Source organism: Podarcis vaucheri (assembly GCF_965113315.1).
Source record: "Podarcis vaucheri genome assembly, chromosome: 3".
NCBI lineage: Eukaryota > Metazoa > Chordata > Lepidosauria > Squamata > Lacertidae > Podarcis > Podarcis vaucheri.
Window position 1 is genome coordinate 73,278,858 of NC_138761.1, and position 144,179 is coordinate 73,423,036.

Genomic DNA, 144,179 nt, shown 5'->3' on the forward strand with positions numbered 1-144,179 from the left:
GATGGTCACTGCGGGCGGATGAGATGACACGCTGGTTTTTCCAACTCTCTGACTCACTCAATTCTTGCAATGCAAAGCCCAGGCATTTTAAAAAAAGGAAGAATCTCTCCCTCTGTTCCAGTTTCCTTTCCGTTTCATTGGGCGGCTGGAAGAACCCTTCCCCAACAAAGCGCTCTGTCAGCTGGGCGCACCCACCCCATCCATCCCACAGAGCAACCCGAGATGGGATGTGCAGAAGCGAATCCCACTGCGCCCGCCTTCCCGAGTGGCGCGCGTGCCAATAAGAACTGGAGTCCCCTCTCCCCGCCTAACCCACCCCAAAAGCGCTTCGCCATAGGCCGGCTAGGGATGTCAGTCTTCCCTCCTCCTCCGCGCGCGCGTGCGTGCGCCCCCCCCATCCTCTCCCCGCTTAGTGAACTGACGCAGGGGTGAGGAGGCGAGGGACGGCGAGGCAAGGCAGTGGAGGAGTCCAGGCTCCATCCGCGCGAGCTGGCCAGGAGGAGCGCCAAAGCAGCGATGCTGCGGTTGCGCCATCTGTCAGGAGCCTGGGTGGCGGTGGTGGGAGGAGGAGGGGAGGAGACAGACTGAAGCGGCTTTGGCTTGAGTCTTGGGCACAAAAAGAGAGAGAGAGAGAGGCAACGGAGCCGCGCAGCGCGAGCCCATCTTCCTCAGGACAAGCAGCCCGCGCGCCAGACAAAGCTGCCGCCCCCTCCTCGGCCATTTGGCGCCCCCCCCCGGCAGCTGAGGCAGGGACGTCCACCCCACCCCGCACCCTCCTCCCGTCGGTCCTCACGTTAAGAATAGCAAGGGGGAGCGAGCGACAGATATCGCCCGGAGCTTTTTTCCTCTGGAAAGGGGACGCCTCCCGCCGCCGCCGCCGCCCTCCGGACCCTGCAGAGAGCGCGAGGGGGAGGGGGCGTTGGGGTGAAGGCGGCGCTGCAGACCCAAGTCCGGCTGCGCTTCAGGTAAGCACGGGAACGCGCCGCCCGGACTTCCCGCAGCCCCTGCCTTATAGAAGGGAGGGAGGGAGGGAGGGCAACGAGGCATGCGCCGGCTTTTGTACCACCGGGCTGGGTTCCCCGCTTTGTGCTGGCGTGTGTGTGTGTGTGTGTGCGTGCGCGCGCGCGCTCTTCTCCTGAAGTGGCTCTGGGAGCAATTGTCTTGCTGCATGTCGTTTCTCGCGCGGAGCTCCCACCTCTAGAGCCGTGTGTGTGAACGCCAGATCAAAGGGGATGGGACCTAGAAAGGGAGTGATGATGGGACCAGAGGCGTGGGTCCGTTTATAATTCGAGAGGCGTGGTGGTGGCTGGGCCTAAAGAAGATTTGGAGACCAGAGCAGAACGCTTTCATTCCCCATGCAATAACGGCATCGTAGAACATGGCAGAGAGGTGTGGATGGGGAGCCAGAATACTGTAATGTCATTTCTAAAGCATGGCATTCAACATAGTTACTAGCTCTCTAAAAGCCCTGCTATTTCCATATGCCATTTGTGTCCAGCTCTTGTTGGATAAGGGTGCCCTGTGCTGGCCTCTGGGAGGAACAGTCTGCAGTTAAGAAGTTTTTCATTTGAGATTTATAGGATGTTGTGCGTGTGTGTGTGGCTGCCCGTCCCACGCCTTTGCAGAAATGCTTCATAGCTTTCAAAAGCAGAGATTTATGTGAGCTGCTGTCTGCTCTGTAGGATTGGCCCTTCTTGTGACCCTGCTGCTGACGGGGTTGGTGACTGGCGTGGCCATATGACAGGATTTTCAAAACAGGGGCACTTTGGAGATGATGCCTCTGATCTACAGAGTAGAGCTTGGGCTTTCTCAAATGAGGACTGCTGCCTGCTAGGTTCTACGTGCTGAGATGTTGTGGAATACAAAAACCTTCTTTTTAAAAAGAAGGGGATTCCGCTTCTGTGTAAGGGACATTTGTCAACCCCTGATGGGGATGCACTGTGATTGCAAGAGGATCAATTAGATAATGTTTTGTGGCACGTTGAATGAGGGAGAGGGTGAGAATAACTACAATGATGTAATCATTTAATAATTGATAGTTGTCCTATACAGTACAGTAGAGTTTTCCACATGCACAAGCTGCTTTCCCCTTCCTTCTTGGCAAAAATGCTGAAATTTGTCCAGGTCCCCACCTTCTTAACTCACACAGACTGATGATTTTACTAGAGAGGGGAGGGGAGGAAACAGCTGAGATTCATCCCAAGGCTTTATGTGCTGCAACTTAACTGCAAAAAGGGGGAGTGGGAAAAATAATAAATAAAGTGACTCCTCCCCCTCTTGCAAATAGATCTTGAAGTGTGTGTGTGTGTGTGTGTGTGTGTGACAAAGAAGGCTTTCAGCGAAGAAAAGAGATTCACACAATGCTCAAGGGTAGTGAGGTTTGAAAGAGACCCCCTTTCCCCCTCCCTTCTTCCTTTGATTGTTGTTGTTATTATTTGCTTATTCCCTGGGGCTTCTTCTTTCTCTTTCTCCAGAAGATACCACTGAACTGTTCTCAGTATCTTTCCAGGCACATTTAGTCTAGTGAAGGATTCCTAACACCACACATGGATTGCCAGCATTTTGCTGTGCCTGCAGAATCACAATTTATATGTTAAAGCCAGCTCTCTCACTCCCCCTTTTTTTAACCTGTGAAATATTAAAAAACATAGAGTGATCTTTGCTGCTTCCATCAGGAAAGATGATGAATGAAGGGAAATTAGTAGAACATCAGGGGCACAATTCTGTGCATGTCTGGTAAGTCACATCAATATCAATGAGACTTACTCCCAGGTATGGGAGTGTATGGGATTGTAGCCTAAAAGACATAGTGTTTGTAAAATGCTTTCTCTCTCTCTCTCTCCCCCCCCCCCCCCCGCTCCATCACTGTGGTACATTCATTTCTTATGCTCAGAAGTGGGGGCAGGGTGTGTTAGAAAGGCATGCATAGAAATTGAAAATTCTCCCAGGATACTTACCTGCTCACATGTGTTCTCAGCCCCACATTCTTCTTTGTATTACCTGAAAAAATGTGTAACAATTTGTAGTTCTTTTAAACAAACTCTTCTCATGAGAACTCTGTCAACATTTAAACAATTGGTGAGCACTTTTGGTTATGTTTGCAGACGATACAATTTGTTGTGGTTTAGTCTGAAAGGTAAATTTGAAGGGTCCTGTTTTTGCAGTTAATTTAGTGCATCTTTCAGTGACAGAAAAAGGAGAATAGTTATTCAGATGCCCACCATTTTATTATAATTTACAGTTCTTGGACAAAATGTAAATTGAGTGCTCTAAAATAACCACTGATTGTAGGGAGCAAAGTGAAGCACATGTTGATTCTTAAATTATGTCTGTGCTTTCTTACAGTGAAATCAAAGACAGTAAGATCCAAATTAGACATGGTGGCAGCAACCCCCTGCCCATTTTAGATGTCTGGATCTGCAAACATCTCATGTAATGGGCTTCAGAATACCTATCTTGGCTGAATTGTGCTTATTCTTTTTATAATTAAATTGGTATAATAAACTCTTTGTTCTAAAATTTGAGGTTGTAAAATATAATTTAATAATTTACAAGCTTTAGGGGCACAGAGCAAGTGAAATGGTAACTTTATTTGAATTACATCATGTTTAAAATGTGGGGTGCAGTATTTTGGGTTGTATATACTGTATAGGATGTTTCTCAGGCTTCATGTTCAGGAAGCAAGAAGGAAAGAACAGAAAGCTGTAGCTGTTCCAGGCACTTTGTCAAATATACTATCTTCAGACTTTTCAGTACCATGCCAGAGGAAATGCTAGCATTATCTGCCTTTGCAACAGTGCCACAGTATTTTATGTGAGACAATTGGGGCAGAGAGCTGTATATCTCTGCTGTCCTTGCTATTTCAAAGGAATGTCTGGCACTTGCAAGGTGGTGGTGCTCATGTTGGTGCTACTTCATAAGGGTTGCAAGGAGCTGCATATACCATAACGCTCATATCCGAAAAACACATACCGAAAATTTGCCTTAGCATTGCTGCTGTGCCATGCAATACTTTCTTTTTCTAGAATAGCAGTGCTAATTATTGCGATCGTTTTGAGCTCCTATCCACTCTGAACTTGACAGCACAGTTCATGCAGGTCCTACTATCTGGTAAAAGTTAGTGGGATCACTTTCAGTTGTTGTATCCTGACACTGTGGACTGGGTGTTGCAGGGGTAGGCCATCATGACTTTTAAGATCTAACAGTGAGGGACTGACTGGCTTGATACAGAGTGGTTAATGCCTCATTGTGGGAAGGTACATGGCTGCTGCCTTGAAAGGGACTGTGGTGTGGTCCCTCCTGAAGAGGTTGTCCCTGGATCCCAAGGTATTAGATAACTACCTTTCAATTGCAAATATTTCTTTCCTGGGCAAGGGGATTGAGAGAGTGGTGGCTGGCCTGCTGCAGACATGCATGGATAATGTGTAGGCCCATTTCAGTTTCTATTCACCATTGAAACAGCTTTGGTCATCTTGATTATTTATCAGGGGACAAACAGTGTTTGGTATCGCTGACCATGATATCCTTGAGCAGTTGTGCAGGTTGGGACTCAGTTACAGTGATTCTGCTTCTGCCTGTGGGGTCATTACCAGAGAGTAGCGTTGAGGAGCTTCCGCTCAGCCCCATGACACAAGGAACTTACTTGTCCCCCCTTCTATTGAAATTTGGGGATCTGGAGCATGGTCTCACTGATTTACTGATGACACTACATTACATATGAATTAGGAGAGGTGGACCAATGTCTGGAACAGTGATGGCCTGGATGAGTGCCAGTAAACTGAGAATGAATCCTGACAAGATGCAGGAGCTATGGACAGGTGTTTCTTGGGTCCAAGAATTGGGGGAATTGCCTGTTTTGGAGTGGGTTGTACTTCCCCTGAAAAAACAGGTACATAGTTTGTGGGTACTCATTCATTCCAAGCTGTTGCTAGAAGCCTGAGTGATATCCAGCTATGACTGGTTCACTAGTTATAGCCATTCCAGGACTAGGATAGCCCAGCTTCAGCAGTATTAACCTCACATTTTGACCTTGTGGCCTTATGTGTCGGTATCCTTGAAGACAGTCCTGTAGCTGCAGCTGGTATAGAATCATGGAATCACAGAGTTTAGAATTGTAGAATCATAGAATTGTAGAGTTTAGTCAAGTAGCACGATGGGCTCAGATGTCACTAATCCTTATAGAATTGCATTCTGTGTCTGTGAGCTACCAGATGTATTTCAGTGTGCTAGCACTAATATGTAAATGGCTTGGGGCCTGAGCACTTAAAGGAGTGCTTCTTCTAATGCCTACCAGCTCATGCTTTGAGATCAATGGGGGAAGCACAGCTCATGGTCCAGCCGATGAATATGGGTTGTGGTGTTGTAACATGAAAATGAGTCTTCTCAGTGGTAGTGTGCCAACTGTGGAGTTCTCTTCTTGAAAAAGTGGGTCTGTCTCCTATGTTGACAAGCTTTATGTATCAACTGATCATGCATTTGTTTGCCTGGGCTTTGAGGACATAAATGTGTTATGGAGTCCATGGGATGGATTCAACTAACTAGTCATGCCAGCAGAAGCCCACACAAGGGCTTCCATTAGTGCAACAGGACTTCCCCTGCTCCTCCTTCCTCTCATGTCACACCAAGTTGGCTGTGAAGGGAATTGAGAGACCCCTAGAACAACACTGAGGTCAGGGGAGAAAGTAGAATGTTCGGTCAGGGAAGCAGAAATACTTGCACCGGTGGAGTGGCCTGCTTAGCAGTACATTAAATTCCTCCCCAACAGTTTTACTATTGATGTTTGCTGCACTGTGTCTTTGATTTTAGCTACGCAGTTTTAGATGTTTTAATTATTGCTTTGTGTTGGTTATATTTTATTATGCTGCAAACCGCCCTGAACTCCTATGGGAGTAAGGGTGGTATAAAAATACATTGAATAATAATAATAGGAACGGCAGGCTTCCAGCATAGCAATCTACTGTTACGGGTCTGAAAACCCTGAACACAATTCTGTGCTCTGTTGTCTTTGCACAGCGGGACATAGGATTTGAGTTTTTAATCATGTCAGAATAAATGTTCTTGACTGTAGTTCATATGTATGCTTTTGGAAAGAGTTGAGCTGCTGAAAACAGGCATTAACTATGCGTGGAACTGTGTCGTTATAATAATGAGCATCCTTTTCCCATAAGCGACATGGCCTATAGTGGATAATTGTTGATTTACTGAGCAAATTCCATTTTTGCCTCTGTGAAGCATATATACTTCATCAAACAATATACATGTTAGAACATTCAGATATGCTATTTAAAGTTAATGTTTGAGCTCACATTGGCATTAGAAAAAACCTAAGTAGTAACAATTTTCTGCTACCCATCTGCAGCAAAATATTTATTTCTTACCTTCAGTACTGGGCACACAACTCATAACACTTGTAGTAATCTTTGTTACCACTTGATAGAGATGGCATGTTTGCATTCTTTGGAAGCAGTTGTCAGATGGACAAACAGTGGGCTTTTGAAGTAGGGATTATCTGGTGATTTTTTTTCAGAGGGTACAAATGCAAGGCATAGCATGTGACAACTTTTGCTTGTGGAGTTTTCCAACAAAGAAGATCACTTCTAAAACAGATGCTTTCTATGTATAAAACAGTGAATTTGCAGTTGTGGAATGTGTTAATACGCAACAGTTATCCTGCTTAAGGAGCCTGAGTAATGTTATCTAGATATATATATATATGGAACAGTATGTGAAGATACCATTGAGGCCAACAGCCCTATGGGCTTCATTAGGCATGATATGATTTGCAGTAAATTTATGGTCTAATAAAATATGATTGGACAAGTTAAAACTGTCTAGCCTCTGCAGAAGTATGATTCACTTTACAGTATTTTTTAGTCATTGCAGTTAGACTAAAACTGCAGGTTTTGGGGATCCTATTTCCCCACAATTTATTATTCATTTTATTTACACATTCTGTTATTTATTTATTTAGTCACTTTGTTTTTTCCAGGCCAGCCCAAATCAACTTAAAACCAAACAGATAGACAGATACCCCCCCCTCCCCGTGATAAATTAAAACCAAGAGGAAAAAGAAATACATTTAAAAAATCCTGCCCACTTCCATAAGGCCACAGATAGTTAAAGGACAGAGGCCCAGTTACAAAGGGAAAAAATTGCATGGCACGTAAAGATACACAATGATGGCACCATCATTGTATGGGGAAAGCATTCCACAAACAGGGAGCCACCACAGAAAATGCCCGTTCTCATGTTGCCACCCTCAGAGGTCTCATGCAGGGGGCACAAGACGAAGGGCCTCAGATGATGAGTACGGGATCCAGATCCCTTCATATTTTTGCAATCTAGGAAACTGTAGGAAGTCTCAGTGACAGATGTTCAACAAAATTTTGTAGCCTTAATTTGCACTGTTGGTCTTTTTCAGACTAAGGTAGTAAGGTTTGCTTCCCTGTTTAGGGACATTGTTAATATTTGATGTTTTATCGCATTTTTAATACTCTGTTGGGAGCCACTCAGAGTGGCTGGGGAAACGCAGCCAGATGGACGGGGTATAAATAATATATTATTATTATTATTATTATTATTATTATTATTATTATACATAATGGATGCTGAGTGACTGTTAAATCTCCCTTTAAAATATTGCTTTATAGTTATATTTTAGTAGTTCTGCTGGTAGGGCAAGCACAACAAGAAAGAAGAGCTGAAAATAATGCAAGCAAAATTAATAAGGCATAATTCTCTGTGTGTGTGTGTGTGTGTGTGTATTCCTATGCAGATAACTGAATGCTGATGAATGTTGCAGCGAAACTCACATTGGGAAAATTCATGCATTATTTCATGATTTGGGAAGAACTGCTCCAGCATTATTAACTTTCAATTTGATAGGAATTCAAATTGTGTGCTTCTGTGTGCTTAGGGTGCCATTTGTGTTTGCTTCTTTTATCAGTGAAACTGAACCCTTCTGCTGAGATAGTTTGTCCAGCCAACTCAATATTGTCCACTCTGACTGGCAGCAGCTCTCTTAACACAGACTTCCACACTCTAGTACCTTCTAAATATTTTGAACTAGTAAGTAGTTCCAGCAGCCCCAGCTGGCATAGCTAGTTGTCTAATGGGAGTTGTAGTCCAAAACATCTGGAGGGCATCAAGTTGGTCAATGCTGCTCTAATATATGACAAGGTGTTTTCAGCACTGCTACTTGGAGGTCACCTATTTAGTGTAGACATTCTGTTTTTTAAAAGCACATAAAATGTATTGAATCCTAGAGAAAGAATAGCATTAAGCATACTCAGCATGCCTGCTTGTAATCAGTTTTTTCCTATACGGTGACATGACTCGTTGACTTCACGTGTCAGCAATGCAGAATGATGCTGTATTACAATATGAGCATTTGCTCTTTGGAAATTCTGTTTCATTCCACATAAAGCAAAATATTGACATCATATATGATAGTCTGTCTGTGACTGAGCAGCTGAAACTCTTGATTCCCCACCCCGTTAGAGTAGTTTAAGTAATTTTTTTCTAAATCCCTTCATAGTGGTGTGGTGTGTAAAGAGAGAATGGAACACTAGCATTACTATGGAGCCTCTGTGTTTAATGAATGCATCTCACATCTCAGGAGTCAGCTGTTCTTCTTTTAGGGCTTGCACACGTATCACATTTTGGAAGTTCTTGCTCAGTGGAAAGGACTTGCATTCTTATAGACCAGGCTACAAACTCTAGTTAAGAGACACAGGGAAAATAAGAGGAAAACCAGGCATGACCACAGGAAAAGAAGTTTGTGGTTGTGTTTTCAGAAAATGCAGAGAATTTTATCCTTTAGGTTTAGAGGAGGGTTTTTGGTTGTTTTTGTCTTTAGCTGGCATCTGAAATTGGAAAGCTAAATAAACTTTCCTGCCTTACACTTAAAAAACAAACAAACTGCTGATGATCAGAGTTGCAGACTAAGGCTGCAATCCTGTGCCACACTTATCTGGGAGCACGTTCTATGGAACAAATACAGCTTTATTCTGAGTACAAGTGCATATGATTACACTCTACAATTGCCTTGTTTAGGCCTGACAATTTCACTCAGATTCAAGACTACTTCTTGTTTACGTTTCCTACCTGGGTATGGAATCCTTGGTTTAATAAACAGGCATCTTGTTGATTTAGTTGAGAATGATGCATGTGTGTCTTAAATCCCCGCTTTTGCTCATTAAATATGTACAGACAGCATCAAGAAAGAATTGAGCCACTTTTAGATATAGTTCATTGGAAAAAGTGGCAATTTCAATGTGTATGAGCTGTTCCCAACTAATAGGAAGTTTATGCATTTTGTACTTGAGAAACATATACATTTATAAAATGTAAAGTGAGAAATTACCTTCAGCTGGCATCTTATTTCAGAGATGCTAAAGGATACCAGCAGATTGCAGAGCCTTTCCTAGAACTTTAGCGACTTCAACTTTGCTCCTGAACCTAAGATACAGCACATTTCTCCAGTCTTCAGCTTTTTTTCTTGTAGTCACTTCCTGAACAAATAATCTAGAGTTCAGAGAAAGGAAATGAGGGCAGTGAAGGCTGATGGGGCAACATGCCTCAAAGACTGAGCAAAAAAATAAAATAAAAATTACCTATTTTCTTTCTGGAGCATCTAGAATTTTCCTTCTCATGGGCTGGGATATAAAGCACTCCATGAGGCATGAGACACCATTGCAAGAAGAGTTGTTTGATGACAACTACCCATCATGCATGGAAATGTTTTGTTCATGTGCTTCAATGGATCACAAATATGGTGGACTGGATAATGTGAAATTGTACACAGTAAAGCTTGTAGTTTATAGTGAATGGGATTTATTAGTGTTCATGAATTTATCTTAAAAAATGTCCTCTCACGTTTTCTCTCTGGTTTTAGTATCCTGTGGTTTGAATTCTGAAAGTTAATCAATAGGTAGGTGCCTGAATCCAGCTCTGTGATTCTGTGGTAATCATTGTGAGCCCATGAGTGGGTGGTTAGTTTGTAAGAAATGGATGGAATGGGCTTCAGAATTCTGGTAAATGTCAGGCTCAAAGGATTTCTTTTATGTTTTGTGAACAGTCACTGGAATGTGTTGTCTTTTTCTAGGTTAACTGTTCTAAAATGCTTGGAAGCACTACCAATACCACTTTGTCCTTTCAGCTCAGGGTGACTTAATAGCAATTTCCTTGCCAATATTCTGGGCAATGAAGGGTGCCAGAAGCAAACCAAGGGACACCTGATACCTTTTCACTCTTCCCAGCAAGCACTTTCATCTCTCCCCCAAATGATTTTTCCCCCTTTCCTTTTTGTGTCCAGGTAATTACTTTAAAGAGAGCCTTCAGTCTATTAATATGGCTTCAAAATGGAAACCATCGTTCTGTTTAGCAGCCATTATTCTGATAGATGATTTCACAAACATACCCTTCAGAACAAGCAACACAAAACACTACTTTCAGGGGAAATCTTAACTTTGCCTTGAGGCATTTAGTCTATCTTACACCCCAAATGTATACAATCACTCATTTCTTCGTGAGCTTGTATATCTTCTACACATGAAATATGTTTAGTTGTGGCTTCAGCGCATTTGATAGTAATGCTTCTGCTGTTGCAAATTCAGCTTATGTATTTTCCCTCCAGCCTTAATTTTGCACAGGTAACTGTTCTTATTTATTTATTTAAGATATTTTTATGTTCTTTTCGATCTGTAAACCAACTCCAAAACAGGTAAAGGTTGAAGGGTTTGAAAAAACAAAAAAGCACCCCCAGCAAATAACTGAAAACAAGAAAATCAGCATTTTTTTAAAAAAAAATAGCCCTAGAAGTTTAAAATCAGGGAATAAAATCAATTCATATACAAACTTTTGGGTTCTGTCCATAAAGCCAGTTAAAATGCCTGGTGAATAAAATAATTTGACCTGCTGTCTGAAACTTGTTAGTGAAGGTGGCATGTGAGTCTCTAGGGTCTCTAGAGTCTCTCATAAGGGGGCCATCACCACCTGCCTCATTTCCGAATGTAAGGGAGCACAAAGAAGGGTCTCTTATGACAGCAAAACACAGAGCACATAGTTAAATGGTACAATTTGGTCCCACAACATGTAGCAATGGCTATCAACTTCAATAGCTTTAAAGGGGGATTCTGCTAATTTATTGGGGTAGGGAGGGATAAAGCTGCCAATGACAATCATATTTAGTGATTATGTACTACCTCCAGTGGCAGAAGTAATATGTTTCTGAATATCGGTTGCTGAGGAACATGAGTGGGGAGAGTGCTGTAGCACTCAGGTCTAGTTTGGGGGCTTCCTACAGGCATCTAATTGGCCACTGTGAGATTAGATGGACATGTGTTCTAATCCAGTAGGGTTCTTCTTCTTATGCTCTTATGTCTCATTTCTTGTAATGTTCATGCAGGTATCTGCTCCGTATATGGTTGCTAGGGCTTTTGAAACTCATGCTGCCCAGAATTATGGCTGCAAACAAATAAGTCAATAGAGCTGCTTCTGGTGGCTGTTTCTGTCATCTAGTCATTACATTCTGCACCAGCTGAAGTTTCCAAAGCAGCATCACAAAATTAAACAATGTGATTTGCTCTCATAAGATGTGGAAATGGCTGACAATTTAGGTGGCTTTAAATGGGCATTAGACAAATTGATAGAGGATATAGCTATCAGTGGCTACTAGTCATGGTGGCTAAATGCATTCTGCAGGATCAACAGCAGGAAGTCTCTTGTGCTGGGGAACAAGAACAGGAGAGGACTATTGCCTTGATGTCCTGCTTGTGTGCTTCCCAGAAGCATCTGGCTGGCCACAGTGGGAAGCAGAATGCTGGAATAGATAAGGTTCTGCTTTTCTAATGCTCATCTAAAGTTAAATGTAACCTTGTTTCTAGTATAAACAGCCTGCTGTTTTACAAATGTGTATTTTCAGAAGGCAAACGCTTGTTATATGTGCTGAGAATAACTTTGTACACTGGACCATTAAAAAAAACAAATCCAGAAGATGGCAACAATATTACTGAACATTTTGTTTAATATACTGCAATCCACCAAAAGTGTTGATCATTAACATATATTCTCCTATTCTATGTACCCTACTCTGAATTTTGTACCTGAGTATATATTTTTTACAGATTATGATCAGACCTTCTCCCTTGCTTTTGCTTTCAGTGGAGGAGTCTCACTTGCCCATGTGAGGCTACATCTCAGGTTCACAGCTATTGTTCTTTAAAAAATATTTGCAAACAAAGAAGAAAAATATTTTTGTTTAAATAATAGCTTTCAATTTGGAGATGAGGGGTTTATTAAATGAAAAGAGGACTCTGGGGTGGAGATGAATGGAACTGTTTTGCTGTATAGTGAAGTGACAGCCCCTAAGGTGCACTAAATTTTACCTATACAGCTCACTGCATTTTGATAGTTGCAATTATAAGCAGAAGCGGAAGATAAAGAGGGTTACCTTTTTTACAGTGACAGATGAAGATTATAAATCAAAACATATTAGTCTGAATGAAGTCAGTAGACTTTAGTTCAGAGGTAAGGAACTTGTAACCTCCAGAACTTGTAGTTCTGGATCGTCTAGGAGCTTCTCTCCTCTTGTTTTGCCTGGTGCTTTCCTTCATCTCCTTTGTTGTATACTGGAGAAGGGTAGCAGGAATATCCACTATTTTTATCTACTATATACAGTACTGTATTTTGGAAGGTTGTTTGTATGTTTGTTCTCTATGGGTTCAGCCACATCTCAGGATATAATCACCAAACTTGGCATGATGGTTTCTGATGTAGGGCAACGGACTTTGTCGCTATTTGGATGCCAGGTGCCATTTTAAATCAAGATGGAGGACCAAAGCACCAGTTTCGTGTGACTTCATCCATTTTTGACATAGGTTCAGCTGCCTCTTCACTGAACTGGGCATGAGGGTTCCTGAGATGAGGGTGGCGGTCTTTGCAGACATTTGGATGCTGGTCACCATTTTGAATCAAGATAGTGGACCAAAACATAACTTTACCTGGTTTTTGGTATGATGGATTCAAATTCACAAATTACACTATCCATTTAAAAATCACAATATTTATTGCTTTCTAAAAATTCCCAGGCATCACCAAGCACTCCTCATTAGTTGTCTATATATGGCTGGGGCAGCGTGTGTATTTGTGTGCAGAAAAGTAAAATCTGTTTCTTATATGGACTGTTGACAGATTTTAATGAGATTAAGATTTGACTTACTGTTTGAGAACAGCAGTGAATAAATACTACTAACAAAGTCTCAGTTATTAAAAGCTCTTGCATGTCTGCGTGTTAGCCATGTGGCTGTTACAAATTAGTGAACATACATTTTTAAAAAGTTTTTCATTCCTAATTGCATTTTTTAAAAAATCTCAGAGTTTTGTTTATTCACACTGCTGTTGAACCTGTAAATCCAGCTGTGTCACTGTGTCCACTCTGTGCTGGGCCTCAACTAATATTATTGAGGATGCAAATTATATGGAGTTGTTCTATGGACAGCAGCCAAAATAGAAACTGTTTTGAAATTCCTATAGTTGCTTCCCATAGGAGAGACCAAGGAGCCAACATATGGCAGCAACTTGTACATGCCACTGTTGTGACCTGTATAATTTTAAACTAGTGACCCTGAAGGATCTTGATGTTATGTATCTTAGATTCGTCTGATCTCCTGTTCATTTGCATGTTACACACTACTGTCTGCATTGCAGACCTTAAGAAAATGTCAGATTGTAAAATCCCATGAGTAACTTTAAGGGTTTGACCTAAATCCTTGCAGCAAGTAGAAACTCAATTAAGCTAGGCAGCTGCACTCTTGGCCCCAGTGATTTTGCCAAATATTGCAAATTCTGCAAATATTGTCTCATCTTGCCTTTAGATGTGCCATTTATGTAGCTGCTACATAAGAACATTTAAAATGTTCTTGTAACATACTTGCTTCCAGTGATTTCTGAAAGTCTTTTTGGGTCTAATGCATTGTAATACAATTCATTTTATGACTACATGCCCATTTTTTGGTGTGAAAATGTAATGATTTATATATATGTATAATTGGCTGGCATCCTGTGGCGCCAGAGAAAAAGACTTGCCAATCTCAAGAGTGTCATCTGATTCCTAGTTTTGCAAGCTGCTGTGATCTCTTCACAATATTAAAAATTAAAGCAAGGCAACGTTACGATGTTTACAAAAGGCTTGGTACTTTGGTTGTGGATTCCAAGGGTTCTGCTTATAAGGAAAGAGACCTAGATGTAAAAAAGAAACCTTTTAGAAAGAAGTCAGAGGAGGAGGAAGAAGTTTCTTGTCTGATTTGCAATTCAGTGAATAGATTGAGTATTCATTAGTTTCTGGCATTGTTCACCTACGCTGAAGTTACTGGCAAGCTAAAATCTGGAGTGGAATCTCTTTTACTAACATAAGAGCATGAATGTCAAGTGAGCAAAATAAATTGTATAGGTTAAGAGAATATAGGAGGAAACATGCTTTGCCGTCATACTTTAAAACATCACATGCTGAGTAGTAAAAACAGCAGATAATAAGAGGATTTGTTGCTGAGTTTGTTTTTTTTCAGTGGCTGCTGTGACATTTAAATATGGAGCAGAATATGTAGCAATGGATTTCTAGCTCATCCTGTATGATGGCATATAAACACTTTGATATATTTAAAAACTGGTTCATATGAGAATGAAAACAAAATCTTCTTGTCCTCAAAGAAAACAGCAGAATCTTCTTGACTTGGCTTTGACACAAAGCGACGTTTGCATGAGAGCCCCAGCTGCTGCCTGAGATGAGCTACTGCTGTATTATTTCATTCAATATGCAGGTATGTATTTCATGTTCTTAATGAAATTGTGAAACCTTGTAAAAAGACACTGTTAGGCCTTGACCCCTTAAAAGCACTATCTAAGTTGTTTACTAGAACCAACTGAGAAAGTATCCAGATGGACCTGGTTGGGGTATTTGGGAACCTGGGTATCTGAGAATACAAGTTAACCAACCTCTGAATGTTGAAAAGTTTTGCATTTTTTATTTTTAGGTTATTTTATTTCTCTTCCTTGATAGCCTTCCCCAGATTTAACAAGAAACATGGCAAGAAAGTGCCGAAACATGCCTTCTTCTTTAACAATTTTTTTCTTTTACATAGGTTATTATGTGCCACCAAAAAACTTCTTTTCTCCTCTATTCTGTTGTTGGTAGGGTCAGGAAGTAGTATTTCGTTAGCATTGACATTTGTAACACTGTATGATTTTTGAGTTTCATAAATGTTAAGGGCATTGGGTTCCTTTGCAGGTTCAGAACTTGAGTGGCACTGATATGTGTGAAGATCATTTCAGAGTCAGACACTTGTGAACACTAATTCTGAAATCTTGATTTGTAGTGTTCCTGCTTTCAGAGATGAAAGGTTGGGGAAAGATCTCTCCGCTTTCTCATGAATTTATTCCGTACAGATAAAAGGAACCTGGGGAGGTCAGTGCTGTGTCCAAATTGCTCTCCAGACATGGTAAGAGCATAAGAAGAGCCCATCTGGCTCAGCATCCTGTTCTCACAGTATCCACTGTGAGTTTTCTCTCCATATTGATGTTTAGTCCAATTTAGCACTAAAGAACAGGTTTTCCCTGGGAAAGGAGCAGGGCAAGGGGGAAAACCACGCAGACTCTTGCTCTGGGAAACCCCAAGAGCAGATTTAGGGGCACTTGTGGGGAGAAGGATGTTCCCTCATGCAAGGCGAAATCCTTGTACTGACAGAATGTTCGCCATAGTGCTATACTGAATGCAATGTAGGGTATCCAAACATAAATTCAGGTATGCAGAATTGTGGGGTGGGATCATCAGGATATGGCTAAGCACCTTAATGCTGCCCCCTTTCTGTGTGTACCTTAATGCAGATTAAATAAATAAATATCACATGCAGGCGTGTGCTTTTTTATTAAATGGGCAAGTCTTTTTCAACTGTTTCATTGGGACTGCATGATCCCCAACTGCAACAGTTAATACTGAAGACAAAGTTCCCACTGGCTTGCACTGATTTAAAAAAATAAAAAGGATATGGGAACACTGTTATTTTGTTACTAGTTTGAACAAAAATTCCCATGGAAAAAGATAAAAATATATGGGGTGCTTCCCATGGGGTTCATAGTTGTCTTGTGCTATTAAACAAGTAAGATCTCATGCTATATATTTTGCATGTGGTGAAGTCATTAGGTTTCTTATTTGAAGTGCTTAAAAATAATAAAAAGGGACTTTTGTTATACAAGAATTATTATGTATGATGTGCCCGTTTCAATGCACATAAAATAAAAAGATCTATTTAACTTGCAGCATTGTAAATCCATTGGGGTGGTTAGAAATGTTTTTAAAATACAACTAAAATTAAGAGCAAAACCAGCAGCCCTATATCTTGCTGAGCCATCTGTTTGCTGTTTTCTCCAACCACATTTTCCAATGTTCAGCTGCTTTTTATATTATGCTTATCAGTTTTAGTGTGGAAGGGAGCAAAATGGTGAAAAGCTTTAATGTATTTTCTGAGTGGGAAAGTGTGCCGTTTTGTGTGTGTGACGCTGCTGGAAGTCTTCTGTGGAATTTTGCTCTGCTGAATGTTTTATTGGCGTACCAGTATTAATTGACTTAATATTGTCAGGTGTGTTCTCAGAATGCCTGTTCTGCCTTCTGCTCCTAAACTTAAAGATCATTGGATTATTTTTTTTTAAAACCCTATTGAGGTTCATATGATATACAGTGAAAAGAAGGAAAATGTGTCCATGAATATTTAACATTTTTATCATGTGCAAGAGAACTTCAAGAACCCCGCGTCATAGGGATAAATAGCTTGCATTTTGCCACAGAAGTTTTCATTCTTGGGGAGCTACAACTTTGCTTATTCATAGTGGATCCGTCTCATCAATTCCTTATCTTAAAGACTATCAGACAGGATCCAAGTTCCAAAAGTAGAGGAGCAGCAATATGACAGGACTGATATCTTCTTGGCATAGGAGCCAACTCCTAGGGGCCGTCTGGGTTTTGGCCCCCAGAATAAAATATTTGAGGGGGCTTGGCCCCCTGCAAAGTTGATTGATTATGCGAGGTGGGGCTTAACTAGGCAATGTACTGGAATTCTTTGATTTGGTACATAACATTGGTTTGGTTCTCGCAGCATGGTAAGCCAGAGTGTGGCTTAGCAAGGCTCCACAAATGTGTGCGGTCCTGGCAAAAACCTTGCAGTCACTTTGCCAAGGTAACAGATCGCAGTTAGCGAGGAGAAAGCTTAACCACAAGTCCCAGTTTGGATGACACGCGAAGCCAAACCTTGGCTTAGTTCAAAGTGGTACAACAGTAAAAAGGACTGGCGGGAAGCAAAGAGGTTGTGAGCTTAGCTCCAGGAACCCACACATTCATGCCATCTCTCTGCACTATATTTTCGCCTACTCTGTCATGGGAACCAGCCCATAATATTTTGGTGATGGTTGCGTAATTTCAGCTATGACCCGAAATGAGAGCCAGTGTGGTGTGGTGGTTAAGAGCGGTAGTCTCGTAATCTGAGGAACCGGGTTCGCGTCTCCGCTCCTCCACATGCAGCTGCTGGGTGACCTTGGGCTAGTCACACTTCTTTAAGTATCTCAGCCCCACTCACCTCACAGAGTGTTTGTTGTGGGGGAGGAAGGGAAAGGAGAATGTTAGCCGCTTTGAGACTCCTTAAAGGAAGTGAAAGGCGGGATATCAAATCCAAACTCTTCTTCTTCTTCTATTACTTTTTAAAGCAGCCAACTGATGTTAGGGAAGATGCTATTTTCAGCCTGATCTGTAGTGATGGGGTAAGCTCAAAAACCAAGATATGTTACTCTACTCAGAAAATTGCTCAATTTATTCTCACCCAATTGTCAATCAAATCAGATTATATGATATTCCTAAATATGTCCTTGGGAGCACGATAATGTTTTGTTTCTTTCTTCAGCTACTTTCCATCACCTTAAACTTTTTGCAGATCTTAGGACCAGCAGGTCTCTCCCTCCCTTCCACACCCCTCTGATACATGGCATGTTGTTATAGCCATGCTGAAAATGCATTTTTTCCTCATGCAGCTGGCATCTGTCAGGGTGGAAGGGAGGACTTCAAATCTTGACGGGCTTGGATTTTAATCCAAACCAGAGATATTGCAGGGCTATGATGCTTGCCCCATATTTGAGATGATGGTTGCAAGCCACCAAAATTAATGTATCTGAGCAAGGAAATGTATAATTTGGCAACTTGACTACTCATTTGAATCTGTCTCTATGTTCAGTTTTGCTCCTAATCTCAAACCCACTGATTAAATGGGGAGTAATACTAATTTTAATCTGTCATTGAAGCTTTAGTAAAGCTATCAATTAAATCGATTGAAAATTGTAGCCCTGGAGAAAATTAATTCAAAAGTTTATTATTACTAGTGGGCAAAAGGCCAAAGCAGCATATTAGCACATACTTATAATCTTCACAATACAGTTGCCTAGTACATATTAATGTTGTAGTTATACAAAGAACACTTAATTATAAGAACAATCGTTTCTTTTTATAAAAACACATTTTAAAAGACTGTTCCATAGGTCAGAAAACAGCTTACTTAAGCCCATACATATTTATGGATAAAATTATCAGTAGTGAACACCCTTGAAATTCATAGGTCCCATGTATGAGAAGGTTAATGCATAAGTTTATATGAGATATTATATTCAACATCAGGCCTCGTCTTTCTTTTTCAGAGGAACCATAGGCTAAATCCTGCAAATTATAATGTTAGTCTGAGTAGTTGACATGTGTTCATTTCTGGTTTTGGCACAAGTGGATGTCCCATGTGCTAACATCATCAGTGATAAAATGGGTCAGAAAGAGAAGAAGAAGAAGAAGAAGAAGAAGAAGAAGAAGAAGAAGAGTTTGGATTTGATATCCCGCCTTTCACTCCCTTTAAGGAGTCTCAAAGCGGCTAACAATCTCCTTTCCCTTCCTCCCCCACAACAAACACTCTGTGAGGTGAGTGGGGCTGAGAGACTTCACAGAAGTGTGACTGGCCCAAGGTCACCCAGCAGCTGCAGGTGGAGGAGCGGAGACGCGAACCCGGTTCCCCAGATTACGTGACTACCGCTCTTAACCACTGCACCACACTGGCATCTCAGAAGATGAGTACGTATATTTATCTGTGCCAGGGCACACTTCCTGCTCCTGAGTTGTGCAGGAAAATCTACACTTCTTTAAAACAACAACAACAGACACAGACCAAAATGGCAGAAGAAGAAGGCACATGCACACTGCCCTTGGGCTGAAAAGATACTTGCATTCCTGAGATCCCAGTTCCCCCTCCTAATCTTTCCAACCACGAGGCAACATGCTCCCATTTAAGTTACAAGAACGCCAGCAATTCACTACTGTGAATTGTGCATAGGCACATGCACATCTTCCAGTACTGATTTCTTTGCACACAAGACTTCCAACCTCAAAAGTGTCAAGCCTTTTTAAAAAATCATGGCCTCTTTCAGCCTTGGCCAACCTTCCTGAGGCAACACCTCACTCTTGCACTCGCACATAGGCACATGGCCTGGATCAGGCCACTGAACTGGAGGTTTGCCACCTCTGCTTTTAAACTGTAAAGGAGTCATTATCCCAACGTAGCACAGCCCTTTGTGACTGGTGGCTTCAGTGGGTGAAAGGGAGAGAAAACAAGCTACTTCTCTCCCTCCTTGCCCCTACCATGAGCCGGTGCCACTGCAGCGACTTCAAGAGATGAACCTGGTTTTTCTGCCTTCAGTCATAAAGCCAAAGACAAGCCAGGTGTAGTTTCTTGGAGGGTCTTGAGCCTGTTACTTCCCAGATGGGGCACATGGAGACCAGAAATAGCTACCTGCAGAGATGGGTGTTTGGAGCCAAGCTCAGGGAGACCCACCCCAGTCCTTATACCTTGGCTAGGTGCTCCCCTGTTGAGCAGAGGCAATTCAATGGGTATCCTAGCTAGGTTGTATTAATCCTTCTGAGAAGTTCCACATATGGAAACATGTTTCTTTGCATGGATTTCCCTTTGTTTAATTAGGCATGCATCATTGATCAGAGTGCTGCTCAGTTATTTGCACTACATTGTTTTCACTGGAGCGAGCATTTGGGCCTTATCCAAATGTGCATCCACATGCTCATTCCACTGAAAACAATCCACTGCAAATCGTCATCAGCCATTGCCAGTCCAAGTTAGTGTCTCTTAATTGTCTAAAACTGGAATTGGAAATAAGCTTCCAGCAGTGAAACACGTTTGTGAGTTTTTTTGTGTATCACAGAGAACAACAATCCTGTCACATACTGGGATTGCATAAACATTCTTTTTTTACATAATCTGGATAGCCTTGGGACAACGTAATCAAAATGTTGAGAATTCTAGTCCTTTAATTTGTACTTTTGGCAGGACCTTCACATATTCAGCGTCACCAACTTCAACTGCAGCTAAAATGCAGTTTAAGGCGGCATGACAAACTCATTCTGTACTATCTTTAAAGTGGTTGCAGAGATGTGAATGCAGAATAAATCAAATCAGATCTCTTACCTGGGTCTGCATAAAGCATACTTAAAGCAGGGCTAACTGCTTTAAGCTCAGTGGTCTTCAAACATTTTTTCCAAGTTGTTGTTGAATTAAATCTGTGATGTAGCTACTGGAGGATTCTAATGAGAGCCAGTGTGGTGTAGTGGTTAAGAGCGGTAGACTCCTAATCTGGGGGACCGGGTTCCAGTCTCCGCTCCTCCACATGCATCTTCTGGGTGACCTTGGGCCAGTCACACTTCTCTGAAGTCTCTCAGCCCCACTCACCTCACAGAGTGTTTGTTGTGGGGGAGGAAGGGAAAGAAGATTGTTAGCCGCTTTGAGACTCCTGAAGGGGAGTGAAAGGCAGGATATCAAATCCAAACTCTTCTTCTTCTTCTTATATATTGGTAAAGGACAGTCAAGTTTGAGTGAATTTAAAGATATAGTTGAGGATAGTTGAGATATTTTCAGTGGATTTGCAACGCAATCCTGTACTTAGAAGTAAGCCAGAGCTATTTCTAGGGATTGATTCCCAGGTAAGTGTGAGTAGGATTGCAGCCTAGATGTCTGTAGGAGCAGCATTTGAAGAAGAGATTATTTAATTCTATGATTCTAATGGAAAATGTATGGAAAGAAGTAAGATTGTTGGTATCAGGGTCTCTGAAAGATCTTGCTCAAAAAGGCGGCCCAGGCATTCATGTTGCATCCATCTCTTTGTATGAGTTAAAAATTGTGTTTGCATTACAGTTGCTACAATTTTATTTAGTTGGTTTTCTTCCTTCCTGCCAAATGGTCAAGATTTATATCAGCATAGGTGAAATAAATTTATGGAAATCCATATATTGAAACTTTCAACAAGAACCCTAATAGTGAAAGTCACAAAGGAACTGGCTTTCCTCCTCCCCATGTAAACTGATGGGTGTTCTTTTGATCCTCTACATCTGGTTGTTTGTTTGTTTGTTTGTTGTGCAAGCATACCAAATCCATTTTAATTTAACAACCTGAATTTCAAGTATGTTTTTGAATACCACCTGCTAGTCTGGAAGAGCCTTTGGACTACAGACTATGCTGGTAGACTCTGCATGGGAGATACTCAACCTTGTTAGCCAGAAAGGAATCTCCACCACTAGGCAAAGAATGTCTTTGTTTGGGACCCATCTCCTGACCTGAATACTATTTCATATCTGCTTCGTGCCAGCATCGTAGAAATGCTGCAGAGTAGACAGGACTGATGTAATTTCTAATGAAAGGACGCAGCTAGATGAGACGAAAATAGAGGAAAGAGGATAAGATTTGTTAAAGGCTACATGGGAATGCAATAGAATCTAGCTGACCCAGCAGTGTGTAGAAAATGTGAGGTCCAGGAAAATCTTGGCAAAAGTATATTTTGCTTTAAGGAGAAATCTGTAGGCAGAATAATGTGCTAATTTGGTTGATGTAGAGGATAAGGCTGATGCAAGCATGACAAGAGGCATTTAAGACAGGAGTATACAAGACAAAGACAGATTTCACATGCTTAAAAGGGCTTTTGAGGTTCTTTCCCACTGTTGTGCATGTGTGAAAGACAAAAATGAAGCATTAATTGATGTACAGTGGTACCTCTGGTTACGTACTTAATTTGTTCCGGAGGTCCGTTCTTAACCTGGAACTGTTCTTAACCTGAAGCACCACTTTAGCTAATGGGGCCTCTGGCTGCTGCCACGCCGCCGCCGGAGCACGATTTCTGTTCTCATCCTGAAGCAAAGTTCTTAACCCGAGGTATTATTTCTGGGTTAGCGGAGTCTGTAACCTGAAGCGTATGTAACCTGAAGTGTATGTAAACCGAGGTACCACTGTACTGTATAATGCTATTAAATTGATTGCTGGCCATATAAGATAGATTTACAACCACATTTCATTCTGCATTTTTCATGTGTCTTGCTGTTGAGCAGATTTTTTTGAAATCTGCAATAGCTTTAGCAATCCACCAACTATTTTCCATAGAGCTTGGCTTACTTGGGAATATGTTTTTTAGCATTTTAATCTCTCCTCATTATGTCACTTTGGTTACTGTTAAGGGGTTCAGCTCCTTTACCCAATTCTACTTCCTTTTCTATGATTGCGTCAGCATCTTCCAAACCTTTCTTTCTTCTTTGATCAAACCAATAAGGTCAGGAAAAAGCCTTGTCTATTTCGTCGTTGTTTTCCAAAAGGGCATGTATAATTTTATGTTCTTGTTTAAAAACCAACAGCTGATAAGATAACTTTCGATTTCACCAGGACTTTCCATGGTGTTGTCAGCTTCACAGGAAACTAGAGGGAAAGAGAGAATGAATAAATAAATATTCGAATGAAGTGTGGGTAGGAAGGAGTAGTGCAGAAATGTGAGTTAAACACTTTCTTGACAGTCACCAACAATGACATGATGGGATTCTATTTGCATCAAGTTGAGGGGGGTATGGACCAGTAAGTACACCGGATAGGCAAACAAGGAAAGTGTTACCTTCCACACACTATCAAGAGGGGAGGGTAGCAGTAACAATATCAAAGCAGGTTATTGGATAATCCTCAGGAATAGTGGATGGGGTGAAGCAGGGAGAATTTCCTGAATAGCAATTTAACTGCTTGAAAATGCAGATGTGATTTGGGCTAGAGGCACATAGAGCTATGCACTAAGGACAAAAGGAGAAGGACAAATCAGTGACTGTTAGTGTAGGGGGGGAAATAATCAGAGGTGGAGTGGTAAATACTAGTCAATTCATTTCAGTTTGTAAACTGATAGTGAGACTTAAAGGTTTTAAGGATTGGAACAATGGTAATGAGTGTAGTGGCAGAGAGAGAGAGCTTTAGGACATCCATTCTCAAGGTATTTGGCATGAGTGGAGGCTAGCAAAAGAGGTTATATAGTAACTAGACTAAGCGGCAGAATGTGGCAGTGGCTTGGATGTGCACAGAAGGAACAGAGAAGGAAAGTGCAGTTGAGTCATTGTTTAGCTCAGTATTCTTCTGCAGAGTGCATCAAGAGGTTGATGAAAGTATATTCAAACATTTTATCCTTGTTGCAAAAGACAACAATTGCTGCCCTTTTTTTTCTTCCTGGAAAAAAAAGCCTGCATTCATAGTGGAGTGTGTGTTTTTCAAATGTGTATACAATACAATACACACACACACATACACACAGTAAATTTGCTCAGTATTTCTAAATCTGCTTGCAGCTTAAAGTGCAAACAATTCCCGATATTTTTAAGATAAGCATTTTCAGAACGTGGCTGGCATATTCATTGGTCTGCATTAAATGAGGCTTGTGGCTTCCAGCTCACAAAAACAAAAAAACGTGATGGCTGCAGCTCACATAAATAGGATCACTTGTCCCCCTCAGCTGAGATGCTAAAGGGTGAATAGTCATAAAAACTGAATAAGCTTTTCTTTTCCATTTCCTAATGAAGCCACATGGTTAAGCAGTGTGTGGGAAGCTTGCCTATACCACAACTGTTCAGTTCATAAACGAATTATTCAAAGCTAGTGCTCTTTGGCAACTGTCAGGAGCAATAAAATATTAGGTACACAAAAATTATTTCTTTTAAAATGTTAAAACTATCTGGGTGCTAATTTGGTGGCTGCTTCATGCCTGAGGGCCAGGGATTAATGAATTTGGATGAGGACTGTGGCTTAGTGCCTCTGTCCCAGTGCTGACCTCCTGCATACTTGGATGACATTATAGGGGTCTACCATTGGGCAGCTACTGATGTCTCAGTGTCCTCAGAGGGCAACACTGCTGCACTGAACAGAGGAAACTGGTGGGCAGATGACCCATTTGATGGGACACTGCTGAGGCTACTCAAAACTAGAACCAGCTATGCTGTCCACTATAACCCCTAAATGATCTCTGGAACCTACTTTGTTTATACTGCAGCCGCATTCTCCATGTTATTATAATTTTGAAAGTAACTACCATTAACCTTTCTATGCTGTCTTACATAGTGCTGGGATCCCTTGGACTGGGGCTATATCTCCCATAATCTCGTTTGCTTACAAGTAGAAAAGCTGTGGAAGATATCATGCAGATGACTTCTTGTTTTGTTCCAATAGTAATAATAATTTATTAAATTTCTATACCACCCTTTATCTGAGATCACAGTGGTTTACAATATAAAAATACAATGCATAACATAGTAACAAACAAAAACAATAACACCCCCCGCCACTGTTTAAAAGGCCATTGATTGTTTAATTAGCCAAGGTCCTAGAAGATGAGGAATGTTTTTGCCTGGTGCCTAAAGATATGCAATGTCAGCACCAGGCAAGCCTCGCTGGGGAGAGCATTTCACAAATGGTGAGCCACCACAGAAGAGGCCCTCTGGACCTTATGTGGAGGAGACTCATGAAGAAGGGCCTCAGATGATGATCACAGGGTCCAGGTTGGTTCATATGGGGAGAGGCAGTTATTGAAGTATTGTAGTTTAAGGGTACGAGCTGTTTAAGGCTTTATAGGTCAAAACAAAGCCCTTAACTACCGTTAATTTAATTTTAAAACAAACATTAATTTGTGTTTGTGGGTTTTTTGTTTTTTTTAGTGATAAATCTATTAATTTGTTTTGCAATGGCTGCTGAGAGGACATGTTTTCCTCTACAGCTAGAAAGAGTGTGGAACTTTGGGCTTTTGGTTCATTTTATTTTGAAACCTTTACGATAGAAGAGATTATAGTCTTGTTTTTTCCTTAGCATTGCTGTCGCCTTGTTTGTTTAGGAAGGCCATAGCTCAGAGGTAGAACAGTTGCTTTACCTGCAGAAAGGTCCCAAGCTCAATCCCTGGTCTCTCTAGGATGGGCTGGGAAAGACCCCCGCCTAAAAGCCTGAATAGCTGTTGCCAGTCAGTATAGATAGATGGACCAGTAGTGTGACTTTGTATACAGTGGTATCCCGCAAGACGAACGCCTCGGAAGACGAAAAACTCACTAGACGAAGGAGTTTTTCGTTTTCTTAGCTGCTTCGCAAGACGCATTTCCCTATGGGCTTGCTTTGCAAAACGAAGCTTGCCCCGCAAGCTCCGGGGATAGCGGGGAAGCGCAGCGCGTCTTCCCCACTGTTCCCGGACCTATTTTGAAGCAAGGGGCGGCAGGGAGAAGATCGCTTCTCCCCGTTGCCAGCCCCGCAATCTCCGGGGACAGAGGGGAAGGCGCGCGCGCGCCTTCCCCTCTCTCCCCGGACCCCTTTTGAACCAAGGGGCGGCAACGGGGAGAATCGATCTTCTCCCCTCTGCCCCTTGCTTCAAAAGAGGGGACAGAGGGGAAGGCGCGCGTGCCTTCCCCTCTCTCCCCGGACCCCTTTTGAACCAAGGGGCTGCAACAGGGAGAAGCGATTCTCCCCGCTGCTCCTTCCCTTGCTTTAAAACAGGTCCAGGGACAGAGGGGAAGGCGCGCGCGCCATCCCCTCTGTCCCCGGAGATTGCGGGGCAGGCAACGGGGAGAAGCAATCTTCTCCCCGCCGCCCCTTGCTTTAAACAGGTCTGAGGACAGAGGGGAAGGCGCGCGGCGCTTCCCCTCTGTCCCTGGACGGTCTCCATAGGAACGCATTGATTGATTTTCAATGCATTCCTATGGGAAACCGTGCTTCGCAAGACGAAAAACTCGCAAGAAGAAAAAACTTTCGGAACGAATTAATTTCATCTTGCGAGGCACCACTGTATATTCCTACATCTGGTAAAATGAATCTTTAAACAGTTTAGCACCAGCCACTAATGTAAAGCTCCCATTTGGACATAAAAGTGTATGTCATTAACTTGCATTAACTGTCCTCTGCTAGGAAATGGCTTGTCCTAATTTCTGCTCACCTTCTGCATGTAACAGGCTTTATGGTGTATTTAAATACAGTGGTACCTTGGTTTACAAACTTAATCCGTTGCAGAAGTCCATTCTTAAACCAAAGCATTCTTAAACCAAGGCTTGCTTTCCCATAGCAACAGCAGACTCAATTTACAAATGGAACCCACTCAACCGGAAGCGAAACATGTTCTTATTTCAAGGCAGAGTTCACAAACCAAAACACCTACTTCCAGGTTTGCAGCGTTCTTAATCCAAGTTGTTCATAAACTAAGCTGTTCTTAAACCAAGCTACTACTGTAGTTATTTTCTTATCAGTGTTGTAGTGTTGCTGAACTGGCCGCAGCTCTCAGCACCCTTCTGGTTCCCCCCCCCCCCCATCATACCAATCAGACTTGTGATTTGGTATCTGACAAATAGATAAGATACGAGGGAAGGAACTGATGTATCAGTTACTTAGTGGTATTACTAAAGCACTGGCACCAAGTATCCTGTCAGTCATCATGGGGTTTCCTCAAATGTAGTTCTTGGAAGCATTTGAAAGACATTTCTTCTGAGGTAGTGGGTTACAGAAAACCATAACTAGCCTGTTAATTTCTCCTTCCTCTGAGCTTTCTGATGGTACTTCCCTAGTCCAGATAAGCAAAGCTTTTAAGGAGAATATGGAAGATATACATGAGTTCATTTGCCCAGAGACGTATGCAGCCTTATATATGTGAAAGAACAACAAAATTGTATTGTGGCTTAAAAGAATCTTAAAAGCGGACAAATTTATTATGGTATATGCTTTAATGGACTAAAGTCCATTTCATGCTTTTGCAGGTTATAACGGCCTTGATAAAAATAGTTCAGCCAGTGATGGAAACTGTGAACAGAAGACGAAGGAAACTCAGCAGGCAGCAATTGCATCCAATAGTAGACTACAATGCTCTGGTGTCAGTTTTTCTGAGGAGAGGCTTTGTAAAAAGGAAAATAGCTATTCTACTTCAGTGATAGCATTTGTTGTTTTCTGTTTGGCTTTCCTTACTTTTGAATCAAGAAAAACCTCCAAAGAAGCCCTGTGAGGGTAGGAGAAGCCTTCAGAAGTCTGTGCTTTATAAAGAATAACATGAAAGATTAAAAATAAAAAGGAAGTGAAACATTTTGAATTCCAGCAGTGCCACTGAAAAAGAAATGAGGATAGTGCGAACTGGCAGAAGTTAGGGGAGGGTTTATGGGCCCACAGCAAAACTGAAATAGGAGGCTGGGTGGGTTGTTCACAACAGTTCCCCCCACCCCATAAGTGAATGAATCCACAGATTGAAATGAGCTTCCTAGCGTAAGGGTGGGTCCTTGACACTACTTCTCTTTCTTCCTCACCCCCAGCAACCCTGGGCAATGGAGAGGGAGAGCATCAGAATGTGCTTTTAGATGCTAAAGTAAGGAACAGATACTGCAAAAGCCCAGAAGGAGATGTAATGCAGAAAGCTAAGGAAAGCCAAGCAGCAAGAGATCATCAAGTCCTGTGCCCTCAGCTACTCCTGTGACATGAATATGTCCAAAGTCATACTCCTCAAATGGAAGAGAATTTGGGTGAAGGCACTGAATAATGTTCTTTTAAAATATTTTGGTGGCAAAATGCAGAGACACAGAAAACCCTAATTTTGTAACTTCTCCTTATGCTTTATTTATACAGGCATTATCTTACCTGTGTAAAGTCTTCACATGTGCCTGATTACATTTAAATGCAGTCGCGACCTGGGAGGGAGCGCAGAGAACCAGCTTCGGTTTTTCTGAGCGTTGCGGAGGACTGGGGAGCCGCTAGGGCGCAGCGAACCCAAAAAAATCTTAAGGGGGGAACCCTTGGGAGACTGGCCCCCTGCAGCGTGGAGGCGGTCAGCTCACCTCTCCGCTTTGAGAGGGCGTGAAGACGGAGACCGCTAGCGCGACTGGGGATAATTCCGCCCCCGCAACGCGACGCCTCAAGCTTCAGCCAGGAGAGGCGACGGACCTCCTAAAGAGTAGGAAGGCATACGCAGTGTGTTGCAGCATTTATTCAGAACGCGTTTTCTTTTGGAAGCGCAAAGTTAATAGCTGCGTGCTGCCCGGGACTTTATTTTCTTTTTTCGTCAGAAGTTTATAGGGGAGTTCACTCGGCGATGGAACTAAGATGGCGCAGGTGGAAGTCGGCGGTATGAGGAGGCTTTATGCAAAGTCTGCCTGAGTGAGTGAACTTTAAGTTGTGGATCCAGAAGCGCGGTGTACCTGCTTTAAAGCCTTAATTGATTATAAAGTCTGACTAAGCGGGGGGGACGGCAATAGCCAGCCCCTCTGTGTTGTTTACGTTGTTCCTACGTCTGTTGGATTTTAAACTGCTCAAACTGTTTTCTACTTTTATTTTATAATGGACACAAGGAAGTTTTGAGGTGCTTTTTGCCACCCCCGAAGGGCATTTAGACCGGTCACGAGAACTTTGAGGAGCGGATGGACTAATTTAGGAGAGAGGTGGTGGCAAGAGGTTCCGTCACGCCCCCCTTCCCTTTGCGCCTCTGCTACCTCTCCTCTTCCTTTTCCTTTTTCCTTTTTTTTTTTTTTTCCCTCCTGCCTCTCTGTTTGGAGGTTACCCACTGGCAACTGGATTTGGATTAGGGTCGGAAAGTGGAGTAAATACCTTTAAGGCTTGATTGTGGACAGAAACTCTGCCGACTCGTGACGTAGGACTAGTGGGGGAAAGTGGATTGGTGAGAAGAACCTGAAAGATAACACCGGGACTTTAAAGCGGAATAACCCCGCTCTGTGCCACCCACGCCACCTTCTGGTATTCCTCTTCAAATCCGGATTTTTGGTACAGACTCTGGTACGGATGCTGACATAGATCTCTGTTTTCTGTTTGGATTTAACCCCGAAGAGTCTGGCCATTTTTAGAAGGTGAAAACTGCCTCATCCATGTTTTATTTTTCTGTTTTGTTTCCTCTTTGTCGTCGCCTGTAATTGTTGATATCTGTTGAAATTTAAAGGAGGGACTTAAGGGGAGGGGAAAGCAGGAGAGGGAGGGTAAAGAAACGGGGCGGGGAAATTTGGGAATGGCGGGGAAGGATGGAAAGGAAGGGAAGAAGGGGGGGGGACTCCGGGTGAGAGGAAATGGTCCCGACAGGAAGAAATTAAAGATTTAGACAATTTGTGGGCGAGAATAAGGGAGGAATTTAAACAAAATGCATTATGTATGGAACATAAGCTAGGAGAGGTACAAGAGAGAATTGACAAGAGGATAGAGGGAGCAGTTGGGGAACTCTCGGCTAAAATTCAGGACCTTTCTGTTAAGTCCAGTCTGATCGAAGAATCTAACAAGAAATTGCAGAAAGAGATAAGGGAGCAGAAGAGAGAGACAATGAAGGTGAAAGAAGAGTTGAGAGAGTTAAGCAGCTCACAAGACAGGATATGGGACAATCTAGCCATGGCAGATATGCGACAAAAGCAGTTACACTTGAAATTCAGGGGAGTGGCGGAGGAAAGAAATGAAGATATAAGAGGAAAAATGATTAGAGAACTGTCCAAATGGCTAGATATAAGGGAGGAAGAGTTGGCTCTCTCTATAGAGAATGTTTTCAGGATGTCAAGACCTAAGCATTTTAGAACTAACAAATTCTTGGGAGACTGCTTAGTGATTTTCAACTCAGTGGAAATGAAAAACCTAATCTTAAGGAAGAGCTACCACAATAGATTAAGAATTGATGGAAGACCCATTATTATTTATAAAGAAATACCGGTCAGGTTATTACGTAAAAGAGAGGGATACAAACAGGTGGTAGCTGTCCTGAAGAGAAAGGGGATACAATTCAGATGGGAGTTCCCGGAAGGGATTACCTTCCATTATAAGGACAAGAAATTTAGATTGTTGGACACACAGGAGGCTGAGAAGTTTATGAGAAGGTACGAGAAAGATCTGGGAAGGCCAGAGAATAGGCCTGGGAGCAGGGAGAAGGTCGAGGAGGAGACAGGAGAGGGGGGGGCGGGAGGAGGGGGGGAGATGGAAGGAACGGATGAGGAAGATGATGAAGCCGTAGTGGGAGCGGAGACGGCAGAGGAGGGGGAGCTCTCAGGTAACTGAGGCAGCAGAGTTTAGTTCGGGACCTCGGTCAGAGAAACCGTAATAGTTAAAGAGAAACAATAACACACACATTAAACTTTTTATCCTGGAATGTGAATGGGTTGAATGAGAAAGTTAAAAGGAATAAAATTGAGAGAGTGTTGAAAAATAAAAACTATGACGTAATTTGCTTTCAGGAAACCCATATTGCGAAGAAACATAAGCATATTTTGGTGAATAAAAAATTAGGAGTAGAGTTTATTAATTCGGAGGTAAAAAAAAAAAAAAGGGGTAGTGATATATGTAAAAGAGAAGTGGGACCCCGTACAAATCTGTAAAGACGAGGAAGGAAGAATTTTAGGGATCCAACTAAATGTTAGGGGGGAAAAAATTAATGTAGTGACGGTCTACGCCCCGAATAAAAATAGAGCAGAATTTTTCGAGAAACTTGAAGGAATCTTATTAGAATTAGAAACGCATAAACTAATTCTGCTCGGGGATATGAATGGTGTGTCAGTACCGGAGCTGGATAGGAGCGTAAAGAGAGGGAACTCCAATAGAGGAAAACTGCCGAAATCTTTTAAGGACCTAGAGGATAATTTAGATTTAGTTGATGTCTGGAGACACAAAAACCCTACTTCCAAACAGTTCACTCATTACTCAGAACCACATCAAAGTTGGGGTCGTATTGACCAAATTTGGACGACGAGAAACCTTATTTTAAGGGTGAAGAGATGTGAAATTTTGCCTAGGACACTTTCTGACCACTGTGCGTTGGTAATGGAAATCAATGGTGGGTTTAAGGGACAATATAGATGGAGGATGCAGGAATATCTACTGGATAATGATGATGTGAAAGAAAAGGTCAAGGGTACCTTAAAAGAATATTTGGATTTAAATTTGAGGGGGGAACCCACTATAGATATTGTATGGGACGCCAGTAAGTCGGTCATGAGGGGGGTCTTAATCCAACAAAATAACCTTAGGAGGAAACTAAGAGAACAAAAGAAAGAAGAAATCCTTACACAACTGAAAAATTATGAGAGGAAATTGACTATAAACCCAGCAGATGTTGAGGCCGCCCGTGCCTTAAAGGTGCTACAGGCCCAATACTCAGCTATACTAAATCAAGAAATAGATTGGAGAATCAAATATATGAAGCAGAGGTTTTTTGAATCGGCAAATAAAGTGGGGAAGTTACTCGCATGGCAGCTGAGAAAGAGGAAAAAGCAAAATGTGATAAGTAAAATAATAATGGAAGATAATATTATAGAAGCCCCAGATGAAATAGAAAAAAGGTTCGTTCAGTTTTTTGAAAAGTTATATGAAAGAGGAACTGAAGATAGATTAGAAATTGAAAGATATTTGGGGCAGGATAGAGGAAAATATATATCGGATGAGGATAGAATATGTTTAAATAAGGAAATCACAGTAAATGAAGTGAAGGAAGCTATTAATAGGATGAAAAATGGTAAGGCCCCTGGGCCGGATGGTTTGCCCGCAAAATATTATAAAACACTGGAGGAACTCCTTGCACCAGTGCTTAGAGATGTTATCAATAATATCCTCCAGGGAGGGAAAATTCCCGCCTCCTGGAAGGAGGCATTTATAACTTTAGTTCCAAAATCAGAAACTGAGAAAACTGATATAAAAAACTATAGGCCAATCTCTTTGCTTAACAACGATTATAAGATCTTTGCCGATATAATGGCAAGTAGACTCAAGAAGTTATTAATGAAATACATCCATAAAGACCAAGCGGGATTCCTCCCTAATCGTTATCAGAAAGATAACGTGCGCCATATATTAAACATCATTGAATATCTAGATACTAAGATAGATATCCCAGCCGCATTAATTTTTATAGATGCCGAGAAGGCGTTCGATAATGTCTCTTGGGAATTCTTATCACTATGTTTGGAGAAGGCAGGTATAGAAGGCCCTTACCTGAGAGGAATTAAAGCTATTTACTCGGAACAACAGGCTATGCTGATTATAAACAACAGCCTAACTAAATCATTCAAGATCGGGAAAGGTACAAGGCAGGGCTGCCCTTTATCCCCCCTGCTTTTTATAATGGTTTTGGAGGTCATTGCAAATAGAATAAGAGAGGCAGTGGATGTGAAGGGGATAAGAATTGGAAAGAAAGAATTTAAGCTAAAGGCATACGCCGACGACCTAGTCCTATCCTTGGAAGAACCAGTGGATAGTGTATGTAAGGTGTTAGAATTATTAGAGGAATTCGGCAGATTGTCAGGATTTAGATTAAATAGGAAGAAAACAAAAATTTTAACAAAGAATTTGGCTATTGGGGACAAAACTCAATTGGAACAAAGGACCGGTATAAAAATTGTGAATAAGGTAAAATATTTGGGAATCTGGCTATCTCCAAAAAATATAAATTTGGTGGAAGATAATTATGATAAAATTTGGCAGGAAATAAAAAAAGATTTGGACATTTGGCAGAGGCTGAAGCTCTCATGGACGGGGAGGATGGCGGCGATTAAAATGTGCATCCTCCCAAGGTTATTATTTCTGTTCCAAAATATCCCGATAATCAAAGGCATCACTCGTTTTAGGAATTGGCAAAGAATCATGACTAAGTTCATTTGGCAGGGGAAAAGAGCCAGGATAAAGTTTAAATACCTGACTGACGCAAGAGAGAGGGGCGGTTTCGCGGTGCCGAATATAAGGTTATACTATGAGGCGGCTTGTTTAAGCTGGTTAAAGGAATGGGCCACCCTTAGAAACACTGATTTATTGGATCTAGAGGGTTTTGACATTAGGTTCGGGTGGCACGCCTACCTGTGGCAGGGGAAAGGTGAGATTCACAGAGGGTTTTCTAGTCACATAATTAGAGGTTCACTATTGGAGGTGTGGAATAGATATAAAAAACTGATTGAAAAAGGGACCCCTTGGTGGCTCTCCCCAGTGGATATTGTTAAAATAAAAAAACCGAACATGATGGGAGAAAGATGGACTTATGAGGATCTCTTAGCCAAGACGGAAGAGGGTTGGAAGCTGAAGTCCTATGATGAGGTGAAAGATAAAATAAAAGAATGGCTTCACTTCCATCAGATTAATGCACTGTGGAATGAGCACAAGAAACAGGGGATGAGCGATAAGAAATCAAGATTCCAGATAGAAATTTTAGAGAGTAATGATAAACACCTCTCTAAACTATACAAACAACTATTGGAATGGGATACAAGAGAGGACTTGGTGAAGGGCGCGATGGTGAAGTGGGATAGAGATCTTGGATATAATATCGATTATAATAAATGGCAGATACTTTGGAGGAAGGGTATAAAATTCACAGCGTGTGAAACCCTCCGAGAAAACCTAGAGAAAATGATGTACCGCTGGTACTTGACCCCAGCAAAGCTAGGAAAGATGTATAAAAATGTCGATAATAGCTGTTGGAGATGCAAAGAAAAGATTGGGACCTTTTTCCACATTTGGTGGACCTGTGAGGTAGTGAAGGAATTCTGGGGAAAGATCTACGATGAACTGAAAAAAATTTTAAAATATAATTTCCCCAAGATACCTGAGTTGTTTCTTTTAGGTATGATTGGTGAGGAAATAAAAAAATCAGATCAAACTTTCTTTCAATATGCGACAGCTGCGGCGAGAATCCTAATTGCACAAAAATGGAAATCCCCTGACATGCCCACGATCGGAGAGTGGCAAGTGAAATTATATCAATATATAGAATTAGCGAGATTAACACAGAAATTAAGGCAAAATAATACTACGAAACTTAAAGATGAATGGAAGAAATTTTTAATTTATGTTGAGAACAATATGGGTATTAGTAATTTAACAGCAGAAGATAATTAATACTGTCGATGTTAAATACTACTGCAAGTTCTACTGCAAATACTATTTAACGACTGTGTAATCCTGGACCAAGTTGAACGGAAGTTTGTCTTTTTTAATGGTCTTTTTTTTTTTTTTTTTCTTTCTCTTTTTTGTTTCTCTTCTTCTTTTTTTTTCTTTCTTTTTCTTTTTCTTATCTTTTTCTGAGTGTTTTCTTTTCTGTAATTCTCACCCTTTTGTCTCTTCCTACTTTTTAATGAAATGCATATATGTACCTGAAGTTTGACATGTAACGTGAATTTTTTTTTCTAATAAAAACTCAATAAAAAAAAAATAAAAAAAAAAAATAAATGCAGTTACCATGTGTGCTTTCCCTTTCATGTGTAATGTCATCATCCTAACAAAACCAGGCCATTGATCACTGGCATGCTACATTTACAAATGAATTGGGCAGCATACATGGCAGGTACATTTTAATGTGACTGAGCACACATATGAAGTATACATGTTTAAGGACTTTCACCATGGCTCACTATCTTCTGGATTAAGTAGGCCTTGGTAAGTAACTCTTGGTAAGCATTGTCTTGAAGTAGCTCTATCAGTTTCCTATCAGACCTGGGGCTACAAGATTCCTTTCATGGGCTTTGATTAGTTGAGTCTGTTCATTTTTAACAATCACATACCATTTCTTCAGTGCTGTTCTACCCTCCCCCCATGGCAAACACCTCTGCAGCATCTGCATTGCTTCTGAATAGTGTGTTAAGGGATGACTGGAGCTGTGGGTTAAACCATAGAGCCTAGGACTTGCCAATCAGAAGGTCGGCGGTTCGAATCCCCGCGATGGGGTGAGCTCCCGTTGCTTGGTCCCTGCTCCTGCCAACCTAGCAGTTCGAAAGCACGTCAAAGTGCAAGTAGATAAATAGGTACCGCTCCGGCGGGAAGTTAAATGGCGTTTCCGTGCACTGCTCTGGTTTGCCAGAAGAGGCTTAGTCATGCTGACCACATGACCTGGAAGCTGTCTGTGGACAAACGCCAGCTCCCTCGGCCAATAAAGCAAGATGAGCGCCGCAACCCCAGAATCAGCCACGACTGGACCTAAATGGTCAGGGGTCGCTTTACCTTTACCTTTACCTCTACCTTACCATGTCAATGAGTCTGTTATTCCATCTTCTTGGATGAAAATAGTGAAAATATTTGGAGTTTGCAGGCTGCCTAGAGTTTTTAAGTAGAAAAAAAAACCTGGAGGGTGACTTGAACTAAGTGGAAAATGTTGCAACCCATGATGTGTTAATAATTCCTGTGGTGGTATGTTCTGTAGACATGGAATGATTATCGGGCTACACAGTCAAGACTTAACACTGATTGTCGGCATTTTTGTTGTGCTGGAAGAACAAATGAGTCACGCAAAGAACTCAGTCTTGAGATAATCTGAGATATTCTGTTAACTTTTGAGGATTAGCTTCTCCTTGGTTGAAAGGGCAATTTGGGTTTCTTTTCACATTTTAGTTCTCAGTGGGAAGTTTGCTTTAACCCCCATTTCCTTGTTCAACCACATTATATTTTAATGAACTAATAAAAAACAATTTCCCTATGCTTTGACAGATGTTTTGAGTAATACTTCTAGATGCATTGCTATATGGTAAACTTTTAACTGATTGCATCTTCTTAAAGAACCCTGGGATGCAATCCCTAATTGATGCTGGTCTGAAGTTTTTGCATGTCAATTTTGGGGCTGCAGCAAAAACAATTATATTCAGTCTTCAGGGGTTTTGTAAGAGGCTTAGCTGCTCTTGGCCACACCATGTCCCTGGGATGGGAGAGTGACCTTCCCCATTACCTGCCCACCTCAAAAGTAACCATTCATCCCCTCCCTTTTATGGAGGATGAAAGGTCCTCCAAAAGAGCATACATTTATCTTAAACACACTTACTAGGGAATAGGCCCATTAAAAACAGTAGGACTTACTTCTGAGTAAACATGTATACAATTACAGTGCTAGAATCCAAGCAAATTCTTTGAACTTTTGCCAGACAGCAAAAGATTCTTAGGAGAAGGCCGTGATAGTTAAAGATTTCTTCCCCAACCAATATGAAACTTTGTAGTATCTGTGTGCCCTGGGTATGCTTTTCTGAAACCCTCCTCTCATACATGAAGTACCCTGCTCGCGTTTTCATTTTGCTTGTGGCTCTTGGTGAAGTTGTGTGATTGCCTCATCATATGCTTAGCTAGCAATTTAAGCCTGCCATGCAACCGCAAAACTGACAGAAGCAAATTGAGCCAAAGCTTGATTAAATGCAGGTTGTGCTGTGAGCTAGGTAGGTTACACATGAAGCAATTCCACAACTTTTCAGATTTTGCAGGTGCATTTATCCTATATTCTTGATGTATCAATACGTCGACTCTTCCTGTAATTGGCATGATAACTTTGAAATTTCTTGAGGATATAGGGCATAAATTAAATGAATTAATAAATAACATAATATGCTAATTGGATAGAGCTGTTGGGTACCAGATGCAGGCAACTCCCCATCTGCACACATTTGAGGCACGTAGAACTGATCCGTGCACTGTTTTCAGCACCGGAAAGGGGGGGGGGTCTTACGTGCGTCCTGCCAACTCGTGCGGTGCCTTGGAATTCAACCCCCTTGCAAACGGGGAGTTGCCTGTATGCTTCTTTGAGTGGTTATTTGATTCTCTTTGGGTACTATGGGAAGCCACTGAATGTGTTTCTAAAGTTATCATTTGGTCTAAAACTAGTTTTAAAATATTATATGCCATGTGGCACTAGTATGTGGTTCGGAGCCTGTTACTAGATCAAAAAGCTGTGTTTTGCTCTTGCTGAGTAGACCAGTGCATTTGCTTATATATAAAAATGTCCTTGTCTTTTCTGCTCAGCATTTGTTCTGTGAAATAGATCTGTGTGAATGCTAAAACTGCTTCCAAATGGAAGTGAGACTTATAAGCAAGCTAAATGACACAGTTTAGAATATCTGATGTTTCTATAAATATATAGGAGGGAAAGTATAGCTTGAAAAAGTTAAGAACTTCAAAGGGCTGACTTTATACTTTTCAGAGGCAACTGTAGCTTTGGATAAAATAGAAAGAAAGGAATCAATACTTGTAATTGCATGGATGGAGTTAAAAATATCTTTGGAGGTTAGAAAGTTGTTAACATGACAGCTGCATTTATGCTACAAATCTTTCCCCAGAGCCTATAATCATACCAGAAGTTACTGTAGATCTATATGGCTTTGCATTTTAACATAATCTTCAAAAGTAGAATAAATTTGCACGAGTTTTGGATTTCCTCAGCAGTAAATGTAGTGAATTAATTTTCAGTCAAGGAACCTCCAATTCAGTTCTGTAATGTATAACTCTGGAAATTATCAATTGCTTGTTTCCTTTTTCTTCCAGGAGAAGATTAAGAAACCACCTTTCATTCTCGTTTTTGAAGGAAATGAATTGAGAATCATTTCACATTATGAGTGATTAAGAACATTCTCTAGAAACTTGTTTGTACTATCAAAAACCTATCTTGTTTTAAAATACAGTGGTACCTCGGGTTAAGTACTTAATTCGTTCTGGAGGTCTGTTCTTAACCTGAAACTGTACTTAACCTGAAGCACCACTTTAGCTAATGGGGCCTCCTGCTGCCGCCGCACCATCGGAACACGATTTCTGTTCTCATCCTGAAGTAAAGTTCTTAACCCGAGGTAATATTTCTGGGTTAGCGGAGTCTGTAACCTGAAGCATATGTAACCTGAAGCGTATGTAACCTGAGGTACCACAGTATATCCTATTGCTGTGGGTTCTAATAAGCCATAAGTTGGAGACAGTAAACCAGTAGTGAAAGCCAAAGGCTATCAACCAGTAATCTTTTTAAATACAGGCAGGATAGCCAAGCAAAGGGTACAGAGATTTTAAAAAATGTAGTAAGCTGAATTTTTTAACCAGGTAAGAAAAATCCTTAATACAGCCCTTTGTCTTCATTTGCCTTCTGCAAATCTCTTTTGATCTCCAGTGTTGTATGGGGTCATGCAAAGGGATATGCAGAGCATCCAGAGATCCACCTGTCCCAAATTCTTTTTCAGTACTTCCTCTGACATGTGTTTTGGAATACGACAGCAAAACTCAGATTTGTGTGCACTTATCCACCTGAGATTTAGGAAGAGTAATGCATATTGTTATAAATGGATTCTAAATAGGAGTCATAATGCATCTGTATACAGCTTAAAAAAGTTCTGTGCTAACTGCAAACTAACTGCTGTCTCCCCGGGGCTAAGATCCAAGATGTAACTGAACGACTGCAAGGAATCATAAAACCCACTGACGAATACCCCTTCCTCTTGGTTCATGTGGGAACCAATGACACTGCAAGCAATAGCCTCCAGAAGATCAAAAGAGACTACGAGGCTCTCGGCAGGAAATTGAAGCAACTAAATGCACAAATTGTCATCTCGTCTGTCCTCCCAGTTGAACGACGTGGCCCAGGGAGAGAGGGGAAAATAGTGGAAGTGAACAGCTGGCTTCGCAAATGGTGTAAACAGGAACGGTTTGGATTCTTAGATCACGGACTGCAGTTTCTTGAAGATGGACTTCTGGCAAGTGATGGGCTGCACCTCACAACGGTTGGGAGAAATGTTTTTGCCAAAAATCTCAGAAACCTCATCAGGAGGGCTTTAAACTGACTAATGTGGGGGAGGGAGACAGTGCTCCTGAAGGTAGGAGTCTATCAATTGATGAAGATGATCATCCAAATGTCATAGACCAAATGGAGCAAACAGCACGCGGACCTAGTGGTGGGAGGAAAAAATCCTTAAATAAGAGACACGGGGGAATGATTAATGGACTTCAATGTCTGTACACTAATGCGCAAAGCATGGGAAATAAACAAGATGAGCTTGAGCTCTTGGTACAGCAAACTAAATATGACATAATAGGCATCACTGAAACCTGGTGGGATAAGTCCCACGATTGGAATGTAATAATGGGGGGATACAATCTATTTCAGAGAAACAGACCAGACAAGAAAGGAGGAGGAGTGGCGTTATATGTCAGGGATGTGTATACCTGTGAAGAGATCCAAGATTTAGAACCTCAAAGCCAAAGTGAGAGCATTTGGGTCAAAATTAAGGGAGAGAAGAATAACAGAGACCTCATTGTGGGAGTTTACTATAGATCCCCAAGCCAAACGGAGGACATAGATGATGCCTTCCTGGAACAGATGGCCAAGCATGCAAAAGGAAGGGAGATAGTAGTAATGGGGGACTTCAATTACCCGGATATTTGTTGGACGTCAAACTCAGCCAAGAGCATAAGGTCAAACAGATTCCTCACTGGCCTTGCAGACAACTTCATTGTCCAGAAAGTGGGAGAAGCAACAAGAGGAACAGCCATTTTAGACCTGGTCCTAACCAATGTTGATGACCTGGTTAGTGGGGTAGATGTGGAAGGATCATTAGGCGCGAGTGATCATGCTCTTCTGAAGTTTACTATACAGCGGAAAGGAGCAGCCAAGCATACTAGGACTCAATTTCTTGACTTTAAGAAAGCCGACTTCATAAAACTTAGGGAAGTGCTGGGTGAGATCCCATGGACAGCAATACTAAAAGGAAAGGGAGTTCATGATGGCTGGGAGTTTGTTAAGACGGAGATAGTAAAAGCACAACGTCAGGCAATACCAATGAGACGAAAACATGGAAGGTGCCTAAAGAAACCAGGGTGGCTATCTAAAGAACTTTTAACTGAATTAAGTTTAAAAAAGGATGTGTACAAAAAATGGAAAAGGGGGGAAACCACCAAAGAGGAATTCAAACAAATAGCCAGCAGGTGTAGACACAAAGTCAGAAAAGCTAAAGCACAGAATGAACTCAGGCTTGCTAGAGAGGTTAAAAGCAACAAAAAGGGCTTTTATGGGTATGTTCGTAGCAAAAGGAAGAACAAAGAAACAGTGGGGTCACTCAGAGGAGAAGATGGTGAAATGCAAACAGGGGACACAGAAAGGGCTGAACTCCTCAATGCCTTCTTTGCCTCAGTCTTCTCCGATAAAGAAAACAATGCCCGACCTGAAGAATTTGGAGCAAATGATTCAGCAAAGGAAACACAGCCCAGAATAACTAAGGAGATAGTACAAGAATATTTGGCTAGATTAGATGTATTCAAGTCTCCAGGGCCAGATGAACTGCATCCAAGAGTATTAAAAGAACTGGCAGATGTGATCTCAGAACCACTGGCAGTCATCTTTGAGAATTCCTGGAGAACAGGCGAAGTCCCGGCAGACTGGAGGAGGGCAAATGTTGTTCCTATTTTCAAAAAGGGGAAAAGAGAGGACCCAAATAATTACCGCCCAGTCAGTCTGACATCAATAGCAGGGAAGATTCTGGAGCAGATCATTAAGCAAACAGTCTGTGAGCACCTAGAAAGGAATGCTGTGATCACCAATAGTCAGCATGGATTTCTGAAAAATAAGTCATGTCAGACTAACCTGATCTCGTTTTTTGACAGAATTACAAGCCTGGTAGATGAAGGGAACGCAGTGGATGTAGCCTACCTTGATTTCAGCAAAGCATTTGACAAGGTGCCCCATGATATTCTTGTAAAGAAGCTGGTAAAATGCGGTCTTGACTATGCTACCACTCAGTGGATTTGTAACTGGCTGACTGACCGAACCCAAAGGGTGCTCATCAATGGTTCCTCTTCATCCTGGAGAAGAGTGACTAGTGGGGTGCCACAGGGTTCTGTCTTGGGCCCGGTCTTATTCAACATCTTTATCAACGACTTGGATGATGGACTCAAGGGCATCCTGATCAAATTTGCAGATGACACCAAACTGGGAGGGGTGGCTAACACCCCAGAGGACAGGATCACACTTCAAAACGACCTTGACAGATTAGAGAACTGGGCAGAAACAAACAAGATGAATTTTAACAGGGAGAAATGTAAAGTATTGCACTTGGGCAAAAAAAATGAGAGGCACAAATACAAGATGGGTGACACCTGGCTTGAGAGCAGTACATGTGAAAAGGATCTAGGAGTCTTGGTTGACCACAAACTTGACATGAGCCAACAGTGTGACGCGGCAGCTAAAAAAGCCAATGCAATTCTGGGCTGCATCAATAGGAGTATAGCATCTAGATCAAGGGAAGTAATAGTGCCACTGTATTCTGCTCTGGTCAGACCACACCTGGAGTACTGTGTCCAGTTCTGGGCACCACAATTCAAGAAGGACACTGACAAACTGGAACGTGTCCAGAAGAGGGCAACCAAAATGGTCAAAGGCCTGGAAACGATGCCTTATGAGGAACGGCTAAGGGAGCTGGGCATGTTTAGCCTGGAGAAGAGGAGGTTAAGGGGTGATATGATAGCCATGTTCAAATATATAAAAGGATGTCACATAGAGGAGGGAGAAAGGTTGTTTTCTACTGCTCCAGAGAAGCGGACACGGAGCAATGGATCCAAACTACAAGAAAGAAGATTCCACCTAAACATTAGGAAGAACTTCCTGACAGTAAGAGCTGTTCGACAGTGGAATTTGCTGCCAAGGAGTGTGGTGGAGTCTCCTACTTTGGAGGTCTTTAAGCAGAGGCTTGACAACCATATGTCAGGAGTGCTCTGATGGTGTTTCCTGCTTGGCAGGGGGTTGGACTCGATGGCCCTTGTGGTCTCTTCCAACTCTATGATTCTATGATTCTATGATTAGAATGGATTTTATTTCAAACCTTATTAATTCATTCATAATTTCAATTTTAAAAAATAGCAAGCCTGAAAAGACTTTTACTAGTAGGGCTTTTGGAGGATTAGGCAATTGAGGAGATTTACTAAACTGATGACTCTTTTTTGCTTTTATAAGTTTTCTCCTTTGGGCAGCACTTTCTAAGTGTTACCTATTACAGCCGGGTGAATTAAATCAACAATCTGAAAGAAGCACTAAGCGACTGCATTAGAGTTCATTCTTGGAAGCGTTCACCTATATCACACAGTACTTCCAGGAAGGAAGGCACTGCCTTTACACTGTAGTTACCTTACACTTTAATTTTTTTAAACACAGGAAAAAGAGGAGACCTTCCTTGAACAATTTCCAATGAGATGAAGTAGAAAGCTTCATACCTTGTCATCAGTAAAGAACACACAGTAAGGCATCCATCAACACAGTGGCCTGGTTCACACGTCACAGTAAGCCAAGTCATGGCTTATCAGGACTGTGCGAATCTTCTGGAGATTAGGTTGCACCCACTTCGTTTCTTGCTGGTCCTTTTAGCTCAGCGTGATACAGCAGCTGTATCATCCAGATCAGGGATTATGGTTTAACTCTCTCTTCCTTAGCTATGATCTGGAACCAAGAAAAAAACTAGTGCTCTTTCCTTCATATGCCACTTCAATGCTTTATTTCTAGCTTGTATTAAGCCACAGTTCCCTCTTATGTCAGAACAAGACACTTTGGCTTAAGGTGCGTTATATTAACATATGACATTAAGCTAGATATGACATTAAGCTAGAATTCCTTGGTTGGACATAATGGGGTAACTGTCTTAATACAATCCAGAAATGAAGTGCCACATTGGCATGAAAGAGGAGAAAAACCCATCCCTGGCATTTGTTCTGGCTTCATAATCATGGTTTATGAAACCTGGAATGATCATCTACATCATGCCATTATATCGGAATAGCTAAACCATGGTTTGCAAATGTCCAGAAACCAGAAACCATGATTTGAAATGAGTTTGTAAACCATGGTTTGCAGTACATCTGTATTGATTAGAACACGATTGTGATTATTGCTCCAGAAACCTCCTTACTGTAGAGATAGAAGTGTTCAAGCAGGCAGAAACCAAAAGCTCACACTGTTGTTTCCTGAGCACAATCTGTTTAGCACTGTGGTTACACTTGCAGGTTGTGTCACTTCAGCTCTTTGCACCTCTCCTCTGCTCAGAACAGAAGGGAGGGAGGGTACCCAGTCCTGGCATCCAATGAAAAGTATGCATGTTAAGGGGGGATTATATAATGTATGAGAGACTGTGCCACTACAAATGAGAAGAGCAAACAGTGTTTTATGCATTTTAGATTTTAAGGAAGTATTTACTGAGACCTTTCAAGAGATACTGGTCAGGACGCTGCTGGCCACTGTGGAGGGCACCAGGTTGGTAAAAGTTTCCTTGTGAATTCATAGTAACACCTGGGCAAGATATATTTGATGTAGCCTTTGAGTTTGTGTGTGGGTTTAAGGTTTTCTGGATAGTTTATCGAACTATGCTTTACAGGAAGGTTGACAGGGAAGAAGGACCAAAGCACAGTTAGACTAGTAGCGGTGGCGATGCATGTCTTGTTAACTTTTATTTGTGTGGTCATTTCCTCCTGTTTTAACTGTACAGTAGTACCTCGGGTTAAGAACTTAATTCCTTCTGGAGGCCCGTTCTTAACCTGAAACTGTTCTTAACCTGAGGTACCACTTTAGCTAATGGGGCCTCCCGCTGCCACCAGAGCACGATTTCTGTTCCCATCCTGAAGCAAAGTTCTTAATCCGAGGTACTATTTCTGGGTTAGCGAAGTCTGTAACCTGAAGCATCTGTAATCCGAGGTACCACTGTATATGGTATTTTCTACTCTTTGGAGTACTTTCAAAGAGAAATGGAAGAATGTCTATTTCAGTGGCATTCGACCAATACAAAAGGGTTAATAAAAGCTAAAGAATACACCCTGAATCTAATTGAGATCTCCGGTGTACTTGAACTTCCTGATTATCTTGCTTCCCTCATTATGTTATTTTAGAAAAAATTCTGTAAGAAAGAAAAAAATATGCCTGTTTTCTCTGTGCTGGATGTAGAAACAGCATTAATAACACAAGCTTGAACAAAATAATAGGCATTGAAATGCTGATTTCAAGAGCAAGACATAATGAGAGTGAAGGAAGCTGTGCATTCTTGTGTGAGCTCTGTGTGTGAAAGGAAGGCATTTTATAGGTCTTATCATTGTGAAACATCAGAATGGTTTATTGCAACGTCCTTGTGTGTTGATGATTTTGTGCCAGTTATAGATAAAATGATGAATAGAAAACCATGTAGGTGTGTGTGTTTCTTGGCTGCTCTTGCACACATGTATGTATACAAGAAATGTATGAAAGTGGTTTCCCAGACACCATTGAGGCCTAGACATACATAGTTGCAGAGATGGATGTGCTTTTAGACCTCTGCTGTACATTATATTTGTGTTCATTCTATGGTCTTTGTTAGCTTTGATTGTGGCAGAGGTGTGAACCAATTTATTTGGTCAGGTTATATTTATTCCCTTTCCTTTTCCTCTGTCGCTGGGCACCTCCAGACTGTGTCACTGTTTCCTGCTGAGATTCAGTCACAGACCATCAAATTCAGGCTACACAATTAGAATTGATTTGGAACTATTTTGCAAGAAATTTACTTCTCAAAATCAGATTTTTTGCAATAAGAAAAGTACAGTGGTACCTCGGGTTAAGTACTTAATTCATTCCGGAGGTCCGTTCTTAACCTGAAACTGTTCTTAACCTGAAGCACCACTTTAGCTAATGGGGCCTCCCACTGCTGCTGCACTGCCGGAGCACGATTTCTGTTCTCATCCTGAAGCAAAGTTCTTAGCCCGAGGTACTATTTCTGGGTTAGCAGAGTCTGTAACCTGAAGCGTATGTAACCCGAGGTACCACTGCAACAGTGAAAGGCCCTGAAAAGTGTGGGATAACATTTGCTGAACTCCCTGCACACAAATCCTCAATAAAGAGCTAGTGTCCTCTTATTTGCAAACAAATTAGTATGAATGTTCAATAAGCAGGTTGCCTGGAAGTACCTCCTCTCTAACTTTTTGTCCTACTTTCAATGTCTCATTTTGTGTTATCCCTTTGCCTGCATATTAAACCTCCACAACCCTTCCCAGAGTTGGGGAAAGAACTATTCAGCATGAAATATAGGTTTGGTACAGCATAGCTTTCATAGGGACCCAAGTACATGCATGCAGTTCAGGAAACTAGGTGTAGAGACAGCACCAGTTAAACAAAGATTGATGCTTGAAGCTGGAGGGAAGCTAGGAGCAGCATCTGGTGCTTTGAGGGGCCAAGGAGGGACCTCCTACACTTTAAATTTAATACAAATTAAGGCATTTGTTTGAAATAGGTCAGCATTTACTTATCTTGGTTTCATAGAATCATAGAATCATAGAATCATAGAGTTGGAAGAGACCACAAGGGCCATCGAGTCCAACCCCCTGCCAAGCAGGAAACACCATCAGAGCACTCCTGACATATGGTTGTCAAGCCTCTGCTTAAAGACCTCCAAAGTAGGAGACTCCACCACACTCCTTGGCAGCAAATTCCACTGTCGAACAGCTCTTACTGTCAGGAAGTTCTTCCTAATGTTTATTGGTTCATTACTTGTATAGAAAATTGGATAAAAGAAAATGAAATGTAGATCTGAATGAATAACCCTGTAAAAATCAAATATTCAAGAAAGAAACTCATGATGAGCAGATTTTAAAATGAATTGCAGAAATTGCTTGAGCATAGTGTTGTCTTGAGCAAAGTCTGTCTTGCTGATCTCCAAAAACTCATTTTCATTTACCTGGGCTTTTTCTACATGTATGGAAGTAATTTCCACAGGTATTCTGAAATCTCATGTAATGCTGAAGCAGAGAACTCAGTAGCACTTGGTTGAGCAGGGAAGCCTCTCGCTCCTTTCCTTCTATGGAGAGACCTTCTGAGACCATCCACAAACTCCTTTAGCACTCTTGGGTTAAGCTCATGAGACCCTGGAAATTTGAATTCATTTAAAGTAGCTAGGTGTTCCCTTACTACCTATTTTTCCTGTCTTGGGCTGCAGCTCCCTCCTTACATTCTTTATTCTATTATCACAAGGTTGGGCACCGCTTTCCTTTTGGGTGAAGATAAGACACAAAGTAGGTGTTGAGCAGTTCTGCCTTCTCTCTGTCACCCAATAGCATTTTTCCATCTTCTCCACTGGGAATTACTTTCCCAGGGCATTTCAATTGCAGTGTTGTGGATGAGAGATGTTGAAATAACAATGTGTTTTACCCCCGTTATATGGGGATAAAATAGAGCTGCAGATTTAACGTATCAGATTTGGACCCAAATAAAGAATTGAATCAAAACAATACAGATCAGGATGCTCTCAAACACGGCAGATACAAGGCAAATCTTGTGGTCACTTCTCACCCCTATTAAATACTTCTGAAATTGTGGCTACCCTTCCACTCTATCAAATTCCAGAGTGCTCTCTTCTGAGCTCTTTGCAATTGTTTAGAATATCTTGCCAGACTTCTAATGTCAAAGCAAAGTAGAACAAGGCTGACATTTGAAGCACATGGTGGCATTTTCTCTCCTCCTGTGGTGTGATGTAGCTATCTTATTGCTCAAGTTCAAAAGGGAGACATTAGCGTTACAAGAATGGCTTTGTGTAAGAGATTTTTTTAAAAAACCAGTTCAGTTTTTAAAATATGGCTTATTTTTTTAAGCGCAGTTCCTTTAAAAATGAAATAGAAATGTTTTCTTATAACTAATAGTGTTATGAAGGAGTCTTAATCCAGGCTTGCACCTGCCGGCTGTTTTTGTTTTGTTTTTTAACAATGCTCTCTTGGTTAGACCTTTTCTTTTTTTTACTATATTAGGGTGGGGAATTCTTTTCAGCCTGATGGTTATATGCTCTCAGCAGGAGCCTTACAAGAGCTGCATGTTGGTAGAGGCAGAGGCAGAAATGGGTGTAACAATGGATGTGGCTCTTACCTTTGTACAGTGGGCTTCATTCCAGCCATGCAAAAGTTGGAAGTTTCTACACACCCACACCCACACACTGTCAATCGAGGCAAGCAAGGAAGCATTATCACAGCTCCAGTCATACAAGGGCACTCAAGGAGGATGCGGAGGAGAGAGAGAGTGAGGGGTATGGCCTGGGAATAAGACATGTGGCTTGGGAAGGAGATGTGGCCTAGGGAGAGTCCTGAGGGCCAAATAGAGACACCTGAAGTGCCGCCTTCATGTCTGGGTCTCAGGTTCCCCACTATGTGCAATCAGGTATTGGAATTGGCATTGGTTATCATAGCTATCATTCTTACTTACGTTTCACCTAACACTTGAACCAACACAACTTTCTCATGGGCCTCTGTTTTACTCCTCACTTTGTCCTGATACTTTGAAGATTGTTTGTTCAGCTTTGCATTTTATAACTGGTTTTACCTACCTAATAGCCATAGTCGACCAGTTATTTCACAAAGTAAAGTGAGTGGACTGGTAAAGTGAGGTATGCTTAGCTCTGCCCATCTCACTTGAGTGTTTGTGCTTGGTAGTCAGCTGTTTACATCCTCTAGTTTTCAAGGAGTTGTATATCATTGCAAGGTGAATAATGTGAACAGAACTTGCAAGATTTTCTCACTCTATATCTGTGGTGTCTTGTCCCTTTACAGTGGTGCCTCGCAAGACGAAAATAATTCGTTCCGCGAGTCTTTGCGTCTTGCGATGTTTTTCGTCTTGTGAAGCACGGTCCATCGCAACTGCGCCTCTTCAAGTGGCTTTAAGAAAAAAGCGCAAGACGTTTTCATCTTGCGAAGCAAGCCCATAGGGAAATTCGTCTAGCGAAGCAACGCAAAACCGAAAAACCCTTTCGTCTAGCGAGTTTTTCGTCTTGCGAGGCATTCGTCTTGCGGGGCACCACTGTATTCCTTGCCATCAGATATCTTTAAGATGTGGACATAATATGATGGAGAGTAAGATGCTAATGTTTGGACCCTCGCAGCTGTCCATAAGGCCTGACACACAGTGGAAACAAACAGGTGTGATTTTCTCTCATCTCCTCCCTTCAGATATGGCAGCACATTCCTTAGTGTTTGATTTGTTGAAACCTCTGCGAAGGTAGGTAGTGTATATAGCACCGGTCAGCCTAAAGTGTTGTAATTGCCTTGCTTTGACCGGTGCTGCCTTGGCTGACAGTAGTCAGCTGTGTTCATTAGACCCATTGTCAGGCCCATCCCAATGGAACAGTGGTGGGGACCCTCAGATCCACAGGCCAAACGTGGCTTGACAGGACTTCAGATTTGGCCCACAAGGCCATGTTCATCAAACCATGCCCATAGAGATGCAGCTGCCGGTGCACATTTGGGTTCACTCCTGGTTGCGTATTTGCAATGGAAAGCAGAATTCAACTGATGATAGGCAGTAGAGCAGAAGTCTGCTGGAGGTCCCTACTTTGGGACTTCAGAGCATCCAGTCACCTGTTGTTATTTTGATGTCAAGTGATCAACAGGTAGGTACACCTGCACACATGCTAAAATTGGTCTGTGGAGCCAAAAGGGTTCTCCAACGCTGCAGTAGAAGGAACACAGGATGAAAGTTGTCTTTAAGCCACTGCCCTCTCTGCCAAGAAAAATAGGCTTTCCCCAAGGTGGGCTACACAGCACAGCAGTTAAGAAGCAATGTGCAGTTGGTTATGTCAGTGGAGAGGAGGACATCTCAAACAGGCTGAGGAAGGAGCAGAAATGTAGGTTTCCATAAAATTTTGAATGGAAATTTTGCATATGGTACTGTACTTTGCATCAGAAAGTTTTCAGTTTGCACTGGAAAATGCCCTAGAGACTCATTTATTTTGAAATGTTTCTTTTACTTTTAATATTGTATTTTGCAATGGGCATTCATTTATGATTAATAGTGAACTCAGAAAATGGAAAGTTTTGCTTTTCCAGAAAGTTTTCTGCAGCTGAAAATAGGGTGATTAGGAACAGACAGGTAGTGTCACAAGAGAAGATGGGGGCTTGCAGGAGATCATCAGAGTCCAGATTGGGTGACTCTCTGCAACCATTTTAAATCAGCTATGGCAGGAAAACTGTTGAAGCCAGTTTTGTCTTCACAGTGTGTATCAGAAGTTCTAGATAAAGCCTCTCTTACACAAAGAGGCTACCAAACCACTACAAAACCAAGAGAAGTCTGTTGTTATGCTGCTTCAGCTCTAAGTTAACATTTCCTGTATTCAGTACAGCTATCTGTATTTCACCACATTGTTGGTTGGAGTGGTACACACCATTATATTGATTTCCTGTGTTGCTTTTCTAATTCCTTCTAATCCTGTTTTTAGTTCATTAGAGCTGTGTCAGGATAGATTCTAACAGCAATATTTTATGCACTCCACAATCATCATGGTTTTTGGCAGTCTCTTCATTCACTCACCAAAAGTTGTTGTCCTTTAACATGGTTGGGCAAAACAGCTGCTTTTCTAATGGGAAGAAAGTGAAGTAAAGATTTGACCACTTCGAATTACACTACCCCAAGTTAACTATAGCTAGCTATGGCGAAGGGTTACATTAACACCAATCTTAAGCATTACAGGCAGTGACAGTTTTAGGCACATTGTGCCAAACTTGGAAGGGCAGGAGCAGGGCAGGAGCAAAATGGGGTGTTTACAGGGTTTTTTAATGGTGCTTCAAATATACATGATTTCACTTAAACACGCAGTGCCTTGGAACGTAACCATCACATAAATTGAGAGTTGCCTGTATTGTTAATTCTAAACAGTGTTGGTTATGTCTAAGTTCATTGTCAACATAACTTTACCCAGAATTAAGATGAATAAGGAGACAATTCATGTTCAGGAACTATATGTGGATTGGCTCCTGATCTTGACTCTTCCTGTTTTATTTGCTGTCCTGTTACTTCTCTGTTTGTTATAAACTTTAAAAAAGGTAAAGGGACCCCTGACCATTAGGTCCAGTTGTGACCGACTCTGGGGTTGCGGCGCTCATCTCGCTTTATTGGCCGAGGGAGCCGGTGTACAGCTTCCAGGTCATGTGGCCAGGGCATGACTAAGCCACTTCTGGCGAACCAGAGCAGTGCACGGAAACGCCGTTTACCTTCCCGCAGGAGCGGTACCTATTTATCTAATTGCACTTTGATGTGCTTTCAAACTGCTAGGTTGCCAGGAGCAGGGACCGAGCAATGGGAGCTCACCCCGTCGTGGGATTCGAACCGCCAACCTTCTGATCGGCAAGTCCTAGGCTCTGTGGTTTAACCCACAGCGCCACCTGCATCCCTTGCCATAAACTTTACACCTCATTAAAGAATTCCTAAGTTTCTGATTCCTAGTTGGCAAGTAAAACTTCAAAATATGGAACATGTCGGTAAATTCAAAGTAACAAAAATAAACAATTTAGCAGACACAGAATAAATTCAGCATTACAGAAAACAAACAAGAAAGCAAACCACCACTAGACTTAAGCATATAGATGAAGTATATATATATATGAAGCAGTCGATGGCATCATTGGAACAGCCCCCAACAACTGGCAATCAGACCCAAGCCTGCTTCAAACTGTATGGCCCCATCTTGGACTTTCTTTCTTGGAGTGTTGGGGAAAATTGACGGAATGTCGGAAAGTACCTTATGTATACAAGATAATATTTATTTCTTATCTATCATATATGGGCCTTGCACATACAACTACTAAGTTGTACGTGTTATGTTTGTGCATCCTATGCCGCACTGTTTATTTCCTAGCAAAATTTGAATTTTAAAACAAACAACCTTATTTACCAAGACAGTAATTTGCCAGTTGTGCCATTTAGAGTTATGCAGCAGAGGGGTAACAATTAACACATTGTAGAGAAGAGTGGGGATGTAGTCTATGTTACATAGAAGGTCTATAACAGAAACCTATTGAGTACATTTTTAAAGTACTACAGTGCCAGGAAGTGCCAAAGGATATTTGGACACATGAAAATGCGTCCAGCTGCTTAGAGGAGAAAAAGACCCTGGTAGGATTGTATTTTGTCCATTAGGCATCTGTCAGCAAGTAGACACTATGAATCCAATATTACTATGACATTAAAAAAAGCAACCAATAAGTTTTATAGATTGGTTTCACAGAGTTAATTGCATTTTTACAGCATGATCCTTTGCATGTCTAACTGGAAGTAAGCCACACTGAGTTTTCAAGTAACTGCACTTAGTGTTGCTGCCATAGAAAAGTAATCTCTTTCAGACAATATTTCTTTTCATTCCGTTGAGCTCTAGACTAAGAATAGGATTGCTATGAAAAATGAACGGTTTGAACAGCTGGGACTCACAGTTGCTTGCTCTGACACTTTTCCTTTTCTTTTTTTGGAGAGAGTATGTGAGGGACGAATCTTCAAACACGATGTTGATGCTGACTCCCTATAGGGAATTTAGCTATTGAGAATCCGTTTTGTGGAACATTTGCTACATGTCAGCATTCTGAACTTCAGAGTAAATATTGTAGCTCCCCAAGGTTTCCTTCCTCTGAAGCAAGGCCTGAAATAAAATTACATTAACAAATGAAAACCTTTTGTGTGTCATCATTACTTACAGCTATATGTCCAATACATGCAAGGAAAATAAATATCTGAAAAGCACACAATATGCATTCCCAAAACTTGAGCTTTGATGGCCCTATACACTAAAGGCATTTAACTTGGAAGGCCCTAGGACTTGTCCATGTGCACAGAATATACTCTCATGGGCACAAAAGGCTTTTCAAGGCTGCGGTACAAATAAGAATTGGATTGGGCAGTGGCATGCTGAGGCATGTCATCAAAATTGTATGTTCTGTGTAGACTGTGAAGGAAGCTGCGTAGAAAGCTTCAATGAAGGAAAATTGTAAATCCCAATGTGTAGGGATGCCATGTGTGATAATCACATGGCTGTGGTGGGAAGGTAAAGGGCGTTTCCGTGTTCTTTGGTTTCCGTCATGGTGTTCTGTTGCACCAGAAGCGGTTTAGTCATGCTGGCCACATGACCTGGAAAGCTGTCCACAGACAAACACCTGCTCCCTCAGCCTGAAAGTGAGATGAGCGTTGCAGCCCCATAGTCACCTTTGACTGGACTTAACCGTCCAGGGGTCCTTTACCTTTACCTATTTACCTATTTTACTTTATGCAAGATTTACAGGAGCCAGTAAACTGCATGCAATTGTGTCTTTGCAGGCACAACACGTATGTGCACAAGGTGTAGTAGGCAGATATTCAGTCATCACGTACTATGTGTGGGTTTTAACACTCTTTCCTGCGCCGAATTGCTTTCCAGACAGGAAATGTATCACATTGTGACAGAGCACTCATGCGAACCACAAACGCTCTTGAGTCTTGGCCGATGAAAAACATCAGCCTAGCAAGTAGTAAGAAGCCAGCCATAGGCCCAGTAAGTGCATACATTGTCTTGGATCCAAATGTGAATTGCAGTCCACAAAAATTTCTAATGCTGGTTGTAAATGTAATTAGATTACGGTATTTTTAAAAATACAATTCTAAAATATTGGATAAATATATGTTCTCCTTGAAAGCAACAGGAATTTTGGACTTGCGACATGTACAGACATTTTGCTCTTATGTTTCTTAAGCACTCAATATTTTAAGGAATGGTAGGGTGTAGTTCAGTCTTGATCATGGGGTGGCTCATGGTAACACTGCTACAAATAACGTGAAATGCAATTCTTAAATCTACCTGCTTAGCTTAAATTTACTACTTGTGGACATGCTTTAGCCCTGATACTCAGTGGTGTAGATGAGGGAAGGTGGTTCTAATGAACTACTGTGAAGCACAGCTCTGTAAATGGGCTTCCTAAAATAATATCAGAAAAGCCTTCTATTTCAATCAGGCTGCTTGTCTGACATGGGAAGGGAAGGGAAGGGGAAGAACACATGATATTCCTGCAAAATGACCCAGGTTCAGTTCCCAGGATCCCCAGTTAGAAGGATCACAGATACCAGCCTGGGAAAGACTTGACCCAAGACCTTGGAGAGGTGATACCAATTAGAACAGACAGTACAGTGGAGGATGGAACAATGGTCAGAGTTGGTGTAATGCAACTTCATACCTTCAATTCATGATTCTGAAATTCAACAAAGCTCATCTTGTTGTTTGTTTAAAAAAAAAAAGCAAAATCCTCAGAATGAAATCACACTTAAATAACAGCAAAGCGCCGAGTAAAGTTACAGGGTAAACAGTGTTTCCGTGCTCTGTGGCTTCCGTCATGGTGTTCTGTTGCACCAGAAGCGATTTAGTCATGCTGGCCACATGACCCGGAAAGCTGTCTGCAGACAAATGCCGGCTCCATCGGCCTGAAATCAAGATGAGCACTGCACCCCATAATCGCCTTTGACTGGACTTAACCGTCCAGGGGTCCTTTACCTTTTACCTTACAATTCATGCAAATAATATAGTGGTGTTTAAAAAATTGAAAGGCCAAACAACATATCAGAAAAAGGCTGAATCGAAATACATGCCAAGAGAAAGTGGACCCAGTGAGTGTCTCTAGTACATCCCATAGCCTGAGGGGAACCACCAGGAAGGACCATTGTCTGTAGGAAAGGTACTCTTAACAGGACCACCTCTAATGATCTTAAAGTATATGGAGAGATGGTGGTTCTTAAGATAGCCTGGTACTAAATGGTGTAGATGTTAATAGTAACTAAATACCATCATTTCTGCAGTGTTTGAGAACCAGAATAGATATTGAGAATAGAATAATATGTTTCCAGTGGCCGCTCTGTATTGCAACATCTGAACACAATAAAAAGTTACTATACCTTGGTCTGAGCCTATGTCTGTGATCTAGCAACTGGAGTCTTGTAGCTCTAGCAGCCCCAGTGCATCTTCGGAGCTCTGCTTCTGTGATTCTTTTTTGAACAAAAGACAAAGGCTTCTGCTGTTCTTTCCTACATGAAGAAAAAAAAGTTTGGCTTGTGAGGTAGATTTCTCTACACACACACACACACACACACACACGAGAGAGAGAGAGATAGAGAGCCTCTCTGTACAAAAACAGAAAGTCCTTTTAAATTTGATTAAATCCTTAGTAGATCTAAGGGAATGAAATGGCCTGCAAAATGCATTTACATTTTTGGAATTAGTATGTGCAAGTGGACAATGATGTTCTTCTGCTCTTGGAAAGTGATTTGTACTGAGCACTTGATCTGTGGACCATATGAACTGTGTGGCTGATAGACTAGTAGTAACTGCAGTAGATACTGCAGCAAAATATTATTTCCCTGATTAGAACACAACAGAGAGAGTCCTAAGCAATCAGCTCTGAAATGAAAAATAATTGATAATACTGTGCAAGTATAAGAATGCTGCTGTGTTCAGCACAGTTTTGCTGGAAACACAGTGAGATTCTGTGTCTGCTGGTGGTAGAATATGTGTAATGGAACAAGAACTTGTAAATTGTAAGTTATTGGGATTCAAAAGAGTTTTCAAGTTGTGAAATGTGATTCCTTAAAAAGGGCAGTCACCAAGTATGGTTCAAGCTATAAACAACTCACTCTATTGACATAGGTTCATTCATTGAAAGAATCCTATAAATGGGGGTTTTGTTCCCATCTGCAAAATGCTTGGTATGTGGCTGCCTCATAGTATGTGCCTGTTTCAGTGTGAGCTCTTGCCTCCTCAAGGGCAAGCAGGGAAGACTATATAGTGAATTATTTGTAATGCAATTAGCTTAGCTATCTTGTAAGGAGTTATAATTTCTAGGTTTCACATAAGGCATACTATAAATTTAAACAAATGAATTAACACTTTTGACAGTTTACATGATCAGTTGTTTTGGACTAACATCAATCCCTGATCTTGTCTCGGTTTCAATATTTGTTGTGGTTGGAGGAGGGGGGGATCAGCAGCTAAAATGATTTTAAAGAGAAAGCAGGGGTTGTTGACTTGTGTTTCTTTCATTCAGTGTAAAGAGATGATCCCTGAATAAAAATGGAGGCAAGTGGAACTTGCAATGAATTGTTTAGTGTGCCACAATGGCTGATCGGCATTCTGTGACCCCTGAGCATGCTTTCAATTTGATCTAACTCTGTACACAGTTTGTGACAAGTTTAGAAGGCAACTGTCTTCCTGTTAACTTTGGTAGCCTCCTGGCTACACTCTGAAACATTTGGTATGAAGTTTTTTATTATGGAATTGTTTTGAAGTCATGAAGGATTCCTGCCTGCTTTTTTTTGTATTATGCTAGAACTTGATGCTTTTTATACCCAAGGAATTATAAAAACTTTCATTCTCATGAATGATAAAACACTCTTTCTAACTGGAGGCAAACAGTAGTTTAAGAAAGTTGAACACAGTGTGAGAGAAGCATTGTTTCTCATGGTATACATTCTCATTTATTTTGACCTGCTGCCATCTTCGGCCCGACTTGTTGTGCAGATTTAAAAAAAACCTACCAAAAAGTTGTGACCAGATAGAACAGTGGGATTAGTATACATGCCACAGGCAGTAATACTTTTCCCATCCCAATTTCAACACTCATAAGAGGGAGAAAAAACACCATACTCTGTCTGCCGTTTATAATATGCAATTTAGAAAGCTCTAAAAACAGCAACAAAACAGTTCATCTCAAATCTAATGAATACAAATATCTTCTGCAGCCTAAGCATAGCCCCTTGCTTGAATGTTTTGTTGTCTTAATTTCTTAATCAGACCACTGAATTTAAATGCTTAAATATTAGCAAATTTTTTACAGATTGAATTGTTCAGACTTGCAAGGCACAGCTAGGAGATAACAGTGGCAATTAGGGGAACTACTTGAAGCATGCCTAAAGGCTTGTGTGTCCTGCAGGACTTTCTTGGAAAAGCAACATCCATCCATCATGCTGTAGCATAAACTGATTCTGAAGCACTATTGAACTTCAAAAGTGGTGTAGCATGTAGTATGTGAGACTGATGTTGTGGCCCCAGGCACAGTAAAGCAATGGGTGGTGGGCCAAGGCATGGTGAAATTGCAAATAAACAGAGGACAACCACTTGGGATATAAAACAGGCCACAACTTTATTGATTACAGGCACATGCCTTGGGTGTGTATCCTGGCTCAGATTGCCTGTCTGCTGCTTTATTGTTTGACAGGCTTAACCGAGCTTAAGGGTTGCCCTATGATGTACATCAAATCAGGGCAATCCCGCTCAATATTGGTGATGCTGTGGCCCTTCGGTGCCCATCTGGGTGTCTGGACAGAAGCACCCCCACCCTGGATTCATTTAACAGGATACCTTGATTTCTTGGACCGGTGGGACTAAGGATCCAACCTAATACTTTATCCACCACACAAGTTAGTCCCTTCCCACTGACTCACTGCCAAACCAATTGCATCTTCAACCAATCCCTGCTGCTATTACACACACTGAGCAGCTAGCCCTCATTTCCCCCTGTAGAAAGTGCACCCCAGTGGGTCTGTATAGAGCCCCATTGTCAAATCTAATGCCAAGGTGACAAATCACCTGACCCTAGAGTGCCAACACTCCGCGCTGCACTACCCTGTTCATTTTCTTCCAAGTCTGATTGACCTGTGCAGGCTCCAAAGCACCGCTCCCGTTCTGTCATTCCAACAGTTCTGACCATATAATTGTCATTACAGTTATGATCAGGGCATCTGGGGGACCCACCACTGCAATGCACAACGTCAGCCAAAGCAGCAGGCCATCCCATGTCATACCCCTTAGGCCAAATCATGTAGTATGGGCCCAGGCATTCAGCCCAAGATGTTGGCCCCATGGTGTCCAATGCACAATGCTGTGAACGCAGATCCACCCACCCCGTGGCCTGGAGACTTCCTCTGCCACTGAGACTTTGGGTTCTCATTCACTTTCTTGCCGACTCCTACATACTTGCAACTGTCTGACTGGAAGCCGTAGTGCTACCTGGAGTGAGAAGGATACTATAAAACATGCCTGGTATTTTCATGTGTTTCTAGCAGTATCTGCGGTACTCTGAAGCCACTTAAGAGAAGGTTGCATAGACATTTCTTCTATTCATTTTAAGGCCATGATTCAGTAGTGTGCTTCTGTTCATTTGCAGGCCATATTTCATCCATGACCAGTTCCTCACCACTTAATTATGTGATACAGTTGTGTTTGCCACTTGATCTCAAACATCATCTACTTCATTATGAAATGTTTGTCATTGCAGTTCTTAGATGTGTTAAGATATGTATAGTATTCTCTTTGTTTTTCAAGGGTGCATTTTTGTCATATGAAAACTATCCTACGTGATAGCACCTGACATCTACCTAAAACAAGGAAAGCAGTTTGTCTTGCTATCTTGATTTCACCACTATAACATTTTGCATTGTCAGGAGAAAGATCTGGTTTGTCTAGACTTGCTGTATATAGTAATATTGTTGTGATGTTACAGTTTGATGATGCTTGGGGAAAGAGATAATTTCACTCAGAAGATTCCTGGTTGCTGTGTTTGGAATCACCCTACTGATTCTACCTTTCGGTTTGGGCTTTTTTCATATTATAAAACCTTAATTATTGCAATTATTGTTTTAAAGCAAGAATGGAAAACCTGTGGCCCTCCAGATGCTGCCAGACTACAGCTTCCATCATTCCTGGCCATGCTCTATGCTACTGATGGGAGTTGTAGTTCAGTAATATCCAGAGAGGTTAGCCATCTCTGTTTCAATTGTACATCAATTTTTATTTCAATGTGAGCTGGGTTTTTGTATTGCTTTGTCCTTCTCTCTGGAATCCTTTGGAGTTAAGGGCAATCTAAAGATCTAATAAATAATAATAGGTGTTATCATTATCTAAAGCAACATATATCTGTTAGAATCATAAGATGCTAAGATCTTTCATGGTTACGATTACGTTTGTCTTTTCAGCATATGTTGGTGCCCTCTAGGTGGAAAATTCCTTTTGTATTCATATTGGATTTGAACTTGTTATTATGTATGCAATTGTTAATTTATTTTTAATTGTTTTGCAAAATCACTTTGAAATGCTTCATAGGAAATGCTTCATAAATGAAACAAATAATCACAATAATATAATAATACCATTATGGGGAACAAATATTGATCTGTCCTTATCAGTGCTTCTTCTGGACTGTTTTTAGCTGCTACCCATAAAATGAGTAGCAACATAACAGCAAAAACTGAGAACTGTATTCCCAGAGATAGCTTGTGCTCTCCCCCCCCCCCCACAAAGCACTAAAGGTGGCTAACAATAAAAACATAACATAGATAATATAATTACAAATTAGAGCACTCATTTGCATCATCATTTGGTAGCAATACAAATGATTTACAGTACATAATAATAGAAATAATATTAGGGAATGCTTCAACTTGATTAATATTCCAAATCCAGAGTTTGGGAGTGAGGAGGAAGGGGGCAGAGGAACTTATTGAGCTAGAGTTGCTTCATAGAATCATGGAACTGTAGAGTTGGGAGGGACCCTGAGGGCCATGTGTCAGAGTTGCTTAAATCAGATTCAGTGGCCTTCAGCGTTTCATGGTTTCGGTTTTCCATTCCAGATTTAATAAACCATACTTTTTAAGCTGGGAAGAACTATTCTGGTTAATTTACCAACATTAAACCAGGGTTCCACATTTTGAGGAGAGAGGGGGAGATGTGAGCCCTGTGCATGTTCCTGGTTTCATAAACCATGGTTTATGATGCCTGGAGCGTTACATCTGAACCAATATCTTCTGCATTAGCATGGCCCAGACTTGCAAACAAAAATATCTTGGTACCACTGTAAGGGCTGCCTCTTGGAATCTGAATATATCATATTGTATTCGGCTTTTCTTCAAATTTGTTCCATTTTTTTAAATTAAAAAAAAGGTGAGGTTATCTAACCAATTTCATTGGCAGTTACGGCAAGCATTTTTCTTTTGCAAAAGCTGAGCTACTGTGTAGCTAACAAGCTAATTAACATAAGCAAGATAATTCTTTGCAAATTTATTAGAGTTTCTGAGCAGAACAGGAAGAAGTCAGAGGGAAATGAGAAATTCCAGTAATTATTGTTTTCTGCTTTGCATAATGTGATCTGAATGAAATCAAGTAATAAAACGTCTCATTTATCTTTAGACTTTCCTTTCACTGTGGTTTGGGGGTAGAAGGATTCTAGGTCAGGGGAAAATATAGTTGTTGCCTTGGTTTTCATATCTATTAGACATGGGAAAATTCTTTCTCCTTAGTGTTTATAGCTGGGGAGCGGTGGACAGTAGAAATGCACACGTTGAGGTTTTGGCTCATAATATATCTCTATATATTTCTTTATCTGTGTTTTCTATCTACTTCAGTACTGATCTGTCACAAAATACACTCTGAAATAGTAATCTGGCCTCCCAAAAATAAGTGAATCAGCATTAGTCTGTAAGAATACGCTACTTATTGTTTATTCTGTACATACACCACAGCTCTTTTCATACCTAATTTATGTGCCGACTATAGTTTACTGAACAAATCAGATATCACTCCATTGGTTTGTCAGCATAATCTTTTTTTTAAAAAAACTAGTCTTGTTACTAGTAGTTCAGAAAACACAAGTCCAATATGGTAGGGGATGAACATCCCTGAATACAGTGGGTTTTGTTTCTGAGCATAACCATGCATAGGTTTGAGCCCCATGTTGCATTGCAGGGGGTTGGACTAGATGACCCTGGGGGTCCCTTCCAACTCTACAATTCAATGATCAACGATTGTGCCACATGTTCTTAAGTTACAACATCATAATTTGTTGATCACTGTTTTTGGGTACTTGAAACAAAAATCAAGTACAAAAATAAAAGATTTCTACTTCATTCTTACAAAGCAAAGCCTCTAGGAGCGTATGATTCAACTATAGCCAACATATTATTTAAACATGACCATAATACATTTTAAAAAATCAAAATAAAATAGAGCAGCAGAAAAAGGATGGCTTAGATTTGAAGAAGAAAAAAGACACAAATAGAAGCTCATGGAAGGGTTTTTTTTCCCTTTCCCTCTGAACACCCTCCCCTTTATGCCGTGAAAAGGTTCCTGAACAGCATGAGAACGGCATGGGGAGCTGGTGTTGGAAGAAGGAATTACCCAAAACCAGACAGAGGCATTTTGCATGAGGGAAACTCTCATTTTACACAATTCAAGAATTCACTTTGCGATTCTTAGGATGCAAACAATTGCAAGTCAAGTTAAAACACACTGTAAAAGCCAGCAACAAAAAGATCTGCCCCCACCCCAGAAGTCTTTACCTGATACCCAGAAGATGCTGGAAAACCTCCCTGTGGAGAGTGTCACAGGCAGGGCAGCTGTCACAGGTTACAACCTGCCTAACATCTAAAGAGGGACCCAAAGACTAACCTCCAAGGAGAATCTTAATTGCAGGGCATGCTAATGTGGGATGAAGTCATATCTCGTGTGTGTGTGTGTGTGTGTGTGTGTGTTTAAAACATAGATAATAGAACTCTTTTTACATATCCCATTCAAAATATATTTTAAAAACTCCCCTGTGAAGCACTCTTGCCACTCCTGCAGAGACTCCATTTTATTTATTTATTTATTTATTTATTTATTTATCTTGTATATTTATGTGTTTACATTCATATCCTGCCTTTCTTTCGTCATGGAACACAAGGTGGAAATACATGTGGTTTCCAGGCAATCTCTCATCCAAGCACTGACCAGACAGAGGCAGGGACCTCACGTGCCTTCATTCAGACCATACCCTGAGATATATAAAGACCACTATAACTCTTGCCTCCCCAACATCTGCCCTAGGTACTCAGCAGCTCTCCTCACACTCTAGATTGTATCATGAATGTTCACTTCAAGGAAACGCCATGACTGCCTCGTGGCTTCTACAGAACCACCCACACTTTCCTTGAGATGTGTTATTTGGTGTAATAAGCTGGTTTACTGATTTTTGTGATGAATTTTGTACTTTCGGGTTGGGTTCTTGTTGTCGATCTTATGCTGTTCACTGCCATAATATTTTTTTCTTAAAGCCAGCAATACATTTTTCCAGGGGAAGGGGAAATAAATAAGGCGCTTTTCAGAGTAACAGTATTTCATGTAGGGGCTTAAGGAAAATGCAGTTCCTGGATTTCTTTATTGTGCATTTCAGGAGAGCCTTTCCTTGAAATGAATAGTTGAGCTGTGGCAGAGCATATGTGGAGTGGGCATGGGTGAGAAAAGAGCCATACTGACCTCTAATGAAGCCGGTCTATAGCCTGGTTCACAGGTCAAATTAAACTACAGTTTGAAACAAACAATGGTTTAATGTGAATAAGAAGCTTGCTAGTCCCCATGGTGCTCCTTCTGCACTGCTGCTGTTTCTGTATCATAAAAAAACCAAACCAATGTTATCAAAACCTGGGCTGCTGGGTTGATTCTTCCCCAACAAACTACATGCGGTAACCAAGGGTTGTTCTTGACACACCACTCATGGTTTGTTTGGGGAAAGCAAACCATAAGCCTAGGTTGAGATGACACAACTCTGCCAGATGACACAGACCATGGGTCAGCAAACTTTTTCAGCAGGGGGCTGGTCCACTGTCCCTCAGACCTTGTTGGGAGCCGGACTATATATATTTGGGGGGGGGGAATGAACAAATTCCTATGTCCCACAAATAACCCAGAGATGCATTTTAAATAAAAGCACACATTCTACTCATGTAAAAACACCAGGCAGGCCCCACAAATAACCCAGAGATGCATATTAAATAAAAGGACACATTCTACTCATGTAAAAACATGCTGATTCCCAGACAGTCCGCAGGCCAGATTTAGAAGGCGATTGGGCCAGATCCGGCCCCCGGGCCTTAGTTTTCCTACCCATGACACAGACTCTGCTTTGCTTCATGGCAGTAGCAGGAGGTGTGCCCTGGGAACAAGTACTCTGCTAATTCACATTAAAGCATAGTTGATTTAAACCTATGTTTAATTAATGGGATCTGTGAACTGGGCCTTTGTGGCCAAGCAGGATTATGCCTTCAGTCTTTAGTCATGTGTACCTTAAACACAATTGTTATCCTTCTCTCAATGCTGAGGAAACAGTTTTGAATTAACTGTAGAGAATGTACTGTACCTCTGTTCTCTTCCTTAATCTTCAGGCATTCAATGGCATTGTACCTCATTCTCCAACCACTCCAAGATCTTGTTTGCTCTGTTTCTCAAATCTTATACTACCACAAGACACAGGCTCTTCTTTTCCCCAATGATTATTGCCATAGAAATTGTTCTGACAGCGCTGCTTGTCTGCACTGCAAGCTGTTCTGTCTATGTATATAGCCTAAGGAAAGAACTCAAGTAGCTGCCATGAAAAAATTAGTTAACTTTGGTGAAATAGTGGCACCTGTTCATTTTACCGTTCTTACTTCTTACAGTGCCCAAGTTATGCCATGTCTGTTTGTATGGCCTTCAGTAACTGGAAAATTGTTTCCAGTTATGATCATGGACTTATTGTATTGCTTATTTTTTTATTTTGTATAACGATAAAGGGTAAACCAGTTGCAGCAAACTGTAACTTTACAAAAAGATACAATTGCAGCTGTAACAATTTGCTGAGTGTGGGAAAGCAATTTGCAGACTTCCATTCTTACAACTACTTTGTTGCACATGATTGAGACACTTTATTGCTATGTGAAATACCAACATGCCAATAACTGAGCAGGTCTGAAGGAATTAATTGTATTTATTTTAACACTTTCCCTTGCTGGATGGGCCCTTTTAACAATATGTGAAAATTCCAATTATGTCGGCATTGTAATTTTGAAGGGTACGTTATTTTTTGTTTTATCACAGACCATATGTTTTGTTAATAACGCTCAATCTCAAGTATACCTTTTACAAAGAGGAAAAATCAATACTGTGAAAGAAAGATTGGACAATGCCTTCATCCACTGGTTCTGCTCTCTTGGCCGTTGGTAACTCTATAGCGGCATTTTTAAAAAAATGAAAAACAGGTCAACTCCCTGTGTTGGTGTTATGCTCCAGTCCCATCACTGGTGCACAGCCCAATCCAAAGATTGTTATAAAAGGAGTTTTGTTAGAAACACCAGAGTTGTTCGGCACTGTGTAAGTAAATAATGATGGAAGTACATAACTAAGCAATTCCCTCTTTTGTTGCAGGTCCAGTCTTACAGAAGCTCTTGAAAAAATGTGGTGAATAAAAACTTGCTCTGTTTACAGGGGGGAAATTCTGGTAAGCAACTCTATATCTTACGCTTTTGCAGTTGTGCCCATTAAATTGTTTCAACTGTTCTGCTTTAATTTCTACTTAGATAGGAAACCTATAATTTTACAAAGTTGGTTACTGGTGTGGGCAGTATTTTCCTCCTTTTGTATTTTCCTTTATTTTAGTTTTGCATGAAGACTTTTGGGTTATAATGAGAAGTCTTGAAAGAAATCAAGCTGAGCCTTGAGGCAAGGAATGCACTAGACAGTTTAATTTCTGAAACAGCTTCCACTTATTGTGCTGTGGCTTTTATAAAGTACTTAAAAGCCTTGGAGCTAAAATCTAAGGGAGGGATATTATAAAGGTTTGCCTTAAAAAAGAAATTTCCTATGGCATCATGCAAACTAGTATTATGGTTCAGATAGAACTATTTTTAAAAGGTTGATATAAATGATTTTGTAACAGTGTGGAGACTGACATACCGCATCTGTTTCTTATCTCTTGTGGACTGATTTTGTATAATGTTACTCCTTGTTATATCAGACAATGACATATAATACTCCCTAGAGATGATCCATGCAGATTTCTCATTGGAAGATGGGACTTCCCATATAATTCAACTTTTTGTCCATCAGTTTCCTAGTGTGCTGGCTGAAATTAGTAACTCTTGTTAGAGGCTTGGAAAGAGGTGGAAGATATTAGTGTCTAAACAATTGGGTTTTTTCCCCTCCCTCCCTCCCCCTGGACAGAAGAGTAATAAATCTATATGTGTAGATGGTAGTTGCCAGTCATCAGAGTGTTCATTTGACTACTTGATAAAGGGGTGCCATATTTCAGGAAAATCGTCCGTATCAGTTGCCATCATTCAGGGCATGTACTCTCTTAGTTTTTCAGATAAAGTAATTGTTCACACGTTCTGCTTCCATTGTGTGGATAATTCAGTCCTTTCTAATTTTTTATTTATATTTTTTTGCTATGAGCAATCATGCTGCTACCGGAAGAAAAGTGACAAGTTCCTTGTGCAATAATTTGAATGACTTATTATTTTTTTAAATAAACCTAGGCATGGGTTGCATTGTACATTGTGATTTGTACTTTTGCTTATTTCTGTAAATAACCTTTCCCCAAATGGCTGCACAAATTCCCACGTCCATCACATATGGAAAGTCATGCCAATTACCTTGCATTATTTCCAGCATGCTGAAGAGGATGTTTTCTCTATATAGCTGAGTCTTATAAGTGTTAAATGCCATGTATCTATTAACTGAAAAAATAGCCCAAGGGGGGGGGAATCACAAGCACCACTTTGCTCTCTCTTCTACCCTTTTGCTGCCTGCTTAGCAGGACTTTGGAGATCTTACATCCTCTGCCATCAGTTTTCACCCTACACAACCGTTCAGTAGGATTGCTCTGCAAAAGCAACATAGATTCATTTCCTTATCACTAAGCATGGAATACTAGTACCTTGACATAATTATGTGATTTATTTAAAGATATTTATGGCTTTTCTGTACCCTCATATGCACAACCTCAACAGTAAGGATGTGGCCTCAGTGACAAAACTACACATTGCTTGCTGACTAAAAGATCTCTCCATGTTTTTCTTTTAATCTCTTTGGCACATGAATTATGAAAACAGCCTTGGAGCTTGGTGTGATTTTAAAAAAAAATGAATAACACATGATGAAATATTTTTATAGGGTTGCTTATTAATCAGGTTGCTGAGCTCAAATTAAGACAGAAGCCTGGGAAAGCATCCCAGCTGACCAGTAACAGGAACTGGAATAATGATGCTCATGTGCTAGGTTAAAAAAAATAATTCCCGGGAGGACTTTCATCATAGCTATTTAAAAAGAAGCATCTGTTCTATGTATGCATAGCACTTGGACTTAGGATGTTTTCCTGCGTATTGTCTCATTTCTCAAGGATTATTTGGTTCTGATGGTAGTACTGAAGAAAGATAATTATGGGCAAGATAGTTATGGTCATTGATAGGATTTGTTCATATAAATCATAAGGTAGAAAAGCTTATCTAGTATGATATTGGTGCAAAGTTTTATATTAATACTGTTTCAAAGGATGATTCTGCATTCTTTCTAATGCCTATTCAGTATTTAAAATACTGTGAATAGGAACAAAAATACTTATTCAATGTAGGATTTTATTTATAATAAACATTTGGTATCTTAACCCTCCATCAGTATAGCATCCTTAGCCAATTACCAGTAGCCATTTTCAAAATGAAGGCCCCCAAAATGAAGCAGGGGACAAACCATAGGACAATAGTAAGACATGTGTTGCAAGGCAGGAGTCCCTAGGTTCAGTCTCTGGCATCTCCAGCTATAAACACTGGGCAGGTAGTAATGTGAATGCCTCTGCCTGAGGGTTGAATCAGATGCAACATTCAATGTGGGATTAAATTTAATATGTCCAGTTATTTTATTCTAAATAGCATTAATAGGGGAGGAGGGAAGACCAGGATTGGGGCCGTGGAACATGGGGAAGGAGGACAAGCCTTCCCCCCTTACCATGAACCTTATGAAGAAGCACCCCCTTAAAGCTGTTGGTTAGCCCCAAAAAGGAAGCTGTCACTGGCATGTTGGCAGACGTCTGTGCTCTAGAATTCAGCTGCTTTCTGACAGTGATCTGGATCTCAGTGTGCCCAACTTTATGAGTGGTGGTCAACTAAATTTTACTCAGACCAGATCCATTTTAATTAATGCCCCTAAGTTATGTTCTAGGTACACAGTATATTAACACACACATTCATGCTGAGACTTCGCTGTCAAGAGTGGCTCAGGATTATATATCCACCATGACATGTCCCAAATATATTTCATGCCACCCACATTATGGGGCAAACTCTGGACTCCTCATCTTTATCTCCCCTTCTTTTAAAGCTCTCACTTTGTGAAAAGCTTTGATTTTAAAGCCAAGTCTGCCTCAATAGCTGTGCCAGCACAGAATCACATCCTATATGGGGTTGGGGGAGAGAGGCTGTGCCTCTTCAGATATTGTTGGGCTCAAGTTCCCACCATCCCTGGCTGTTGCCCATGCTGCTGCTAGAAGTTGGAATTCAACATCTGAAGGACCCTTGCCATGTGGGGTGATATGGCACAGGGGAGCCCAGTGCTGCCACTGCTTTTGACACAGAGCAAACACGATGATCACCATGATGTTGCAGTGAAACTGTCACACATCTAGCGTGAACCCAGTTGAGAGCATATAACTTGATTTTTCCTTGATGTGCAATCTGTGGGCAAGTTGCAATATGAAGGAACAGGGTTGGTGAGTATTTCTGGAGAGCTTGGCAACCAGCCTGAATAACATCTTGCATATCTGACATCTTTGGAGGATTTTAATAGAATAGAATATCTTCTGCTTTGTACTTGTGGGGGCGCTGTGCTAAGAGTTAAAAAAAAAAAACCTGCCACAAAACCGAACAGATTTAGCTCACTGAAATCCAAATATAGTTTCCATTTAATATCCTTAGAAGTGGCTTGAACTGTAGATTGACCCCAGAAATTATGGTTTCTTTCTTGTCCTTTCTTTAATAACACTTCTCTTTAATATGCTCAGAAGTGGCTTGAATTCTAGAAAGACCCCAGAATTGTGGCTTCTTTCTTTGCCATTTTTAAAATAACGTTTTCTCTTTAACGTGCTGACAGAGCATCCATTTCTAAGTATTAGGTTTGTCTGTATCTGCATTGTTAAGGTTTTGCGTTGAGGGGTGGGAGAGAAGCCTTTTTTTCCAGAAGTGAGATTATGTTTGTTGTTTATGCATTTTGTACACTTTACCACTACTAACAAGAGCTTTAGCAGTGGCTAAGGGGAGGGGGGAAGGAGATGCTTTTAAATTATTTGCCATCTCAACCCATTACGATGGTTTATTTATTTAAATCTCAATAAATCAGTAGTAAAATCCCCAAGTGTACTATCTATTATTAATCAGTGCGATTTTGAAACTTGCATCACTCTTATTTTAGCTGTACTCCCTTCTTTCCACCCTTGTTTTGATTAGTATTTCCAATACTAGTGTGATATGACTTAGGGGCTGCTGCACCATATATTTCAATATATCTACCTACCACCTTACAGTGGTACCTCTGGTTACGTACTTAATTCGTTCTGGAGGTCCGTTCTTAACCTGAAACTGTTCTTAACCTGAAGCGCCACTTTAGCTAATGGGGCCTCCCGCTGCTGCCATGCCGCCGCTGGAGCACGATTTCTGTTCTCATCCTGAAGCAAAGTTCTTAACCCAAGGTAATATTTCTGGGTTAGCAGAGTCTGTGACCTGAAGCGTATGTAACCTGAAGCATATGTAACCCGAGGTACCACTGTAGAGGCAAATCTGGAGAGGCACAGTATTGGGGCTGGATTGCTTTCTATTCAAGTGGAGTGGAAGGGGGAATGAAGCGCAGGGGAAGGTGCACCTAAGCCTGAAACTTTATCCCTTCTTTGTTTCAGGAAATAACTAACAGTGCAATTCAAACCCACGGTCTGCCAGGATAAGGGGGCTGGGATTCAGTGGATCCTAGGTCTTCCTGGCTTAGCTGGGGCTACACCAGTAGAAGTCCTTCACCCTGGCTAAGCTGGTGATGTGCCAGAATAAGGCCCTCAGCTCAGCTCAGCTGGTGGAATTTAAGCTGGTAGAATTTATACTGACCAAAGGCCCCCAAAAGGGACATGGTGCAGGGTGGGGTAAGGAAAGACATACCTATTCTAGACCCCTTTCAGCTAGGACACGTGCTCTAGTAACCCAGCAGAATTCAGCTGGCAAATGGTAGTGTCAGTCAAACTTCTCCTGAATGAAGTTTGGGATGGGGTATCTTACACTAGCATAACTCATGTAATTTACACACTTTCTATAGTTAGGATTGCACTGTTAGAGCCATTTTGTTGTATAGAACTTGAGAAGCATATTGTACTTTCCAAATGTACAAAGCAGTTCACATTATCTTAGGAACAGCCCACTAAAGTAGATTGGTGTTGTTATTCTCATATTGCAGGGGCAAAGGAGTAAAAAAAACCTTCCCCAATTTCCATCCAGATGGGGCCTCCTGCAGCAGCTATTTAGGAGCAGCAGAACTGTACACGCTACTCTGGGAGTAGGCCCCATTGAACTCAGTGGTACATACTACTGAACAGCATTGCACTGTTAAAAACATTTCTGCAATTAGTAAATGAGCGAATAACATCACCTTTCTTTTGGTCCTGAGCTTGTTGCTAAAGCAAGGTTTAAACCAGCAAATTTCTCAAACTCATTCATCTATCTCAAAGTTGGCTAATCTTTCTTCCTCCAGATGTTGTTGGACTCCATCAGCCCCAGTCAGCATAGCTATTGGTCAGGGATGAGGAAAGTTGGAATTAAACATCATCTGAAGGGCTACCCCTCCTCTTGGTTTATATGTTAGCTCTCCGGTTATAATCCTGTTTATCATGTGGAATATAAACTGACTTAGATTTGAAGACAACTACGCATGAGGAAATACAGAAAATCTTATATGCAGAATAAATAAATAGATCCATTTACTATGACTCTTCAAATGCTCAACGTATATTTTCTTTGTAGTATTCAGGGTATATTTGAATTCAGTCCAGATGCATAAGTGTAGTTTGTAATATTTTTTTTATTTGCATTCATACATGTACCTGGTAATCTGGGAAGATCTAACTAAAGAGATTTATCGTGTGTGTGTGTGTGTGTGTGTGTGTGTGTGTGTGTGTTCACAAACCTTCAGTTTATTTCCAAACTATAGGAGGTTCAACTCACATTTCATTAATCCATTGGTTTAGTGAAGGCAAAATAGCTATCCCAGTCTAAAACTTGAATTTGTGCAATCACCTGTTGTTCTAAAAGTATTTTTGAATTATTTCAGGTTTACAGCAAAGTATGCAGATGAACTTTTACAGAGCTGGCACTGTTTTCTTCTGTGCACAAGAATGTGAAATACCTTCAGAAAAAATGTATTTTTCACATAAGTGTCAATGTTTGCTCTGCTTCCATAGGAAATTTATTTAATTGTCAGCTGTATGTAAATAGCAGTAATGATCCCTTGTCAGCTGATGTGACAGCTGCAGACATGGCTCCTCTGTTCAAGACAACTGTACTATAGAGGATCTGCATTTAAATATCAACACAGGCTGCCTGTACGCAGACACATGTGCCACTCTGTTTTCTCATCAGTACTTTGATTGCTTTAAACCCCATGGGTAATTAGCATGATTGTTACTCAGAATATGCAGATAATCAATTAAATTAAATGCCACTGGCATTGGGAAAAGGTCATACCAGGTTTTCCTAGTCTTTTCACAACCCAAACGGCTTTGAGAAAATAGTGTGTGTTTGTGTGTTACGTGATTCATTCTGTTTTTTTCATATTTTGTCTTGATTTGGATTCTGTTCTAGTTCCTTGATAATATTTTGTTTTAAAAATGAAAGTTTCTTTCCCCAAAAGTAATTGCACATTTATTCAAACTCTGATTAAAACTATTTGGTTTAACTGTTAACAAAATTGATGAGCTTGATGCAGTGATTCCAGCTCTTCAAAATCTGATAGCCATTTACACTCAGTTTCAGATACATGCTGTCCTGTCCTACACAAGTTGACTTAATAATGTTTACTTCCAGCCACAAAAGCTGAACCAATATCTGTTGTTGTTGTCTGCCTCTCTCAAGATAAAATTGAGTACACCTTTTAAAAATGAAAGTTTTATTGCTTACCAAAACGTTTCCAAATATTTTGAGAACTCTATTCTTTTGATGAGAAAAGGCTGTGCTGAATGTTCTCCAATAAGAACTTTCCCCCTGAAATGAGGTGTGTGGTACTTAGGGGTTTAAATTAGGTGTGATTTTGGGGTTCTGATCCCCACCTTGAAAGAGCTTATCATTGGGGGGCTATTTTAAAGTATATTATAAATTTTATTATAGATTATATGTTATTATTGGCTATTAGGATACAATTCACTTTGCAAATCAGCATTTTAGGTTTGCTGGTATTGCTACATTAGGTTTGTTGCTTATGCCTTATGTACATGTATGCACTATCTCATGAATGTGGAACATAAAGGAAAATTGCTTTAATATAAACTAGTAGCTACTGAGATTATATGTGGGGTGCTATGAATAAGCATTATGAAGTATTTAATTCAAGAGGTAAGGTCATTGTGCATGTCATCACTGAGTATGTGATTAAGCTGTAATTAATGTGCTAATTACATAGATTGGTTCTTATTCTAAAGGTTATAGAGGAAACCTAAATTCATGAATATGAATCCTTGAATAATCTGGAAATTGTAGAATGCACAACAGATGGGGCAATGAGTACTTAATGCCTGTTGGTAATGAAGAGGGATAGGGGGTTATAACTATACAGTGGTACCTCAGGTTAAGAAATTAATTTGTTCCGGAGGTCTGTTCTTAACCTGAAACTGTTCTTAACCTGAGGTACCACTTTAGCTAATTGGGCCTCCCGCTGTCACCGTGCCGCTGCAGCACGATTTCTGTTCTCATCCTGAAGCAAAGTTCTTAACCCGAGGTACTATTTCTGGGTTTGCGGCGTCTGTAACCCGAGGTACCACTGTATCATGGAACACAGCAGGAAATTGTACCTCACAAACAAGTGTACTAGGGCTAAGGGATTAATTGTTAAGAAGAATGAATGCCTAGAGTTACTGGAGGATACGGGCACTTCCTAGTTGAAATGTGATTAAATTGCATAAACATTGTTCTTTAGATGCACTCATACCTTGCTTATCTCTTACTACCATATTTCTCTCTGCTCAGCACCTAAAATTGATCCTACCTGTTTAGGGAGGTTTTTAATGTTTGATGTTTTATTGTGCTTTTAATTCTGTTAGGAGCCACCCATAGTGGCTGGGGAAACCTAGCCAGATGGGTGGGGTGTAAATAAATTATATTACTACTACCTGCCCTTCCACTGTGGTACTCAGCTTCTTAATTACCTTTCTCCAGTTTGCCCACTCCTTCTTTCTGAGACAGGCTTTGAGTTGAGACCTGGTGGTTTCACGCTCCCCATCTCCTTTTCCTTCTGAACCCCTGGGCACATGTCTCTGCTGCTCCATTTGTACCTACCGCACATGTCATCTTCACCACCGCTAAACTACCTGTGCTAGGAGAGATCAGTTTTTAATGAGAGCTATGTTCAAATGGCACAAAGAAAATGGAATACAATTGTTGTGGGACACAACTTGACTCTTACACCAAACATTGGGTACTCGGGGCTCCCACACCCCAAAGTTGTATGAGTGAATGTTCAATGGAATGAACTTGGCAGTAACTGCCACCTCACCCCTGATTCTGTCTAACCCAATTTACTGAGAGGAACCTTTGACTTTGGGGGAAAGACAACCTTGCATACATTGCGTACACACAGAGAAAGAGAAAGTTTACACTTACTCTCACTCTGACCTTTTTAGTCCTGTTGGAAAATCCTGTGCACCAATATATGCCTTTCCTATTCCCATTTTCATAAATAATTGTTAAAGTTAAATGTATGTGAAAATCATATGGCTGGCATTTTATTATGACATGCGTGTGTGTGTGTGTGTGTGTGTGTGTGTGTATATATATGCAGGCATAATTATAGCGTTCTTGCCTAGAGAAGTATTTGAAGAAAGATAATTTTAAATTAAGGCTTAATTACCAAGATACATACCTATTAACTTCACATGATTTTTTTTTTCTAACTTGCTTGGATGACTAGTTGCATTTAATCTGAAACTGTGCTGTTCTCCTCAGACTCATTTCTTCTCCTTGCTACTTTTATCAGTCATCGCATTTCACGCTTTGAAGTTGGGAAATTCTCAAATTTAATTTTATAAAAAAAACTTACAACGAGCTCTGAGAAATCCTGCTGTGCCTGAGGTACAGCATGGCTATATGTGCTCCTCTGCTAACTGCCAGTGTAAGGCAATAGTAAGATGGAAGTGCTAGTATTTAGTGTAAAATTTGTGACTGAGACCTGCTCTACTTTGGGAAAACAGGAGGAGACAAACGGAGCAGACAACTCTTGGCCTTGAAATTTGATTAATTGGACTCTGCCTCTGTGCCTGGTAATCTGAACCCGCTAAATTAGAAAGTCACTTTCATTTTAAATAGCAAGTTCTTCTTATACCAAATGAATGGCATACTTTTACATAGCAGTTGCGTGTTCAGTAAGCATTGCATGTTCATCACAAGGTCTGGAAATTATACAGTACCCAGGAATCCCAAATTTAGTTATCTCCAAATCCCATTTCTCGAGTAGTTTTCCAAATCATGGCTTAGCATGAATGTGTGGGTGTGTAGACTCCAGGAGAGGAGGTTCAGCTCATCTTCTCCTCCTTGTTCATTCTACTACTATGAACATTGTTCTACTACTATGAACATTAAGAAGCTGGATCAGGGCAAACGCCCATCTAGCCCAGCACCCATTTCTCACAGTTACCAACCACAGTGGCAGCTTAGTGCTCCTGCATTAACGTGTGGCTGGGCACGTTGTCTGAAACCACTCTCTCCAGACTAATCATGAGCTGTATCAAAGGCTTGCGCTTTGGTTTTCCAGCATATTATTTTCCAGGGAGAGCTAAAACCATTACCACATTCTCCTCTGGAAGCCTGCAGGCTCATGTGGTCATACGAAGCAAAGGTTTAACTTGCTGTGGCATGCGACTCGGGCCATTGTCACTAAAAAAATCAATTTTTGTAGCAATGTGTGGGAGAAGAGCAAGATCCACTCAGTGGGACGGGTGCTTTTGCATGTATAAGGCTCATCTTCTGTTCTGGCCATTTCTGGTAGCAAGACTGAAAATGATCTCTGCCTGAGGCCATGGAACAAACCTGCCACTGAAGATTTACAATAGCAGGTGACGTGCGCCATTTGTCTGACTTTGTGAAATACAGTTATTATGTGTTTTACCCCTGAATCTTGCAGTTCATTGGGCTGTGACCCTCTCCCAACCTTACCTTGCTTCCTACAGAGATGCGATACTAGGGCTGAAGTGAAACCACATGGGTTCACAACAAGGACAGATGAAATGCCATTCAATTCCCAAGTGTGTGGAATTGTTTCAAGAGCACTGCATTTAAATAGGTTCTGTGCATTCTGTTGATGCATGTAAATGCATGTAAAAATATCTACAGGTGAAACGATAGTTAACTTTCTTTGTTGCATAATTATTGCAGTTTTTCCTTACTTTCCCCTGTGTCTCTTTGGCAACCGTTCCTTACCTTGAGGAAGGAAAGAAAGAAAGAAAGAAACCTCAGAGGTTTTAAAATCAGTTTGAGCGGGAAGGCAAAATGAACTTTGGCAAAGTTGTTAACCTACATAGGAATGGTGTGTGGTGTGTTTCCTTCCGCTTTCTCACGCTTAAATGTAACATAGGCATTACTTTGTGGCACCCAATGTAAGGCTAATTTGCCTCATTTGAATCTAAAAAGGAGCCCACATCCTTCCTGTGCCCTTCAGAGAATTCTAAAAGGCTCTACAGAGAAAACAGATGTACGAGTATGTATCACTTACAATTAGGGACGACATGATTAGGTTCTATGCTGAAGAAACTAAAGGACAAAGCTGCCCATGCAGAAAATAGGCTACTGAGATGATGAGGGGTGCTGAACACTCTTCTGTTTACTTTTTCTTGCCGCAGTGATTAAAAGCATTTAAAACAGAATAGCTACAAACAAAGCCAGAGTATTGATTGTTATGCTTCAAGAAAACTATTCTAAAGATGAGAAAACGTTTACAGAAATATTAACAGGAGTGGACAAAATTAACTTCCAGCTTCTTTCTTTCTTCCTTCCTTCCTTCCTTCCTTCCTTCCTTCCTTCCTTCCTTCCTCTCTCTCTCTCTCTCCTACTCTCCCTCTCTGCTTTTTTTGGGAGAGGGGGGTTAGTATGGGAATATAAGTTTGCGTGTCTGTCTGTCTGTCTATCTATCTATCTATCTATCTATCTATCTATCTATCTATCTTAGACTCTTTGTAGGGAAACTGCTGTCCAGCTCTGTAAAATGTAACAGCTTAACTAAAGTCAATTTTGAATGTGCACAGTAAGGTGAAGAATGAAGACTGCATTTTGGGGAGAAGATGATACCATATCTTGCGGAAGCAGCTCTGTGGATTGGGAGTCAGGGGCACCATGTTACAGTTGTTTCATTCTTTCCTGTAGGACTGCTACCAGAAAATAGCATTCACGAACATCTGCTTGGTCCCTAGCACTTGTGCTATTGGATGCCACCGGGTTCCATTCTGCCCCCCATGATATTTAACATCTGTATGATGACACTGAGAGGTGTTATCAGTATGCTAATGCTACTTGGCTGTGTCTCTCAGTTCCATCAGAATTAGGAGATGCTGTGCAGAAACATCCCAGGCAACGCTGGGATGGCAAGCCATGGTTGTTTTTGGATCAGAATAGTCTAACTTCAGAAATCTATGCCTGGCTAACCTTGTGACTATGCTACTGCAATGCACTCTACATGGGACTGCCCTTGAAACTGGTCTGGATGCTGCTGCAAGAGCAGAATGTGGCTGTTCAGCTGTTGGGCTGTAACACTAATTGTGAAAGGATTGCACTAGTTACCTGTGAGGCACTGGGTTCTATTCAAGGTGTTAGTATTTGAAGGATTGGATAGTTTGAAGCACAGATGACTGCAGAATCACTTTCTCCAATACTGCCAGCTCATACGCTAAAAGCAGTGGTGTTGGCCCTATCTGTGGGCATAGCCTGTTTCACAATGGCGAGAGATATAGTGTTCTCTTAGATGTCACCCCCAGTGTGGAACCCTCTCTAGGTAGAGCTGCATTTGTCCCCCCCCCCCCGCTAACAATTGCACTGATAAGAAAAATACCCAATTGCTTAGAAGTCTTGGAATGTAGTGAATATAGCTGTTTATCTGTTATTTCTTGACTCTTGTCCTGTGCATTCTGAAATGTGTTTGTGTGTGTACAGTTGTGTGAAGTTTTTAAGGTTTTAATTTGTTTATAGTATTAGATGATAAGAGTCTTATGCTCTACTGACTGAGCTATATACTTTGACACAAGTTTGTTAATATATTCAGAAATGTTTATCTGAGTGTTTATTATTGCTTTATTTTTAATTTTATGTAATTGTTGCATGACATATGCTCTAATGTAGACAAAGATATATCTCAGTGCAACCATGTCAAACAGTTTAAAGATGGAAACGAATAAAAACTATGTTACAATTAAGATTATTTGACATACAAACAATGTATTATTTGGGAAACTATCTTAAGCACGGTGGCGACAAATCTGATTAAGATCTGGCTAAGACTCTACCTTCTAAATCTAAACTTAATGAATTAATCTACTGAGCAATCCTATTAATGCTTTAATTACTGTTAAGAAGGCAGATTGAATTTAGCAGATTGAATACATGCAGACCGTGTGTGTGTGTGTACATATTCTGAGAAGCAGCCTCCCCCAAATCCAAATTGCCCTTAATCAGTGGCGTAGCATGGGGGTGCAGGGGGGCCCGGCTGCACCGGGCACAACATCTGGGGGTTAGGGTTAGGGGGCGCAAATCCACGGGTTAGGGGGCGCAAATTACTTGCCTTGCCCTGGGTGCTGACAACCCACGCTACGCCACTGCCCTTAATACAAACTGTCCTGAAAATTTTGGACGGAAGGCAAGTTAGCTCAGCAAAGGAGAATTCAGTTTCAGAAGCTTAATTTTGTTTTTGTATAAGCTAAAGTACACATTTCTGACAGTTTCTTCTGTCTTGTGTTGGCTCATCCACACTTCTGTTTGTTCTATGATTTCTTCTTTTTCTCCCTTGATTTCTAGTCATGGGTCTGACAGGTTTTAGTTTTTTCCTGCTGCTTTCCCCAGGAATACCTGCTCTTTACTGCTGAATCAGAACAAACGTCAGTCTGCAGAAAACCTGATTGGCATTTGTTTTCCCAGGAAGAGTGGCAAGACGAAAGAACTTTTCAGACCCGTGACTGGAAATCAAGGGACAAACAGAAGTCTGGATGAGCTCTTAGTGAGTACCTTAAATCACATCAACAATTCATAATTTTTCATAATGGGCAAAGATAGAAAGCTGTTTGACCTGGTTCATGGGCACCTTGAGAGTTCGTAAATATGGGTAAAAAGTCTAGTTGCTGCTTAAGGTAGCACTTTGTACTCAGTTGCTGATAACAACCAATGTGGTCATTAGCTCCCACATACCATCTATTAATAAGAAGCAGTTATAAGGAAAAAGTGAGTAAAGTTTTTGCAACATGCCATGGAAAAAACTGAGACCAGAACCACTGATTTCTGCTAAGTGTTTGCACTTACAGTTCTGAAGGAGCTGAACAGCAGAAACATACTGCATTGCTTAGTCATTTGAATTTTGTTTAGGCATGACATGAGAGTTATAAAAAACCCCCACAACAAGTGTAAAGAAATGTTAGATGTTGTGTTGGGAATCACACAGCTGCCATTTGTAATTTGCTTTTCTTTGCAACTTTTAGTAATCCATTGTTTTATACATTTTTAACTGAATATGTAATTCAAATTACTAAGGGAAGATCCACACCAAACATTTAAAGCACATCCAGTGTACATTTAAAACATGTTAGTTTCCTGAAAGAATCCTGGGACTTGTAGTTTCCCTGTCATGGAGCTACAATTCCCAGTATCCTTTACAAAGTATAGTTACTGTGATTCTTTGAAGCCATGCAAAGCAATGAGATATGTATTGATAGGTCACTATTAAAATTGAACGTGTTTAATGCCTTAAGACGTTAAAGTAGACATGAATACAAATTAGTTTTACTAGGTGGACAACCTAGCTCTTGTTGCAGAGGTAAAATGCAGGATTTAATAATAATAATAATAATAATAATAATAATAATAATAATTTATTATTTATACCCCGCCCATCTGGCTGGGTTTCCCCAGCCACTCTGGGCGGCTTCCAACTGAATATTAAAAACAATACATTTAATCCATATAAACACTAACGAAAAGGGGATATCATTTGTGCCTTGATTACAGAAATGTGTAATGCAGGGTTTGGACTAGATGACCCTTGGTATCCCTTCCAACTCTGATTCTGTGATTGATTGATTTTTTGTTGTAGAATACATTTTGGTAGGTTCTGCTCCTGGAATGCAGAAAGATATGCAAAATTGAGCAAAATAATCAGCTGATGGGTGTGTGAATGGATTACTCAGGATGGCACCAGGGCTGGCTTCTCTTGCATTACTCTGGCACTGTAGGAGTTGCAGCAGTGCCATTCCTTCCCATGCAGTCAGGTGACATGGGAATCACATGGCCATGCAGCAGGAGTTCACTCAGGAACTCACCCCCAAGCATAGGAAAAATACTCTTCTCACATGGGCTGTGCACACACCATACATTTAAGCCACATACACCCCCAAGAATCCTGGGAACAGTAGTTTGTTAAGGGTGTTCAGACATACAGCTCTGTGAGGGATAAACTACAGGTCCCAGGATTCAGGGGGTGCTTTAAATATATGGTGCATATCCCTGGCAGTGTAGGAAGGATCAGTGCTGCTGCCACTACTGCACCACAGGCATAATGCAAGGGCCAGTCTCAGGCTATTTTTGGATTCATTTGGTTATTAGTATGCTTTTGAGCATCTGTAGTACAGCTGTTAATCTTACTATGTGTGGGAGCCACTTGGGGGACCCTTTTAAGGGCAAAAAGTATCAATTTATAAAACGATTTGTAAATCCAAAATATCGGTGCCCATGCTGGCTGCTTGCATAAAAATCCAGGTAAATTAAGAAATTGGAAGAGTAATATATATTGGATAATGGGGGGGGGGTGAGATTCCAAATTACATTTTCTTGGAGGTTCAGTCAATCCATATAGAAAATTCTATTAGCAAATAAACCTTTAGACAGCTGACATTATACCTCATTTAACCCTAGAAGCTGAAATATGTGGTTCAGCTTCTAGATAAAGTACATTTCCACTTACTCAGGTTTTTCCCCCTTTCTTTTAATAGAGCTTATAGTTGCTGCTCCTTGCACTGTGCTGCCTGGGATTTTTTCCAGGAATCAAAATGAGCTAAAGACAGCAGCTGCCATGGGCCAAACAACTCCCCTCTTTCCAGCTCAGCCACTACCCACCCATACACTCATTGATGGGACTAAAGCCCCTGGCCGTGGTCCCATGTAAAGGAGCACAAAAGCCTGCACTGTGTCCTTGGAGCTCACTAAATGCACATACTGACGGACGGATTGCCAGAGAGGGTGACTCCTATAACAAAAGGCCCTTCCTTCGAGAGTTCTTCAAGCTTGCAATTTCTATCCCACCTGATAAAATCAGACATGCACTTAAGTCCAACTCTGCCAAAGCTTTAACTTTGCATTCTTCACAGGTTATATAGCACAACCAATGATGTTTAAGACTAGTAAAGCAATGGCCCCTGCAACGTGCTCTACGCGGGGCTTCCTTTGAAAAGCACTCACAAACTTCATCTGGCTCAAAAAGCTGCAGCCAGAGTGCTGACTGGGGCTGGTTACAGGGAGCAAACAACTCCCTTATTAGAAAAAGCTCCACTAGTTACCTGTCTGTTTCTGGGCACAATTCAAAGTGCTGGTTATGACCTATAAAGCACTTACACGGCTTAGGCCCAAGCTATCTGAAAGACCGTATTTCCTCATACGAACCTGCCTGGGTTTTGAGATCTTCAGAGGAGGCCTTCTCTTGGTCTCCCTACCCTCACAGGTCCACTTAGTGGGGACACAGGAAAGGGCTTTCTTGGTGGCTGCTCTCAGACTCTGAAACTTCCTCCTTGGAGAAGCTAGACTGGCTCCCTCATTGTCCTTCCGCTGGCAGGTGAAGACTGTCTTCTTTCAGCAGGCTTTGGGGAACTGACTGCTTTTTATGAAAGGGCTGGTGCAGTGCTGTTTTCATTGTAATTATTTGTATGTTTTAAACAGATTTTATATATCTATATAGTTTTAATTCTATTAATGTTTGATTGTTTTTAATGATTTTTTTCTGTGTTTTTAGCAATTCTTTTTTTGTAAGCCACCTTAAATTCCATCAGGGAAAAAAGGTGGTGAAAGAATGAATGAATGATTTATTTCCACAATATTATCTTTAGTAAAAACAGGTTTTGTGCCCCTGTTTTACGTGGACTGAAATCTCTCCAAGTTTCTAGATGTCATTTAGGAAAACATTCCCTATTCCCTGTCCAGTTTTTTCACTACTGGCAATAGATTTGTCCATCTGCTGTCACCAGCATGTAAATGCTTCTGCTTATTTAAAAATTTTTACATATTTAACATGGAACTATTCCCATGGTATTTCCTTCCCAATGTTTCTATGATAAAAAGTCCAGTTTCTTTGGAATTCCAGCATACTGAAAAATTACTCCTCCGCCCCCCAAAAAAGCAAACCAAAGACGCTTATCTTTTTTCTTTTTCTTGCTTCTTTTTGCAATGTAGCCTCAACAATTGCAGAGAACAAAAACCAACAAAGCTTGTACTTTAAAATGTATTCAGAAGGATACATTTGTTCATATTATATCATAATACATAAAGATAATGTTAATCTTTTCCTTAATTTTTTTTGCATTCTAGACAAAGATTCAGATCAAAGAGGTTTAAACAGTTCCTCTTTTCCTAAACTTACTTGCTCCCTAGAGTTTAAAATGGAGTCAGTTCATTGTTACAAGTCATTTTCGTCTTTAAGCTCATAACAGTGAATTGAGTTTCAGGAGAATTATCTGCAGGGTGAAGTACATTTTACTACATATTCATACACATCCAAATAGGCAATTGGAGCTTCAAATATTTCGTTTTTATGATGCTGCCTGAAGGAAACATAGCTGGGTAAAGTCCTTAGAAGCTATGTCCTATAAAATGTTGAAAAAATCCTTTTGTTATCATCCTTAGTAGCAATTGGAGTACCAAGTAACTAACATATGAAAAGATTACTCTTTTAGACCTCTCAGGTGTATATATTTTGCTGCAGGTGTTGAAACAGGCATCTACTTCTGAGGGAAAGAAGTTCCCCTGTGACACTATGGCACTTATCAGCTGGTTTTTGTAGGTAATTAAGTTTAAAACAGTTTTAAAAAACAAAACCTTCAGTTCAATTAATTGTGGGCATCTTTCTAATCTGACTGATGAGTTAGTTGACCAAATGGTGAAAGCATGATCTGAACACATGTATTCTAAGTTATACACCCCATATAAGTGAATGGAAAAGCCAAATCGCACAAGTGCTCTGCTAGTACTATGTACTCCTCATTACTAATTGTTCTATCACTCCTGCTTGTACCTACATCAGCTCCTCCTCCTCCTCTGCTCTCTTAACCGATGCATAGAGCAAAGGGGATTGCTGTTCCCTAACACAAGCACTTGATGGATGCTTGTCATGATGGCCCCAGATAACATTTTCCCAAAGAAAGTCCTATCCTGGATCTGCTATATGCCCCATGGAAATGACTGTTGACTGTTTAGAAGGGCACTTAAAGCCTTATTTTTACCAGGCATTTGCAATTTTTCGGGTTTTGTATTTTGTCTCTCACTTGTTTTATTGTAGTCTATTCTGAAATGATAATGCATCATTGATTTGCTTTTGTTTATAATCTGTTGTAAGCTACTTTGGTAACTAAGAGTGGCATATAAATGTAAATAGTTAAGAGTTAGTGGTAAGAAATCATATGGAGCAGCTATATTTTTCACAGAGAAGTAATGAGACTGCACAGAGAGGCTCACAGTGTCATTTCCTCCTCGTTCTTAGTATCTTCATGGGGGGGAAACGTGGTGGGGAAAGTGACCAAGATAATCCCTTCCTTTTAAAGAGTACAAAAAGCTTTAAACTTTTGTGAAAGCGGTGTGAAAGGGTACAAAGGTGTGTCTTTTGGATCTTCCATTAAACTTTCCTTTTTAGTGCACAATAAATATGATTGGGCAAATCAAAGTGAGCTTCTAAAACTAAGGGCATAACTTAATAACAGTATGAATTTGAAAAAAATAGTAATACATCTTTACAATTTATATATTTCTGCTTCAAAGAAGAGTATGCCTCCACTCTTTAAAAATAAAACAGACCTACTTCTTAGCTTATACTAATTAGTGCTCCATGGTATAAAGGTTACATAAGTTCTTTTTATAAAATATAAATAGATTTCTGGGGAAATGACAGAATCTGCCTGTCTTGCAGATGGATTTCAGTGATACTTGCTTAAACAAGTTTGCTGAAATTACTCTCCTTCCAACTGAACACTGCTCTTTTCCTTGACTGAAACTGGTACAAGCAAAGAGAATGGAAAAAGAATTCACTATTAACAAAACAAAACAAAAAAAGGAGGCCCTAACACTCATAGAATTATCTGGCAATGAAACTCTGTTCAAAATGGGAAGAGTTGGCAAAGTGGCCTTTTGTTGGGACCTTGGAGGTGAGCCTCCTTCTCTTTCATTTCCTGCATTGGAGAGTTTTTGATTACGCCTGCTCAAACAGCCACTTTGTGCTAATGTGTTTTCTTGTGGATTTGCCAGGTGACCCCCTGACTCATGGGCACCCTGCCAGTTCCACCACAGCGACTGTTCCTTAAACAAGCACAGCAAGTGAAGTCAGTTTTTGCTACTGCTGTCCAGATGGAACACTGACTTTCCTGTTCCTTTTCAGCTAGTGGTGAATATATCCTAAGGTTGTTTTTGGTGGGTTGTTGTTGTTTTTTAAAGTACCTCAATGGTTCTCAGAATGCCAAAAGAAAGAAGATGGCTTTTGATGATGGTCTGCAAGATAATTCTTCTTCTTCTTCTTGATTACTGCATCGCCCAAAATACTAGTGGATTTTCATCCCGTGGAGTGCTCTACTTTGGTTTCTTCAGTTTCCTTCCATCAGCTTCTTTCTGTGAGGCTTATCTGCACATATAAAATGAAAGATAGCTCATAAGCTACAGCATTTGTTCTGGAGAGGGGCAGTTTTGTTAACAGGAAAAGGTGATCATGGGGGTTTATTTCTAGTGTGTGTCCTTCTCCCCACCCCACCACCACCAGAGCAAAGGCAACACATCCATAATTATAACATTGCTGTTGTCTTTATTGGCTGTAAACATCAGTGCCAATTGGGGGCTGAATCAATGCTGTGAAATGGCACAATATAATCATAAATTTGTTCCATGTAACATAGATATGGAAAGTAGCAACTGAGAGAAGCAGAAAAGAAAACAAGAAAGGGCATACTTAACATGGTACAGTAGATAAGTCATCTTTTTGTTGTCTGTGTTCCTCCTTGACAAATGCCAGGAAATTGTCTCCTGTGGGCAACAAGGACGTCTTTACATGTGCCATTTCTATAGCAGGCAGAGGTGAGTAGCAGCTGTCCTGGAATAAGCATGCTATAAGCAGAAACTACAATGGACTCCAAAGCTGAGCTGTGTGCATATAACTGACCAAAGGCTCCTCTCAGCTGCATGTTCAGGTCAAGAGAGCTGGAGAGTACCATGTGAGACTGACTTCATATACATCTCTCAGCCATTTTGCTCTTGGGGTGCTAGGTCATTAAGACAGAAAGAAGAAACAGGCAAATGATCTGTGAGGCGTACAGTGCCATTTCTCTTACATACTAGGTCTGGGCGATATATCGCTATATCACCCAGGACCAGTATGAGGCGCCGGTACAGCTTGTTCCTCCCTCTGCATCTTTAAAATGCTCGACTGAGGAGTGTGCAGCTGTCCTTACCTCAGCCAAGCAGTTAAAGGAGCTCCCAGCCCAGGGCTGGCTCCTGTGAGCCAGCAGCGGAGTGGGGGCTCTGTGAAACTGCTCAGCTGAAGGGAGCGCGGTTCGTGGTTGCCCACTCACCTGTGAGCAGGAGGAGCACTTGGGCTTTCTCAGCTGGGAAGGAGGAACAACCTTCCCGATTCCTAGCTGAATTGTGCAAACAAGCTGCGTTGTCCCAGCCCATGAGCGCCTGGCTGAAAGTGCCTCAGTTCCCGAGGTAACAAGAGAGTTACAAAATAGCATTTAAAAAAAAAAATAAAAAAATCCTAGTGTTAGTATGAAAAACGTTGAAATAAAAATTTGTTTATCACTGAAGAAAGAGAGAATTAAAAGTATTGGGTAATAGGTCCTAATTAAAGCAGGGCCTATCCCTTCCCTGTAAAGAAATCTGGCATTAGCAACACAGATGTTATACTACTGGCATAATTAAGCAGGCATACCTCCCACTTGGCACATTATGTTCTTGCTTGGTTCTGGATCACACCTTACACTTTGGCAAGTCACTTAATTTCTGCCTCATTTTCCCATCTCTATGCAGCAGAAAAGACCACATGACTTTCAGATCAGCATTCCTTTGTGAAGGACATTTCTCCTTCCTCTTCTCACTTTTCTTTTTTATTTCCATCATGGAAAATAAGGAGGAAACACCACAATATTGCCTGGAATGTTGTTTGCTGTTATACCTGTCTGGACTTCGTCAAATATTAGTGATTTTGGATGCTTCTTCCCACTGGGTCAAGGAATAAAATACTTTGCATTAAAAATGGAATGAGGTCCCTGTGAATAGAAGGCAGAATTGACATGAATTTATCTTTCTGTCACATTCCACTCGGATGCCTCTCTACATTCTGGGCTAAGCAGAAAATGATAGGAATATATATATATTAAGAGTACACTCTGATTTAAAGGCATGATGAAGCAGGCAAGGCACTTATTCATCCAAGAGGAGTCAAAAGCCTGCAATACCTATCTCACTTTGTTTTCTCTGTGACTCATTTTTTATTAGAGAATTGGAGGGAGAGGGGGATGATCCTACAGAAAGCAGGATGTGCAGACAATGGAATTGGAAATCTTATTTGGGATAAACTGCTCAGAATGTTTTAAAATATTGAACTAAAAAAGGATGTCTGATGCTAAGGGAATTGTGCCTTTTAAAATTATAACAGTGTGAGGAAATGATTTAGTCTGGGTAAAATAGTGAAGGCAGATAATTACCACTATAGTACTGCTGCTCTGGTTAGACTTGGAGCTCTGTGCAGATTTAAAAAAAATCAAAAAGTAAAGATTTTTTAAAAAACACTTTAGAGGTCCATTTATTAATTCCCCTGTATTGGTCACCAGGCAGGTCAATGGCTTGTGTCTGAGTGCTCAAAGCCTTTCTTATGCAAGTTGTCTCTGCCTCACTATTTCCATCTCTAAAATGGATAACAATTATCTACATACTTGGCTCCTTGAGCACATAACGAAGAAGTGTGACTCAACCTATTTTTAAGGTTTTTGCTCACTTTTGCCATTTAATTCTTTAATGTGTTTTGCGTTGTAGTTGAATGTGACTTAATGCGTAGTCGGCAACTGGGTATACCTGTCCAGTGTTCTGCTCTGCATTGCATTTGGAGTTCTAGTTTTGTGTTTCTAACTATGTTGTCTTTGTTAGGGGCTGTGCTGTGTGAATGGAGCTGCTCAGTAGCTGGAGAGTTATGAACATATGTAACAGCTGACAGTATAATTTACATGAACAGAATGTTTTATGTGGGCATTTCCTTTAGGTGACTGCTTTCACAACATTGCACAGATTACAGGAGGTGAGGTGGGTGCCTGGAAAGATTTGAGTATCACCTCCTTTGGGGGGCACCAGTACCCAATGAAAACAGCACAGTGTTTAGCATTGTAGCAAGGATTCTGCCTAAGTTGGACTCTGTGTATTTGGCAGCTCTTGTCTATTCCATGCAAAACTGATGTCCACAGTGAGTGGGAGGAAAGCAAGGGCAAGAGTTTACAAAAAATTATTTAACGGGTTCTAGCCTGTTTAGCAAGATCAAAAGAGTCTAATAAATTGTTTTTCCCCTTCTGAACCATTCTGCTTACACAAGTTCCAAAATCAAAGCTGTATTTTTAATATTTTTATCTGTTATACACCTGCCATATTGTACACAACAACCCAAGTTCATGAAGGAGTGCAAGGATTTGAATAAAAGACACTGTATAAGCAACAGAATTACCGTCCCTTTAAGGAGGTAACTATATGAGATTAAACTTCCATCCCCTAACTGAACCCGTGCCAATTACCCTGTCACTCTCCTTCCCAGTTGACACACAACTTAATACATCTAGATGACTTTACATGGAGACTTCAATGTGGTCGTCATTCTGGAGTCCTTCAGGCTGCTCACAGATTGCAGCCTTGGTCTTCAACCCGCAAGCATCAGGTTCACAACAACCAACTATTACTTATCCATAGCTCTTCCTTGAGGGCTGTCATACAATCCTGTTCTCTTGTTAGCAAACCACTTTCAGCTCTTTGCCCCAGTATTATCTGTTCCTGGGTTGAATCTTCATTACCCTGTCCTACCTTGGTCTGGTAGTTGCATCAAGGCTATCCAAAAACACAGAGGAGAAGCTGAGGTCAAGCACAGTGATGCAAGCCAAGCATGGATGTGGTCCAATAGCAGGGACATGAGACAAAGCCAAAATTAAGCAGTCCAAAAGTAGGCAAAATTTCAAAAGCAAGGGCTTAGCAGCGGTCAGTCAGTGTAGGAGGCAGGAACAAGAAGTCAGGCTGAACAGAGTTAAGGGACTGTGCTTTTCACAACTGGGAAGCTCACAGTAAGGGCTAATATAGCCTGTCTTTCCATCCCCCCACCTAATCGCAGTTGCTGCTGTTTAGGGGTATTTAGAGAGCTCTTCCATTTTTGAGGAGTACCCTTCCTCATAAGGAGTCTCAGGGTTCATGAGACGGGATCCTGCATGTTCCCCAAAGTCAATGGAAGGTTCAGTCCATCCTCCAAGGTGCTTGTGTCCAGTTCAGGGCTACATATGACAGACCTTTCAGATGCCTGCCTCTTAAGTCCAGCTCACTGTGGCCCCTTCCTAAATCCCACCCCTCCTTCAGCTCCAAGAGCTGCTCTACCCACCCAATACAAAACCTGGCCCTCCATGCAGTCACTAAAATTTGGGTGAAATTCCATCCTCTTACTGACTTATGAGTCAATAAGACGTGGTAGAATGTCCACTAATGGACAAATTAAAACTGACCACTCTTTTGATGACTGAGTCTCAATACAGCCAACAACCATTTTACGTGCGTTCAATGTGTGCTTGACACATAGCCACAAACATGTGCACGTCACCACAAACCCAGAGGTGACTAGAAAAGGTGCAAAAGTGGCCCTAAAAGAATGCAGAAAGGGCAAAAACAGTGTAAAAGCAGCGCCTAGCAATCCCATAAGCCTTTGCAAGTGCAATCTCAGGAGCCCTTGCACTGACTGTTGAGTCCTGTGGAGAGTTGGAGTTTAGACAGGGCAGTTTGCAAGGAGTAATTGTGGTGGAATTTGGTTTTTTCAAGGGGTTTTCAAGGGTTTTCAGAGGTTTAGAGGGTGTTTGTAGGCTTTTTCAATGGTGTTCCTGATATACGCAATTTCACTTAAATGTGTAGTGCCTCAGAATGTAACCCCAGCATAAAATGGTTGTTGCCTGTATAAAGCCAGAAACCTCTCCAAGCAAAGCGCACCCCCCCCCCCCATGCTAGACTGCAGTGACAATTTAACTGACACTTTTCTGTCTGCTATTCTACCTTCAATACAACATACTCCTCTAGCTTCCAGCAGGAACATGTCAGTTAAATGATCATCTTGTTTCAAATGACGTAAGATATGTCTAATAAAGTTTACATCAACAGTACAAAGCTTCTCAACGGCTGCGATAGCTCAGTCAGTAGAGCATGAGACTCTCAACCTCATGGTCATGGGTTTGAGCCCCACGTTGGGCAAAAGACCTGCACTGCAGGGGGGTTGGACTAGGTGACTCTCATGGTTCCTCACAGAATTAGATGAGTCATTGATCCTAACTATCCATCCCTTCCACAGATATTCATTGTATATTCATGCATAAGGATGACACTTGTGGCGTAATTTTGTGCATGTTTTCTCTAAATCAAGCCCCACTGCGGGGCTTACTCATGGGATTCAGCCTTGTAGTGACTCTTATACATAACACCTCAGAAGTAAGCCCTATCGAGTTTAATGGAGCCCATGTAAGGATGTATAGCAGGTTCCCCGCTTCTGGAGTATAGTGTTGCAACTTCACTAACACATTGGTGAGTGTAGAATTGTTGATACTGTGCAATTGAACTTTTGAAAGGTAAATTTGTGCTCTATCACTTGAAGTTTCATTATTCCTGTAAACTTTGTTTAGCTTTCTTTAGAAAATTCCTAATACTGCTTTGGGAAAGTGGATCAAGATTAAACTGCTAAAATTATGGTAATGGTAGTGGCAAACTTTGAAACGGTCCTATGACCCAGCAATCCAAACATTTGAGGAAGAAATATATCATCCATTAGAACCATATTAAAATCTTGTTTACCGCTTGTGGTGTTGAACATAAATCTCCAAGGGGTCTGGCACAAATAGTTTCCAGATTTTGTTGAATGATGTCATCACCGCTTGTCCTGAGCATGCATGTTTTCAGCTCTACCAAACCATGAATGCCTCCATTCAGCTCAGGTTTGAATTTGAGATGCTTTGTGATAACAGCGGAAATTAGATTCTTGCCCTCTAGTTGTTCAGAGCTGTGGTGCTACTACTGAATGGAGGATGTATTTAAAAATATCTACAAAAACCCTGGAGTCCTTTTGAATCAAGTCCAGCAATGTGCTTGTACTTCCTCCTGAAACTTAACTAGGCGACTAATGATATCATCCATAGCTAGTGTCTTCAAGAAGGAATAGACAGCTTTTCAAAGTCTTGGCTTGAAAAGAAACGTGTAGGTTACACCCTCTGTCACATCTCACACAGTCCTGCAATCAAGCAGCTTTTATACGTGCACTGCCCAGGCACTGGAGCCAAGCTGAAGAGGACAATAGAAAGGGAAATGACCTCTCCATCAAACTTTTCTGCCTGCTCCTCCCCACCTCTCACAAAGAAATACATGCCAGCAAAGAGAGAGAGAGAGAGGAGAAACTGACTAAAATATATTCATTAAAATATGTTGCACTGATGTCACTATTACCTCTTATAAAAATCTGTTTCGTTTGGGTCTCTCTTTTTTACAGTTTGGAAGGCCTGTGTACCTATTCATTGCTGGCCTAGTTTTCTGTTACTTGTTTAGTTGGCCTGCATTTCTTGAATAGCTGCTTTATTCCTTTTTCTTTCTTCCCTTTTTTTTCTTTTTGGCACCTCAAAGTTAATAATTCACTTTTTTGTTGGCTCAGCATGTGAATAATACATTTAGGGCCATATCCTCCCCTTCCTATGTAATAAAGTATATCCTTGCTCAATTCAGATTGTGAAAGTGCTCAGATATCTACAGTGGTGCCTCGCAAGACGAAATTAATTCGTTCCGCAAGTTTTTTCTTCTTGCGAGTTTTTCGTCTTGCGAAGCACGGTTTCCCATAGGAATGCATTGAAAATCAATTAATGTGTTCCTATGGAAACTGCTTGCCAGGCTGGCGGTGCGGAGAAGGGCTTTTCTCCCCACCGCAAGCCTTCAGGACAGGTATGGGAACAGAGGGGAAGGGGCACAGCGCTTCTCCTCTGTTCCCGGGGCTTGCAGTGGGAGGAGGGTTTTTCCTCCCCACCGCCAACATTCAGAACAGCATTCTGAATGTTGGCGGTGGGAAGGAAAACCCTCCTCCCACCGCAAGTCTTCAGGACAGCCATCCGAAGGCTGGCGCGGGGAGAAGGGCTTTCCGCCCCACCGCCAGCCTTCGGAGCAGCCTTCCGAAGGCTGGCTCGGGGAGAAGGGCTTTTCTCCCCACCGCCAGCCTTCGGAGGAGCCTTCCGAAGGCTGGCACGGGGAGAAGGGCTTTCCGCCCCACCCCCAGCCTTTGGAGGAGGTCCGAGGACAGTGGGGAAGATGCGCTGCGCTTCCCCGCTGTCCCGGAGATTTCCCTATGGGCTTTCGTCTTGCGAAGGAAGCCCATAGGGAAATTCGTTTTGCGAAGCGCCTCCAAAATGGAAAACCCTTTCGTCTAGCGGGTTTTCCGTCTTGCGAGGCGTTCGTCTTGCGGGGCACCACTGTATAAAGCACTATTAAATAGAGATGGGGGCTAAACCCAGTGGAAGAGAAATTCCACATAAATTCATATGCACAAATGTGGATGCAGAAGTTTTTTTGTTTCATTTGTTTTATTTTGGGATTCTGATCTCCAAAGCATATTCTGCCCTTTTCAATATGTGCAGTTTGAAATCACAGTGTGCCGCTACTCTCCAATCCTGTGTGGAGGCCTCTAGGAGCCAGTGTGATATAATTGGCCCCTGGAGATGCTTAGAGCACCCACCTGGCAAGGCTGTATGTTGTATGACACAAAATTTGTCCCCATTAGAATCATCTGGTGGGGTTGCATGGGGAGGGATAGAGGGTTAAACCCACACCACACCATTTTTTCCCATATGGCTCTTACATATGACTGGTATTTTCAGTTTTTTATATATATAATTTTTTGATTGAATTTTATAAATATTTTTTTGACAAAACATCCATCTTACATATAATACAGTGGTGCCTCGCAAGACGAAAATAATTCGTTCCGCAAGTCTTTTCATCTTGCGATGTTTTCCGTCTTGCGAAGCATGGTCCGTCGCAACTGCGCCTCTTCAAGCAGCTTTAAGAAAAAAGCGCAAGAAGGGAAATTCGTCTAGCGAAGCAACGCAAAACCGAAAAACCCTTTCGTCTAGCGAGTTTTTCGTCTTGCGAGGCATTCGTCTTGCGGGGCACCACTGTATATAAAGACCGCTTGGCCATCTTGGCCTGAGACTTCCCTCCTCCTCAACTAATGGTTTTCCTAATTATGCTCTGATACTGCATTTTGTTGTTGTTGTTGTTGTTGTTACCCTTAAATCCAAATCTTAAATACAACATTTAAGCATCATATTGGCAATAATTGATATATCTAACCATACAAAACTTCTTGTAGCCCTACTAACGATGTCAGTTGTTTACAACTGTCTCTCAAATACAATGTAAATTTATTTCAGTCTTTCAAAAAGGTCTGGTCCTGCTGGTTCTGAATTTTCCCGGTTAGTTTCACCAACTTGGCATAGTCCATTAACTTCATCTGCCACTCTTCTTTTGTTGGGATCTCTTCCATGAGTGGTATATTCTGAATCATGCTGTGTGTGGAAAGTGAAGCAGTGTAAACTCTGAATGCAGCATGTATATGTATATAAGAACTATACGTGCAATAAACCAGTAGCTGTCTCCGAAGTAACAGCCTCTAGCATAAAAGTGCAACTATCTCAGAAATGGCTGCCAGCTCCTTGGCTATATTGAGGGTGAGCAGCTGCCATAGCCGTCCCAAAGTGTAGTGGAGAATAGGTGGATAGAGGTGTGGAGCAGAAAGACTATTGGAGGAGCCATGGGATCCATCTCTCTCCAGAGAATCTTACCGGAGGATGGTCAGAACCTTGAGCTGACACTTGGTGTGGGGTTAGGGTTTGCCCAGGTCAGGCAGCTAGAGCATGAGTAAATCTCTTGTCAAAGCAAATACAACAGACAGAAGAGCTTGGTGGCCTTTTCTACTTGCAGCTTGCTCAATGTTGGGGAATTTTTGTATTGGGGTGGGAGAAGTTGAGACTATAGAATCAGAAACCAAATGCTCAGTGGTTCATGAGCAATATTTTCCAAAGTGGTAATATGAAGTGACTTCAGAAAGGATGTGAGATGACTTCAGAAAGCCAACACAACTTTAACGTCAATACTTTAACAGGAGAACTACAGAAGAGATACCTATGAGATCAGTTAACAAGAGACTAAAATCATTGGGTGCAAAGATGCTTTTCATGAATTATAGGAGACTTTATCCTGTGTTGGTCCATAGTCTGTCTTTTTGCTGTTCGCATCACAGCAAACAAAGGACTGGCATAAGCCATGTTTGAATCACACTTTAGAAATGCAAAAGGGGGGACATTGCCTTGTAAAGGAAACTTCTTTATTGCCCAACCATGTTTTTCAGTTGGAGCACAAACACCAAATGGAAGGTTCAAGAAGTTGCTTTCTAGACATGTCCCAGAAAAGAGATATGTTGCCTTTAGCTGCTTGAAACTGATGTATCCCAAAAACAATTCTGCATTTGCTGATTGGTAGAATTAACTGTTTATGTGCCATATCATGTTGGTAAAGTATATCAGACATCAAAATGAAACCAGTTTTTGTTTGTTTGTTTGTTTACTGCAGGATTTTAGATAATGGGCTGTGTGCAATGTAAGGATAAAGAAGCAACAAAACTGACAGACGAGAGGGATGGCAGTTTAAACCAGAGTTCAGGTTATCGCTATGGGACAGATCCCACCCCTCAACATTACCCAAACTTTGGTGTGACTTCGATTCCAAACTACAACAACTTCCCCACAGCCGGTGGACAGGGGCTGACCGTCTTCGGTGGTGTAAATTCCTCATCACATACAGGCACACTGCGAACAAGAGGAGGCACAGGTATATTGTTTAGAATAACTTTATCTTTTTCAGAGCATATTAGGTTTCTTCAGTACAAAAAACAAAAACAAAAAATCAGTCTTTTTTTTAGGATCATTTGCATTCTTGCAACACCCACCTCTGATTTGAAGACATGAAATTATTCTTGCTCATGTAGGACACAATTCACAATATAATAATAATTCACAATGTAAGCAGAGCACAGAAATGGAGGCCTGCACAAAGTCAGATATGACTTTGGGTATAATATATTCTCTGTCTCCATTCCCCCTTCACTGTCTCACACAGTGCACACAGAGCCCCCTCATGCTGCTCATTCTCAGCACTCACGTATATACACTTCTTGCACTCGTAATTTACATGCTGCTCTCATACTTATGCAACATTCATACTTGCAGTCTGTAACAGGTGACCTTGTGATTCACATTGCCTACTGCTGTTTGTGCTGAACTCTTTTCCACAGAGTACATGGAAGCCAGAGCTCTTACAGGCAATAGCTACACTGATTTCAAAGTCTCTAACCTATCTTTACCTCATTTAAATAAATAATAAAGTTTTGTTGAGTGCACGTGCAATCCAGTAGCATGATGGTTGAGAGACTGAGATGTGAATTCCCTCGTTCAGATATCACCTGTATGACCCATGAACTCAACAGGTGGCCTTTGGAAAGCCACTGCTATCTCTTCCTTAGACACACACACGCCTTATCTGCAGTGCAGGAATAACGATAGTCCTCTGTCTTGCACAGGTTTTTTTTTGGGGGGGGGTTGCAAGGATAATACTTCGTGAAGTAAGTGGAACAAAAAACATTTTTTAAACCAAATTCTCTCTCTCTGTGTGTGTGTGTGTGTGTGTGTGTGTGTGTATTAAAAGGCAGAATTTGTTGTCTATCTATTTTCCCCTACCCCTATTATGCAGTAGCAAATTTGTAAACTGCCGTTTTATGTCTCTTAGGTGTAACTCTTTTTGTGGCTCTGTATGATTATGAAGCAAGAACAGAAGATGATTTAAGTTTTCATAAAGGAGAAAAATTTCAGATACTTAACAGCTCGTAAGTTTTATGTTACCACATGACTTTATTAATATTTGTTGAGTGATTTGTACCTTCAGCAGCACTCCCAAAAGATGTACAGGGATGGCTTTAAAGGGGATTAAGACAATTTCATGGAGGATAAAGATACTAAAGGCGACTAACCATGATGGTTGTGTACATCATCCACTCCTGGAGGCAGAATAACTCCTAATACAGTCATACCTTGGTTTTCGAACAGCTTAGTTCTGAAAGCTGCTAACCTGGAAGTGACTGTTCTGGTTTGTGAACTATATTTGGAAGTCAAACGTCTGACGGGGCTTCCATGGCTTCTGATTGGCTGTAGGAGCTTCCTGCAGCGAATCAGAAGCTCCGCTTCGGTTTCCGAACATTTTGGAAGTTGAACGGACTTCTGGAACGGATTCCGTTTGACTTCCAAGGTATGACTGTACCAGTTTCTGGGAATCACAAGTGGCAAGAATGCTGCTGCTCTCATGTCCTGCTTGTGAGCTTCCTGTAAGCATCTGCTTGGCTACTGAAAGAGCAGGAAATTGGACTAGAGAGGGGCCTTTGCTGATTCAGCTGGAGCTCTTATGTGAAATCGTCACACTCAGAGCAACTTCTGCTCCTGGTGCAAGTGGACATGAGAGGCACAGCTTCAGGTGCTGTAAGCTAAACAGCTGGAGGAAGAGACGCAGGATACTTGAGACAGTCCTGCTCTCACTTGACCGAAACCCTTGGCTTATTGGCTTCCACCCACTCACACAAGGATCCACTGTGTCCTACCTTTCATGATCGCAGCTAAATACTGAATTGGATTTTAGTCCTTGAATCTGAAAGATGGAATAAATTAATTAGCAATGGAAATATGACCTTTTAGAAGTCAGTGCTTATACTGATGCAACTTGCAGAATGTTTATTTCAGACCATGCTTGTACATTGCTCTGGTTTGGATAAGTTTTTAAAACAACACATTTAAACTATAAACAATATTAAGAGCATTATGAGGTTGTGACCATCTCCATGGATTTTTGTAGCAGCAGAACATAGAACCAAGTAAATTTTTGCAGTCATTGCACAAACTGTCACCAAATATCTTTGGTCTGCATGACCAGTAGGAAATAACTATGGTAAACCATGATAAGCCATGTTTATTTCTAACTGTAGTTTACTGTGATGTGCAAACCAAAGGCATAATAATAATAATAAAAATAATAATAATAATAATAATAATAATTTATTTCTACCCCACCCATCTGGTTGGATTTCCCCAGCCACTCTGGGCTGCTTTCAACAGAACATTAAAAACAGAAGAAAACTTCAAACACTAAAATCTTCCCTAAACAGGGCTGCCTTCAGATGTCTTCTAAAAGTCAGATAGTTGTTTATTTCTGTGACATCTAATGGGAGGGCGTTCCACAGGGCAGGAGTGAAAAGGCCCTCTGCCTGGCTCCCTGTAACCTCACTTCTTGCAGTGAGGGAACCACCAGAAGGCCCTTGGCGCTGGACCTCAGTGTCTGGGCTGAGCGATGGGGATGTTTAGTTATAGTATTTAGTTATAGTTTTCAATTTATTGCAAATAAATCATTGTGATGTCTGGAAGAGTGAAGTAAAAAGAGGAGATAATTTCAAGGAATACTTCATTATTCTGCCTACCTGAACAGCTTTTATGCACATGAAAGCACAGTCACTTGGGCTATGATTTATAAATGAAAGCACCCTTTTCTTTTAAATTGGCAGTGAAAAAAGCTGACAAAATATTTACATTATACACTTTATGCTTCAAAATGCTCCTGCTGCAAGCCTAAGAAAGTAATGCTTGAATAATAAACAAATCCATTACAAATTCTTAACTGCAATGGGTGAGTTTGAGGTGCTCTGCTGTCAAGAATCTTGGGCAAAGCAAAGAGAGAGAGAGAGTGATTAGGCATTCTGCTCTAGTGTAAATGCTACCTGCAAAGAGGATGAGTATGGATGTGCTTACTTAGCTCTTCCCCTACCCCATCGCTGTCTCCATCCCCCGTCCACAAGTTGGAGGGAGAAGTGTGAGGTGGGAAGCTGCCTCCTACTTGTGGAGACTCCCCACCTTAGATAATCATATTCCAGATTGTGGAGAGTGAGAGAGATAGCAATGCAGGAGCAGAGCTTAGCATGCTTGTCCCTGCTCTCATATAGACTTTATACCAACCAATACACTGAACACATCATTGCTTTCATAAACATACTGGAAAAATTGCCCCAATATCATTTTTCATGCCACAGAATTTTTAGACTCCCATTTACTCTGCATCCAGGGCACTCCTTACCACTGGTATGGCAAGGGGGGTACACACAAAATTAACCATAATCCACACCTATCCTCTAACTGTCCTGTCATGGTTTTCCCTGAAATACCACATTTTGATGCGTTTGTCCCTCCGATACCAGCTTTATCCAAGTTACGGGAGAGGGAGACTTGGTGCTTTAAGCCGGTAAAGTGTACACAGCCTCTTTCTCACATTCCTGTTCCGGAGTCCTGCCCACACACATGCCTCTAAAGCAGGGGTGGGAAGCCTGTGCCTCTCCTGATGGTGCTGGACTATAACTCCCGCCATCCCTGACCAGTCAGTGACCATGCTGACTGGGGCAGATGCGACAGAATCTGGAGGAGGCACGGGTCCCCCATCCCTGTTCTAAACCCTCTTACAATTCACCTCAGGGGGCTTCCATTAGGGAAAGTCCCTGGTGTAGATGCATATACTTTAGCGCTTCTGAAGCTGCTCATACTGGCACATTCATTAACAGAGAGGCAAACTGTACAAAATGCGGCAATCCGAAACAATCCCTTTCTCTATTTTGCTTGGAGAAGCCCCTATTAAACGACACCAGCCACAGTATTTATGGGTGTGATAAAATACCTCCATCTAGTGGAATTTCTAGGCAGCGGTAGCAAAATAAAAACCAATAAATAGTTTCAATACACATTTGACTCTTCTGTCACTTTTCTGACTCTTTCTGTCCTGTTCCTTTAATTATCTCTTTTTATGCATAATGAACTCCGTAATGAAGGGTGTCAAATTAAGTCTATAACAGTTTATGGTAAGTAGCTTTGAATTCAGAGTGGGAATTCTCTTACTGTTTTTCTCCTCTTGTTTTTCAGGGAAGGAGACTGGTGGGAAGCCCGTTCTTTAACTACAGGAGAAACTGGATACATTCCCAGTAATTATGTGGCTCCAGTCGACTCCATCCAAGCAGAGGAGTATGCTTTTTTAATTTTATGGAAACTGTTTAAAGCTGTGCTTAAAGAAAGTGCAAAAGATTTTGTGTGTGATTGATTGGGGTGATTTTCAAATTTCACATTGGTTTCCTTCTTCAGCTCAGTGATAAATAATTGGGTAAATTAGTGGAAGGGAGGAAACTAAACTCATTCTCATTAGGTCAAAGTAGGAGCACCCGGAATTTCTTGGCCTGAGTGTCCTTCATGTTGCAGTTGGTATGTCAGTACAGAAGACAAATTGTATAAATTTTGCACATGCCAATTCACTAGAGATAAATGCGTTAATAATTGCAAGCTGAACAAACTTTTTATAATTGTGACTACAGTATTTAAATGTAAATTCTATGGGAAATTTTTGCTGCATTTTCAGTACTGTGCAAGGTCCATTGAAGTTGAAAATTTTAATCTTAAACATGCATATTTATTCAATGGTTTCTAGATCTGCCAGCATAAGTGGTTCGGTTTGGAAACTATTCTGAATGCACATTAAATAGCTGTATCCTTCTGTTCTGCATTGTGCATTTCAAATAAATGTCAGGAGTCAGGTCTTGGCAGTTGTCACCACAGGTACAAGTTGTTCAAATTTGCATGAGTCACACATCATGCTAAGCCAAACCATGGCTTTGTGTGAACGCATGAGTGTACAGCCTCCCAGAGAAATTAATAACTTTACTCTCTCTCAAAATATATTTAAAAAATTACAAAATGTCCAGTAGCGCCTTAGAGACCAACTAAGTTCATTCTGGGTATAAGCTTCCGTGTGCATGCACACTTCTCCCTGGTCATTCTGCTTCTGCACTGCACAGAGTTAAGACATGGCTTGGCTTAGCATGTCGTCTGAAGTCAGCTCATGGTTTAGCTTTTTCAGAGAAACTATGAGTCATAAGCCATAGAGCAAACCTTGATCCCTGGTTCAGACCACCAGATAAGCCAGGCCATGACTTAGTACAGCGCAAAAGCAAAACCATCAGAGAGGATCAAAGTGGCCATGAACTCTTCTCAGAGAGCCCGCTTCAGACTAAACCGGGGGTAGGCAACCTTCAGCCTGCTAGATGTTACTGAACTACAATTCCCATAAGCTCTAGCAAACGTGGATAATGGCTAGGAGATAGGAGTTGTAGTTTGGCAACATCTGGAGGATCATAAGTTCCCCGCATCTCCATTATATCACGGTTTGACTTTTCATGAGGTGAACCGTACTTTTGACTGCTATTGCAGTTGTCCTTTTCCATCTTCTGCTTCCAGAAGAGTCCTGTACCATTTACTATCCATAACAAGTTTCCAGATTGTATTTTCAGGGCACAAGATCCTCACAAATCACCCTTAAATAACCTCCTGTTTGTACAAATTAAATAATATTTCTCAGCCTTCTATTTAAAATGAAATTTTCTTTCTTGGTGTTTTTGGTAGATGGTACTTTGGCAAACTTGGACGAAAGGATGCTGAGAGGCAGCTGCTAACATTTGGAAATCCTCGAGGAACTTTCCTGATTCGTGAGAGTGAAACCACCAAAGGTAGTATGGCCAGTATTTTAATTGTTAAGTAAACCGGGGGGGGGGGTGCTTACAAAGCGATGAGCCGATAACAAGTGGGACCTAATCTATCATACATACATTGATTTTTTGTTTGTATGACCTATGAGTGTCAGTGTTGAGTTTACCAGTATTTGGTATTGAATAATCATCATTTCTAGTTCATTACTTCTGTAGTGCCTTGCCTAAGTATAGAAAACCAACTGCAGGGTTATGGGGTAACTTCTCCAACTTCTGCTGCATGCTTGTGGAATTTTGCAAAGCTCAGAAAAAGAAATTTATATTCGACACAATAAATAGCAAACCACTGTTTGCAATTGGTTAAGAATTTGATCAAGTGTATCAATATAATATATATTTAAAAGAAGGGGAGGATGGAGGTTGAAGATGAAGGGATCCTGTGCACAGAGATAGCATTTATAGTATGATTTCCTTTTAGTCATCACTTAAAGCATGCCCTAGACATGAGTTTTAAACTGTGATGCAATTCAAAACAATCAAGCAATTCTTTATTTTTTTTAAAAAAAAAACCTATACAGGTGTTATAATTGTTGTTCAGAGCTGACTACAATATGGAGGTATCACTTATCTTAAAATACTGAAAGTTGTAGCTGTAAATTTGTATATCCAGCAAGGTCTTCTTTTGGCATACATTATATATGATGCCTTAATTATGCCTTTTATAATTACAGTGAATGGTCTTTTTTTTCTTTGGACTGTAATATGTTATCAAAAGAATTTAAATTACTTTTAGTTTGAATTAAGACTATTTCCTTTACTTCTGATTATATGTAGCTTTTAAAAACTTGTTTAATAGGTGCCTATTCATTGTCTATTCGTGACTGGGATGATATGAAAGGAGATCATGTCAAACATTATAAAATTCGCAAACTTGACAATGGAGGATATTACATTACAACCAGGGCACAATTTGAAACTCTTCAACAGCTTGTTCAGCATTATTCAGGTAATTTTGCAGATAAATGTTTGGTATATATTCTCAGTTCCTATAAGGTATCAATAGTGTATATAGAACTTTTTTCTGTATAATACATTAAAGAATTATTCATTCATTCATTCAATAATTTTGATATTATTCACCATGAGGTACCAGAGCAGGTTGCAACAATAGAATATACAATTATAAAAACAGATACAATTGCAAAACACATTAAACTGTTCCAAATGTAACACAGCAATATCTGATGAGAGCAAATAAACAGTTTCCTTTTAAAAAACCAAGAAAATAAAAGCAGCTTTGCACTACATAAGCAATGTTCTTCATTAATTGCACTGCTAGAGTACAAAACCACAAAGAAACTATTGGGAACATTGACTGGATAATTCTTGCTAGCTATGTAGCGTATCAGTAATTTTTCTTTCTTTGATGCTATCCAATGTTGTGCAACCAGACTTCTGCTTGTACAAAAGGACTTCACTTTCCTTTCCCCCATCCTGCATCCCCCTAAGTGCCCCCCAAATCATTTTTAAAGGCAGCTCCATATAATTTATTACAGTAATCCAAACAAGAGGTTGCCAGAGTGTGGATAACTGTAGTAAGGCTGTTTCCGTCCAGGTAGTACTGCACATTATAGTTAACATGCATGTTTTATTACATTGATTTCCATATATTGTAATAATCCATACTTTGTAGCACAGCTGTGAAATAATTAGAAATGCATGTCTGTATAATTTGCTTAATCATTTAAAATAGTTTCCTCGTACTTTTATGTTGTGTATGTTGTTCCAAATGCGCTCGCGCACACGCACACACATTTCTATAAATATTCTGCAAAGTTCTTATATTCAAGATGTTTCCTACCATTATTTTAAAGTAAATTTATTCATAACTATATTTAAAATTGCTTATTCTAGTCTAGGATATCATAACTATAATGGTGCCTAAGATTGTTCAATCTTTAAAATGTTTCATAAACTGTAGGGGGAGGGGAATCATTTTGGGATTATTGCTGCATCATTTTATTTCTGTTTGTAATATTACTCAGAGCTTCTCTGAAAAGAAAATCTGACCTTCGATTTCTGCTTGGTCTAAGGTTATGCTAACTAGAGGAGTGCTGACAATTTATGCTTCAACTATTTCTTAATATTAATCCTACGGCTAATTCTCATACATTGACTCCCTGTTTTGCATTGCACCAAAGCCCTCGATCTTGCTTCTAAGATCTATTTATTCTATCCCTATACGCATTCAAATACTTCTAATATTCTAATACTTTGTGGTTTCTAGTCTCAGCTCTTCTATTGGTGTAGTGCTGGAAATGTTATATTTGACAGATTTTTGCCATTGGTAGGAAAATATGTGGCTGCAAAGACATTGGCTTCAGCCTAGAAATTTGAGTGGCTGTTTCAAACTGATGTGTGATGGCTGGTGAGATAGAATGGAGAGCAGTAAATTGCCATCACTGAACAGAAACTGAGAGGGTGAGATGTCTGGGGTAGCCAGTTTTGTTTTGTTTTTTAAGTACAGGGCTTCTTAAACTTTTAATACCTGTGTAGAAGAAGGAATTTCAGCAGATACAGATGGTCATGCAAGCCACATCTATTGAAATTCCTTCTTCTATCCTGGGAAGCTGCTTAAACTTAAAGGTGGGCCTGTTTGAGGGTATTTGAAGCAGGGAGAAGCTTCTCCCTGTGGTGTGCAGGTGTGCTGCTGATGAATGGTCAGCATCTCTCTATTTGGGTGTGATCAGTTACATTTGCCAGCAGTGTATCGGCATGGGTGCTGCATGGGTGCCACTGCCTGTCTCTGCTGTCCACTCATAAGGGCGCAGGCCTCCCCTCCCTGTCAGTGGCAGCCATTTTTTGCTTTCTACTCCACCTCACCAGCCACTGCCAGATATGGCTGTCAGCTCTTTTCCTCTACAGCTCCTAGCTATGTGTTCTGTCCCAGTACTCCTTCCTCTTTTAGACTACCTACCCCCCCCCCGGCCTTCTGCTATGAAGGTCACAAACAAACGAAATTCACAAACAAACAAAAAACCTCTGCCTCAAGCTATGGTTTTGTTTCCATTGGGAACATAATTGGCCATGTTGCAAATTCTGATAGTGTTAGGAAAGCAGTTTTGAAAATTCTTGTGCCTAGATTTGAGCTAGCTCATAAACAAGTTGCAAGATCCTCCACACATATTCTGGCACTACACCACCCTGAATTGTCTATTAATTGGTTTCCCCTAGCTCTTTCACCCCATCCACCATTTCTCCCTTTTCTTCTCCTTACCTGCAAAGGTTTGCTGCATCTGCTCCATGTTTATTTCAGAAAACCCCATTTAAAAGATTTACAAACTCTAGGTCAGGCTCCTGTGTATTATGATAGAGGTATAACATGTACCTATCAGTTCCAAAGAACAAACTTGATTGTATTAATAGCCCTTATTTGATTTTGTCTGATACCCATGTATTTCTGCACTCATGGGTGAAAAGAAAAACTTTTATTTATCATTTATTTATAATCTGCTCTTCAACCAGGTCCCAGGGCAGACATACACAAACCTAAGCAAGAATTAAGCAATAAAATTAAAACAGCATAAAACAAAATGCAGGCTTCAATTACAGATTGCACCAGCAGCAACAGCTGAGGGTCCCTATAGAGAAAGTCTACTCACAAACTCCTGCCCCATGAATCTCATTGTGCTTTGGGACCACAAGCAGTGCTTATCCTACTGATCTTAAAACTGTAGCAAGTTGGTATGAGAGAAGGCCTTCTTTCACATAGTTAGGGCTTAGATCATTTTGGGCCGTATTAGTTTTAAATCAATGCCGGCTTTTTAAAAAATAAAAACAAGGCACCACAAGCTTGCTTCTGGGCATTTGTTTCCCCATGTCCCTTATTCCTAAAGCACCAATTATGACAAGTAAATCATATATATTTACCCAGTAGTGGATAATCCAGTAGCCACTACTGCATTTATATCTTAGATAAAGCCATCCAGAAGATACTGCAGCCCATCAAATAGCTGTTATTTTAACAATCCTACAGTTTAAATGTCCTTTTCCTGCCTTTCAATATTTGTCCTCACTACTTGTGTTAATTCCTGACTTGGAACCTCTTAACACATTGTAAGAAAGAAGCAAAAAATAATAAAAAGTAACACTACAAGGAAGCAGTTGGGGTAGGTAGTATAGAATTCTGCAGACTTTTGTCATGCCAACCATTTTAAAGATCAACATTACTGTGAAAATACATTCATGGTGACATTAAAATACAAAATGATGTAACATGTATGGCATCCATTCATGGCCTCCTTGGCTTGGGGTGGAGAGAAGAAACACAAATCTCATCAGCATGTGCTTCTTCTTTTAATGGAAACCACAATTTGTAACTTAAAACACTTTTTAGTATAAAAAGTGAGATTCTCATAAAGTTAATAAAGTTAGACTGAGGTGTGAGGATTTTCATTTTATGTGCTGCTTTGTATTTATTAACTTGTTGAATAATTTGAAAATTTAACGAATAAATAATTTATCAAGTCAGACAGTATTAAATGAATATTTTGAACTACATTATGCCAGTTGCCCATAAATGCAGAATGTTGCAATAATAGGAAGAAACTAAGAGATGATTTATCCACTCCTTATGCCAAACAAATAATGGGATTAATAAATGCCCTTGAGTGAATATTTCAGAAGTGAATGTTTTAAGTGTACAGTTTGTTTATCTTCAAGCTTTTGGGGGAGAATGCTACTAACAAATGATGTAACTTGTTTACTAGCATTGTTTTTCTTGCTTCCTGTGTATGTTTCATGTTTGTTACTCTTTTCTTTTCCCTCTGCTTCACTTCTGCTTCATCAGAGAGAGCTGCAGGTCTTTGCTGCCGCTTAGTAGTCCCTTGTCATAAAGGAATGCCAAGGCTTACTGATCTGTCTGTCAAAACCAAAGATGTCTGGGAAATTCCACGAGAGTCACTACAGTTGATCAAGAGACTGGGAAATGGGCAGTTTGGGGAAGTATGGATGGGTATGCAGAGAAAATACATATCTATATATATATCCCATAGTCTCCCAACTTGGGGGCAAGTATGGAAGATGGAATGTGGAAGCAAAATGAGCCGTGACCAGCAACATCAAAGAGCAGATGTCTTCGATTACTTAGGATAACATGCTTCTGACTTTGAAAACCTTTCATTCTGAGCACTGAGTAATTTATAGATGAAGAAGAAGAAGAAAGAAAGAAAGAAAGAAAGATGATCTCATATGCTCTCCTGGCTCTATATGTCAGGTTTGACAAACTACCTTCAGCTTAAGAATCAAGCGTCACACACTCTAATCTGTTAATTATGTAAAGGTTGTGATGAGCCTTCTACCTCGAAATTAAGTGAGCATGGGCACTGAAGGACAAAACCACCTTCCATCTTTCTCTGTGCATGTAATAACTGTGTGGATTATAAGTATTTCTTTTATTAATTTCCTTTCCTGTAGAAAAAGCTGATGGTTTATGTTTTAACTTAACTGTGATTGCATCGAATTGCACTCCACAAACTGTCGGATTGGCTAAGGATGCATGGGAAGTGGCACGAGATTCATTATTTCTGGAAAAGAAGCTGGGTCAGGGCTGTTTCGCTGAAGTGTGGAGTGGTAAGGCAGTGGAAACTGTTCTGTTTGGGATAGATAACTTTAAAGCCGTCATAAAAAAACCTGTGCGTTTCAAAATCAGAAAGCTATCATTAAACCAAGTGAAATAAATCTAACACCTAAATCTAAAGTTAGTGACACCAAAATCTATTTTTTTAATATGGTCTCTTGATGCCTAGTCTGTCAACTTGCTAGCTATGCAAGTCCACATGGGCTTTGAGCAGACCACACCAAGTGCTGCCTTTGTGCAGTGTCACAAACTGCAACGCTGACATTGCAGAAATTTATTTTAGCACTGCAGGCAGATAATACAGTACATATCATTTGTATTTGGTTGAATACAGCCCTTTGTACCAGTTCCTAAGTTTCAACATTTCCAGAAATGAAATCAAGATTGGGGCTATGCAAATACAGTGGTGCCTCGCAAGACGAAAATAATCCGTTCCGCGAGTCTCTTCGTCTAGCGGTTTTTTCGTCTTGCGAAGCAACCCTATTAGCGGCTTAGTGGATTAGCGCTATTAGCGGTTTAGCGGCTATTAAAGGCTTAGCGTCTTAGCGGCTAAAAGGCTATTAGCGGCTTAGCGGCTTAGAAAAAGGGGGGGAGCGAAAAAAATTGCAAGACTTGCAAGACTTTTTCATCTTGCGAAGCAAGCCCATAGGGAAATTCGTCTTGCGAAGCGCATCGAAAAACGGAAAACCCTTTCGTCTAGCGGGTTTTTCGTCTTGCGAGGCATTCGTCTTGCGGGGCACCACTGTATGTACTGACTAGTTTGTCAATAGTTCCTATTGAGTTCTATGAAACAAAGTAAATGACCTATAATTTGAAATACATTAGAAAAGGGAGAAAACCTGCTCCAGATTTCAGAGTAACCAGGGTCAGGCAGCACTGGGCAGGTTGAAGCTCGCCAAAGAGTTGTCCCCAAGTTCACTTTTCCACATATATATGTATGGCTACCACATGTCAATGGGGAAAAGTAAAGTACTACATTAGGAGACTTCATAGTAGTGAGGGGAAAACCTTCACTCTCTCCTGTAGAGTCAGCGAGGTAGGACATCTTACCTGACCTGTCACCTGCATTGCTGCAACCTGCTGGGGAGGAGGGGTGAGATGGCAATGAGCTCAGTAAACACACTGGTGGGAGCAGGAGATTGGTTCTGCCCATGGTTCTGCCCATGCATTTGCACCACATGGACCTTGCTACCACCTCACGTCTCTCCCTGCCAATAAGCCACAGTGATACCAGTGACAGGAGGTCAAATAGCCATGATGACTTGCCAGTAACTACTGCCTCAGTTCCTATCAAACTGGTTACAAATAAGTAGCTAAGCAACCCTGGGTGTGGGAGTTGCATGAAGACTACCTATTCTGCAGAATACGTGAGAACAAGTTGCTTGTGTGTATTAACATCTATAGACATGTCAGCATAGCCCCTTTATGATCCAGCTTTCTCTTCTGGATCAAAATAAGTGCCTTTCATTTCAGGGCAGGCGGAATCTATAGATAGTGAACAGCCTTTGGCAATAAACAGATAAAATATTACCAAAAAAGTATTGAGCTAATGTGTGAATTCCTGCATTAACACACTCACCATTGTTGGTTCAATGCAGAACTAAGAGTAAATGAATTCCTTAGCTCTGTGTTTTATTTTAAATAAAAAAACACTATGTGATGTGCTGTTTTGGCCAAAGCTATATATATATTCTTCTTCTTCCATTAGGAAGTCTTTTTATATTGAATTCCCTCAAATAAATGGAACTAATTTTAGCACTGAAATATCAGTCTGCACTAGTCAACTAAATTAGACTTCTGCTGATTTGTGTAAGGAGCTCAAAAAGTATGGCCTCTTTTAATAATAGAGGCAGAAAAAATTATTCCAAGTTGCTCAGGGCTGTGTCTCAGCTGTGCAATAGCATTATGAAGTAGATTAGCCTAAGATCAATGGCTTGTCCTTGGTCACTTCGTTTATAACAGAGAAGTTAAAACTAGCTTAGCATATGTGTATTCATCCCTTTGGCCACTACAGTGTATGGATCTAGATTACAGTAACTGGCAACCCAAAAATGCACAACCTCATTAATGTCCACTGCTTCTTAGATGTCTCACTTACTGATCTTTGCTACTTCTGTTCTTTGTTTACCTACTGCAAGTAGAGTCTTGTGAGTTCTGCAGACACTGGATGTTTCTACTGACAGCATTTGTGGGTGTTTTGTAGGTACTTGGAATGGAAATACTAAAGTGGCAATAAAGACTCTGAAGCCTGGCACAATGTCCCCAGAATCATTCCTGGAGGAGGCTCAGATCATGAAAAAGCTAAAACATGACAAACTGGTCCAGCTGTATGCTGTGGTCTCCGAAGAACCTATCTACATCGTCACAGAATATATGAGCAAAGGTAGGTTAATACCGTGCTGCTTGTAGATATGAGTCAGGAATTACTCTCTAGCTTGATTAATGCAAATTAGCATCACCTTCAACCATTTGCTTACCCATTATTTTTAAAGCTACCCATTTGAAGTAATTGTTCTTTATTGCATTTTTTCTCTTTCCAAGGAGCTGAAGGTGATAGTGACAAAAGGTGATAATGTACACAAGACTGGGTGGATCCAGAGTGTGATGAGCACATCTTTGTGGGAAGAGGTGGTGCTTGGCACCTTGAAAGAGGCAGTAGCATGGTCACTTCAGGGGAGGGGACCCTAGACCTGTTGGTGTTTTAACGACTACTGCCTAGTCACAAATACCTCTTTTTGGGCAAGGTCTAAAACCTTTCTGGTCCCAGAGCATTAAAACTGCCTCTGTCTTCCTGCCCCTGTTGCTTCTGCTGTACAGTGAGGACTGCACAAAATCTCCCTGTCAAAACCCCTCCATATCTCTCTATATAATTATTTGCATACATATTTTTCTATGCCCACTTGATTGTGGGTGACAATCTAGCAAAGAGTTTTAAGTTGCTATTTTTAAGTGCTAGAAAGGAAACATACTTTTATGCATTTTTAATTGTGTTTTCACTTTGTTGTCAGATTGTTTTCCGCATCCCTTCTCAGACTGCTCTGAGCATTTCCTAGCAACCATGTTATCATAGAGATGAACATCTGCTTTTGTTTGTTTGTTTAGGACAGAAACCATTTTTAAAAAGAATTTTGCAAAATCTAGCACTTTAGATATTACTATTGTTTTTGAAGACATGAATGATTCTGTAAGTTATGGTTCAGGGCACAAAAGATTAACCCTTGCCTCTGTGCTACATTCTTTTTACAGAATAACAAAGAATAGAAATCCCTTTTTAAGATTGGTTATATTATCACAACTACTTAACCCTTTTTGTCATTTCAGTGTTGAAAAATGGTCCATTTGTTTTGTGTGTTGTGCTTTATGATGGGCGTAAAGCCGAATAAACATTTTTTTCTTTCCCATCTTGCTGTTCCTAGCTGCTCTGCAATCCATACCAGGCTATTTTCCCTTAACACTGTATCTTTAAATTTTTATATATTACTCCATCTTATTCTCTCTTAAATGGAAAGGGTTATTGATTTCCACTTCCTAAGGCAGTTGTGGCTCCATGGATTTGCTGAGCTCAGGCATTGTCGTGCGATCTAGCCACTTCTCCATCAGGGAATGCTTAACGAAGCATTCTGAACTGACCTTCTAAATACATTACCTGCATAGAAGGCCTCTGCAAGGTATTGTTAGGGTGGTGAGAACTCATATTAATGATGAGTTAGCCATGCATGGACACTGGCATCTTTTACCTTTAAAAAAATATTCATACAAAGTAATTGGTTGATCTTGTTAAAGACTCGCTCTTTGTTGGGTTTGCTCTGATTTCATGCAAACTGATAACTAAAAGTTGTAAATTCAGAGTAAAACACCGTTTTCCCTTCTATTTTGTTTAGGCTAAGGGGGCTTTATTAAGCTGTTTTACACTTCCCGCTGCATTTACATTTAGGGATAAAAGAACTATATCTTGTTAAGCATTCTTGTCTTGTATTCTACATCCAGAAACATAGTTTACTGAATACACTTGCTAGATATTCCATTTGCTTCTGAGAGGTAACTTTGGTGATAGTTAATGAAAAGCACATACATCCTGGTGACATGATATATTGGCCTGCTTTGCACCATGGCTTAGCACAAACCAAGTATGTAGTTTCCCAGAGAGGAGGTCATGGCCACTTTTCCCCTTCCCAAAAAGTTTGCCTCTGTGCTGAGCTAAGCCATCGTCTGATTTAACATGTTGTTCAGACCCAGGATGGGATTTAGCTCTCCCAGACAAACCACAAACAGTAAACCATAGGCTAAATTTTGGTTACAGCTCATGGTTAATCTAGAGAGATCTAAATCAGAACCACTGGAAAGGTGCAAAGGAGTCTCCTTTCCCAGAGTCTACACACTTGCATGTCCATGCGAAGACATAGTTTGGTTTGGTGTGGCACACAAGCCAGGTTAATTAAAATTATAACAGTTTCTCAAGATGCACATTTCTACGTTGCTCAAAGTGAATTTCACTCGCCAGAACCCAGGCACCCCAAGTAAAGAATCTCAAAGCCCTATCCCAGCCAAGTGTCAAAACAGCAAGACATCACACTTTCAACATTTGTATGCCCACCTATCTCTATATGCAACTATGTATCTTTCACTGTATATTAAAATGGAAATTAATGAATGGTATTAAGTGAGAAAAGGTGTGAGCAAGGCATAATGGCCAGTCCAAACAAGGCATATAGTAACTTCTACAATAATATTTTTGGAAGGATTCTCATGAATCCTTTTCATGAATATATGCCCATAAATGTTTAAGATGGAGGGTACAGGCAATTATGACAACACGATAATCTTATGCTGGTGTCATCATAATAATAATATACATCAGGAGATTTTTAGGTTGGGATAGTTAGGTGTTAGAAAATCTGGTAATAGGTTTGAAGTATGAAAGTAGGGTTGTAGTTCACTTGAATTAATCTACCATTTCAGATTCTGTAACTCTGTAAACTCCATCTGGCTATCTTACCTGAAATCTTGCATAAATTGTATGACCCACACTTTAAAAAAAAAAATGTATCATTACATTCAATCAAAAACATTGGTGTCTGTGTGTTGTCCAGCACTGAGTACCTAAACCTCTTTAAACCCTTTTTTTTATTATTGCATTGCAGGAAGTTTGCTAGATTTCTTAAAAGATGGAGAAGGAAGAGCTCTGAAATTGCCAAACCTAGTGGATATGGCAGCACAGGTAAATTTTGACCATGTGCTTAGTACAATGTACTCCTGTCAAGGTTCTGCGTTCTTTATTAAGTAGAGTGTATTGTAAATCCAACAGGTTGCTGCAGGAATGGCTTACATTGAGCGAATGAATTACATACACAGAGACCTGCGTTCTGCAAACATCCTGGTGGGAAATGGTCTAATATGCAAGATTGCTGATTTTGGACTAGCAAGATTAATTGAAGACAATGAATACACAGCCAGACAAGGTAGGATTAGTAGTCACTATAACTTTTACTGTAGCTTTCAATGGTGATTGACAGAAAAACATGCCAAAATCTTGATGGGTCTTCTTCCTACTCATCTAGTGTAAAGGAAATGTGAATCAGTGTTTCAATTTACAAGTACAGATTATGAAACTGTTTATCAGTTCCAATACACGGGAAATGTAAGTGTAATTGTACAATATATGACCTCTTGGGCCAATTCGACCAGCGGTTTTCAGTAAGAATTTCTAAAAGACAAAGAGGAATGGGATTCTATTGCTGAGTGTAAGGAAAAACAAAACAGGCCCTAAACCAGGCATAGGCAACTTCAGCCCTCCAGATGTTTTTGGACTACAGTTCCCATCATCCCTGACTACTGGTCCTGTTAGCTAGGGATCATGGGAGTTGTAGTCTCAAAACATCTGGAGGGCCGAGGTTGCATATGACTGCCCTAAACTCAGTACCATAGAACAGCAGAAATTATGGCTTGTGTTGGATAGCTGCTCAAGGAGGCAGCAACTTGTGCACATGATCTTTATTTTCTGGCGCCTCCCCACCACAGCTCTCTGTACCCCCCAAAACCATCTCACATCGGTTGGGTGCCTAAATCATGAGGGCTGTTAAATATGGGGCTGCAGTGCAAAGGGGAATATCCCAAATTTAGGCAATTCATCCCCTGTACTACAGACCCATACAGGCCCATACAGAATAGCTCCTATTGTTCAGGATGCTTTTGACCCTACAGAGAGAAGGATCAGCTGTGTGAGCTTAAGCAACCAATGGATAAAACCCGTCAAAGGGAACAACAGCTATAACTAAAGTAGAATATTATTTCCTTAGTGTACTGTTAAAAACATTTTAGAAGAAACTGGTCTGTAAATTCTTCACTCCATATATGGATCAGTCCATATAGTATTTTCTCTCTTATGGATTAGTACAGCCAGCATATCTTGAAATTTATCATCCCAAGGAAAACTAAACGTAACAGTCAAACATTCTGGTTGTAGCATGATCATGTAAAAATGAATCATGCAAAGCAATTATTTCCTTGTTAGTTTCTAAATATTTTATTGGTTGAAGTGAATTTACTTCACAACATGTACCATGCTTTAATTCATAGCATACTTAAACTATGCTACTTTGACATTATCATATCTATTTGAATACTGTCCAGTATAATTGCTAGTGCAGTACATAAGGACATACAAGCCACAGTAAAATCAATACAGTAGAGCAAAAACAATAATAAAACAAATTCACAGTTAAAAACCCTCAGTGGATTAAAAGTAGTAAATAAAACAGTCTAAAAATGAAAAAAAGAAAAGCCCAAGAGAACACAGGTCTTACTGGGCACCAAAAACATGTAAGCCAAGCAAATTTCCCTAGTTAGAGATTTCCATCCACAGGGCTTCACCGCTGTAAATACCATTGAGAACAGAATGCTAGACTGTATGGGCCTTTGACAGCAGGGATTATCATATGTCCTTAAAAGGCCCTCTCTGTGGAGGAGAGCCTCCACTAGTGACCTTGCTTTTGTGAAAAGCATTAGGATCTTCTCTTAAAGGGCAAACTTAAAATCATTGTCTGGGCCCACAGTAACCAAATTGCTTTGCTAATAGTTCCCCAAAAAATGCATGCTCTATATAAAAATGCAGAATTAAATGAATGTTGGTTGTAATACACTTGCAGATTCATCTGTAGATTCTTCTGCATATACATTCTGCAAGAGGAAATTCTATAATCAGCCTGAGTTACATGAATTAATGCAGACCTATTGGCAATGACTTCTCTATATGCATTCTAGAGCCTGTAATTCAGATCACTATCTGGAATTTCTCCCTTATATTTAAAATAATTTTTGAAGCAAGCTTTTAAATGCTGGAGTATTGTATAGATTTCCCCTTGCTCAACATTGCTTAACTCCAGTGGGGCTGTTGATGGCATAGTAACACTTTGAAGCAATAGCTGTTTTTGTATGTTTTCCCCCACGACCCTCTCACATAGATTTTCCAGAGGGATGCAGCTGTGGGATTGTCGTGTTTATCTAGCCAGCTACTGTTCCTATGGTGTCTCTGGCACACAGGAACAGAAGACTGGCTGGGAAAGTATGATACAGGCTGGCAATTGCTTTTGGAGACAGGAAGCGCTTGTTTCTGTTAAGAGTTGAAGGTTTCATGTCAAATACACTTGGCTTTCATTTTTTTCCCCTTGCCACCTGATAGTTTGTGTACTTGACATTAATAGAACTGACTTCCTGCCTCTTCCACTCTCTAAAAAGTGCTCCTATGAGTCCCTGAATAAATTGCTAAAGGAAGCAGATGGTGTTGATACCCATCTCCAGTGGTCTTATAAGATGTGGTACTATTCGTTGAGTCTGATTTTTCAGTGTTTTTCTAACATTTACGCTGACTATTTATAAGAGCAAAATAGGCCTGCAAACTTTATTTATTTCCTATCTATCATGTGGAAGCAACGGGTGGGCATGCACTGACATGTGGTTTCCCTGGCATGCAGCAAAAGCTGTCCCTGCCTTCTCACTCTGCCCTGCATAGTGTTGCAAGTCTGGCTGCAAGTCTTGATCACTATGAATGAGTGGCCAGGTCATGATCTACAGGTGCTTGACAAATTAAATTTCTGTGAATTCCTTTGTGAACTGACTGGATATAGTCTTCCCAGACGTACGTGTGGATTGGAATGTAACTATCCTTTGGATTTTGCCTTTCACCAAAACATCTTTGAAATGCATATTTAAGGGCAACATTCATTTAGAAACATAGAATCGTAGAATGCATGATAAAATACAACTTCAGTACCAATTTCCATGCAGATCATGTTTTTTAAAAATATCACAGGGTTGCCATATGTCCAGAATTTCCCAGACATATTTGGAAGACTGCAGCCAGAAGCAGTTTTGGTGGCGGTGGACGTATGGCAACCCAGCCAAAAAAAATCTCAACTTTTCTGTCCGGATTCTCACTGTTTGAAATATGGCAACCCTAACATATTATAGTGGAATGAACGCACTTGAAATTGACATAGACTGGAAGGTTGGTATACAGATTTAATTAATAATAAATAGATTGATCCATTCATGACACACCCACACAAAATGCCTGCGTTTTCATATGTAATTATGTATATTTTTTAAATGTTGGTTTTATTTTGGGGAGAAAATAAGCTAGTTTTACATAAATGAGACTCCACTCCTCCCCGCAAGGGTCTAACTGCAATGTTGGATGGAAGGAGCAGGATTTTCAGGGGGCTTGACACTTGGGGAGGAAAGGCTTAGCGCTGTCATTGCAGCATGCTACTATGGTAGAAAAACAGAAAATATAATACAAACCATTAAAAAAATATTGAAAACATTAAGCCAATAAAAATTAAAAACTACAGAAATAAAATGGGCTAATTCATGAAGCTTTGGGAGAAAAGAATTTTCCTCCTACAAAATATTGGGGCTTGCTTCACTTGCAGGGGATAAGAATTCCAGAGAACTGGTGCAAACAGTGATAAAATCGTGTGCTCAAGTGACAGCATGCTTCACCACCATGGCATGCTGCATTATCAACAAATTTTCATCCACTGATCTCAAGAGACCAGGGTGAAATTAGAGGGCGAGGTGACTTCTCAGATACCCTGGTCAGGAACCACATAGGGTTTAATACACAAGTAGTAAAACCTTGAATCTGACATGCTAATAGCTGGGGAGAAGACAGGAAAGGGGGAAGAGACAAGATGGGTGTTTAGATGGGTGTTACAGGGATGTGTTTGAGAGTGATGGGAGGTTCCTCACTTCTCCTCTAGAAACCTTTCATGATACTTAGGTGCCTTTCCATATGCGAGCATCATGTTCAAAATAATTATGCTTCTAGATTTTGCAATAAGAACAGGTAGATTTCGATGATGCCAAATACACCCTAATTTCTGATTATTACACACACACACACACACACACACACAAAATCGCTGTCATTTATATGCAATTATACCCAGAAGCATCATGTTGTAAATATAAGAAAGAAAAGAAAAAAAGAATGTTGTGGCCTGAAGTTGATATTAAGTAGAAAGAAGCTTTGAAATATTTCCCCAAGTAAAGAAATGAAGTGACCTCCTACCAGCCACTGATACCTCAATGGCAGCTGCTTTGTTCTCTCCTAGGTGCAAAGTTTCCAATAAAATGGACTGCCCCTGAAGCTGCATTGTATGGAAGGTTTACAATAAAATCAGACGTCTGGTCCTTTGGAATATTGCTGACAGAGCTAGTAACAAAAGGGAGAGTGCCATATCCAGGTAAGGAAATAAGGTAAAGGTAAAGGTACCACTGCCCGAACGGGCCAGTCTTGACAGACTGTGGGGTTTGTGCGCCCATCTCACATTTATTGGCCGGGGGCCAGCGCTGTCCGGGGACACTTCCGGGTCACGTGGCCAGCGTGACATCGCTGCTCTGGTGAGCCAGAGCCGCACACGGAACGCCGTTTACCTTCCCGCTGGTAAGCGGTACCTATTTATCTACTTGCACCCGGAGGTGCTTTCATGCTAAAAATGATTTCAGGCAATTATGTGAGTTGGGTGAAATCTGTGGCTTTAATGCTTGGATCCCAAAAAATTATACGTGTGCATGGCAAAGCACCAACAAAAAAACCCCACCTCATTTTAGCAAAAAACAAGATGAAATTCTATCTGCACACAGAGATCTCCTCCGCATATGCACTGCACTTCAAATCCTTGCCATAGTCGAGAGGCCATTTCTCTCAATTGTATGGTGTCAGTAGCCCTGTTTGGGCATTGTCTGAACTCTGCTCAGATCACACAGGGGACATGTGGGTACGTGGGCTGGCTCCATCCCTAGCCTTATCATCTCCACCCCTGAACTTCTCACGTCGAGTAGGAAGATCTGAAGGGGGATTTCTAAGTGTGTCTGGCTAAGCACACATAGAAGCCTTCCCACAATCAAGAATCCTGTTCAGTCAGTGTTCCCAACCATGGGGGGGGGTGCTTCTGCATGTGTTCTGCAGACCCGCAGGAAATCCCCTCCAGAACTTTGTACTCCCCAGAGATGGGGACACAGAGAGAAGGGTTTGGGTGCATGGCCCCGCTGTGCTCTTCATGTGTTTGCAGCAGACACCTGACAACACCTTTTCTGAATCACAATTCTGATGCACCTATAATTTAGGTGCCATCAAATGCAGATTTAAGTATTGTTCATCCACAAACTACTTCTGGGCACTCCAAATACTGAATTTGCTAGTCTGTTTGATAGTTCTGGCACGCTGAAGCCACTGACCATAATGATAATGTGTGATAAATACTTCATCTTGGTATCTGCTACTGGAGTCCTGACAAGATGATGGTTGTTAAGGGAAATATGCCCAGCCCTGTTGCTTTTTTCAAAACAAAATTCATTTTCAGTACATCTCTCTGTTGTTGTTGTTTTTGCAGGTATGAATAACCGTGAAGTCCTGGAGCAGGTAGAACGGGGCTATAGGATGCCATGTCCTCAGGATTGCCCCATCTCCCTACATGAGCTCATGATCCACTGCTGGAAGAAAGACCCAGAAGAGCGCCCAACATTTGAGTACTTGCAGGGTTTCCTTGAAGACTACTTTACTGCAACTGAACCCCAGTACCAGCCAGGTGACAACCTGTAATTTTTCTGGTCTGTGCAGACTACAGTTATCAGGTGTTCCGACTGCAGCTGACAAAGGCTGACTAGCTACTTCCAAAGGCTGCATCTTAGAGCACCAAAAAGCACTGGAGCCAGAAGCTGAGATTTCCCAGACCTAACCTGCCGTAAAGATCTGAATGTCTTCTATGAACAGAAAAGTGAACACTTGATTTTGTTCTTCATCAGAGACTCAGAAACTGCATTGTTTTGATGTTATGTAAACTGCAAAATCTTTGTTCAGTGTAAATAGTAATTCAGTGCCAATAACATCCTAGTGCTTTCCTTTTTTAAAAAATAATAATAATGCAAAGTTATGTGATTTTAACTAGTCTTCTCCTGATTCAACTAAAGTATTATTTTCCAAAAGTGGCCTCTTTTTGTCTACATTTTTTCACATTCTAACAAAATAAAATCAGGACCAGTGTTTGGGGATTTTGGTTTCGTTTGGTTGGTTGGGTTTTTTCCTTTTCCTTTTTTGCTTTTATATATAAGATATATGTAAAATATATACATACTTGTATATATAGTTGTGGGTGCTACTGCAGAGGAAACTCATTTCAGAAACGGATTAGCCATAATGCTGAAGCACCCAGAAAAAGACTAATTTCCTTGTAGACATGAAACACTGGTGAAGATTCTGAAAGCCAGTGACTGAATTTTTGGCTTTTGCCAAGCATGACTTTTTAAATTGGATTGCACTTTTGGGTTTGACTATGTACCTGTAGGTCGTTGTAACTTTTGATCTTTCAGAAATCATGTGCAGCATTTCCAGCAACTTTTGCCAACTGCGTGGTTTGAATTTGTGATCAAAATTTAATAACAAACTTATTAAAGCAAGAAAATGCGCCATTACCTGTTCAGACTGGAAGACTGAAACTGCAAGTACTTTCCTGTATCAAAATATGTATACTGAACATTTTCTGATTTTTAAAAAAAAATTAATAAACATTGCAACCACATGCAAATAGTCTCAACCTCATAGCATTTTAATCATGTCCCCATGCTTAACCATTCACCAGGCATCCGCTAGAGTACCTTTTTCACATACCATAACCCATCGTAAAGTAGGTGTTTTAAATGTCCTGTACTGCTGATGAAATTACTTTCAATATGTCTGCAAGTGTTTCAGTGGAATTACTATGCACTTCTTTTATGGGGGGAACGGGGAGGGAATGGAGGGATACACGCAAGTATTACTTTTTCAGTTGTCTGTATCAGCCTTGGGATACCTTCTTTTCTTACCTTTAACCAAAAAGAAACAAAAAAGCCACATCCTTTCTATGTCTCTTTTAAGTTTTTTTTTTTAAAAAAAATAATTTTAGTCTTAATTACATTTTGTTGTTGTTTTTATTTGCAAGTTTACATTTTTAAAAATGTTTAACCGTCTTAATTTAGTAATTAAAAGAGTATTTTACATTTGGATTTTTGTTCTTTCATTTAAATCATAGCCAGGCGGAGGTTTGTAGCAGAGGAGAAGTGTCCTTGGCCTCTTGGCTCTTGCAGCAGCCTTCTATTATGAAGCTGATGGGAAACAGCTGGGATTCAGCCTAAGAGGGTGGCTGGAAGTGAAAGGGTTTTGTACTCTTATAATTATTCAAGAATTACTTTCTTTAGCATGAGTCTTTGTGCACTGTTGTCAGAAGGAAGGAAGACTATTTTCTATGTAGAAATAAATATATTTTTCCCAACGTTCGCACTTGGAACTCTTATCGCAAATGAGTTAAAGCAAAACAAACGTAAAATCCTATCCATATCTGGAATAATCCAAAGGGTCATTTATGCTAATAGGTCTTTAAAAATGTTACAAGAAACCTTAGAGGGTGTTTGTTTGCTAGACTACCACCAGCAGCTGATAATGTGGTGGGGCTGCCCTGTTTACCTGACCTCCCATCTTGCTGAGTCACTGCAGCATCCCAGAATGGAGGCGATGCATCGGTGGCAAGGGCAGGGCAGTGCAGTGCAAATGTGCTGGCAGGAGTACTGGATTGGCTCCACCAGCACATTTGCAATGACCTCACCTCCTCGTGTGCTGCAGCAACTCAGCCAGGCAGATAATAATAATAATAATATTTTAAAAATTTATTTATGCCCCACCCTCCCCGGCCAGGGCCACGCTCAGGGCGGCTAACGCCAAATATAAATTACAATAAAACGTAATAGAAAACAACAAACAAACAGTTAATTAAAATATGGCTTAAAATACAGCCTCATTTTAGTAGTAGCCCATAAATCAAGACCATAAAGGGAGGAAACATCAGATATTCACCCTGCCAGCTATCCATGCTGGTCCTACATGGGCCAGCAAAAAAGCTAAGGGAAATTTTATATACCAAATCCCATATAAGGGGTCAGAGTGAATCTAAGCCGAAGGCCAGGCAGAACAGCTCCGTCTTGCAGGCCCTGCGGAAAGATGTCAAATCCCGCAGCACAGCCACCCCACCCCTACCATCAGGAAGGCTCACTAGAACTACAAAAGTACAAGACATTTTTCCATTCAATAAAAATGCTCTGTGTCAATCTTTACAAAGCCCTTTCAGATTTTTTTACAATTGCACCTACCAGCTGCAGGGAAGAGTGGGGTCTGAATTATACCCCTGAACAGCTGTTTATCTAATACAGGGGCAGCCAATCTGTGGCCCTCCAACACCCACGAGGCCTTGGCAAGTGGTCAGGGATGATGGGAGTTGTAGTCCAGCAACATTTGAAGGGACAAAGATTAGCTCAATTCAAAAGCTAGCTCTAATCTGTGAACTCAATTCAGGCATGCGATATCACCTGCATACTTAGTGTGTGTGTGAATTACACAACTCTCCAAACATTGTGCAGATCCCTAATCTGTTTTTATGGTCCAAATGCACAAAAGTTTTATTACCATGTATAGAGTCAGACTGAGATTAAAACAGCTACAAATGCATTATGTGAATCAGTCCTCTGTAACAGCATGGCAAACATGGTGTGTTCTCAACGAGTAACTGGTTTCTTTTGACACGGGCTAGCAGCTAGGATCTCGTTTCTTGAAAATTATTTTGGCACTATCTCAGTTGATCACAAACAGGCCTACATTGTCAGGTATGAAGCCCCAGTTTCATGGTGGATCAAATACTTTAAATGAACCAAGTCCCAGCTGTCATTGCTGACATTTCCAAGTTAAAGGATCTTGGAGCTAAGAAATGGCTCTTCATGACACCCTGGAAAGTTGTTCCTAGTCACAGAAGACTGCTCTGTACAATGGGCCACTGCTATGACTCCGTGAAAGGCAGGTCCATTTATCTTCATTATTAGGTTACCTGATGCCTATATTGTTTGTGAACCATCATGTTGAATAGAGTCCACCACATTGGGCCTTCTGAATACCTGACCTGCCAGCTTCCCCCACCCCTGTTAATGTTATTGTTGTTGCATTTATGTCCCACCTTTTCCCCCCCAGGAGCTCATAGTTCTTCTCCCCTTCCCCATTTTATCCTCACACAACCCTGTGACAGTAGGTTAGGCTGAAAGGCAGTGACTGGCCCAAGGCCCACCCAGTGAGCTTCATGGCTGAGTAGAGATTGTTGCCAACAGTGCCAACAAGCAGCAAAAAAGGAGATCTATAAGGGTCTAACAGGCCACAAAATAAGGCTTGTGTGTTGTATTCAGTTTGGTGGGCCAACGTATAGCAAACCTCTGACAACCTAAGCAAAATGGGTAACAATACTATTTGTTCTCCAGATGTTTTCAGGGTAAGTAGCAGGTAGACCAATCTGCACATTTTCTGATATTCTACAGTGAAAAACACAGTATTTATAACACTTAGAAGAGATATGTGAAAATACGTTGGAGGTTGCTGTGACATATAATTGCTCATATAATTATGTGGAAAACACCTTAAGCAGCTGCTCCGCAAGGATGGTGTAGAAAAATGTGTGGAGGACACAATGTTTGGCTCAGAAAATGGTTTGCCTGTTTCAGTTCATAGCCAACAAAAATTACAGATTCATTCATAATACTAAAATCTCACAGCATTGCCACAGCCACACCAGAAAGCAATTGTTATTCAGAGTGTGTAATAGACAAAAAGAATGCATGTATTTTTTATTGAAGCGTGGTATCAAACGTATCTGTTCAGAATGCTGCTGAGAGGATTTCCTTACCTGGCGTTATTTAAATCCTTGGCAAATATAATTTCTTGTGCTTCTAGTACAGCCAGCTTTTGCCAATAAATTATTGTCTGATTATAGTATGTCTTGGTGGCATGATACAGAAAGGATCTCCATATCTCCAGGAGTCTTCGTTTCTAACATTACCCTTGAACAATGCTGTCTCTAGGGGCAAAAGACACCCAAGTGGTTTCGGAAATAATTACTTCTGGCAAAGCCCTTCATCTCTGAGTATTCATGTGAGTACGAATGAATTATTCCAGGAACAGAAGAGGAAACTCCCAGAGGTTGGTATTTTGTATGAGTAATCCTTTAGATTTGGGGGTTGGGGAAAATAGTCTGTAAAAGAAAACACAGAAAGACTGCAATCCCTGAAGTCTCTCACTGAATCTGTTGTGGGCAACCAAGCCTTAAAATGGTCTGCTAGTAAAAAGCCTGCAGAACTGTTTTAATGAATTTTAACTGTTGGGGAATGAACTCAAAAGGACTCATTTAAACATTCACAAAGGTACTCTTAACATTTCATAAAGCTAAAAATTCCATAGTAAAGCAATACTGTGATAAATATATTTCAGCATTGAAATCACGTCTTCTCTTTTCAGCTCTTAGACCACTTATTTGACTACTTTCCCCCTTCCTCAATATTCTAGCCACAGTTTGTGGGCAAGATAACACACACACCCCAAATCCTAACAGCTTCAAATATTTTCAGTTCATTCATTTATTTATTTATTTATAAATCACATCAAGCCTTTGCCTTGATAATAACTATCTCCCTTTTCATTAGTTTTCTTTTGTCCAGCACAGCTGGTCACTTTTTGGTATATCATCTGCTGCAGATTCTAATTCTTGTTGGGTGTGTGTGGTTTGTCCTCATTCTTTTATCCAACTGAGGAGCATCAGCCTCTTTCTTAACTCCAAAACATCTCTTTTTAACAATGGTGGTAGCAATAGCAGTGACTGAAGTGTGCCTATAGCTGCTCTCTTTTCGCATTTCTTTTAGCATTTGGCATCATTAACACCCCTTCTCCAGGTCTCTTGAGCTATCTGTCTACAGCAGGGGTCAGCAATCTTTTTCAGCCATGGGCCGGTCCACCGTCCCTCAGACCATGTGGTGGGCCAGACTATATTTTGAATAATGAACAAATTCCTATGCCCAAAAATAACCCAGAGATGCATTTTAAATAAAAGCACACATTCTACTCATGTAAAAACACCAGGCAGGCCCCACAAATAACCCAGAGTTGCATTTTAAATAAAAGGACATATTCTACTCATGTAAAAACATGCTGATTCCCAGACCGTCCGTGGGCTGGATTCAGAAGGTGATTGGGCCGCATCCGGCCCCCAGGGCCTTAGGTTGCTTACCCCTGGTCTACAGACTCAAATCTCACAACTTGAGACTCAAACCCAGGCCTCTCTGTCTCTCGCAGAAAGGAAGAGTACATAATGGTGCTTGCTTATACTCCAGTTGGCTTACATAGTCCAGCAAAATCTCCCTGTTAGACTTAAGACTGCCTCTTTATTAATATTAGGCAAGACCAGTAGGTGTTTGTCCTATCTGAATTTATTTATATGCTTTGTAAACTGGTTTCTTCCCCCACCCCACCCGTTTTGTATTTTGGAAATAAATCAACTTTTGTTGTAAGCTGCTTGGGCACACCCGACTCTGGAAAAGGTGGCAAATGAATGAACAGAATCAAATAAATCAGTAATCTGTACTCAAAGGGGAAAGGGAGCTTGGCAAAGGATTCAAGGCATGTATACACTGTGTATACATGTGTATACATACTGTGTAGACATCAAGAAGAGGTGGCAAGAATACACAGAGGAATTATACCAGAAAGATATGGATGTCTCGTACACCCCAGGTAGTGTGGTTGCTGACCTTGAGCCAGACATCCTGGAGAGTGAAGTCAAATGGGCCTTAGAAAGCACTGCAAATAACAAGGCCAGTGGAAGTGATGGTATTCCAGCTGAACTGTTTAAAATTTTAAAAGATGATGCTGTTAAGGTGCTACACTCAATATGCCAGCAAGTTTGGAAAACTCAGCAGTGGCCAGAGGATTGGAGAAGATCAGTCTACATTCCAATCCCAAAGAAAGGCAGTGCCAAAGAATGCTCCAACTACCGCACAATTTCACTCATTTCACATGCTAGCAAGGTTATGCTTAAAATTCTACAAGGAAGGCTCAAGCAGTATGTGGACCGAGAACTCCCAGAAGTGCAAGCTGGATTTAGAAGAGGCAGAGGAACCAGAGACCAAATTGCAAACATGCGCTGGATTATGGAGAAAGCCAGAGAGTTCCAGAAAGACATCTACTTCTGCTTCATTGACTATGCAAAAGCCTTTGACTGTGTTGACCACAGCAAACTATGGCAAGTTCTTAAAGAAATGGGAGTGCCTGATCACCTCATCTGTCTCCTGCGAAATCTCTATGTGGGACAAGAAGCTACAGTTAGAACTGGATATGGAACAACTGATTGGTTCCAAATTGGGAAAGGAGTACGGCAAGGCTGTATATTGTCTCCCTGCTTATTTAACTTATATGCAGAATTCATCATGCGAAAGGCTGGGCTGGATGAATCCCAAGCCGGAATTAAGATTGCCGGAAGAAATATCAACAACCTCAGATATGCAGATGACACAACCTTGATGGCAGAAAGTGAAGAGGAATTAAAGAACCTTTTAATGAGGGTGAAAGAGGAGAGCGCAAAATATGGTCTGAAGCTCAACATCAAAAAAACGAAGATCATGGCCACTGGGCCCATCAACTCCTGGCAAATAGATGGGGAAGAAATGGAGGCAGTGAGAGATTTTACTTTCTTGGGCTCCATGATCAGTGCAGATGGTGACAGCAGTCACGAAATTAAAAGACGCCTGCTCCTTGGGAGAAAGGCGATGGCAAACCTAGACAACATCTTAAAAAGCAGAGACCTCACCTTGCCAACAAAGGTCCGTATAGTAAAAGCCATGGTTTTCCCAGTAGTGATGTATGGAAGTGAGAGCTGGACCATAAAGAAGGCTGATCGCCGAAGAATTGATGCTTTTGAATTATGGTGCTGGAGGAGACTCTTGAGAGTCCCATGGACTGCAAGAAGATCAAACCTCTCCATTCTGAAGGAAATCAGCCCTGAGTGCTCACTGGAAGGACAGATCGTGAAGCTGAGGCTCCAATACTTTGGCCACCTCATGAGAAGAGAGGACTCCCTGGAAAAGACCCTGATGTTGGGAAAGATGGAGGGCACAAGGAGAAGGGGACGACAGAGAATGAGATGGTTGGATGGTGTTCTTGAAGCTACTAGCATGAGTTTGATCAAACTGCGGGAGGCAGTGGAGGACAGAAGTGCCTGGCGTGCTCTGGTCCATGGGGTCACGAAGAGTCGGACACGACTAAACGACTAAACAACAACAACATACACTGTGTAAGGATCCCCAAATTAGATGAAAGCACACATGCAGAATACCCTCTAAATGATTATGTATTTAGCAACACAGACTTAAATCTTCACCCTCCTCCCATTCTAACACCAGGAGCAATCCAAAAGTCTGGGTACAATGAAATTTTCTATCCACTTCCTATTCTAAGATAGAAAATTACTTAAGCAAGCAGTTAATATTTCATCGCTGTTAAGACCAAAGCTTGCACTTCTTTCAGCGGAGCCCTATCATTAAAACTGACCTTCACGGCTCCTATTATTCCCAATGAGCCTTCAGATAAGATTCATGTCATTCATTTTAGTCTGTCTCCTGTCACAAAGCAAGCAGGGTGAAAAGTGGGATGTGATTTGTGTTTACTAAGAAAGAACCTAGGATGGGTCACATGGGGAGAGGAGCAAAGGAATCCATATCATGTAGAAGAATGAAGCTAGGTGAACTTTACTGGTGAGGAAGTTTTACTTCACTGGTGGGGAATTCATGGGGACTGGTGTGGAATTTCCCCACTATTTTATATGTTAAAAAATGCCCTGTGTAGAATTTTATGAAGTGCCCAATCTGATGACAGGTTTGGGTGCAATCTTCTGAAACCATCTAGCAGCCGCAAGATGACTCCTGTGATTACCTCACTGCTCTAAATCCCTTGGTACTGTGTAATGCGAAAGCCAAGGAGTTCAGACTATTCTGGCGTTTGCAAGACTCCTGTAATGTTGTGTGCTCTGAGGACCTTCTCCAAGGAAAAGTAGGTGACTGTCTAGAAGGCAGCCTTGAAATCTGATCAGGCCATGCAAGTGGTTTAAAGGTTACCAGACCAGTTGTGCTCAGAACATCTGTGTCTGAGAGCCTGCCAGGGATTCAAGTAATCAGATTTACTACAGCGCAGAGGGATCTGAACTCCATATCCCCCTGCCAGAATTTGCAAGCCTCCTTAGTAGGGCAGCAAGCGTAATCTATTTATACTATGCAATGAGAGCAAGTCGGTGAGCGCAGGGATGAGCTTTCAGCAACATTTCTGTACTCGGCTCCCCCAGCTGAAAATATATGTGTGTGTGTGTGTGACATGCTTGGTTCTCATCCCTGTTGCCCTGAGACTGCATAACTGAGCGGAAAACACACTCTTAACTTCTGCCTCTGACCAGGTGGCCAAGGGCCACTGGGAGCCTGCATATCCCCTGTCTCCCGGGAAGAACAGCACAGTTAAATGGTCCTCACCCACAGCCAGAGAAAAATCAGCTACAGAAAGCTCAGTTTCTTCCTTGCCTGCCAGAAGAAAGACTTGGCTCCATTTGCATGGGGACTGCAGAAATGAGGGGGTGTTATGGTCCAGCACCCTCCATCCCCCAGAAGATTAAGGGCAGCTAGGTTGTATGAATATGTGCACTTAAAGGCGGGGAGGCCTACATGCTCAGATGATTCCGCTAAGGTTATTTAACTTGAAAATTTGATATATGAATCTGCTTGCTTTTCTCTTCTATCCCCATTCTTTTTTCTTTTTGTTTTATGTCACTTATTATTTTATTAACTATTAAATTTGGCTTTTGGTCTCAGAGCAGTTACAACATAAAATCACAATATAAAAATACAAAAATTGTAACCTCCTAACCATGCTTAACATATGCTAGCTTATAAACAGTATAGTAATATAGATATCGGCCAGCAAACAAACTACCGTATTTTTCGCTCTATAAGACACACCAGACCACAAGACGCACCTAGTGTTTGGAGGAGGAAAACAAGGAGAAAAAAAATTCTGAATCTCAGAAGCCAGAACAACAAGAGGGATCGCTGCGCAGTGAAAGCAGTGATCCCTCTTGCTGTTCTGGCTTCTGTGATAGCTGCACAGCCTGCATTCACTCCATAAGACGCACACACATTTCCCCTTACTTTTTGGGAGGGAAAAGGTGAGTCTTATAGAGCAAAAAATACGGTACTTTATAATCTTATAAAATAAGATGCTATTTAAAACCATTAAAGGCTTGCGCATATATGGACCATTAATACGGATGCCAGTTTCCCTGTGGAACCAGGAGTGAGAAACCAGTAGTCCTCTAGATGTTGCACTTCATAATTTGCTTTTCTCATCATAGTGACTGAATCTTCCTTTACTCTTGAAGCATAATTTCCATGTAAATTCGTCTCTCTCTCTCTCTCTCTCTCTCTCTCTCTCTCTCTCTCTCTCTCCTATTGTTTATTCTTGTTCTATTAATCATCAAGTGTCTGCTAGGTAATGATCAATGAACAGTTAATTGAAAGCAAAAGGGAATAAGGAAAGCATTAGTTTGTTGCTGATCTTAATTAAGGAGATATGTATTGCTGTGGGGAAAACTGTAATAAATAGCAAGAGAGGTTTTTATCATTAAGAGGGAGTTAATTGGAAGTTGCTTATAAATTAACATAGAGGCATTGTGATCACTCTTATGTTTGCATCTCAGCAGGGTGTAACAAATCTTGTAGCCTTAAATCCTAATAAGATGAAGATTCAGCTAGCTACAAAATTCATACAGCCCTAAATGGAAATAATTTATAATTTCTTCATCAGCCACGAAGCTGTAAATAGGTGACAGAATATTATAGCTGGAAAAAGGCTGCTTACCTAGAAAGCACCCCTCATTCTTACTCCACTCATACTGATCCTCAGAAATAAATTATTTGATTTTAGAGGCTCACTGAAATGAATTGAACCTATTCCCACACCAGCTGCTACAAGTTAGTGTCTCTGCCCCCCTTCAGATATGATAATGCACCACAGATTGCATTCTTGAGCAGCTGTAAACTTTTGGGTCTCGTGCTCCCCTCCCCTTCTGCACTCCTTCACACAAGGAAAGGAAATGTAAATATTTCTCTCAAGGTTTCTAACAAATCACAGTGTCACGTTTTATCCAAATGAAAGAAACCATGGTTTGACATCCTGGTTCATTAACTAATTATGGTTTGGATGTTGCAGTTTCACATATTTGGACAAAACAGGAAACTCTTCAAAATTACAATCAGATGTTTTATAGCCTCCTCAAAGCAGACAGGCTCATGCACATAATGCTAAAGCCATGATTTGTGTTTTGTCTGGGCCCATACATCCAGCATTACCTGGAATCTATAGTTTTGTCCTCTGCTAGGAGCAGAAGAGCCTCTGGTGACAATTGTAAGCTTGACATACTGATCAAAATATTAAATAGTTGTGTGCTTAAAAAAAGTCTCCTGCAATTTTATTCACCAATTAATGAGAAAATAAATGTGTGAATTAATTTTGAAAAATACAATAAAACAACATCCCTCAAATAATTTACAACAAATAGTAGTAACAGGAAAGTATAAAAATTAAAGCAGGCTGAAGCAACATAACCCTTTAAAATGCCTGAGCAAATAAAGAAGTTTTAACCTGGTACAGAAAAGACTGCCATGTTGCTTACCTTGCTGGGAGGGCATTTTAGAGGTAGGGTGCATCTCTAAGGAAAGTACCTCTTTTTAGAACATACATAACATACCTCCTTGAAGGAAGACATGTGGGGAAAATTATAAATGAGATAACACCATCCCAATTAAAATGGAGGAAAAGAACTTGTTCAACATAAGCAGAAATTAGGTTGCCAATTTTTTTAGCGGGCCAGACCTACGTATTAACAATTTGTATGCAATTTGCAGCCTCTGAACTTCCTCCATTTTGAAACCGTTCAAGGTGGACACCCTTATATTTCTTCACTGCCTTCTTCCTCATGCTTCAAACCTTAGCCCCACACTTTATTTTCATTTTTATTTGCGCAAAGATGCATTTTTGACACTATTTTGAAATTGGCACACCAGAGAAATATTCAAGCAGCCTTTTTTTCCTGTTCTACTGCCTGGCGTGTGTATGAATTCAGCCTGTTCCTCCTGCCAGCAGTATTACAAATCATAACTCATGCCGTCAGCCCTTGCCACACTGGAGCACATTTTCTGCTTCATTCATCACCGTCAGGGTCTTATGAACGAGGATGTGTTCAGGCAGGTCATACAGTAAAGAAACCACTGAAGTGAAGCTGCCTAGAGACCTGGTTAATAGTTCATGATTTCTACAAGAAATTCAATTACGGGGCCAGAAGAGGGCTCAGGCTTTCCCTCAGCAATCTTCCCAGCATCCTGATGTTGTTCTTTTGAGGCACACATACAGCCTCAAAGGTTGTCCAGTCCAGTCGCCTGCTGATGCCAGAAATCTGCATCTATAGCCTACATCCATAGCATCTACATCCATTCTCTGCTTTAAAAACTTTTAAGAAGAGTCCACTGCCATCCAAGTTGAACAGCTAATGCCATCAGGAAGTTCTTCTTAATGTTTAGCTGACAGTATTTTTTAAAAAACGTATTAAAACTTAATTTAACTTATCCCTTTCCTTGTAACGTGAACCCTTTGGTTAAGGTGCTCCATCATCTATGTGAAGATGGCTATCACATTGTGTCTTCCCCAGGTGAAATACACCCAGTTCATTCATCCTCTCCTCACAGCACATTGTCCCCAGGCCTTTCACTGTCGTCATCACCTTGTTGCGTTCCAGTAGTTTGCTGACACACTTCTTAAACTGTGGTGACCAGAACACCATACTTCCACTGAAGTCTGACCCAAAGAAGAATAGAATAGTACTGTTTCTTTTCATGACCTGGACATGACATATCTGTTGTTGCAACACTGCTGATGCATTAAGCCTTTTTAGCTGCTGTTTTGTTCTGCTGACAAATAACTTGTGGTCCATTAAACCCTCTGCATCTTCCCTTCTAAAATTTACTGCTGTAAAGCCAGGTGTTCTGTGAGAAGGATTGACGGCAAGGCTCAACCACACAGTCTGCATTCATTTGGGCACGCATGTGCAAAGTGTTTTCCTCTTACCATTTTGAGCGGCTTCAGATATACCAGGATGCACAAGTGACGTGCTTCCTGCTCTCTGTACTTAAGTGTCCACAACTTAACATTCGCATCTGCAACTGATCTGTGTAATGCGACTGGGACATATCAATGAATTTCTCCACACAATAGGCAGGGGTTGGCAACAGCATGGAAAATAGTTAGCATGCCCTGCGCAACATGTATGAGCCAGCCGTCTTCCCTGGCATGAGCTACAAAATCAAGGAGATCGCTGCCACTACACCATTTTTACTGCTCAATTCACACCAGTCTTTCCTCATGTGATCACACAAGTATGTGGCTCAATTCATTAGAGTGTGAATCCTTTGTGCAATAAAGTTTCCTCTAAATCCAAAATGTGTGTGCGAGTTTGTTCTTTCTTAACTCCAGGGCACTCCGCAGCACACGTACTGCTTCCATGCCCAGCTGTTTCACACATGTACAACGCTCACTCAGCTGCTTACACAGCATTAACATCTGATACCCTTTTTCCACAGAAAGAAAAGGCTAAGCCAAATCACTTATATCATCCACCACAAGTTGAACAAAATGAAGTAACAGCTATATATCCTTTCGCTGCATTGGTTCCAGTGGGGTTTTTTTAACTATAAAAACCTTTGCAAAATATTTAGGATGAACACATTCTCAAACTTGAGCTCTATCCTGAAAAGAAACACAAACTGTGTGCCTTATGTTTTGCCAGTCTATGATCTTCTTCATTTCTAAAGGCAATGGATCCATGGAATAGTAACAAGGCCAACAACTGGGAATAGTTTTCCTCACTTGGCTGCCATATTCTTGCAAACACCGTCTGGAAAACTTTTGGGAGCAATCAGGGAACCAGAAGACAGCTGTCAGCTCACAGTGAGAAGTCTGCCTTGCATAATATCATTTTTTATTGTTGGAGAAATTGCCTGAGAAATAAACATGCCAGGTTTGCAAAAATTAGAAAGTATTTTTAGGTCTGATATGAAACTGAAAATGGATCACTTTTTCAGTAGAAGAGATAAGCTTCTCTCTCTCATACCGAAATCAGTGGTGCTACAAAAGTGCATTGCATGATGATAATAATAATCTGCTTAGCATTCTGCAGTATGATCCTCACCTTGTTTACTCAGAAATAAACCCTAACAAGTTCAATGGGGCTTACTCCCTGGTAAGCTTGTTTAGGATAGAAGCCCTTTTTGCAGAATGCTGTGTAAGCTTGGGTTTGCCCTCACAACATAAAAAAATGTAGTATAAACACTGACAACTGAGAAACACTGCCCTGCAAGCGCTCCAGTTGGAGAACAGCCTTTACCAAAGGTGTCATGGGCTTTGAAGACACTCAAACTCAGGACGCAAGGGAGAAACGTGCTAAGAGGAAGGCATGCTTGGCAAATCCACACCATGATCGACTCCCGCCCAGAAACGAAAGTCCCCACTGTGGAAGGACGTGTGGATCCAGAATTGGCCTCCACAGTCACTTATGGACTCACTGTTAAAACCATGTTTATGGAAGACAATCTTTTTTTTTTTTTTATAAAATTTTTATTAGTTTTACAAAAGTTTTTATAACAAACAAACATAAAAGAAAAACAGACAAACATACAAATATAATTTCAAAATATCCTTTCATAGACTTCTTTCCTCGGACTTCCCCATACCTCCCCTTTCTGCATCCTCATGTCCAAATTTTATAGCAACTTATAAATGTTCTTTCCCATCCTAATTCATCATAGTCCTTTCTTAATCTGATCTTATATTACTGCAACCCTTTCTCTCTGTAAAATCTCGACATTCTAAGCTTCATCAAGTTTATAATAGTTCTTAAGATAAATCTTAAATTTCTTCCAGTCTTCTTCCGCAGTCTCCTTTCCCTGGTCACAAATTCTGCTCGTCATTTCCGCCAATGTCATATAGTCAATCACTTTCATCTGCCATTCTTCCAAGGTGGGTAAATCTTGTGTCTTCCAATACTTTGCGATCAGTATTCTTGCTGCTGTTGTTGCATACATGAAAAAAGTTCTATCCTTTTTTGGCACCAATTGGCCGACAATGCCCAAGAGAAAGGCCTCTGGTTTCTTAAGGAAGGTATATTTAAATACCTTTTTCATTTCATTATATATCATCTCCCAGAAAGCCTTAATCTTCGGGCATGTCCACCAAAGATGATAAAAAGTACCTTCAGTTTCCTTACATTTCCAACATTTGTTATCAGGCAAATGGTAAATTTTTGCTAGCTTAACTGGGGTCATGTACCACCTATAGACCATTTTCATAACATTTTCCTTTAAAGCACTACATGCCGTAAATTTAATACCAGTGTTCCACAACCTTTCCCAGTCAGCAGACATAATATTATGACCAATATCCTGTGCCCACTTAATCATAACTGATTTAACTGTTTCGTCTTGTATGGAAGACAATCTTACTCGGCTATGAGTGATTGCTGCTGAAGAAGAAGAAGAAGAAGAAGAAGAAGAAGAAGAAGAAGAAGCAGCAGCAGCAGCTAGGCAGGTCACAATGGCTGCAATCCCTGTACATATTTATCTGGGAATGCGCCCCATTGATCTAAATGTATTTTATGTTATCATTTTGTGTTTTTATGTTGTGAACTACCCTGTGATCTTCAGATGAAGAGCAGTATACAAATTTAATAATAATAATAATAATGGAATTTACTGTTGAACAGACATGTATAGGATTGTGTTGTATAATTCTGAGTACTGAGATTGATATGCAGTAACGTCAATAGTCACATAATGAGCTACACAATGGTTTATTTTAATGCAAAGGCCAAAGCTAAGTTCTTCCCTCAACCTACTGCACAATGCCTTTGTTTTATTGCCTATGGCAATATAATTATAGGAGAAGCCAGGAAACAAGCCACAAAGTTAGCTACGAAGGGCCTCCTCCTGATCTCATGCTTCATGGAAGAGGGTCACTGAATTATCTATGATTTGCAAAGCACCTTTAATTTTCAGCCTTCCACCTGTGCATGTATCTTACCTGTCCAATAATCTCTAAATGACTCACTGCTAGATATCCAACATTTCCAACAATGGTGGCATAGTATTAAAAGATAAAGCTCCTGAGAACAAGAAATTTAATTTCAAGAAGAATGCCTGCACTGGGCTTAATCAAAATGAAATGTGTTTTTAAAAAATACTGTGAGATAATACATACACAGAGGACCATCCCTACCATTTGTTATGGCTGCCTCAGGCAGCAGAGGCTGAGGGAAAGGAAGCAATGGTGAGGTGTTAGAGGACAGAGAGGAATGTGCCATGGGGTGGTTTGCCTTGCCCAAAGCTTGCCTGCTGCTCACCAACACAAGGGAGGACACTGGCCTCAAGTAAGTAAGTAAGTAAGTAAGTAAGTAAGTAAATTTTTTATTTATACCCCACCTTCTCCAGCCAAGATGGGCTCAGGGCGGCTAACATCAAATATAAAATACATTAAAACACAATTGAACAATTGATTAAAATACAGCTTAAAAATTAGAATCAGGATAAAATTAAATGATTGCCCACGAATTACAACCATAGGGGTTGGGAACCTCAAGTATTCATCAGGGCCAGCTATCCATGTTGAGCCGATAAAAGGGCCAAAGAGGTAATTTACAGAGTCCCATAGAGGGAGGTCAAACCGGGCCCGGACCGAAGGCCAGGCGGAACAACTCTGTCTTGCAGGCCCTGCGGAAAGATGTCAAGTAATAATAAAGTTGCCAGGCTGGTCAGCTTCTGTATATGAAATTGAGGTGTGGGGCTTGTTTTTTGCCTCAGGCAGTAAAACATCTTGGGCCAGTCCTGCACGCACAACTATATATAACCATTTTCTTTTTATGTAAATAATAAATAGCAAAATATTCTTACTAGCAAAAATTAGGCTGAAAATTGTGATGCTTTTCATTTCAGTTTCCCCACTCCACCAGCAAACAGGAACAAGGTAAGTACTCTTCAAAATGGAGAATGAAGACTCTCCTGGCATTTCTAATCACCGTTGCTCTTTGCTGAGGCTCTTCCACTGATTAAAGATGTTTAGTTCGTTAATCATATTCCTTTTAACTGATTTAATCAAAGAATAAGTACATTTAAAGAGATGTTCAAAATGCTTCAAATAATAAAACAAAAATGCTCTTCCGTCTCAGGGCCAAAGTTGACAAGAGCAGGCCCTGTCGTCTGACAAGCATGACAAGCAGCCAGTCTTACTTCCAACACTGAAGCAGTAGAGGTGGGTGGAATCATCCAAGAAGTTGCTAGGAAGGAGAGGAATGCTTGGCATCTGGGTGGCGAAGGGTTCTGAAATGCCTCAGCCACAAGGGGCCAAATCAGCAATTCCCTACAACCCTCACCCACCTGTCTAGCTTCCAAATGGAAAAAAGCAAGAGGGGAAGAGTTGACACAGCTGTCTCAAGGCTCTCTATGCATCTTTGTGCAGCAACACTCCTGCCATCACTGTCCACCTTCAGGAAGATGTGGATACTATCTGATGTGGGGGAAGCCAAAGTGGTGTCCTTCAGATGTGGTTGGACTGCAACTCCCATCATTCTTGGCCATTCACTTGTTCACCTGGTGTTATGTACTGAGTTGAATAGGATCCAAACTGCAGCAGTCTGATTGGTCCTAGAACAATAGGGTCCAGAATGCAGCAGTCTGATTGGTCGGCAGGAGCCACCCAATCCAGCTCCAGATAGAAGTGAATCCACAACCTGATTGGCCTACAGGAGAATTCCGGAATTAGCCAATCACGTGCAGCCCATTGTGTAAATAATGTATATAAAGCAGATACTTTGAGGGGACTTCCATTCCCTCCTCACCACTATGAGCTGAATAAAGAGCATGAAATCCACTCTCGACTCTGAGTATATTTCACCTGGGCTGATGGGAGTTGGGAGTCCAGCAATGACTGAGAGGAACCATGTTGACTACATCTGATCTGATTGAATAGGTGCAGCTTCTTCTGTAGCTCTGCTGCAGAGATGGGGGTCAGGGAAAACACCCCACAAGCTTCTGCCAGCACACAGCTTTTAAAGGTTTTCTAGGTTTCCCAGGATTGGCCACATTAAAACCAGGCTATTGTGCTATGTTCCACTTTAAATTATATACTTTATATTGAAAGATGTTTAAGTCTCATTGCTTGGGGGATATTTTTTTTTAATCACATATTTTCACAAACAGCACCTAAAACCAAGCCCACTGATGTACACCCCACTTTTCAACAATAAAATTAACACCCATCCTATCCTAACCTGGAAACTCTCATGTTAGCATTTAGAATTGTACAATGGCGTATTTGTAACTAATGTACTAATATTTGATTCAGCTGTTCTGCCTTCTCCCACTCTGTAACACAAAGTGAAGATCTTCATACTTTTTCTCTGTCAGAAATTAAAGTAGAATCCCCTCTTCTCCCACTTCCCCGAACAGCTGAAAGAAAAAGAGCTTCGCCTCCTTAGACAATCTCTAGTCAATTTTTAACGTCGTTCTGCTCTCTTATCGATTGCATTTTCCCCCTTGTCTGCCCTCTGCGCTTTTCAGAAAGAGGCGCCCCACTCTGTTTCTGTGTGATTTGCATAGACTGTTTTGCTTCCTGGTACAGACGAAGCCTGTTCAGCAACTTACCTGGCAGAGGAAGGCAGAGGAAAAGAGGAGAGAGAGAGGAAAAGGGAGGGGAAGAGAAGAACTCCTAAGAGAAGAAGGACCCTCGCAAGGCTAGGGTGGTCCTCTCTGCCTCCCTAGTCATCTTCTGGGGTCTAAGGTAAGTTCTCAAAGGTCCTTCCACCCCACTTCCTTATATATTTCTCACTAGCTGCTGACCCACTTTCTCTCATGTGGTTTGTTCTTCTCTGCCTGGGTGTGCTCTTCTTGGGTGCCAATTCTCTCCAGTAGCAAAAGGGTTGTGCTTAAGAGCTTTGGTGACCACTTTGCAGGTAGTTATATCCGATTATCCGTGGGGAAGACAGATATTTTGAAAACACAGAAAGTTTGCTTCTGTTGTCCTGTACATCTGCAGTACTCTCGTGGGGAAATGTCAGGCCTTGCTACAGCAGATCCTCACAGGCTGAGAGACCTTGGTTGCAGTTCTTCTGCTCCTCCGTGTATGCAATGCAAAATGAGCTTACTTAAACATATGGGTGTGAGAAGTGTCGACCTCTGTATGGCTTCCAATTTGTAATGGGTTTGGTATTTTCAAAAGGTGTGTTTTTACGGGGCTCACAAGTTATTGCTACTAGTTAAATGGTTAAGCAATTAGTAATGTTAGTGGATTTAATGGTCAGATATTAATAAATAATAAATAATAGTTAATAGAAATACAAGATAACAAATAGAAATACATTAATAAACCACACACTTTTTATGGGAGAGGGACGCTGAAGAACGTTGTTGCTAGGGTTCCATGCCTTAGACTGCTAAATGTTTCTATGAAATATGCAGAACTGAGTGCTGTTGAAAGCAGAATAGTGAGATTGATGAATAGTTCTTTTAGACATGCGTCTTTTGTCCTGTACCCTTTTTAATGACAAAAGCATATGAAGGCAAGTGTAATTCTCTTATTCCCTTTGCCCCCCCCTCTCTCTCTCTCTCACACACACATACATATATATATATATACTCAATAGTCTGCTTCCTCTCTTTTCTTCACATGCCTGAATCCTAGCTATGGGCCTGTCTTAAACAGCATGAAACTGAAGGCCTTTGAAGTGGGAGGAATTTACCTAGTACGCCATTCTTCACTGTGCATTCTTTCTCTTCCTGTCAGAAAAGGTTTAATGAAAAGCAGGCTGGTTTAGCGAGGCCTGTTCTTTGGAAATCTCGTAGGCCGACACAAGCCTTTAAGCAGGAAACTACACAGATTTCAAACAATCTATGTGAAGAATTGTACTAAGCAGTGTGAATTTGGAACTGAGCATGAGAGTAAGATGTGATCTTTCTTAAATGCTGAATCTTATTATGTTGTGCATTTCAACCATCAATATGAACTCATCAATGATAAATTATTAGCTAGTTACTGTATTAGCATCTGCTTCTCTTACTACTCATCTACCACATCTTGGAAGCCTGAATGACTGTTATCCATTGGCACAGTCATTTAGTTATCAACATTGCTGTGCTCTTTCTTTTAGCTAAGGGGAAACTGCTCCCGTGCTTCTAGTGTTTCCTAGTCCTTCAACCATGCTGACAGGCCAAATGGAAGATCGCCTCTCTGTCTGGGCCTTTTGCAACTCAGATTTGGGACAGCCTACTCACAAGAGCTTGAGTTTTCTGCCAAATCTCTCACTGAAGACCTCCAGAGCAATTTGCAGAAGGAATTTGTGTTGCATAATGTAGTTTGGACAAGGAAGGGAGAGAAAACATAAGAGTTAATAGATCCTAAATTTTGTTAATGCAGGCAATTTTGAGCTAGACTGTTCAAGAGGGTAAGTCAGTATAATGCAAAAGCCTATGTTCCCATGCTTTCAAGTATCTGTGCATATGCACGCCTTGAACAGATGATCAGTGCTATAAGTTTTCATAGCAGTGTGCGGTGGTTAGAGTGTGTGACTAAGACCGGGGAGACCCTGGGTCAAATCCCCACTTAGCCATGGAAAGCTCACTGGAGAACTTTGGGCCAGTCATGCTCTCTCAACTTAGTCTACCTCAGAGGGTTCTTGTGAGGATAAAACAGGAAGGGAAAGAACTGTGTATGCCACCTTGAGCTCCTTGAAGGAAAGGTGAGGTAGAAATGTAATAATTAAATAAACCATAGAACCATAGAATTGCAGAGTTAGAAGGGACCACGAGGGTCATCTAGCCCAACCCCCTGCAGTGCAGGAAAACTTTGCCTAAAGTGGGCCTCAAACCCACGACCCTGAGGTTGAGAGTCTCCTGCTCAAATTTTTTTTAACATCGGCACTGCAGCACTATTATTACCGTATTTTTTGCTCTATAAGAATCACTTTTTCCCTCCTAAAAAGGAAGGGGGAAATGTGTGTGCATCTTATGGAGCGAATGCAGGCGGCGCAGCTATCCCAGAAGCCAGAACAGCAAGAGTGATCACTGCTTTCGCTGCGCGGTGATCCCTCTTGCTGTTCTGGCTTCTGGGATTCAGAATATTTTTTTCTTGTTTTCCTCATCCAAAAACTAGGTGCGTCTTATGGTCTGGTGCGTCTTATAGAGCGAAAAATACGGTACTTCCCTGCCACACTGATATATTCATTGTATATTCAGATGACTTGGGAAGTGGAGGGTTGAAGACCATATTATAGACAGAGATGAGAGCTGTTTAAACCAGGATTGAATTACTTTTGCCCCAATCCTTTGGAAACAAAAGTCAGAATGAACTTTCCTCAAGCTGAGGATACAGTATGAAAATGTTCTCCTGGGTCTTTTATATTCTCTTCCAACATCTCTGCAGTTACAATAAAACCTCATTGTGACCATGAAGCAACAAAGGAAACAAAAAACATTCATTTAAAAAATAAATTGTAGAGTGATTGTCTAGTTGCAGTGTCCATTTGATCTCACTTTCTGCTACTAATGGGTGCTTTTTTCTTTCCATGTATTTTTTGGTTCTGCAGTCCTTTGGGAAAGGATGTGATTCAGCCTGATATTTTAGAGGTTAAAGAAGGAAGAGGGGGGACAGGATTGTTCTCTGACCCAGTCAGCAGATCTCCTATTGTATTTCATTTAGGAGTAGATTTTCATCATGCCTGTTTATGTTCCTCCAGAGAGAAATACATTTTTAAGTGATTATTTCTGGTAATGTGGAGGTTACTACAGTTTAAGTCTACAGGACTGTAGGTATGTGCAGGCAGTTTTCAGTGGTTTCTCCTCAGCAGAAACTGAAAAAGTTAAATTGGATTTGTTTCAGTTTTAATATTGAACTTTTCCCTTTATGCAACTGCAAAATGAGTGAGGCTTGAAGGAACACATCAAATCAGCTCTACTGGAACACATTATTATTCTTCCAAACTTGGCAAGAAAAATTAACCAGGAATAACATGTGCTTCCCCAAATTAAACGCACGGATTTTTGGACCAGAGAGCTGCACAGGTCAGAATGGAGAAACAAACACTCACTTGTTAGGATCCTAAGTCCTTTAGGTTTTCCCTCTGTGGGTAACAGCAGCTTTGGGAGGGTGCTGGCTATAGTGCAAAGGCAAATGCTTGCACCCTCCCTCTCCTGCATCACCTTCCAATCTAGATCTGCCACCAACTCCATACTTGGACATTCTGTGGCAAATTTATGTCACAAAATGCATATCTCTTAACTGTAACTAAAACTTCTAAGGGGTTTAACAAAGAATATTCTCACCTCTACCTAGTTTTATGTGTTTATTGCCTCCATTAAAAGAGATGCAATATGGAATTGGAAATTGCTAATTTAGATAAGTCACAAGCTATGAAATTCAGGGTATTTAACCCATACACCCAGAGCCCAAATGGATGCTGTAAAATGAAAACTCAGGAGAGCTAAAGTAGGATGTCCTTAACAAGTAATAACTCTTGGTTCTGAAGTGTTGCACCATGGAGGACAGTGTCAAACTAAAAACATTTTTAGCAGCAGGGGGATTTATTAATATTTGTGTATCAGAGACTCTAAAAAGCATGAAAGGTCCTTTGGGAAGGTGTAATAGTTAGAATGGAACAGGGAAGGGTTGCTATTTTATAAATAAAATCATAGTGAAAAAAGACGTGGGATGTGTTGGAGACAGTCACAAACAATATATTGCATAAATGAACCTTTTATTAACCTATTATTACCAGAGCCCACTTTTAAGAATAAAATAGAAAAAAAATACAGTGGTGCCTCGCAAGACGAAATTAATTCGTTCCATTAATTTTTTCGTCTAGCGAATTTTTCGTCTTGCGAAGCACGGTTTCCCATAGGAATGCATTGAAAATCAATTAATGCGTTCCTATGGTCAAAAAAGTCCAAACAAAGCCAAATTTGGTACAATAAGTGTTTATTAAGTGCTCTTTAAAGTCACACATACTGTAAAGAGCATTTCAAAATTCAAACCCAGAATTTTTTTTAAAAAAACAGCAGAGTGGCCCAGTGGTCACAGAAAATCATAAAAATGCAGAAAAAAACCACAAGCTTCCAGATTATTGCAAACCCCTCCCCAACTGTTCCCCCAGCCACCCAGCACACAGAAATTCAAATCCAGAATTTTTTTAAAAAACCAGCAGAGTGGCCCAATGGTCACAGAAAATCATAAAAATGCAGGAAAAAAACCACAAGCTTCCAGATTCTTGCAAACCCCTTCCCAACACCAAGTCCTTGAATTCCAAACACCCCAACCCAAAATGCAAACCCCCCAAAAAAAGTTTTAAAAGCTTAACTTACCAAATGGCTGCAAAAGAAGTTTTGGAAAAGCTTCAAAAATCACCAAAGTCTTTAAAAACCTCAAAAAGGCTACTATGTACACTGCGTTCTATGAGTTGCTCCTCGAAGTCAAGTCGCAACTGTATTAACGGTGTTAAGAAAAAGGAAACAAACTTGCAAGACGTTTTCGTCTTGCGAAGCAAGCCCATAGGGAAATTCATCTTGCGAAGCAGCTCAAAAATGGAAAACCCTTTCGTCTAGCGAGTTTTCCATCTTGTGAGGCATTCATCTTGCGGGGCACCACTGTAGACCAGAACACCAGGTTCTAAGGATCCAAACCAACACAGCATCTATGGTACAGAAGACTAGATAGGAATGCTGCCACTAGACTAAGAATCCATATTGAGAGATCAATGTGATCAAAAGTTTTGCTCTGATCCTCAGCTATGATATTTTTGTCTTCCCCTGCACAGTTGCATCTGGTACATCTATCGACGGATTTCTTTAAAAATATCGAAATGGCGTCCCTAACAGGTTAGTATTTTTGCTCCACAACTATGCAGAGTTAATTTAATTCTTCAAAAGCCATTCAACCAGTGATGATAAAATGCATCATAATCTCTTGGCTGTCTAATCACGAATCACATCAGAGATGGGTAAACAGTGTGCTGCTTGCTGTGAAAAATTATCCTTGAAAGAATGCCAAATGCCTTCCAACACCGGCATAAAAACACATACCTCACCTGGAGACAGGGGCAAAGGGTTGGGTATGAAAGAAAAAGATTGGAGGTGAGGGGCCACTCAATGTGGCTTGCGCCCAACTTAATTCTGCTTGCAGGTAATTGAGCATAGAATCATAGAATTGTAGAGCTGGAAGGGATCAACTACTCCAGCGGTCAGCAAACTTTTTCAGGAGGGGGACGGTCCACTGTCCCTCAGACCTTGGGGGGGCCAGACCTACCCTCTCCCAAAATCATCCCCCCTCCCGAAAGCACCCCCCCCAGAAGGACCCCCCCTCTCCCGGAAGGACCCCCTCTGCGAGGCGCAGGGCCCAAGCCGCTGGACTGGGTGGTGGAGGCAGCCTCCCTGCCACCGCTGCTTCCTCTCACTTGGCTCCTGGCCATACGTGGCCGCCTCAGTGAGAAGGAAGGGACGTCGCCCAGAGGCATCTGCAGCTTCAGATTGGCTGCAGAAGCTGCGCCAGCATCACAGAAGTCAATCCCCGCGCGGCGAGGCTTCTGCGCTGGGCCGGTTTAGCGCAAGGACTGATCAAGCGGGTGGCAGGGTCCACAAGGTTTGCGGGTTGGATTAACGAGCCCAGTGGGCCACATCTGGCCCCTGGGCCTTAGTTTGCCAACCCCTGATCTAGTTCAACTCCCTGCAATGCAGGAATATCCAGCTGTCCCATATAGTCTCCTGGTATGCCCCACGGAGGCCCTTACGGTCCGCACTTGGAGGTCCCGGGCCTCAAGGAGATTAGACTGGCCTCAACCAGGGCCAAGGCCTTTTCAGCTGTGGCCCCAGCCTGGTGGAATACTCTATCACAAGAGACCAGGGCCCTATGGGATCTGACATCTTTCCGCAAGGCCTGCAAGACGGAGCTGTTCTGCCAGGCCTTTGGCCAGGGTCCAGTCTGACTCCCCCTTTCTCCTTATAAGAACTTGCATGAAAGTGGCCCCCCGACTTTTCTCACAGGCTCATACAAGATCAGTATAAACAGTTAGGCCTGGTGAGCATTTAAGGTCCACATCCTTAATTTGCAGGTTGCCATCGTATTGGATTTCACTTTGATTCTGATTTGATTTTAGGGTGTATTTTAATTGTTTGTTTTTATAGTAAAACATAAACATATAGTAATATGTTAAATATAACATATAGTAATATGTTAAATATTTGATGTTAGCCACTATATAACATATAGTAATAACATATAGTAATATGTTAAATATTTGATGTTAGCCACTCTGAGCCCGGTTTTGGCCAGGGAGGGCAGGGTATAAATAAATTTAGTAGTAGTAGTAGTATGGGGATTGAACCTGCAACCTTGACATTATCAGCACCATGTTCTAACCAACTGAGCTATCCAAGTTGTTCACAAGATCAAACATCTTTGCTTGTATTTTATGCATAACAAATCAATAGACACCTTATACTGTATTTCTTTTCTATTTTTAGGTGCTGCGATAGGTCGAAGTATACCAGTTGAACATGATGAAACTGGAGATTGGTCGCCATTTCCAGAGCATTCACTGGAAGAGGCTTTGGACCCTTCTGGTGAAAATATAGAGAACTTGGTGCCCATAGGATCTTATCCATCTCAAATGGCTTCTCATTCATTGACTAGGCAATCATGTTTCTGCAAGCACCTTAATCGTGTGGATTATAATAATGCTGATCTGGAAGCGTCTAACCACAATCACCTGCAACGATGCCAGGATTCTAGAAGGGAGATACCTCCTGGTCCATTCATTGAATCAACAGCTTCATCAGAACTTCATATTTTATCTATAGACAAAAGGAACCAGCTGCTGAGGTCTAGGCCTTCAGCTGATTCTCCTGACACTGGACACAATTCTAGTGGTCTGCAACAAAGCTCATCTGACATTTACCAAAATTCATCTGGTGAAAGTCAGGAGAATGCAAATCTAAACCAAACTCAGTGTAATAGACCACCAATAGACCTACGAACAGAAGATGCAGGATATGATTCTCAGCCTCTGGATCTTATGGGCATCAGGCAGCTAGAACCTCCATTGCCACTTACTTCCGTGTTTAACCTCCAAGACCTTCCAAGGCCTCTGATGTCCAGAGAGTTACCACAGATGGACCCTCATCCATATCCTGTGTTCCCACAACTGGCCCATCCTTCTCCACAAGCTCAGTGGCATCCTAGATACTACATTCCTGGGGATTTACATTGCCAGAATCCATGTAAGTTAACTGGTCAGGTATTCAGAATACATTTTTTCCTAAGTAGCTTAGAGAATTTTGCACAGTTTTTCCGACTATATTTAATCATAAGAAACGTGTGCTTCTGGCTTCTAGCATTTCTTGCCATCCACTTTTATGTTTGCAGTTCTTAGCTATACCAGTGACCTCATAAAGGCTGGGGAGTCCATTCAACAAATCAGCTGCGCAGTTCAGATGTTTACACTTCTGAACGAGAAATCTCTGCTAATCTAATCCTCACATTTTGTGATCTGGCACTTGCCTTTCTCTACTATAACTTCCTGTCCTGATAATATTATATTTCCTTTTTTCATTCTTTAATCACTTCCATCATTTTTGTCCTTCCTTTGTGCCAGAATTTGAAGATTCAATAGTTTTCTCTCCTATTATCAACTTGCTAAAACTAGGCTAAGGATATGCATCAACTCTGTATGTACCCAAAATTACAAGGCAAATCAGGGTGATTTGGGGAAGGTTCTCACATTTCTGATTGCACCATTAAATGCCTTGTCCTATGGAGAGAGCTCTAACATATCCCCAAAAATCTGTGGTGGGAAGTGTCTACCCCCCCACCACCACTGACCCTTGGAGTAACAAGGGCCTTACTAGGGGTGACATTTCCTCCACCAACCCAGTCCTTCCTGGCAATTAATGCTTACTTTCCACCCCTTCTTCCCCTGAGCAAATCAATATAGACATTTCTTTCCCTCAACACCCCTGCCTTCCCTCAGTTCCCAGGTTCATGCTGTACTGCAGAAATTGTAATGACTGTGTTTAGGGGAGGAAATGTGAAAGGTGCCCTGCTCCTGCATTAAAACCCCTATGGGTATCTGCCTACAGTTTATCAGGCTCCACACTCTGGAGGGGCTGCAAGTTTCATTCACTTCTGTGAAAAGTTATAGCTGTTTTTAGATTCCCCATGATAGTGAATTTACCCACCTCACTGTGCCTCATCTTCCCTAGGGGTCTTACAGCTTTTATAGCCATCTGCCAGTGTTGTTGCCTGACAGATAGTTGGATGCCATGTCCTCTTTCGTGTCATCCCTACATTCTGGCACCCTGATGCTTCCGACTAGAAGCAATCCCACCACATGCCCATAATGTGCCACGTTCTTGCGCAAAGCTGCACTAGCTGAAGATTTATAATTTCCATGATATGAAATGATGATACAGTGGTACCTCGAGTTAGACGCTTCAGGTTACAGACTCCGCTAGCCCAGAAATAGTATCTCGGGTTAAGAACTTTACTTCAGGATGAGAACAGAAATCGTGCGGCAGCGGTGTGGCAGCAGCAGGAGGCCCCATTAGCTAAAGTTGTGCTTCAGGTTAAGAACAGATTCAGGTTAAGAATGGACCTCCGGAACGAATTAAGTTCTTAACCCGAGGTACCACTGTATTCGAAAATATATAAGTGATAATTAGGAGGATAGTTGAAAATGCACAGGAATCCCCAGGCCTGGGACAGTCTGGTTCATCGTGCCGTTCCATGGAAGTGTTCAAAGTTTGAGCCACTATCACATCAGATTTGATCACCCCGCTTTCCATGCTAAGAAGGGAAACCAAGAACATAAAGACAAAAATTACTTGCTAAATGGACCCAGACTACACTCCCCCCTCATTTCTCACCCTGTTAAATATATACTAGTTTAACAGTGCTACTTGAACAACACTTTCTTTAAAACATGAGCCATTATGTAATTTGAGCCATACTTCAAGAGCCTCCCCTCACCCCACAAAAACCCCAAACCAACATAGTTGTTCAGAGCTGGAAGCAGTATTTTGCTTACTAACTTCCTATCTTCTATGAGGCATAAAATGGCTTCCTGACAGCTTTTCACATTTCCAATGATTACTGGGCAATCATCGCTCACAATAGGGTTTTGTACTTAATGTGTTCTAATGTGCACCTTCTAGGCAGAAACAATCTAGTGTGCTGTGCTCCCAGGCAGCCATCTAGCCAGGGCATCTGCTCTCTCATATTCATAATAGACTCAGCACTGCATTTCAGCTGCATTCTCTCAATGATAATGCCTTCTGAAATGAATGTTACTTTTGCAAGGGAGTTCCTAGTATTCAAATCACAGGTATGTGATTGCTGGAGGTGAAACCAGCTCATATTCCCATGGAAGGAAGGGCAAGATAAATTGCTGGAGCTGGAGCATTCCTAGTTCTTGCATTCCCATCACGAGTCTTGTAGTTTTTTGAGTTTATGATCACACCAAAGTGAAGCACTTTGAGACTTTGTTCATTTCAATGAGTTAACATGGCATCTAAGGTCACAATCCTCCCCACACTGATCTAGAAGTAAGCCTCATTTTTTTATTCATTTATTTCCAACATTTGTTTCCCACTTTTCTATAACTCATAATCAAACTGGATTATAGTAATCAATCAAAGAATCAAATGCTTCCTTTGATGTCAATATGCCCTGTTCCTCTATCCTATTCATTAGTTTGCTGAAAGAGTACTTAATTTGGCCAGGTGTTTTCTTAAAATCTAAAACTGTAAGAAAACCATGAAAAATACAAAACACAATCTATCTACAACTAACCAGTTTTAAGACTATTGATTTCAGTGGGACAGTGAAGCACATGCTTAAATCCCTAGTAGAAATGCTTGACTTTGGCTGAATTGTGCCCAAGGTTTTCAGGGAGAGAAACCTGATTGCACTGTGAGCTTAAACAAAAACAACCCTCCAGTATTGATGCTCATAATTTTATTTCACACCATTTTAGTCTGTTCACAACACTGGCAATTTTCTTAATTGTCAAGATTCTCAATTCCAAATCTGCCATATCTTCCAGAGTGAGGCAATATACTGCTAACCTTTTCTGGAAGTAAAAAAGTGGATCATTCCCATTAGTTATACTGTGAACCTATTTCCATCACTCAACTAGTGAAGCGAACTTTACAGCCTGCCACTACATCGCGGGCATCACCTTCAGCAAATTGGAAGTTCTGCTTAAAGTGACAGAGACCATTTTCTAGTACACAATTTCATGCTTACGCCTATCGATTCTAGTTGGTGCAATGTGCTAAACTTGTAGTTTGATCATATTCATTAGCTGTTTTATTAAATTCTGTTGTTCGAAGGTGACTTAACCATGCAGTGGCTCAAGTTTTCCTTTTCTACTCTTAGATGGGCAAACACGCTACCAACACTTCGCACATCCACCTCAACCACGGCTTCCTGTTCCTGGCCCTTGTGTAAGAGCCATCCATCCTGGCCGGCAAATAATCCCAAATTATTCCAGTCCTCCTTCTCCTAAATGCAATGAAGAAAGGCTCCCTGAGAGAGAGAGCTCTTCTGGAGAATTTCAAAGATTGTAGTAAGTTTGTCCTGAGATTCACTGGAAAATTTCAGCTGCAAGAAACTGGCGGAAGCTAACGCAAGCTTTTCAGAGGCTGTCTTGACTGTGGCAGTGGTGCTATTGGTATGCATAAGGTGTTGTTTTAACTGTGGCAGCTAAAGTAGGTCTAAACAGCCTTCCCAAGTCAGGTGCCTTTCCAACATTTTGGACTACAGCTCCCATAATCCCTGATCACTGACTGTGCTAGCTGGAGCTGGTATAAAGGCCTGGGTGATTCACAGTACCAGTCTGCTTTTATATCACACAGAGTTTTTCAGAATGCCAAGTACGTTTATCTCTTTTTTGCTACATTTATAACCCAGTTTTTGGCCAATGCACTGCAGGAACTTTGCAATTTAAGATATTAGAACAAGCAAAATTAAAAGCTAAAATAATAAAGCACTGGCCACAGAATTCTTTTAGACCTCTGGTGGTCTCTTCGGGGGCTAGTGGCACATGCTCCCTGCCCTGGGCTTATTGGGGGGCTATTGAATCTTTAAGCAGCCTATGGAAAGACGCTGGAGGGCCTCCTAGAGAGACTCTCTTAGGCTATTTGTGATCTCTTCAGGAGCTGACAGCATGAGATCAGTCATGCATTGAGCCACCTTTTTATTGCTAAAAAGGAATTTGTTCTCATTAAAAATAGGCCTCACGCATGTGCTGTTAGAATCAGCAGCTTTTAACATTTTATAATGACTCTTCATGTTTTTCCTAGTGGCCAGTTTCAGAACCAACTACTGCATGGTGGAGCATCATCCAAGGCTTATGGCGCTCACGAGGACATCTATAGGTGCCCTTCGGATTCCATGGCTCAGCCTAATGGCCCACTAGGCCCAGCTGCCATTCCAAGGCCTCCAAGTAATTTTGCAGTCAGGGGAACACTGAGGACAAGTAATTTGCCAGAAGAGCTGCGTAAGTCCCCCACCTCACCGCCATGTTTGGGAAATTGTCTATAAAGCCATAGCATTGGTTAGTGAAGAAAGTGGATGGCCCAGTCCTAGCAGAATCATGCACACATAGAACCACACTCTCCTGTTGATCACAGCAACTTCTAGTGCTGCCTCATCTTAACAGCAGATAACACCAGGGCATGGCCTTTTTAAATTGGTTTCTT

At 41.0% G+C, this 144,179-nt stretch overlaps 2 protein-coding genes across 13 annotated transcripts in view; both read left to right on the forward strand.

Moving 5' to 3' along the window:
* The first annotated feature begins 409 nt into the window (after positions 1-409).
* On the forward strand, positions 410-115,330 carry FYN (FYN proto-oncogene, Src family tyrosine kinase). Of its 12 annotated transcripts, none has more exons than XM_082216790.1 (15): positions 411-965; positions 14,707-14,816; positions 63,068-63,140; positions 75,970-76,123; positions 91,234-91,491; positions 92,446-92,542; positions 95,661-95,759; positions 97,188-97,291; positions 98,127-98,276; positions 102,120-102,284; positions 105,112-105,291; positions 108,050-108,126; positions 108,214-108,367; positions 112,523-112,654; positions 113,804-115,330. In XM_082216790.1, exons 5-15 carry the CDS (start codon positions 91,245-91,247, stop codon positions 114,010-114,012), a joined length of 1,614 nt encoding a protein of 537 aa, XP_082072916.1. In that variant the 5' UTR covers positions 411-965; positions 14,707-14,816; positions 63,068-63,140; positions 75,970-76,123; positions 91,234-91,244; the 3' UTR covers positions 114,013-115,330. The 12 variants fall into 12 exon arrangements, with proteins under 12 accessions (XP_082072909.1, XP_082072916.1, XP_082072915.1 ...); XM_082216789.1 differs by having other exon boundaries at positions 76,045-76,123; XM_082216787.1 differs by lacking the exon at positions 75,970-76,123.
* Positions 115,331-137,239: 21,909 nt separating this feature from the next.
* TRAF3IP2 (TRAF3 interacting protein 2) overlaps positions 137,240-144,179 on the forward strand; it is a 16,639-nt gene continuing 9,699 nt past the window's right edge. The window contains exons 1-4 of the mRNA XM_082216778.1: positions 137,240-137,300; positions 138,942-139,697; positions 142,855-143,044; positions 143,781-143,977. Coding sequence (XP_082072904.1) covers positions 137,285-137,300; positions 138,942-139,697; positions 142,855-143,044; positions 143,781-143,977 — 1,159 coding nt within the window. The 5' untranslated portion in view covers positions 137,240-137,284. The remainder of the gene's footprint in view (positions 137,301-138,941; positions 139,698-142,854; positions 143,045-143,780; positions 143,978-144,179) is intronic.

Excerpts from the sequence above, each read along its gene's own strand:
- FYN (XM_082216783.1), top strand. The coding sequence starts at position 91,245 with ATGGGCTGTGTGCAATGTAAGGATAAAGAAGCAACAAAACTGACAGAC. Across the intron at positions 97,292-98,126 it reads TGAGAGTGAAACCACCAAAG|GTGCCTATTCATTGTCTATT; the intron begins GTAGTATGGCCA and ends CTTGTTTAATAG. Across the intron at positions 108,368-112,522 it reads TGAATACACAGCCAGACAAG|GTGCAAAGTTTCCAATAAAA; the intron begins GTAGGATTAGTA and ends GTTCTCTCCTAG.